This window comes from Oncorhynchus nerka, linkage group LG10, assembly GCF_034236695.1.
Source record: "Oncorhynchus nerka isolate Pitt River linkage group LG10, Oner_Uvic_2.0, whole genome shotgun sequence".
Lineage (NCBI taxonomy): Eukaryota > Metazoa > Chordata > Actinopteri > Salmoniformes > Salmonidae > Oncorhynchus > Oncorhynchus nerka.
In genome coordinates, this window is record NC_088405.1 from 13665557 (window position 1) to 13809735 (window position 144179).

At 43.5% G+C, this 144179-nt stretch overlaps 2 protein-coding genes across 2 annotated transcripts in view; both read left to right on the plus strand.

Moving 5' to 3' along the window:
• The first annotated feature begins 31203 nt into the window (after window positions 1-31203).
• slc1a4 (solute carrier family 1 member 4) lies at window positions 31204-103932 on the plus strand. The gene is made up of 8 exons (XM_065023034.1): window positions 31204-31855; window positions 55845-55887; window positions 63395-63460; window positions 68659-68825; window positions 69181-69414; window positions 82395-82589; window positions 83028-83162; window positions 103102-103932. The coding sequence occupies exons 1-8, from the start codon at window positions 31344-31346 to the stop codon at window positions 103346-103348; spliced, it is 1599 nt and encodes a 532-aa protein (XP_064879106.1). The 5' UTR covers window positions 31204-31343; the 3' UTR covers window positions 103349-103932.
• Window positions 103933-122729: 18797 nt separating this feature from the next.
• The window catches only part of phf3 (PHD finger protein 3), a 21998-nt gene continuing 548 nt past the window's right edge, over window positions 122730-144179 (plus strand). Inside the window, 46 exon segments of the mRNA XM_065023035.1 lie at window positions 122730-122985; window positions 123645-123729; window positions 124202-124457; window positions 124611-124752; window positions 125474-125503; window positions 125506-125683; window positions 125685-125822; window positions 125824-125907; window positions 125909-125949; window positions 125952-126182; window positions 126185-126419; window positions 126421-126837; window positions 127056-127203; window positions 127403-127546; window positions 128150-128204; window positions 128434-128475; window positions 128478-128556; window positions 129595-129751; window positions 130016-130041; window positions 130043-130130; window positions 131501-131629; window positions 132123-132251; window positions 132253-132280; window positions 132510-132692; window positions 132695-132791; window positions 134754-134771; window positions 134773-134819; window positions 134822-134860; window positions 134863-134897; window positions 139282-139353; window positions 139355-139372; window positions 139822-140008; window positions 142742-142815; window positions 142817-142855; window positions 142858-143103; window positions 143105-143156; window positions 143285-143348; window positions 143350-143525; window positions 143528-143587; window positions 143590-143626; window positions 143628-143795; window positions 143797-143851; window positions 143854-143943; window positions 143946-144032; window positions 144034-144075; window positions 144078-144179. The exon segment at window positions 144078-144179 is cut by the window's right edge and continues 76 nt beyond it. Coding sequence (XP_064879107.1) covers window positions 124227-124457; window positions 124611-124752; window positions 125474-125503; window positions 125506-125683; window positions 125685-125822; window positions 125824-125907; window positions 125909-125949; window positions 125952-126182; window positions 126185-126419; window positions 126421-126837; window positions 127056-127203; window positions 127403-127546; window positions 128150-128204; window positions 128434-128475; window positions 128478-128556; window positions 129595-129751; window positions 130016-130041; window positions 130043-130130; window positions 131501-131629; window positions 132123-132251; window positions 132253-132280; window positions 132510-132692; window positions 132695-132791; window positions 134754-134771; window positions 134773-134819; window positions 134822-134860; window positions 134863-134897; window positions 139282-139353; window positions 139355-139372; window positions 139822-140008; window positions 142742-142815; window positions 142817-142855; window positions 142858-143103; window positions 143105-143156; window positions 143285-143348; window positions 143350-143525; window positions 143528-143587; window positions 143590-143626; window positions 143628-143795; window positions 143797-143851; window positions 143854-143943; window positions 143946-144032; window positions 144034-144075; window positions 144078-144179 — 4740 coding nt within the window. The 5' untranslated portion in view covers window positions 122730-122985; window positions 123645-123729; window positions 124202-124226.

Below are 144179 nucleotides of genomic sequence, written 5' to 3' on the forward strand. Positions count from 1 at the left end.
ATGAATTCTCTGAGAGCCCCTTCTGCATTGCAACTGAGATCCTTTAATAGCAAAGAGCACACATAGTCAGACAGCATAGACATAATACATCATTCAGCTTTGTCTCCTTACTCAAACCCCGAAACCATAAACCAACCCTCCATATCAACAGGCATATATCAAATTGTCATTTAGATACAACCAATTCTAAATACAAACAATCCTGGACAAACTCATGGAGAGGATAGAATGAATCCAGACACTGCCATCCTCCTTTCCCCGATGGGAAAAGTAGTGAGTGGTGACTGGCACAAAGACACAGTGGAGCTAAAGATATGTTTACACATGATGACACTTTGACCTCTCCCCTCTCTGCAGCCCATGCAACTTAGTCTTGACATAGAACAGATACTGCAACCCTGCCACAGTATTATACAAAAATAACATTCTTGATGAGAAGTAACTTACAAACATATGATGAATATAAAACATCTTACCTATGTTACCAACAAATTCTGATTATTCCACAACATTCCCCTCTCAAGGGACTCAGTCCCTTCTGAAAAATCAGAATATTAATTACATACTCAATATTTAAAAATTCAAATCCCCTCAATGTCAAATACCTTAGCTTATATGTAAGCTTTCTCCCTTCTGGAACTAAGTTTACAACCTTTATTCTACAAGACAAACTTGCACATGTTTAATAACACAGAATAATCCATTTGAGGAAAATAAAAACACAACATATAAATGCTCTTTAAATTACATGAGAACCAGTGTCTAAACACAGGCCTCTTCACAACATATAGGACAGACATCCCTCTAAGTCCTCATGCTCAGAAATATACTCAGGAATAGAGAATAGGTCATTGAAATCATTCATATTCCAAATCATAAGTAACAACCCAACTATTTATCCAACCAATATTTAGAATATCATTCCTCAGTGATTCAAATTTGTCTTATCACTCAAAGTAAAAACCTCAATTTAACACACATCAATATTAGCAGATTTACATTCATTCAGTATAATTATCCCATAATTCTACTATTAACTTTTTTAATCATGATTATAATACAGATCAGTATCTCAATGCATTCTTAATCTAAATGACTACAATTTTACATGGTGTAGACCTCTTCAATCAACCTGATACCACACAAGTATAAACAATTTTAATGGCACAGTTGATTAAACCCCCCTTACACAGGCACGGCATCTTCTGGCATCTTCGTTTTTCTTCAGATAGCTTTACAGTTCAAAGTGGACGGCCCATGATAATGTCCCAATTTCAATGTCTCATCTTTACCACTCATGTCTTGTCCATTCGTCAACCAATATACCAGCCTCATAAGAAAATGTTAGAACAGATCTTCCTCCATGATCACTCCAAGTGGACTCATCACAGTATGAGAGAACCATGAAAGAAAAGCAGTTGATAGCTTAGATCTGATACTGTACACCAATTTCTGGCTCGGTTCTTTTCTCTCGGTAGAAGTGGTTTGGAAAGACTCCTTCAATGCCTTTGTCACTCTTCTTCAGCCAGTTAGAGGGGGTTTTGAGGTACACACACCATTCGGTCCAAATGATCTCTTCCATGCATTAATATACCGTCTGATATCACTTTTCATGATAACCTCGAAAGAACAGATCAGAACAACAGTTTAGTTCATTTCATTAACTACATGATAAATTATTACTTTTACCAATTATTCTTAATACACATATCTAAACATATTTCACAGAGAATATCAAAACATTCTATTGAAACTATTCTTTCAAATTGGTTTATACTCCCCATCTCACTGTCAACTCCATCGTAGGGCCAAGGATCAAGAAATTAGACCTATATCTCTCGGGAATAGAACAAAACAAACACAACAATACAATACAATACAATACACTCAACAATACAATACACTCATTCACATATCACTTAAGTTGTATAACTTCAATTCAAACCCTCAAAAAACTGAATCCTCCCCCATGTTTTACACACATCTCTCCGTATGAGAGTAATGTAAAACAAAACTGAAAACAAATGTAAAACAACATTTCAGCTAACCTAATCAAATTAAAATCACTAAACTGAAAAAAATCTCCACAAAGAAAAATTATTTAACCCCTACGGTCATAGGAAAATAGACCTAAAGCAGCATACCCTTAGTTAAAAGCAATGCCCTCCACAGTGGTCCAAATGACAAATATGGCTTAAGAAACATATTTACCAATTACACAAATTATTTTGAAAGCAGTATTACAAATGACCATACATTTATTATCCAAATGGCTTTCCAATGCGGGTGATCAAGCCACAACGGAAAGTCATCAGAAGGTCATAGGCCATACAAAACCCTTCAAAGCAGTTGTCACGCCTTGGTCAATATGTTTTGTGGTTTCGTTATATATTTTGGTCAGGCCAGGGTGTGACATGGGTTATGTGTTTGGGTTCGTATTGGGTTTTATTAGCATTGGGATTGTGTATGATTAGGGGTGTGTCTAGTTAGGCTTGGCTGCCTGAAGCGGTTCTCAATCAGAGTCAGGTGATTCTCGTTGTCTCGGATTGGGAACCGTATTTAGGTAGCCTGAGTTTCACTTTGTATCTTGTGGGTGATTGTTCCTGTCTTTGTGTAGTGTGCACCAGATAGGCTCTAATAGGTTTCACGTTTGTTGTTTTCGTCTTTATTAAGTTATTTCATGTATCGTCATTCATTCATTAAAGATCATGAGTAACCACCACGCTGCATTTCGGTCCGACTCTCTTTCAACAACAGACGAACGCAGTTACAGAATCACCCACCCCTCACGGACCGAGCAGCGTGTAAACTGGCAGCGACAGCGACAGCAGCGAAAGGAGGACGTTGTGGACGGTAGAGGCATGGAGTATACGACGTGGGAAGAAATCGTCAGGTGGGCGGCCGACCCAGAGAGAGTGCAGGAGCCCGCCTGGGATTCCCTGCAGCAATGCGAAGAGGGCTATAGGCGAATGGAGTCGAAAAGGAAGACACGCCGGCTAAAACGGAGAGGCGCTGGTATAAACAGGCAGCGACAGCTGGTGCAGCAAAAGGAGGATGAATTATTCGGAGAATGGACATGGGAAGACGTGTTGGATGGTAAAGGTTGTTACACTTGGGAGGAGATATTGGCCGGAAGAGATCGCCTCCCATGGGAACAGGTGGAGGCACTAAGGAGAGCAGAGGCAGCCGGAGATAGGAGCCGACGATACGAGGGAACACGGTTGGCAAGGAAGCCCGTAAAGCAACCCCAAAAAATTATTGGGAGGGGGCTAGAAGGGAGTATGGCTATGCCAGGTTGGAAACCTGCGCAAACTCCCTGTGCTTTCCGGTGGGCTAGAGAGACCGGGCAGACACCGTGCTATGCTATGGAGCGCACGGTGTTTCCAGTGCGGGTGCATAGCCCGGTGCGGTACATACCAGCCCTTCGTATTGGCCGGGCTAGAGTGGGCATCGAGCCAGGTAAGCTTGGGCAGGCTCGGTGCTCAAGAGCTCCAGTGCGCCTGCACGGTCCGGTCTATCCAGAGCCACCTCCACACACCAGTCCTCCGGTAGCAGCTCCCCGCACCAGGCTTCCTGTGCGTGTCCTCGATCCGGTAGCACCAGTTCCAGCACCACGCACCAGGCCTTCAGTGCGCCTCGCCTGTTCAACACAGCCAGAGCCTTCCTTCACTCCTGCGCTGTCGGAGTCTCCCGCCTGTTCAGCGCAGCCAGAGCCTGTCTCCTCTCCTGCTCTGCCGGAGCCTCCTGCCTGTTCAACACAGCCAGAGCCTTCCTTCCCTCCTACGCTGTCGGAGTCTCCCGCCTGTTCAGCGCAGCCAGAGCCTGTCTCCTCTCCTGCGCTGCCGGAGCCTCCTGCCTGTTTGGAGCAGCCTGAGCTGCCAGTCTGCAGAGAGCTGTCAGTCTGCCAAGTGCTGTCAGTCTGCATGAAGCAGCCAGAGCTGTCAGTCTGCAAAGAGCTGCCAGTCTGCAGGGAGCTGTCAGTCTGCAAGGAGCTGTCAGTCTGCATGAAGCAGCCTGGGATGCCAGTCTGCAGAGAGCTGTCAGTCTGCAGGGTGCTGTCAGCCTGCATGGAGCAGTCAGAGCTGTCACTCTGCATGAAGCAGCCTGAGCTGCCAGTCTGCAGAGAGCTTCCAGTCTGCAGGGTGCTGTCAGCCTGCATGAAGCAGTCAGAGCTGCCAGTCTGCAAAGAGCTGCCAGTCTGCAGGGTGCTGTCAGCCTGCATGGAGCAGTCAGAGCTGTCAGTCTGCATAGAGCAGCTAGATCCGCCAGTCAACCAGATTCCTCCAGATCTGCCAGTCAACCAGTCTCTTCCAGATCTGCCAGTCAACCAGAATCTTCCAGATCTGCCAGTCAACCAGAATCTTCCAGATCTGCCAGTCAACCAGAATCTTCCAGATCTGCCAGTCAACCAGTCTCTTCCAGATCTGCCAGTCAACCAGTCTCTTCCAGATCTGCCAGTCAACCAGTCTCTTCCAGATCTGCCAGTCAACCAGTCTCTTCCAGATCTGCCAGTCAACCAGAATCTTCCAGATCTGCTAGTCAACCAGAATCTTCCAGATCCGCCAGCCAGCCAGGATCTACCGGAGCCTACTACCTGCCTGAGCGTCATCTCAGTACTGGGCTTCCTCTCAGTACTGGGCTTCCTCTCAGTACTGGGCTACTCCTCAGTTCCGGGCTACCCCTCAGTCCCGGGCTGCTTCTGTCCCGAGCTGCCCCTCTGTCCCGAGCTGCCCCTCTGTCCCGAGCTGCCCCTCTGTCCCGAGCTGCCCCTCTGTCCCGAGCTGCCCCTCTGTCCCGAGCTGCCCCTCTGTCCTGAGCTGCCCCTCAGTCACGAGCTGCGCCTCAGTCCAGTGGGGATCTGGGTGAGGACTATTAGGCCATGGTCGGCGGCGAAGGTGGATTATCCCAGGACGCGTAGGGGAGGAACTATGATTTTAATGAAGTGGGGTCCACGTCCCGAGCCGGAGCCGCCACCATGGACAGACGCCCACCCGGACCCTCCCTATGGTTTTGAGGTGCGTCCGGGAGTCCGCACCTTAGGGGGGTGGTTCTGTCACGCCTTGGTCAATATGTTTTGTGGTTTCGTTATATATTTTGGTCAGGTCAGGGTGTGACATGGGTTATGTGTTTGGGTTCGTATTGGGGTTTTATTAGCATTGGGATTGTGTATGATTAGGGGTGTGTCTAGTTAGGCTTGGCTGCCTGAAGCGGTTCTCAATCAGAGTCAGGTGATTCTCGTTGTCTCGGATTGGGAACCGTATTTAGGTAGCCTGAGTTTCACTTTGTATCTTGTGGGTGATTGTTCCTGTCTTTGTGTAGTGTGCACCAGATAGGCTGTAATAGGTTTCACGTTTGTTGTTTTCGTCTTTATTAAGTTATTTCATGTATCGTCATTCATTCATTAAAGATCATGAGTAACCACCACGCTGCATTTCGGTTCGACTCTCTTTCCACAACAGACGAACGCCGTTACAGCAGTGTTTTTCACTATATAAAACTATTTGCAAACAATAATCAACTAGTTCCAAACATTTTTGTATTTCCATGTTCTCAGAACATTCCTTTATCAAAAGAATTTGCGTGTGTAATGAAAAAAAGTCAGAAAATAAAAACTCATTAAAATCCCAATGTGGTAGTTTATGGCCTCAATTTCACTCACTCTCCCCAAGAGTATAGTCCCTGAAACATTCCAGAGAGAGACAGTGAAATATCCATTTTCCCAGAGAAAACACAAAAACACTTAGTATTCATTACACTACATCGATTCAGAAACTCAAACGTGAACTATAAACCAAACCTAATGATAATTCCATGAAATTGTTTTGACTATTGCGGTAACAACACTATAATTAAAATCTATGATACTCCCCCACTTAACATACTAGTTTACTCGTTTGGCCCAAGCTTGCTTTTCAACATTCATACCATTCAGTCTTCTGTCAACAGGCTCTCATATTACTCAATCCAGCAATCACCTTTAATGACCTGACATTGTTCCACATAATGGAAACATACTATAATGTTAGACTACATGAACGTTCCTGCTCGAATTAACTGGTGTTACTTAAACAATCAAACCAAGAATCAATAACCATCAGAATCTATTCTTACGATGTCCTACTCACTCACAACTTTCAGTTTAACTCTCCTATTTATTTTTCCCCCAGTGGGCAAAAATATAACCCCTCTCATTTCAACGTTTTTCCTTACCTCTATCGTAAGATTAAAACCCCAAATGTATAACTTCCTCTTCTCTTTGCTCTCCACACTTATGAAATGTATCCTATTTCTTTAAAAATAACACACGCATCTCCAAAATTATAACATGCGTCAGTCAATCTATAAGAATGAAAAACATTTCGGTAACCACTTTCCATTGCCATTCTCTCCCCGCTATTATTCAGAATAACTTTAACTTAGGTAACTGTCTTCTCTATTGATACAGTAATTTAAATACGACCCAATTCTCAATACATTATTCCAGCAGATAATTTAGTGAACAGACATCGTCTTGCATCAGAATTCACATCGTTATTATTTTTAATTGAATTAGTCTATCAATTTAACCCTAACAATCTATTGAAAACGTTCAATTTATCTCTTATACAAACACTAGCGACCATAACTTTCCAGGCAAAACATACAAATAGATTATTTACAATCAAAAACTCTGAATTCAGCCAGCGCCATGACTGGGAATGGAACCCCTGGCCTCCTGTGATGCAGGCGAGAATTCTACCACTGAACCACTAATGCTATTGCAAAAAACTAAGACTCTCCGCATATAAACCCAATTTCTAAGTCAAATCTAAACACGTCACTATCGGTAATTCCCAGAAGAATAATAGCCCAATTTTAATAGTACAAACGTTACTCCAGCTATGATTCTCATAGTCCAGCTATGATTCTCAAATTCCAAATGAATATATTAGCAATCAAAGAATAAAATCGACAGTTAATGACTAAGAAACAGATATTGCGCCTTTTAATAAAAGTAGATTATGTTTACTTATGCAACGTATTTCAATTACTTTACTACATCACATTAATCACGCAACGATAATTAGTTTGATGGAAAACCTTAGGCTTTGTACGACATTATAAATTACATCGAGATTCCCCCTTAATTCTCTCTAACTTTATTCAATAAATCCTGTAACTTCTCTCATACTGGGAAGAAAAAATATAACATATTCAGACCTTAAGGGCAGTTAAATTTCAAATGTTTCACCCAGACGGAGATAATAAGGTCTGAATATGTTATATTTTTTCTTCCCAGTATGAACAGGGCTCCGGGCAGCCGAGCGGAAATGGAGGAAAACTCGCCTCCCTGCGGACCTGACATCCTTTCACTCCCTCCTCTCTACATTTTCCTCTTCTCTCTCTGCTGCTAAAGCCACTTTCTACCACTCTAAATTCCAAGCATCTGCCTCTAACCCTAGGAAGCTCTTTGCAACCTTCTCCTCCCTCCTGAATCCTCCTCCCCCTCCCCCCCCCTCCTCCCTCTCTGCAGATGACTTCGTCAACCATTTTGAAAAGAAGGTCGACGACATCCGATCCTCGTTTGCTAAGTCAAACGACACCGCTGGTTCTGCTCACACTGCCCTACCCTGTGCTCTGACCTCTTTCTCCCCTCTCTCTCCAGATGAAATCTCGCGTCTTGTGGCCGCCCGCCCCTACAACCTGCCCGCTTGACCCTATCCCCTCCTCTCTTCTCCAGACCATTTCCGGAGACCTCCTCCCTTACCTCACCTCGCTCATCAACTCATCCCTGACCGCTGGCTACGTCCCTTCCGTCTTCAAGAGAGCGAGAGTTGCACCCCTTCTGAAAAAACCTACACTCGATCCCTCCGATGTCAACAACTACAGACCAGTATCCCTTCTTTCTTTTCTCTCCAAAACTCTTGAACGTGCCGTCCTTGGCCAGCTCTCCCGCTATCTCTCTCAGAATGACCTTCTTGATCCAAATCAGTCAGGTTTCAAGACTAGTCATTCAACTGAGACTGCTCTTCTCTGTATCACGGAGGCGCTCCGCACTGCTAAAGCTAACTCTCTCTCCTCTGCTCTCATCCTTCTAGACCTATCGGCTGCCTTCGATACTGTGAACCATCAGATCCTCCTCTCCACCCTCTCCGAGTTGGGCATCTCCGGCGCGGCCCACGCTTGATTGCGTCCTACCTGACAGGTCGCTCCTACCAGGTGGCGTGGCGAGAATCCGTCTCCACACCACGTGCTCTCACCACTGGTGTCCCCCAGGGCTCTGTTCTAGGCCCTCTCCTATTCTCGCTATACACCAAGTCACTTGGCTCTGTCATAACCTCACATGGTCTCTCCTATCATTGCTATGCAGACGACACACAATTAATCTTCTCCTTTCCCCTTCTGATGACCAGGTGGCGAATCGCATCTCTGCATGTCTGGCAGACATATCCGTGTGGATGACGGATCACCACCTCAAGCTGAACCTCGGCAAGACGGAACTGCTCTTCCTCCCGGGGAAGGACTGCCCGTTCCATGATCTCGCCATCACGGTTGACAACTCCATTGTGTCCTCCTCCCAGAGCGCTAAGAACCTTGGCGTGATCCTGGACAACACCCTGTCGTTCTCAACTAACATCAAGGCGGTGGCCCCTTCCTGTAGGTTCATGCTCTACAACATCCGCAGAGTACGACCCTGCCTCACACAGGAAGCGGCGCAGGTCCTAATCCAGGCACTTGTCATCTCCCGTCTGGATTACTGCAACTCGCTGTTGGCTGGGCTCCCTGCCTGTGCCATTAAACCCCTACAACTCATCCAGAACGCCGCAGCCCGTCTGGTGTTCAACCTTCCCAAGTTCTCTCACGTCACCCCGCTCCTCCGCTCCCTCCACTGGCTTCCAGTTGAAGCTCGCATCCGCTACAAGACCATGGTGCTTGCCTACGGAGCTGTGAGGGGAACGGCACCTCAGTACCTCCAGGCTCTGATCAGGCCCTACACCCAAACAAGGGCACTGCTTTCATCCACCTCTGGCCTGCTCGCCTCCCTACCACTGAGGAAGTACAGTTCCCGCTCAGCCCAGTCAAAACTGTTCGCTGCTCTGGCCCCCCAATGGTGGAACAAACTCCCTCACGACGCCAGGACAGCGGAGTCAATCACCACCTTCCGGAGACACCTGAAACCCCACCTCTTTAAGGAATACCTAGGATAGGATAAAGTAATCCCTCTCACCCCCCCTCCCCCTGAAAAGATTTAGATGCACTACTGTTCCACTGGAGGTCATAAGGTGAATGCACCAATTTGTAAGTCGCTCTGGATAAGAGCGTCTGCTAAATGACTTAAATGTAAATGTAATAATCCAATATGCGTTCTATAGTTACATCGTTAGGGTAAGATAACCAAAAGTGGACACACTCTAATCAGTTTCTAGAGCTCAATTTCCCAGATTTTGTAGATTATTTTAATAGTGCTTAAAAACTTCATCTTTATCAAATGATCAATTTAAGATATCAACTCAAAACCTACGTACGTCTACGAATGGGTGGTTTAAATTGTATCTAATCATTCTCAGCATTACTTTATCAACTTTCTAGTAATTGATTATACACGCGTACAATTCATCATAATTTCAAATAATTCACAGAATCCATATAAAACTTAAGAAATCTTAGGTACTCACACAGAACTTTCAGGATCATCCACACAGGATCAGATGTTCACACAGAACTTTCAGGATCATCCACACAGGATCAGATGTTCACACAGAACTTTCAGGATCATCCACACAGGATCAGATGTTCACACAGAACTTTCAGGATCATCCACACAGGATCAGATGTTCACACAGAACTTTCAGGATCATCCACACAGGATCAGATGTTCACACAGAACTTTCAGGATCATCCACACAGGATCAGATGTTCACACAGAACTTTCAGGATCATCCACACAGGATCAGATGTTCACACAGAACTTTAAGGATCATCCACACAGGATCAGATGTTCACACAGAACTTTCAGGATCATCCACACAGGATCAGATGTTCACACAGAACTTTCAGGATCATCCACACAGGATCAGATGTTCCCATAGAACTGGTCAGACGTCCACACAGAACATCAGAAAAAAAGGTTTGCCCACACAGAGTCAACCCTACCCCGCTCACACAGAGTCAACCCTACCCCGCCCACACAGAGTCAACCCTACCCCGCTCACACAGAGTCAACCCTACCCCGCCCACACAGAGTCAACCCTACCCCGCTCACACAGAGTCAACCCTACCCCGCTCACACAGAGTCAACCCTACCCCGCTCACACAGAGTCAACCCTACCCCGCCCACACAGAACGGTCCGACAACTATTACCTAGTGATCCCATAACAAAATACTCACACAGAGTAACCCAGGGCATACCTGGCTAGCACATTTAAAATAATTGGAATTCACCACATCTGAGGGTCACTTAGACAAATCGCACAGACGCACAGAATGAGGTCCTTCTTCCAATAGGGCTTCACCAAGTGCCGTGTTTCACCTAGAACACACAGACCCCCTGGCCCATCACCCCGACAGACCTCACCAAATCCCCACTGTGATCAATTCAGTGTCAGGAGGGCTCTTGGTCACTGGCAACTGGACAGTGCAGAGTATCTTTTGAGTCCACAAAACCCCCAGATTACTCTGCTCTGACTCGGCCCTGCTTACGCCGCCAAGGTGCCTTCCTTACAAAGGAATTCACGCTCAGAGTATACGTAACAGGCATAATTAAAAAACTCGACTTCAAATCTGTGTGTGGTTCGCTCACCTTTTTCTTTAAAAAAAAACTCAGTTCGAGATGTGGTATCCACTCGGCTCGCTTCCTCTTAGATCAAAGGTTGGTCCATCTGCTTCGTTCCTGAAGTGTGGTTCTCCCTGAGATCCCAAGTTTAGGGGATCCCTCGTGCACGACGTATTTACCTAGATCGTAGGAACGGTCACCGAGTGAAGATTCACATCCCCTCCTCGTCGCCAAATGTCGTGCACGATTTCCTCTTCTTACCAATTCATGAGCGCAAACCACTCACAAGTCAGAGTTAGTTATCAAAGTCCATCTTTAATTATATCAGCTCTATCACAATCCTGTGACTCTCAGATAAATTCAGTGTCTCTCAATGAATTCTCTGAGAGCCCCTTCTGCATTGCAACTGCGATCCTTTAATAGCAAAGAACACACATAGTCAGACAGCATAGACATAATACATCGTTCAGCTTTGTCTCCTTACTCAAACCCCAGAACCATAAACCAATCCTCCATATCAACAGGCATATATCAAATTGTCATTTAGATACAACCAATTCTAAATACAAACAATCCTGGACAAACTCATGGAGAGGATAGAATGAATCCAGACACTGCCATCCTCCTTTCCCCGATGGGAAAAGTAGGGAGTGGTGACTGGCACACAGACACAGTGGAGCTAAAGATATGTTTACACATGATGACACTTTGACCTCTCCCCTCTCTGCGGCCCATGCAACTTAGTCTTGACATAGAACAGATACTGCAACCCTGCCACAGTATTATACAAAAATAACATTCTTGATGAGAAGTAACTTACAAACATATGATGAATATAAAACATCTTACCTATGTTACCAACAAATTCTGATTATTCCACAACACCAGTCACATTAATGTTGATGTTCTAGAACAGGGTGTGTTGAGACAGTAGAGGACCACTAGACTAGAGAGAGGTAGTATCTGATACACCTGGATCACTGATGGACCAGTCACATTAATGTTGATGTTCTAGAACAGGATGTGTTGAGACTGTAGAGGACCACTAGACTAGAGAGAGGTAGTCTCTGATACACCTGGATCACTGATGGACCAGTCACAGAGAAACACATGTTAAACTGACACTATTACAGGAACAGGCATAAGCCATTATATAGATGCCTCACCTGTCTGCATAGACTCTAGACTTGCTGACTTCCACAGATTCACATGCACATACAGTATGATGTAAATGATTAGATATGATTAGAGCAAGAATGTTAACATGAATGTTTTCTGACTTTTATCTTATTATGTATGTCTACAGAAGAGGTTGAAGAGAATCTCTCTAGTCAACTGGGTAAGTAGTGTCCTTCATATCCCAGGGTGGGTAGCACCAACATGGATGAACTCTTAAACTGGGTAAGTAGTGTCCTTCATATCCCAGGGTGGGTCGCACCAACATGGATGAACTCTTAAACTGGGTAAGTAGTGTCCTTCATATCCCAGGGTGGGTCGCACCAACATGGATGAACTCTTAAACTGGGTAAGTAGTGTCCTTCATATCCCAGTGTGGGTCGCACCAACATGGATGAACTCTTAAACTGGGTAAGTAGTGTCCTTCATATCCCAGTGTGGGTTGCACCAACATGGATGAACTCTTAAACTGGGTAAGTAGTGTCCTTCATATCCCAGGGTGGGTAGCACCAACATGGATGAACTCTTAAACTGGGTAAGTAGTGTCCTTCATATCCCAGTGTGGGTTGCACCAACATGGATGAACTCTTAAACTGGGTAAGTAGTGTCCTTCATATCCCAGGGTGGGTAGCACCAACATGGATGAACTCTTAAACTGGGTAAGTAGTGTCCTTCATATCCCAGGGTGGGTAGCACCAACATGGATGAACTCTTAAACTGGGTAAGTAGTGTCCTTCATATCCCAGGGTGGGTAGCACCAACATGGATGAACTCTTAAACTGGGTAAGTAGTGTCCTTCATATCCCAGTGTGGGTTGCACCAACATGGATTAACTCTTAAACTGGGTAAGTAGTGTCCTTCATATCCCAGTGTGGGTCGCACCAACATGGATGAACTCTTAAACTGGGTAAGTAGTGTCCTTCATATCCCAGTGTGGGTTGCACCAACATGGATTAACTCTTAAACTGGGTAGGTAGTGTCCTTCATATCCCAGGGTGGGTTGCACCAACATGGATGAACTCTTAAACTGGGTAAGTAGTGTCCTTCATATCCCAGTGTGGGTCGCACCAACATGGATGAACTCTTAAACTGGGTAAGTAGTGTCCTTCATATCCCAGTGTGGGTTGCACCAACATGGATTAACTCTTAACCTGGGTAAGTAGTGTCCTTCATATCCCAGTGTGGGTTGCACCAACATGGATGAACTCTTAAACTGGGTAAGTAGTGTCCTTCATATCCCAGTGTGGGTAGCACCAACATGGATGAACTCTTAAACTGGGTAAGTAGTGTCCTTCATATCCCAGGGTGGGTAGCACCAACATGGATGAACTCTTAAACTGGGTTAAATCAAGGTTTATCTATTCATCTTGTTGCACCAAATATTAAACCTAGTTTTAAATTAACCTAGTTCAATTAAATCCTTCCTCTAATCTAAGTTTAGTTTTCACTTTAAACCTAGATTAATTTTAAACCTGTTGCTCAATGAATAAAACACAATATATACATTTAAATTGGAGATGAATACTAAATTACCACTTGAGGTGGTTTAACTGATAGAAATGTCAGCATATCTACTGTGGACAGACCAAAACGACAGAGTTCCTCAGAGAATAATTAGAGGCAGGTTGAATCCTGTTGAGTTTTATGATAATTAACTCGTTATTAGTAGGCTATTTACGTGCCCATTTTGTACAACAATTGAGTTGGGGCTGATATGCCCTTCCTTGGTACGAATGATGATGTTATGCAACATGCTGTGACAGGAATGGTAAAGGTAACGTCCAAAAATCTAAGTAATAATACACACACACACACACACACACACACACACACACACACACACACACACACACACACACACACACACACACACACACACACACAAAGAGGAAGCACTAGTTGCTGCATGAGTCACCACACACACACAGAGGGAATTAACACTGTAGTTACCAGACTCAGAGTGTGAACTATGGAGGAAAAACAAGAGTCACAAACAGACTGTCTGGTCCAGTCTTCATTATTCCTGAAAGAGACAATTTGTTTTACAACGAAACATCAATTATAAAGATCAGAACCAGATATCAACCAATAGACCTTCAGTATCTTACTATGGCTCCTTTTAGATAAAACCAGTAGACATTCAGTAACTTCATACATCTCTGTATATATCAATGATTTCGCTCTTGCTGGTGGTGATTCTCTGATCCACCTCTACGCAAGCGACACCATTCTGTATACTTCTGGCACTTCTTTGGACACTGTGTTAAAACAAACCTCCAGACGAGCTTCAATGCCATACAACTCTCCTTCCGTGGCCTCCAACTACTCTTAAATGCAAGTAAAACTAAATGCATGCTCTTCAACCGATCGCTGCCCACACCTGCCCGCCCGTCCAGCATCACTACTCTGGACGGTTCTGACTTAGAATATGTGGACAATTACAAATACCTAGGTGTCTGGTTAGACTGTAAACTCTCCTTCCAGACTCACATTAAGCATCTCCAATCCAAAGTTAAATCTAGAATCGGCTTCCTATTTCGCAACAAAGCATCCTTCACACATGCTGCCAACCATACCCTCGTAAAACTGACTATCCTACCGATCCTTGACTTTTGTCATTTACAAAATAGCCTCCAACACTCTGCTCAGCAAATTGGATGCAGTCTATCACAGTGCCATCCGTTTTGTCACCAAAGCCCCATATACGACCCACCACTGCGACCTGTATGCTCTCGTTGACTGGCCCTCGCTTCATATTCGTCGCCAAACCCACTGGCTCCAGGTCATCTATAAGTCTTTGCTAGTTAAAGCCCCACCTTATCTCAGCTCACTGGTCACCATAGCATCTCCCACCTGTAGCACACGCTCCAGCAGGTATATTTCACTGGTCACCCACAAAGCCTATTCCTAGTTTGGCCGACTCTCCTTCCAGTTCTCTGCTGCCAATGACTGGAACGAATTACAAAAATAACTGAAGCTGGAGACTCATATCTCCCTCACTAACTTTAAGCATCAGCTGTCAGAGCAGCTCACAAATTATTGCACCTGTACATAGCCCATCTGTAATTAGCCCATCCAACTACCTCATCCCCATATTGTTATTTATTTTTTGCTCCTTTTCACTCCAGGAACAATCGTTAGTTGCAACATTCAGTTTTGGACATGAGTTTGAGTTTGAGTTTATTTTTATTTTTACAGGGACAGTGCACATTAATCAACATTTCAGTAAAAGTGGTTTTAGCCAACCTGCTAATTTTCAACCGCAGTCCCTGGGCAGGTTATTAAAAACAATTACAATATAGACAATAGAAACATAGGACAAGCAAGACATAGCATACAGACAGAGCAACATAGGACAAGCAAGACGTAGCATACAGACATAGCAACATAGGACAAGCAAGACATAGCATACAGACAGAGCAACATAGGACAAGCAAGACGTAGCATACAGACATAGCAACATAGAACAAAAAGCAGAAAGACAAAATTCATAAAATCAACAAAGTGTTTCCACACCTCACAAGCTACAGACAACAGACAACATGGAAAGCAGCAACACACAGCTAGGGACCATGTTCACAAATCTGATTGACCTTAGCCATGTCTTCAAGCATTTTGTGAAAGTGTGATATGTGGTGCAGTTATGTGTGTCTGATGGCAGTGTATTCTAGACATGGGAAGCTCTCACAGAGAAAGAGGATTTACTAAAGGTGCTTTTCCTTCAGGGAACCATACAGTCACCTCTCCTGGCAGACCTTGTGGATTTGCTGCCATATGTTTGGGTTTTCTGTTTAACAAAAGTACTGAGTGGGGGGGGAGCCAGGCCATTTAGGATCCTGAATACAAGACATGTGTCAGTGCATTGCACAAGATTTTCCCAACTCAGGAGCTCATGCTTTCTGAGGATGTAACAGTGATGATGGCTATTGGGCTTCCTATCAAGCACTTTGAGAGCCTGTTTGTAGACAGACGAAATGGGTTTTGATGTTGTACAGCAAGCTTGGGCCCAACTAGTCAAGCAGTATGTTAAGTGGGGGAGTATCATAGATTTGAAGTACAGTTTTGCTACCTTTGGAGTCAAACAATTTCGTATAAATCGGGGAAATTAGCTAGGTTGAATTTGGTTATTTGAATGACCTTTTTCACCTGCTTTTTAAAGAGAGGTTGGAATCAAGTATGATGCCAAGGTACTTAAAATCAGATACCACCTGGAGCTTCTCCCCTGACATATAGACATCTGGCTCAGTAGCATCAGTTGTCCTCTTTGTGAAGAACATGCAGACTGTTTTTTTCACATTGAGATGCAAACACGAGTCACTGAGCCACTTTGTAACCTGGACCATTACAGTAGTGAGTTCTTGTGCAGCTTGTTGTTTGCTCTTTGCATGCACATATATCACTGTATCATCTGCATACATTTGAACTTCAGACCCAGTAAAGACAGAAGGCAGATCATTAATGTACAGGCTGAACAGGAGAGGCCCCAGTATTGACCCTCGGGGCATGCCCACATCATAGCTAAGAGTGGGCGACAGCTCATTGCTCACTCTGACACACTGAGTTCTGCCTTCAAGGTATGATTTCATTCATCTCAAGGCATCGGGGGAAAAGTTTAACTTGGGCAATTTTGTGATGAGAACCTCATGGTTAACAGTATCAAAAGCCTTCCTTAGGTCCAGAAACTCAGCCCCAACAACACTTCACATTTTCCAGAAGAAAGCAGTTGGCTGTTTCTGTGGAGTGTTTTGCTCTGAAGCCAAACTGCATGGAGTGTAATGTGAAGGGGTTGTTGTTGAGGTGGGCAATCAGTTGTTCTGCTACACACTTTTCAACAACCTTCGACACCACAGGTAGTATACTAAAGGGCCTGTAGTTACTCACGTCAGCAGGGTCACCCGAATTTAAAGATGGATGTTATTACGGCCGACTTCCATACCCTTGGAAACACCCCCTGACCAATAGTTGTGTTGGTGACCTTAGTAATGGGGCCAATGAGTGTCTATTTGTAGTTTTTAAGAAAGGCAGAGTCCAGCCAAAACACATCTTTGGCTTTAGAGTTCTTTAGTGAGCTAATCACCTTGTTCACCAGAAACCTCCCTTATGAAGACAGGTTGAGCGTCATTCACTAGCACTGAGCCCAAGAAATCAGTGGAGGGGTTCTGTGACAGTACCATGACAGATTCAATTAAGTAGGAATCGAAGGGTATTGCTATTTCGACTGCATCCTGTGTTAGATTGTTATTCACCATGATTTCTAGTCTTTTTTGCAGTGTTACTGTAACGGTTTTCCTCCTCTTCTGACGAGGAGCATGAAGGGTCAGACCAATGCGCAGCATGGTAAGTGTTCATATTATTTTATTGGAACAGAAACACTAAACAAAATAACAAAGAGAGTGAAACGAAAACGAAACTGTCCTGTAAGGTGCAGCAACACAAAACAGAAAACAACTACCCACAACCCATAGTGGGAAAACATTACATTTACATTTACATTTAAGTCATTTAGCAGACGCTCTTATCCAGAGCGACTTACAAATTGGTGCATTCACCTTATGACCTCCAGTGGAACAGTAGTGCATCTAAATCTTTTCAGGGGGAGGGGGGGTGAGAGGGATTACTTTATCCTATCCTAGGTATTCCTTAAAGAGGTGGGGTTTCAGGTGTCTCCGGAAGGTGGTGATTGACTCCGCTGTCCTGGCGTCGTGAGGGAGTTTGTTCCACCATTGGGGGGCCAGAGCAGCGAACAGTTTTGACTGGGCTGAGCGGGAACTGTACTTCCTCAGTGGTAGGGAGGCGAGCAGGCCAGAGGTGGATGAACGCAGTGCCCTTGTTTGGGTGTAGGGCCTGATCAGAGCCTGGAGGTACTGAGGTGCCGTTCCCCTCACAGCTCCGTAGGCAAGCACCATGGTCTTGTAGCGGATGCGAGCTTCAACTGGAAGCCAGTGGAGGGAGCGGAGGAGCGGGGTGACGTGAGAGAACTTGGGAAGGTTGAACACCAGACGGGCTGCGGCGTTCTGGATGAGTTGTAGGGGTTTAATGGCACAGGCAGGGAGCCCAGCCAACAGCGAGTTGCAGTAATCCAGACGGGAGATGACAAGTGCCTGGATTAGGACCTGCGCCGCTTCCTGTGTGAGGCAGGGTCGTACTCTGCGGATGTTGTAGAGCATGAACCTACAGGAACGGGCCACCGCCTTGATGTTAGTTGAGAAAAACAGGCTGCCTAAGTATGGTTCTCAATCAGAGACAACGATAAACAGCTGCCTCTGATTGGTAACCACACCAGGCCAAACACAGAAATACAAAAACATAGAACAACACATAGAATGCCCACCCCAACTCACGCCCTGACCAAACTAAAATAGAGACATAAAAAGGAAACTAAGGTCAGGACGTGACATAGGACAAGAGACCATTCCAGTAAATTCCCTTAATTGCATTTTCAGAATTATTTAATTCACTCTTAGGTATTCTTAGTTGATTGGGCTTTCTAACAGTAGAGAGGTTAAACCTGTTCTTAGAATGCTTTCTGGCTATAAGTGTCAGATTATGATCAGACAGCCCAGTAACCATACTGAATGATTTAGTCACTCTCTCTGGTTTATTACTGAACACCAAATCAATCTGTGTTTTAGAGCAACAAGTCACCCTGGTTGGCTCTTTAACTAGCTGTGTAAGGTCAAAGGTTTTAGTGGTCCATTTGAGAGTTTTCCTACAAGACTTGTCTTCATAATTCATGTTAAAATCTCCCATTAAGATGAATTCTTTCCCAAAATCACATTCCCTAAGCATGTTATTAAACTGATCAAAAAACACACTTTTGGTGGAAGGTGGGCTATACATTCCAATAAGGGTAAAAGACATTTGGGGAGACAGTGTAACATTCAGGCCAATACATTCTAGTTCATCATCACATGACCACTCAATTTGTTTACATCGGATATGTTCTTTAATGTAAATCATCAGACCCCCTCCCTGCTCTTCCTTCAATCCTGTCTCTCCTGAAAACATTGTAGCCAATCACAATCAGAGCAGCATATGGAGAGGTTTTATGGAGCCATGTCTCTGAGAGGCAGAGGAAGTCAAGGTTGGAGTCTGTGAGTAGATGTTGAATTTGATCACTTTTTGGAATGTTACTACAAATGTTCAAGTGCCCCCCTAGTAGTCCCTTGGGTTTAGCTTGTGGGTCCCAGATTACTCGAGTGATTGACACATTGAAAAAAGTTACATTTTCTGACGGATGGGTTATGCCGTTTTGTTTAGTTTTGATTAGGGGGAGTTCGGTAGTGCATTTAACTATCCCTCCTGCTTGCACTGGATGCGGGGAGCTAATTAAAACAGCTTGCGTACCAGAAGCAGAGTCAGGGATCGCATATAGAAACTTGGATATGTTTGCAGAGTCAAATTCCATCTTGGAGCCGGGTGAGTCAGGAGAAACCATGGGACCATAGCACTCACCCACTTCCACAACAGCAACGAGGCCATCCACTGCTTTCCACTCCGGTGAGTATCACTGGCTCGGTGATGTTAGGCCCAGGATTGAGTTACACATCCCCAGAGAGCAGGAGGGTAGCGAACAGGTAGTTTAACAGTTTCCGATAAATGTTTGACTTGTGTTTGTTACGCCTAAGTGGTTCAGTGGAATAGGAAACGAGGTAGACTTGGCCATTATTCAGAACATTATGGTACGCTGTGTACTGTCCGCTTCCGTGGAACGGTGAACCAATGTGTTTGGTGTTGATATTCTCCGGCAGTAGATTGATTGTGTCATCCCAGCAAGGACGCACTGAGATTATCAGTAGAGCAGCTACATAACTGACAATCATGGCAATGTACTGGAGATAAAACACATAATTGCGCTTTAAATCTTTGCATGTTACTTAGCTGGGGACGGCGTACACCTGATATTTTAGACAAAATAACAGCATTCGTAGGAGAAGCGGCACCTCCCTCCCGTTTTTTCGAAGCCCATGTGATCTGTGTTTCTTATGCAGACTTATACTTATACATGAATTACATGTACCCATTGCTTCTTGAAGAATATAACTTATAAATGATTAAAGAGCTTAGTTTAACTGTTGTATCGCATCAGAACTCAAAATATAACCTTGTTTTATCTCAATGCTTGTAAACAAAGTAAATGTAAGCAAACACAATAGGTCTAAAACATATTTAAAACTATAATGTTGATATAGCATCATGGGTGGTCAGTCCTTACATCCATAATTCTGTCTATGAATTTGAGAGTGATATTATTTCTCCAGCCCCTCCCTCAGCTTTTTACCAAAACAACAGTGGCTGGGATTACGTTTTGTTATCGTTTCAACTTCTGATTGGCCCCAGGTGTTCCTTCGGATGTTGGAACAGTGGTACGAGACAAGAGCCGGGATTCAAACCTTGACCCAGCAAATATAAAATACGAATTTGCCTATATCAAATCTCCCATTCCTCTCAAACATTTTTTAGAAAGCTGTTGCGCAGCATCTGTCCTTGTGCCCCTAGACCTTAGTGCTGCTTTTGATACCATCGATCACCACATTATTTCGGAGAGATTGGAAACCCAAATTGGTCGACACAGACAAGTTCTGGCCTGGTTTAGATCTTATCTGCTGGAAAGATATCAGTTTGTCTCTGGATGGTTTGTCCTCTGACAAATCAATTGTACATTTCGGTGTTCCTCAAGGTTCCGTTTTAGAACCACTAATGTTTTGACTCTATTTTACCTCTTGGTGATGTCATTCGGAAACATAATGTTAACTTTCCCTGCTATGTGGACGATACACAGCTCTACATTCCGATGAAACATGATGAAGCCCCAAAGTTGCTCTCCCTGGAAGCCTGTGTTTCAGACATAAGGAAGTGGATGGCGGCATTTTTTAAAACTTTTAAACTCGGACCAAACAGAGATGCTAGTTCTAGGTACCAAGAAACAAAGAGATCTTCTGTTGGATCTGACAATTAATCTTAATCGTTGTACAGTCGTCTCAAATAAAACTGTGAAGGACCTCTGCATTACTCTGGACCCTAATCTCTCTTTTGAAGAACATATCAAGACTGTTTCAAGGACAGCTATTTTCCATCTACATAACATTGCAAAAATCAGAACCTTTCTGTCCAAAAATTATGCAGAAAAATGTATCTATGCTTTTGTGACTTCTAGATTAGACTACTGCAATGCTCTACTTTCTGGCCACACGGAAAAAGCACTAAATAAACTTCATATAGTGCTAAACACGGCTGCTAGAATCTTGACTAGCACCCAAAAATGTGATCATATTACTCCAGTGCTAGCATCTCTACCACTGGCTTTCTGTTAAGGCTAGGGCTGATTTCAAGGTTTTACTGCTAACCTACAAAACATTACATGGCCTTGCTCCTACCTATCTTTCCAATTTTGGTCCTGCCATACATACCTACACGGTCACATGACGCAGGCCTCCTTATTGTCCTTAGAATTTGTAAGCAAACAGCTGGAGGCAGGGCTTTCTCCAAAAGAGCAAATTTTTTATGGAATGGTCTGCCTATCCATGTGAGAGACGCAGACTCAGTCTCAACATTTATGTCTTTATTGAAGACTCATCTCTTCATTGGGTCCTATGATTGATTGAGTGTAGGGATGTGAAGGTGAACGGAAATGGAGCGACAATCCGCCCTTGCTGTTTCTGCCTGGCCGCTTCCCCTCTCTCCACTGGGATTCCCAGCCTCTAACCCAATTTCTGGGACTGAGTCACTGGCTTACTGGTGCTCTTCCATGCCGTCTCTAGGAGGGGTGCCTCACTTGAGTGGGTTGAGTCACTGACGTGATCTTCCTGTCCGGGTTGGCGCACCCCTCGGGTTCGTGCCGTGAGGGAGATCTTCGTGGGCTATATTCATCCTTGTCTCAGGGTTGTAAGTTGTCCGGGGTATTGTCGGACGGGGCCACAATGTCTCCTGACCCCTCCTGTCTCAGTCTCCAGTATTTATGCTGCAATAGTTTGTGTTGGGGGGCTAGGGTCAGTCTGTTATATCTAGAGTATTTCCCCTGTCTTATCCGGTGTCCTGTATGAATATAAGTATGCTCCCTCTAATTATCTATTTTTCTCTCTCTTTCTCTCTGAGGACCTGAGCCCTAGGACCATGCCTCAGGACTCCCTGATCTAATGACTCCTTGCTGTCCCCAGTCCACCTGGTCGTGCTGCTGCTCCAGTTTCAACTGTTCTGCCTGCGGCTATGGAACCCTGACTTGTTCACCGGACATGCTACCTTGTCCCGGAACTGCTGTTTTCGACTCTCTCTCTAACGCACCTGCTGTCTCTAACTCTGAATGGTCGGCTATGAAAAGCAAACTGACATTTACTCCTGAGGTGCCGACCTTTGCACCCTCTACAACCTCTATGAACGTTTCAACATCTTGGCCATTTACTGTTATAATCTCCACCCAGCACAGCCAGAAGAAGACTGGCCAACTCTCAGAGCCTGGTTCCTCTCTAGGTTTCTTCCTAGGTTCCTTGTTTTCTAGGAGTTTTTCCTAGCCACCATGCTTCTACATCTGCATTGCTTGGGGTTTTAGGCTGGGTTTCTGTATAGCACTTTTTTGAATTGGTATAGCTCTGTTGGCTTGGAGTCTCTGACTACCAGAAGGACCCAGCATTGGCTACTTTTTGTATATAAACCGGTTCTTCAGAGACTACCTGTAAGAAATATTGGTTGCTAAATCCTTAGAAATGACAGACCATGTAAAAACAACTATTTGTCACTAAATCCGTCTAGAAGGACCATGTAAAAATGGTTGGCTGGTATGGCCTCACCCGTCTGAGAGATCGGCTGTGAATGCCCTCACCCGCTGTATACTTATAACTGATTAGTTTGGTTCTGCCCTCTATAGTGCTGTCCAGTTAGAACATGATGTTGAGGTCCATCACTATACTCACCACAACACACACACACACACACACACACACACACACAGCTGTTTCCATTTGAGGATGTTTATATTATTCTGGTAACCTGAATGACTTGGAATCTTATTGTTGTGGTTCTATAAAACAAAGATATGCACACATGTAAACAGTATTAATTAAGAGTTATAACTATGCAATATTTAAATGGTAATGCCCAACGGTAGTTGGAGGATATATTGCACGTGTGTTGTTAGGCACGAGACGAAGTCGAGATCCGGCAAACCGTGCCAATATGTCCTCCAAACACTGGCTTCAAGGGCACTTTTGAACAATGGGTTACCAACATATTCAAATAATGATTGACATATTTTAATTAAAAACGTTATTTGGATGAATTTATTCGTACTATTTTATCCTTCTACAAGATATAGTCCCAACACAAACCTTTGTTCTGTATCTATGGACTCGACCCAGTCGTTCAGTCTTTTTGTTCTGTATCTATGGACTCGACCCAGTCGTTCAGTCTTTTGTTCTGTATCTATGGACGTGACACAGTCATTCTTTCTAAATGTTCCATTGCCATACTGGCTGTCAAAGTTCTTATCCCTTGCTTGCTAGCTAGCCAACTATGACTAACTTACAGTCATGTCAAAAAGTGCAGCCAGAATAACCGTAAAGTAGCTGCATTTGCAATTGTTTAAGCTGTTTTCTAGTGACATTTATTTGGAAACGTCCATAACAGTGAGCTAATGAGGCTTGAGACTCATATCTCCCTCACTAGCTTTAAGCACCAGCTGTCAGAGCAGCTCACAGATCACTGCACCTGTCCATAGCCCATCTGTAAACAGCCCATCTATCTACCTCATTCCCATACTGTATTTCTTTATCTTGCTCCTTTACACCCCAGTATCTATACTTGCACATTCATCTTCTGCACATCCACCATTCCACTGTTTAATTACTTCGCCACCATGACCTATTTATTGCCTTAACTCAGTTATCTTACCTCATTTGCACTAACTGAATATAGACTTTTGTTTTCTTTTGTTCTACTGTATTATTGACTATGTTTTGTTTATTCCATGTGTAACTCTGTGTTGTATGTGTCAAATTGCTATGATTTATCTTGGCCAGGTCGCAGTTGCAAATGAGAACTTGTTCTCAACTAGCCTACCTGGTTAAATAAAGGTGAAATATATATTTTTTAAAAGGCTCGATTTCGCCTGGCATAGAAAACATACTCACTTGTCAGGACAATGTTGTTCAGAGGAGCTAGCCAACGACACTGCCTAGCTGGGCTGATGAGACAGTGGATTGCTCAGTCCGATGGAACAGAGTAAATAGGTATTTTAATATCATAGATTTAGCCTGTGGCAACTTGTGGAGTAGACTACGGCTGGAATGCGCTTTTAACCAATCAGCAATCAGGATTAGACCCATTCGTTGTATAAACATGTATGTATGAGCTAGGTCCAAGAACTCTCTGGGATGACTCTAGAACAGGCCTGGGCAATTATTTTCCATGGAGGGCCACATTAGAACATATTTTTTCTATCACAGGCCAGAATCATATTACAGGATGATTGTTGTTGGAGTCTCCATCTCAACCAAACATCTAAGTTAAAGAATATGACTAAATCAAATCAGAATGTATTTAAAGTTAGATTTGATATAATCCTTTCTATACCTTAGATTTTTGGTTGAGATGGAGATGTGAATCCAACATATTCAGTTGTAGAAAAACTGGAATTAATGCTAGACTAAATCAGTGGCACAGATCGAACTACACTTGCAGGATATACATCTCCTTCAAATGTTGATTTTTGGTTGCGTTGCCAACCAAACACAATTCAATATCACTTTTAAAATACAATAGATAGCCTACTAACTTGTTGACAAATTAGATGATGAATTTGTGTCCCCAAATCACCCAAAAATATGAATTAAAGAATGGGATTAAGCCAGTGTCTCAGATGGAACTATCCAAGCAGTAGATACATCTCCTTTAAATGTTGAATCATTTCTTCTTATGTAATCATATAAAGCGTGCATGTTCAAGATAACATGCATAGGTCATCGCAGGTCTGTGGAGATCTTCACCATTGCTGTTATAATCTGTCAGAACTAGAATGACATTGATTACTTGCACCATGTACTTTTTATGTAATCTCAACTGTAATCCAGGTCATTTGGTTCTGCTATTAGATGAAGCACAGGGATATTCACATTGATCTGTTGTATAAATAAACATATCTGACCTTGTATTCCCATTTGAACTTTGCTGTGCTTTACATTAGTTGAAAGCGCAGTGAAATACAATAGGGTGACAACAAAACCAAATATCGAACATAGTTTTTCTACTGGGATTTCATTGTGCTTTTAGATGGTTGAAAGCGCAGGGAAAACACATTGGAAATTCAACTAACTTCTGGCTGTCTTTTTGAGTGGGTGAATATAGGTTGTAATCTCATTAATCAACGTCTCAACCAAATATTACCCAGTTATCCACATTGAAATGACAGTGTCCCCAGTGGTTCGTTTCTGATATACCTGGATCACTGATGAACCAGTCACATTTATTTAATGAAATTACGAAGTGGTGGCAGAGTAGAATATCTTTATTGTAGTTGTCTCACAGAGGTACGCTGGACTCATTTAGGTGGTGGAACTCAATTAGGATTTGATGTTAGAGAAACCGAAAGTAGCCTTGGCTGTAGACCGTTGGTTGTAACGTAGCCCAGATGTATGACTCTAAAGCAGCCTACCGTTACTCTTTAAGGTCCAATGATCTTTATATACTGAACAAAAATATAAACGCAATATGCAACAATTTCAAAGGTTTTACTGAGTTACAGTTCATGTAAGGTAATCAGTCAATTAAAATAAATAAATTGGACCCTAATTTATGGATTTCACATAACTGGGCAGGGGCATAACCATGGGTGGGCCTGGGAGGGCATAGGCCCACCCACTTGGGAGCCAGGCCCAATGACTGGGGAGCCAGGCCCAGCCAATCAGAATGAGATTTTCTACACAAAGGGGCTTTATTAGAGACAGAAATACTCCTTAGCTTCATCAGCTGTCCAGGTGGCTGGTCTCAGACGATCCCGCAGGTGAAGAAGCCGGATATGGAGGTCCTGGACTGGCGCAGTTGTGAGGTCGGTTGGAGTACTGCCAAATTGTCTAAAACGACGTTGGAGGCGGCCCATGGTAGAGATATTAACATTCAATTATCTGGCAACAGCTCTGGTGGACATTCCTGCAGTCAGCATGTCAATTGCACGCTCCCTCAAAACTTGAGACATCTGTGACATTGTGTTGTGTGACAAAACTGCACATTTTAGAGTGCCGTTTTATTGTCCCCAGCACAAGGTGCACCTGTGTTATGATCATGCTGTTTCATCAGCTTCCTGATATGTCACACCTTTCAGGTGGATGGATTATTTTAGCAAAGGAGAAATGCTCACTAACAGGGATGTAAACAAAAATTGTGCACTAAATTTGAGAGAAATACTGTACATGTTTTGTGCATTATGGAACATTTCAGGGATCTTTAATTTCAGCTCATGAAACATGGGACCAACACAGTACATTTTGTATTTATATTTTTGTTCAGTAAAATTGGTTTATTCATACATTTGTGCCCTCTCCTCAAACAATAACATGGTATTATTTCACTGTAATAGCTACTGTAAATTGGACAGTGCAGTTAGATTAACAAGAATTGAAGCTTTCTGCCCATATCAGATATGTCTATGTACTGGATTTATTTTTTGTTTCTTACAACCTCATGCTAATCACATTAGCCTACGTTAGCGCAACCGTCCCGAGGACGGGACACTGATCCTGAAGAAGCTGTAGTACTCCCACCTACAGAAGAGGCCTTCTTCCAATGACTCTTATGTGTAATGTAATGGACCTGAGACTCTTGTGACTCTTATGTGTAATGTAATGGACCTGAGACTCTTATGACTCTTGTGTGTAATGTAATGGAACTGAGAGTCATGACCAAGGCCTAGATGTAATGTAGTCTCAAAGACTGTACAGTATGGTAGCCTGTAGATTTGGTTTAGTGCACAAGTTCAAACTGTAGATTCCAACATCCATCCCTACTAGTCTACAAGGGTGATTTAGTTTTAGCTCGCCGGTGGCCTAGATGTGGGCAGAGATTTCACAATGGAATATAAACCATTTACAGTTTTATGAATATTCAATCTAAAGTGTATATGGAAATAACAAAATCACTGTTACATCAACAATCAACATCAGACAGGGACAGCTGATCATCTGATCAATATCATCTATATATAAATCTGGAACCTGATTAACAGACAACATGACCGTCTCATATGAAATATATAGCATATACCTATCAAAATTACCTATTAAGTTTGTTCATTAATGTAAGTAATTTAGGCCTACCACCCTAGCCATTTAGCTAACTGACAGATTTGGTAACAAAATTACTTCTCCTTTTATAAGTGGCAGTAAATTAGGCCTTCTTATTAGAAAGTTGCAGCATGTTTTAAAAAATGTTCAAACTGGCAGTAGGCCTATTGGGAGGAGGACAGGAATCTCTGAGTGGGAGATAACCTTTGTTATGGTGTCATCCACTATGGTAGCCTAGTGGTTAGAGTGTTGGACTAGAAACCGTTCAAATCCCCGAGCTGACAAGGTACAAAACTGTCGTTCTGCCCCTGAACAAGGCAGTTAACCCACTGTTCCTAGGCTCTCATTGAAAATTAGAATTTGTTCTTAACTGACTTGCCTAGTTAAATAAAGGTACAATTTAAAAAAAAATCTAGTTGGATTCTAGGAGTGATGACAGTCTACCTCGGTGTCACTCAAAGTAGGCAGAAGTCCAGATTTAAAAATCTCTGAATAATCAATCATTCACACAAAGCCTATAGGAAATGAAGTTACTGCAGGCTATTTGGCCTAACCAATATCTGTTATCATGCATTAGGCCTATCATTGCACTGTGTGCCATATTCACATATTATAATGATGTTGAGAGCCTATAGGCTACACCATGATATACTGTACATGACACAACACAAGATCACCAGAGATTGATTTGTAGCCTACACTTTATTAATGTACAGCCTATAAAATAACATTGCTGCAATTTTCAATCTTATAGGATAACTGACATTACATAATATCTGAAGATGTAGGACGGCTGAGATCTACGCAGACTACTCGCCCCCTAAAAGGCCTGTCCGCTCGCGTACAATGTTGAATGGATTATTAGCAGGGCCGGGGGAACTGGGAAGCGGGTGTGAGGTAAACCCGCCCCTCGTCTTCTTTAGCAACTGCCTGTGTTATTTTGGGATCGGGAACAAAGTATTTCGGTCTCAATGACAACATGAAGCACATATGAGTTATGAGAGAATGATCTGACAGTACGCATCGATGCACGGATTTTAAGAGCACCCAATTGTATCCAAGATAGGCTATATGATTAATAACTGTAGCCTAGCCTATAGCCAATAGGACTAGCTCCTAGCGTATACAGTGCCTTCGGAAAGTATTCAATCCACTTGACTTATTCCACATGTTGTGTTATAGCCTGAATTCAACATGGATTATAATGTATTTATTTTCTCACCCATCTACACACACTATCCCATAATAACAAATGGGAAACATGTTTTTCAACATTTTTGCAAAATACAGAAATATTTCATTTTCCATATGTATTGACACTGCTAAGTCAATACATGTTAGAATTATGTGTGGCAGTGATTACAGCTGTGAGTCTTTCTGGGTAAGTCTCTAAGAGCTTTGCACACCTGGATTGTACAATACTTGCACATTATTATTTTCTTCTAGCTCTGTCAAGTTTGGTTGTTGATAATTGCTAGACAAACATTCTCAAGTCTTGCCATAGATTTATTTTCAAGCCCATTTAAATCAAAACTGTAACTAGGCCACTCAGGAACATTAAATGTCACCTTGGTAAGCAACTCCACTGTAGATTTGGCCCTGTGTTTTAGGTTATTGTCCTGCTGAAAGGTACATTTGTCTCCCAGTGTTGGAAAGCAGACTGAATCAAGTTTTCCTCTAGGATTTTGCCTGTGCATAGCTCTATTCCATTTTTTTATTTAAAAAAAACTCCCTAGTCCTTGCCAATGACAAGCATACTCATAACATGATGCAGCCACCACCATGCTTGAAAATATGAAGAGTGGTACTCAGTGATGTGTTGTGTTGGATTTGCCCCAAACGTAACGCTTTGTATTCAGGACATAAAAGTTCATTTCTTTGCCACATTTTGTGCAGTTTTACTTTAGTGCCTTATTGCAAACAGGATGCATGTTTTGGAATATTTTTGTTCTGTACAGGCTTCCTTGTTGTTACTCTGTCATTTAGGTTACTATTGTGGAGTAACTACAATGTTGTTGATCCATTATTTGACTTGTTAAGCACATTTTTACCCCTGAAGCTTCCCATAACAAAGGGATCGAAAACTTATTGACTCACATTACAGCTTTTCATTTGAATGAATTTGGGTATTGTATTGTGTGTAGGCCAGTGACATAACATCTCAATTTAATCCAGGCTGTAAAACAACAGAATGTGTAAAAAGTAAAAGGCTAGGCTCTGTAGGCTCCATCCCAACAGCTTGCACATTACCAGTGCCCCATAGGCATGATTCACACCCCCATTCAGACCCACCATCACCAAACAGTACTGCATCAAGTAAATGTCATTTGTGGAGAGTTTGTCTCACTCACATGTTTTATTAATTATTATAAACTGGGTGGTTCGAGCCATGAATGCTGATTGGCTTACAGCAGTGGTATATCAGACCGTACACCACGGGAATGATAAAACATTTATTTTGAATTACTTTAGTAACCAGTTTATAATATCAATATGGCGCCTCAGGGGTTTGTGGTATATGGCCAATATACCACGGCTAAGTGCTGTATCCAGGCACTCTGCATTGCGTTGTGCATAAGAAGAGCCCTTAGTCGTGGTATATTGGCCATATACCACACCTCCTTGGGCCTTATTGCTTAAATAACCTATAGGCATGATGTCATTTGCCGGGGCGGCAGGGTAGCCTAGTGTTTAGAGCGTTGGACTAGTAACCGAAAGGTTGCAAATCCCCGAGCTGACAAGGTACAAATCTGTCGTTCTGCCCCTGAACAGGCAGTTAACCCACTGTTCCTAGGCAGTCATTGAAAATAAGAATTTGTTCTTAACTGACTTGCCTAGTAAAATAAAGGTAAAATAAAAAAAATAAAAAATAAAAATTCATGGAGAGTTTGTCTCACTCATATGTTTCATTAATTAATAACCTATAGGCATGATGTCATTCATGGAGAGTTTGTCTCACTCATATGTTTCATTAATTAATAACCTATAGGCATGATGTCATTCATGGAGAGTTTGTCTCACTCATATGTTTCATTAATTAATAACCTATAGGCATGATGTCATTCATGGAGAGTTTGTCTGACTCATATGTTTCATTAATTAATAACCTATAGGCATGATGTCATTCATGGAGAGTTTGTCTGACTCATATGTTTCATTAATTAATAACCTATAGGCATGATGTCATTCATGGAGAGTTTGTCTCACTCATATGTTTCATTAATTAATAACCTATAGGTATGATCTCATTCATGGAGACTGTCCCACTCATATGTTTCATTAATTAATAACCTATAGGCATGATGTCATTCATGGAGAGTTTGTCTCACTCATATGTTTCATTAATTAATAACCTATAGGCATGATGTCATTCATGGAGAGTTTGTCTGACTCATATGTTTCATTAATTAATAACCTATAGGCATGATGTCATTCATGGAGAGTTTGTCTGACTCATATGTTTCATTAATTAATAACCTATAGGCATGATGTCATTCATGGAGAGTTTGTCTCACTCATATGTTTCATTAATTAATAACCTATAGGCATGATGTCATTCATGGATAGTTTGTCTGACTCATATGTTTCATTAATTAATAACCTATAGGCATGATGTCATTCATGGATAGTTTGTCTGACTCATATGTTTCATTAATTAATAACCTATAGGCATGATGTCATTCATGGAGACTGTCTCACTCAGAATGTTTAATCAAGTAATTCGCTATACAGGCCTAAGTTATTTCATCTGCAGATAATGACTAGTGTAAAATAATGACACAACTAGAGGTACACTAAATCAAATATTATCTTTGAAATGTTTACATTTTTCTCTAATTTCCAGTCACAACATGTATCAATATAAATGCACAGTTGCAGACCCAGGCAATTTCTCCCACTGTTGCATCAGATGGTCTTAATATTGAGCAAAAGGAGGAAGTGCGCATGTTCTCTTTTTTAGTGTGTAGCCCCTCTCTCACCATTGGTGGAGAAACACGTTGCGTTTGACAGGACTAATTACGCTTGCATCAGTCTACTCGCAAATGCTACTCGTCTGAGAGTGTGTTCTCCCACGCTGCTCCAGGAACATTCAATTTTCTCACGAATTTACCGTTATTCATTGTTCTGCCCCACAATTTCCATCAAAATGGAGAAGAAAAACGGACACACAATGACCGATTCGGTCTCCACCGACGACATCTTGGAGAAGAATGGAAAGAAGAAGAAAAGCTGTAAAGACAAGTTGATGAGATTTTTGAATAGGAATATGTTAGTGATAATGACGGTGTCTGGAGTTCTAGTAGGCGTCGGCCTCGGAATGATGGTTCGGAATATGAACCTAACCCGGGCGCAGATGACTTATTTTGCTTTCCCCGGTGAGATGCTTCTGAGGATGCTGAAGATGATTATCCTTCCTCTGGTCGTGTGCAGCCTGATCTCCGGCGCCGCCAGCCTGGACACGCGCTCCCTGGGGAAACTAGGAGGCATCGCGGTCTCCTACTTCCTGGTGACCACACTCATCGCATCGGGAATTGGTGTGTCCCTCGCCTTCATTATCAAACCGGGAGTCGGTGCCGGGGCTCTGAACACAAATAATCTAGGTCTCGAGAGCGTCAATAACAACAAGGAGACCACGGATTCGTTTTTAGATCTTGCAAGGTAACGGTTGCGGGGATGAGGTTATTGTTTCAATAGGCTAATACATGTATTATGTTAAAGAGTGTTTCTTGAAAGGAAATAAGCTAGCATGGCTGAGGGGGTGAGATGACTGGGGGGCGGGTAGTACTAGAGTAAATGCGTGCTCCTCTAATTCCCCCGGCCGCAATACTGTAGCCTATATAGGTTACACATGAGAGCCAAGGCGCATGCTTGTTCCAGTACCTTACATGGAATTACATGGCACTCAGAAATCAAGAGACCTAGGCCTGGATATAGATGGTCATTGGTCAATATTTTGGGGGGAATTAGTTAACATGTGTTTTTCATTTACGTGATTTGTTTATGTATAATGGTACAATATAAAGCAGCAAGAAAAACAAAACAGACCCTGACAGGAAGAATCACAGCAAACAAACAAAATAAAATAACTATAGCATTCCCATGAGACAAAGGTTCTCACACAGTGTGTCATTGGGTGTCTGCCTGTCTGCCCGGCTGTGTGTCTGCCTACCCTCTTTACCTGAATGACTGTCTGTGTGTATGTCTGTCGGTCTATGTGTCCAACTATCTACATGTCAAACGCTTGGCCTGCCCTCCAATCTGTCTGCCTTCCTGTCTGTCTACCTGTCTGTCCATCTGTCTGTCTGCATCTGAGGGAAAGCTGACAGCTGTTAAACCCAGGATTCTGTTCTGCACAAAGAAAAGTTATCTGTAGGGAAGCCCAAGCTACGCCACAGCTGGCGTATGTCAACTACACAGGCATGCTCACAACCATATAGCACAGCCATATAGCACAGCCATATAGCACAGCCATATAGCACAGCCATATATCCCAGCCATATATCACAGCCATATATCACAGCCATATAGCACAGCCATATATCCCAGCCATATATCACAGCCATATAGCACAGCCATATATCCCAGCCATATATCACAGCCATATAGCACAGCCATATATCACAGCCATATATCACAGCCATATAGCACAACCATATAGCACAGCCATATAGCACAGCCATATATCACAGCCATATATCACAGCCATATAGCACAGCCATATAGCACAGCCATATAGCACAGCCATATATCACAGCCATATATCACAGCCATATATCACAACCATATATCACAGCCATATATCACAGCCATATAGCACAACCATATAGCACAGCCATATAGCACAGCCATATATCCCAGCCATATATCACAGCCATATATCACAGCCATATATCACAGCCATATAGCACAGCCATATAGCACAGCCATATATCCCAGCCATATAGCACAGCCATATATCCCAGCCATATATCACAGCCATATATCACAGCCATATATCACAACCATATAGCACAGCCATATATCACAGCCATATATCACAGCCATATAGCACAACCATATAGCACAGCCATATAGCACAGCCATATATCACAGCCATATATCCCAGCCATATATCCCTGTATGGCTGTACATGTATTCCAATACTCTATAAATGCCACTGTTGGTGCATGACTGAAAACACTTGTGCCTCTTATCATGAAACACAGCATCAGGTATCAATGCAGACTGTCTGGGACAAGAATCCACCTGTCCTGAAGTATTAGTGGTCTATTACAAACTGTCTGGGACAAGATATACCTGTCCTGTCATGTTAGTGGTCTATTACAAACTGTCTGGGACAAGAATCTACCTGTCCTGAAGTATTAGTGGTCTATTACAATCTGTCTGGGACAAGAATCTACCTGTCCTGAAGTATTAGTGGTCTATTACAAACTGTCTGGGACAAGAATCCACCTGTCCTGAAGAATTAGTGGTCTATTACAAACTGTCTGGGACAAGAATCCACCTGTCCTGAAGTATTAGTGGTCTATTACAAACTGTCTGTGACAAGAATCTACCTGTCCTGAAGTATTAGTGGTCTATTACAAACGGTCTGGGACAAGAATTCACCTGTCCTGAAGTATTAGTGGTCTATTACAAACTGTCTGGGACAAGAATTCACCTGGTTTCTCCTGTCTAAATCAGTCACTTATTGAAAGGTGAGAATGAAAACACTTAAGGACAGCAGTGTTGCACCCCAGCATTATGTAGTTTAACTATGTGGGTAGTTAACCACCCCATCATTATGTAGTTTAACTATGTGGGTAGTTAACCACCCCAGCATTATGTAGTTTAACTATGTGGGTAGTTAACCACCCCAGCATTATGTAGTTTAACTATGTGGGTAGTGTTGCACCCCAGCATTATGTAGTTTAACTATGTGGGTAGTGTTGCACCCCAGCATTATGTAGTTTAACTATGTGGGTAGTTAACCACCCCAGCATTATGTAGTTTAACTATGTGGGTAGTGTTGCACCCCAGCATTATGTAGTTTAACTATGTGGGTAGTGTTGCACCCCAGCATTATGTAGTTTAACTATGTGGGTAGTGTTGCACCCCATCATTATGTAGTTTAACTATGTGGGTAGTGTTGCACCCCATCATTATGTAGTTTAACTATGTGGGTAGTGTTGCACCCCATCATTATGTAGTTTAACTATGTGGGTAGTGATGCACCCCAGCATTATGTAGTTTAACTATGTGGGTAGTGCTGCACCCCAGCATTATGTAGTTTAACTATGTGGGTAGTGATGCACCCCATCATTATGTAGTTTAACTATGTGGGTAGTTAACCACCCCAGCATTATGTAGTTTAACTATGTGGGTAGTTAACCACCCCAGCATTATGTAGTTTAACTATGTGGGTAGTGTTGCACCCCAGCATTATGTAGTTTAACTATGTGGGTAGTGTTGCACCCCATCATTATGTAGTTTAACTATGTGGGTAGTGTTGCACCCCATCATTATGTAGTTTAACTATGTGGGTAGTGTTGCACCCCATCATTATGTAGTTTAACTATGTGGGTAGTGCTGCACCCCAGCATTATGTAGTTTAACTATGTGGGTAGTGAACCACCCCAGCATTATGTAGTTTAACTATGTGGGTAGTGCTGCACCCCATCATTATGTAGTTTAACTATGTGTTGCACCCCATCATTATGTAGTTTAACTATGTGGGTAGTGATGCACCCCATCATTATGTAGTTTAACTATGTGGGTAGTGATGCACCCCATCATTATGTAGTTTAACTATGTGGGTAGTGATGCACCCCATCATTATGTAGTTTAACTATGTGGGTAGTGATGCACCCCAGCATTATGTAGTTTAACTATGTGGGTAGTGATGCACCCCATCATTATGTAGTTTAACTATGGGGGTAGTGATGCACCCCATCATTATGTAGTTTAACTATGTGGGTAGTGATGCACCCCATCATTATGTAGTTTAACTATGTGGGTAGTGATGCACCCCATCATTATGTAGTTTAACTATGTGGGTAGTGTTGCACCCCATCATTATGTAGTTTAACTATGTGGGTAGTGCTGCACCCCATCATTATGTAGTTTAACTATGTAGGTAGTGATGCACCCCATCATTATGTAGTTTAACTATGTGGGTAGTGCTGCACCCCATCATTATGTAGTTTAACTATGTGGGTAGTGATGCACCCCAGTATTATGTAGTTTAACTATGTGTTGCACCCCATCATTATGTAGTTTAACTATGTGCGTAGTGATGCACCCCATCATTATGTAGTTTAACTATGTGGGTAGTGATGCACCCCAGCATTATGTAGTTTAACTATGTGGGTAGTGATGCACCCCAGCATTATGTAGTTTAACTATGTGGGTAGTGCTGCACCCCATCATTATGTAGTTTAACTATGTGGGTAGTGATGCACCCCAGCATTATGTAGTTTAACTATGTGGGTAGTGCTGCACCCCATCATTATGTAGTTTAACTATGTGGGTAGTGATGCACCCCATCATTATGTAGTTTAACTATGTGGGTAGTGTTGCACCCCAGCATTATGTAGTTTAACTATGTGGGTAGTGATGCACCCCATCATTATGTAGTTTAACTATGTGGGTAGTGATGCATCCCATCATTATGTAGTTTAACTATGTGGGTAGTGATGCACCCCAGCATTATGTAGTTTAACTATGTGGGTAGTGATGCACCCCATCATTATGTAGTTTAACTATGTGGGTAGTGATGCACCCCAGCATTATGTAGTTTAACTATGTGGGTAGTGCTGCACCCCATCATTATGTAGTTTAACTATGTGGGTAGTGTTGCACCCCATCATTATGTAGTTTAACTATGTGGGTAGTGATGCACCCCAGCATTATGTAGTTTAACTATGTGGGTAGTGTTGCACCCCAGCATTATGTAGTTTAACTATGTGGGTAGTGCTGCACCCCATCATTATGTAGTTTAACTATGTGGGTAGTGATGCACCCCAGCATTATGTAGTTTAACTATGTGGGTAGTGCTGCACCCCAGCATTATGTAGTTTAACTATGTGGGTAGTGATGCACCCCAGCATTATGTAGTTTAACTATGTGTTGCACCCCATCATTATGTAGTTTAACTATGTGGGTAGTGCTGCACCCCAGCATTATGTAGTTTAACTATGTGGGTAGTGATGCACCCCAGCATTATGTGGTTTAACTATGTGTTGCACCCCATCATTATGTAGTTTAACTATGTGGGTAGTGATGCACCCCAGCATTATGTGGTTTAACTATGTGGGTAGTGCTGCACCCCATCATTATGTAGTTTAACTATGTGGGTAGTTATGCACCCCATCATTATGTAGTTAACTATGTGGGTAGTGTTGCACCCCAGCATTATGTAGTTTAACTATGTGGGTAGTGTTGCACCCCAGCATTATGTAGTTAACTATGTGGGTAGTGCTGCACCCCATCATTATGTAGTTTAACTATGTGTTGCACCCCATCATTATGTAGTTTAACTATGTGGGTAGTGATGCACCCCATCATTATGTAGTTTAACTATGTGGGTAGTGTTACACCCCAGCATTATGTAGTTTAACTATGTGGGTAGTGGACCACCCCATCATTATGTAGTTTAACTATGTGGGTAGTGCTGCACCCCATCATTATGTAGTTTAACTATGTGGGTAGTGATGCACCCCATCATTATGTAGTTTAACTATGTGGGTAGTGATGCACCCCATCATTATGTAGTTTAACTATGTGGGTAGTGCTGCACCCCATCATTATGTAGTTTAACTATGTGGGTAGTGATGCACCCCATCATTATGTAGTTTAACTATGTGGGTAGTGCTGCACCCCATCATTATGTAGTTTAACTATGTGGGTAGTGCTGCACCCCATCATTATGTAGTTTAACTATGTGGGTAGTGATGCACCCCATCATTATGTAGTTTAACTATGTGGGTAGTGCTGCACCCCATCATTATGTAGTTTAACTATATGGGTAGTGATGCACCCCATCATTATGTAGTTTAACTATGTGGGTAGTGATGCACCCCAGCATTATGTAGTTTAACTATGTGGGTAGTGATGCACCCCAGCATTATGTAGTTTAACTATGTGGGTAGTGTTGCACCCCATCATTATGTAGTTTAACTATGTGGGTAGTGATGCACCCCATCATTATGTAGTTTAACTATGTGGGTAGTGTTGCACCCCAGCATTATGTAGTTTAACTATGTGGGTAGTGTTGCACCCCAGCATTATGTAGTTTAACTATGTGTTGCACCCCATCATTATGTAGTTTAACTATGTAGTTTAACTATGTGGGTAGTGATGCACCCCATCATTATGTAGTTTAACTATGTGGGTAGTGATGCACCCCAGCATTATGTAGTTTAACTATGTGGGTAGTGTTACACCCCATCATTATGTAGTTTAACTATGTGGGTAGTGATGCACCCCAGCATTATGTAGTTTAACTATGTGGGTAGTGATGCACCCCATCATTATGTAGTTTAACTATGTGGGTAGTGATGCACCCCATCATTATGTAGTTTAACTATGTGGGTAGTGTTGCACCCCAGCATTATGTAGTTTAACTATGTGGGTAGTGAACCACCCCAGAATTATGTAGTTTAACTATGTGGGTAGTGATGCGCCCCATCATTATGTAGTTTAACTATGTGGGTAGTGATGCACCCCATCATTATGTAGTTTAACTATGTGGGTAGTGTTGCACCCCATCATTATGTAGTTTAACTATGTGGGTAGTGTTGCACCCCAGCATTATGTAGTTTAACTATGTGGGTAGTGATGCACCCCATCATTATGTAGTTTAACTATGTGGGTAGTGATGCACCCCAGCATTATGTAGTTTAACTATGTGTTGCACCCCATCATTATGTAGTTTAACTATGTGGGTAGTGCTGCACCCCATCATTATGTAGTTTAACTATGTGGGTAGTGCTGCACCCCATCATTATGTAGTTTAACTATGTGGGTAGTGCTGCACCCCATCATTATGTAGTTTAACTATGTGGGTAGTGCTGCACCCCATCATTATGTAGTTTAACTATGTGGGTAGTGATGCACCCCATCATTATGTAGTTTAACTATGTGGGTAGTGTTGCACCCCAGCATTATGTAGTTTAACTATGTGGGTAGTGATGCACCCCATCAATATGTAGTTTAACTATGTGGGTAGTGTTGCACCCCAGCATTATGTAGTTTAACTATGTGGGTAGTGTTGCACCCCAGCATTATGTAGTTTAACTATGTGGGTAGTGATGCACCCCAGCATTATGTAGTTTAACTATGTGTTGCACCCCATCATTATGTAGTTTAACTATGTGGGTAGTGCTGCACCCCATCATTATGTAGTTTAACTATGTGGGTAGTGCTGCACCCCATCATTATGTAGTTTAACTATGTGGGTAGTGCTGCACCCCATCATTATGTAGTTTAACTATGTGGGTAGTGATGCACCCCAGCATTATGTAGTTTAACTATGTGGGTAGTGATGCACCCCATCATTATGTAGTTTAACTATGTGGGTAGTGATGCACCCCAGCATTATGTAGTTTAACTATGTGGGTAGTGTTGCACCCCAGCATTATGTAGTTTAACTATGTGGGTAGTGTTGCACCCCATCATTATGTAGTTTAACTATGTGGGTAGTGATGCACCCCATCATTATGTAGTTTAACTATGTGGGTAGTGTTGCACCCCAGCATTATGTAGTTTAACTATGTGGGTAGTGAACCACCCCAGAATTATGTAGTTTAACTATGTGGGTAGTGATGCGCCCCATCATTATGTAGTTTAACTATGTGGGTAGTGATGCACCCCATCATTATGTAGTTTAACTATGTGGGTAGTGTTGCACCCCATCATTATGTAGTTTAACTATGTGGGTAGTGTTGCACCCCAGCATTATGTAGTTTAACTATGTGGGTAGTGATGCACCCCATCATTATGTAGTTTAACTATGTGGGTAGTGATGCACCCCAGCATTATGTAGTTTAACTATGTGTTGCACCCCATCATTATGTAGTTTGCAGTGCTGCACCCCATCATTATGTAGTTTAACTATGTGGGTAGTGCTGCACCCCATCATTATGTAGTTTAACTATGTGGGTAGTGCTGCACCCCATCATTATGTAGTTTAACTATGTGGGTAGTGCTGCACCCCATCATTATGTAGTTTAACTATGTGGGTAGTGCTGCACCCCATCATTATGTAGTTTAACTATGTGGGTAGTGATGCACCCCATCATTATGTAGTTTAACTATGTGGGTAGTGTTGCACCCCAGCATTATGTAGTTTAACTATGTGGGTAGTGATGCACCCCAGCATTATGTAGTTTAACTATGTGGGTAGTGCTGCACCCCATCATTATGTAGTTTAACTATGTGGGTAGTGATGCACCCCAGCATTATGTAGTTTAACTATGTGGGTAGTGATGCACCCCATCATTATGTAGTTTAACTATGTGGGTAGTGATGCACCCCAGCATTATGTAGTTTAACTATGTGGGTAGTGTTGCACCCCAGCATTATGTAGTTTAACTATGTGGGTAGTGTTGCACCCCAGCATTATGTAGTTTAACTATGTGGGTAGTGTTGCACCCCAGCATTATGTAGTTTAACTATGTGGGTAGTGAACCACCCCAGAATTATGTAGTTTAACTATGTGGGTAGTGATGCGCCCCAGCATTATGTAGTTTAACTATGTGGGTAGTGATGCACCCCATCATTATGTAGTTTAACTATGTGGGTAGTGATGCACCCCAGCATTATGTAGTTTAACTATGTGGGTAGTGTTGCACCCCATCATTATGTAGTTTAACTATGTGGGTAGTGCTGCACCCCATCATTATGTAGTTTAACTATGTGGGTAGTGATGCACCCCATCATTATGTAGTTTAACTATGTGGGTAGTGATGCACCCCATCATTATGTAGTTTAACTATGTGGGTAGTGATGCACCCCATCATTATGTAGTTTAACTATGTGGGTAGTGTTGCACCCCAGCATTATGTAGTTTAACTATGTGTTGCACCCCATCATTATGTAGTTTAACTATGTGGGTAGTGCTGCACCCCATCATTATGTAGTTTAACTATGTGGGTAGTGCTGCACCCCATCATTATGTAGTTTAACTATGTGGGTAGTGCTGCACCCCATCATTATGTAGTTTAACTATGTGGGTAGTGCTGCACCCCATCATTATGTAGTTTAACTATGTGGGTAGTGATGCACCCCATCATTATGTAGTTTAACTATGTGGGTAGTGTTGCACCCCAGCATTATGTAGTTTAACTATGTGGGTAGTGATGCACCCCATCATTATGTAGTTTAACTATGTGGGTAGTGTTGCACCCCAGCATTATGTAGTTTAACTATGTGGGTAGTGTTGCACCCCAGCATTATGTAGTTTAACTATGTGGGTAATGATGCACCCCATCATTATGTAGTTTAACTATGTGGGTAGTGATGCACCCCAGCATTATGTAGTTTAACTATGTGGGTAGTGTTGCACCCCAGCATTATGTAGTTTAACTATGTGTTGCACCCCATCATTATGTAGTTTAACTATGTAGTTTAACTATGTGGGTAGTGATGCACCCCATCATTATGTAGTTTAACTATGTGGGTAGTGATGCACCCCAGCATTATGTAGTTTAACTATGTGGGTAGTGTTACACCCCATCATTATGTAGTTTAACTATGTGGGTAGTGATGCACCCCAGCATTATGTAGTTTAACTATGTGGGTAGTGATGCACCCCATCATTATGTAGTTTAACTATGTAGTTTAACTATGTGGGTAGTGATGCACCCCATCATTATGTAGTTTAACTATGTAGTTTAACTATGTGGGTAGTGATGCACCCCATCATTATGTAGTTTAACTATGTAGTTTAACTATGTGGGTAGTGATGCACCCCAGCATTATGTAGTTTAACTATGTGGGTAGTGATGCACCCCAGCATTATGTAGTTTAACTATGTGGGTAGTTAACCACCCCAGCATTATGTAGTTTAACTATGTGGGTAGTGCTGCACCCCAGCATTATGTAGTTTAACTATGTGGGTAGTGTTACACCCCATCATTATGTAGTTTAACTATGTGGGTAGTGATGCACCCCAGCATTATGTAGTTTAACTATGTGGGTAGTTTTAACTGCACCCCAGCATTATGTAGTTTAACTATGTGGGTAGTGCTGCACCCCAGCATTATGTAGTTTAACTATGTGGGTAGTGTTGCACCCCAGCATTATGTAGTTTAACTATGTGGGTAGTTTACCCCACATTATGTAGTTTAACTATGTGGGTAGTGATGCACCCCAGCATTATGTAGTTTAACTATGTGGGTAGTGTTGCACCCCAGCATTATGTAGTTTAACTATGTGGGTTTAGTGTTGCACCCCAGCATTATGTAGTTTAACTATGTGGGTAGTGATGCACCCCAGCATTATGTAGTTTAACTATGTGGGTAGTGTTGCACCCCAGCATTATGTAGTTTAACTATGTGTTGCACCCCATCATTATGTAGTTTAACTATGTAGTTTAACTATGTGGGTAGTGTTGCACCCCAGCATTATGTAGTTTAACTATGTGGGTAGTGTTGCACCCCAGCATTATGTAGTTTAACTATGTGTTGCACCCCATCATTATGTAGTTTAACTATGTAGTTTAACTATGTGGGTAGTGATGCACCCCATCATTATGTAGTTTAACTATGTGGGTAGTGATGCACCCCAGCATTATGTAGTTTAACTATGTGGGTAGTGTTACACCCCATCATTATGTAGTTTAACTATGTGGGTAGTGATGCACCCCAGCATTATGTAGTTTAACTATGTGGGTAGTGCTGCACCCCATCATTATGTAGTTTAACTATGTGGGTAGTGATGCACCCCATCATTATGTAGTTTAACTATGTGGGTAGTGTTGCACCCCAGCATTATGTAGTTTAACTATGTGGGTAGTGTTACACCCCATCATTATGTAGTTTAACTATGTGGGTAGTGATGCACCCCAGCATTATGTAGTTTAACTATGTGGGTAGTGATGCACCCCAGCATTATGTAGTTTAACTATGTGGGTAGTGCTGCACCCCATCATTATGTAGTTTAACTATGTGGGTAGTGATGCACCCCATCATTATGTAGTTTAACTATGTGGGTAGTGTTACACCCCATCATTATGTAGTTTAACTATGTGGGTAGTGCTGCACCCCATCATTATGTAGTTTAACTATGTGGGTAGTGTTACACCCCATCATTATGTAGTTTAACTATGTGGGTAGTGATGCACCCCATCATTATGTAGTTTAACTATGTGGGTAGTGTTGCACCCCAGCATTATGTAGTTTAACTATGTGGGTAGTGATGCACCCCATCATTTTGTAGTTTAACTATGTGGGTAGTGTTGCACCCCAGCATTATGTAGTTTAACTATGTGGGTAGTGAACCACCCCAGAATTATGTAGTTTAACTATGTGGGTAGTGTTGCACCCCAGTTTAACTATGTGGGTATTATGTAGTTTAACTATGTGGGTAGTGTTGCACCCCAGCATTATGTAGTTTAACTATGTGGGTAGTGATGCACCCCATCATTATGTAGTTTAACTATGTGGGTAGTGATGCACCCCAGCATTATGTAGTTTAACTATGTGTTGCACCCCATCATTATGTAGTTTAACTATGTGGGTAGTGTTGCACCCCAGCATTATGTAGTTTAACTATGTGGGTAGTGATGCACCCCATCATTATGTAGTTTAACTATGTGGGTAGTGTTGCACCCCAGCATTATGTAGTTTAACTATGTGGGTAGTGATGCACCCCAGCATTATGTGGTTTAACTATGTGGGTAGTGCTGCACCCCAGCATTATGTAGTTTAACTATGTGGGTAGTGATGCACCCCATCATTATGTAGTTTAACTATGTGGGTAGTGATGCACCCCAGCATTATGTAGTTTAACTATGTGTTGCACCCCATCATTATGTAGTTTAACTATGTGGGTAGTGCTGCACCCCATCATTATGTAGTTTAACTATGTGGGTAGTGCTGCACCCCATCATTATGTAGTTTAACTATGTGGGTAGTGCTGCACCCCATCATTATGTAGTTTAACTATGTGGGTAGTGCTGCACCCCATCATTATGTAGTTTAACTATGTGGGTAGTGATGCACCCCATCATTATGTAGTTTAACTATGTGGGTAGTGATGCACCCCATCATTATGTAGTTTAACTATGTGGGTAGTGTTGCACCCCAGCATTATGTAGTTTAACTATGTGTTGCACCCCATCATTATGTAGTTTAACTATGTAGTTTAACTATGTGGGTAGTGCTGCACCCCATCATTATGTAGTTTAACTATGTGGGTAGTGCTGCACCCCATCATTATGTAGTTTAACTATGTGGGTAGTGATGCACCCCATCATTATGTAGTTTAACTATGTGGGTAGTGATGCACCCCAGCATTATGTAGTTTAACTATGTGGGTAGTGATGCACCAGCATTATGTAGTTTAACTATGTGGGTAGTGATGCACCCCAGCATTATGTAGTTTAACTATGTGGGTAGTGTTGCACCCCATCATTATGTAGTTTAACTATGTGGGTAGTGATGCACCCCAGCATTATGTAGTTTAACTATGTGGGTAGTGATGCACCCCCATTATGTAGTTTAACATTATGTAGTTTAACTATGTGGGTAGTGATGCACCCCATCATTATGTAGTTTAACTATGTGGGTAGTGTTGCACCCCAGCATTATGTAGTTTAACTATGTGGGTAGTGTTACACCCCATCATTATGTAGTTTAACTATGTGGGTAGTGATGCACCCCATCATTATGTAGTTTAACTATGTGGGTAGTGCTGCACCCCATCATTATGTAGTTTAACTATGTGGGTAGTGATGCACCCCAGCATTATGTAGTTTAACTATGTGGGTAGTGATGCACCCCATCATTATGTAGTTTAACTATGTGGGTAGTGCTGCACCCCATCATTATGTAGTTTAACTATGTGGGTAGTGATGCACCCCAGCATTATGTAGTTTAACTATGTGGGTAGTGATGCACCCCAGCATTATGTAGTTTAACTATGTGGGTAGTGCTGCACCCCATCATTATGTAGTTTAACTATGTGGGTAGTGATGCACCCCATCATTATGTAGTTTAACTATGTGGGTAGTGTTACACCCCATCATTATGTAGTTTAACTATGTGGGTAGTGCTGCACCCCATCATTATGTAGTTTAACTATGTGGGTAGTGTTACCCCATCATTATGTAGTTTAACTATGTGGGTAGTGATGCACCCCATCATTATGTAGTTTAACTATGTGGGTAGTGATGCACCCCATCATTATGTAGTTTAACTATGTGGGTAGTGTTGCACCCCATCATTATGTAGTTTAACTATGTGGGTAGTGTTGCACCCCATCATTATGTAGTTTAACTATGTGGGTAGTGATGCACCCCATCATTATGTAGTTTAACTATGTGGGTAGTGTTGCACCCCATCATTATGTAGTTTAACTATGTGGGTAGTGATGCACCCCAGCATTATGTAGTTTAACTATGTGGGTAGTGATGCACCCCATTATGTAGTTTAACATTAGTGTGCACCCCATCATTATGTAGTTTAACTATGTGGGTAGTGATGCACCCCATCATTATGTAGTTTAACTATGTGGGTAGTGATGCACCCCATCATTATGTAGTTTAACTATGTGGGTAGTGATGCACCCCATCATTATGTAGTTTAACTATGTGGGTAGTGATGCACCCCATCATTATGTAGTTTAACTATGTGGTAGTAGTGATGCACCCCATCATTATGTAGTTTAACTATGTGGGTAGTGTTGCACCCCATCATTATGTAGTTTAACTATGTGGGTAGTGCTGCACCCCATCATTATGTAGTTTAACTATGTGGGTAGTGCTGCACCCCATCATTATGTAGTTTAACTATGTGGGTAGTGATGCACCCCATCATTATGTAGTTTAACTATGTGGGTAGTGATGCACCCCATCATTATGTAGTTTAACTATGTGGGTAGTGTTGCACCCCAGCATTATGTAGTTTAACTATGTGTTGCACCCCATCATTATGTAGTTTAACTATGTGGGTAGTGATGCACCCCAGCATTATGTAGTTTAACTATGTGGGTAGTGATGCACCCCATCATTATGTAGTTTAACTATGTGGGTAGTGTTGCACCCCAGCATTATGTAGTTTAACTATGTGGGTAGTGATGCACCCCAGCATTATGTAGTTTAACTATGTGTTGCACCCCATCATTATGTAGTTTAACTATGTGGGTAGTGTTGCACCCCAGCATTATGTAGTTTAACTATGTGGGTAGTGATGCACCCCATCATTATGTAGTTTAACTATGTGGGTAGTGTTGCACCCCATCATTATGTAGTTTAACTATGTGGGTAGTGATGCACCCCAGCATTATGTAGTTTAACTATGTGGGTAGTGATGCACCCCAGCATTATGTGGTTTAACTATGTGGGTAGTGCTGCACCCCAGCATTATGTAGTTTAACTATGTGGGTAGTGATGCACCCCATCATTATGTAGTTTAACTATGTGGGTAGTGATGCACCCCAGCATTATGTAGTTTAACTATGTGTTGCACCCCATCATTATGTAGTTTAACTATGTGGGTAGTGCTGCACCCCATCATTATGTAGTTTAACTATGTGGGTAGTGTTGCACCCCATCATTATGTAGTTTAACTATGTGGGTAGTGCTGCACCCCATCATTATGTAGTTTAACTATGTGGGTAGTGCTGCACCCCATCATTATGTAGTTTAACTATGTGGGTAGTGATGCACCCCATCATTATGTAGTTTAACTATGTGGGTAGTGATGCACCCCATCATTATGTAGTTTAACTATGTGGGTAGTGTTGCACCCCAGCATTATGTAGTTTAACTATGTGTTGCACCCCATCATTATGTAGTTTAACTATGTGGGTAGTGATGCACCCCAGCATTATGTAGTTTAACTATGTGGGTAGTGATGCACCCCAGCATTATGTAGTTTAACTATGTGGGTAGTGATGCACCCCATCATTATGTAGTTTAACTATGTGGGTAGTGATGCACCCCATCATTATGTAGTTTAACTATGTGGGTAGTGTTGCACCCCATCATTATGTAGTTTAACTATGTGGGTAGTGTTGCACCCCATCATTATGTAGTTTAACTATGTGGGTAGTGTTGCACCCCAGCATTATGTAGTTTAACTATGTGGGTAGTGATGCACCCCATCATTATGTAGTTTAACTATGTGGGTAGTGATGCACCCCATCATTATGTAGTTTAACTATGTGGGTAGTGATGCACCCCATCATTATGTAGTTTAACTATGTGGGTAGTGATGCACCCCATCATTATGTAGTTTAACTATGTGGGTAGTGTTGCACCCCAGCATTATGTAGTTTAACTATGTGGGTAGTGATGCACCCCAGCATTATGTAGTTTAACTATGTGGGTAGTGATGCACCCCAGCATTATGTAGTTTAACTATGTGGGTAGTGATACACCCCATCATTATGTAGTTTAACTATGTGGGTAGTGATGCACCCCAGCATTATGTAGTTTAACTATGTGGGTAGTGATGCACCCCATCATTATGTAGTTTAACTATGTGGGTAGTGATGCACCCCATCATTATGTAGTTTAACTATGTGGGTAGTGTTGCACCCCAGCATTATGTAGTTTAACTATGTGGGTAGTGTTACACCCCATCATTATGTAGTTTAACTATGTGGGTAGTGATGCACCCCATCATTATGTAGTTTAACTATGTGGGTAGTGCTGCACCCCATCATTATGTAGTTTAACTATGTGGGTAGTGATGCACCCCAGCATTATGTAGTTTAACTATGTGGGTAGTGATGCACCCCATCATTATGTAGTTTAACTATGTGGGTAGTGCTGCACCCCATCATTATGTAGTTTAACTATGTGGGTAGTGATGCACCCCAGCATTATGTAGTTTAACTATGTGGGTAGTGATGCACCCCAGCATTATGTAGTTTAACTATGTGGGTAGTGCTGCACCCCATCATTATGTAGTTTAACTATGTGGGTAGTGATGCACCCCATCATTATGTAGTTTAACTATGTGGGTAGTGTTACACCCCATCATTATGTAGTTTAACTATGTGGGTAGTGCTGCACCCCATCATTATGTAGTTTAACTATGTGGGTAGTGTTACACCCCATCATTATGTAGTTTAACTATGTGGGTAGTGATGCACCCCATCATTATGTAGTTTAACTATGTGGGTAGTGTTGCACCCCAGCATTATGTAGTTTAACTATGTGGGTAGTGATGCACCCCATCATTATGTAGTTTAACTATGTGGGTAGTGTTGCACCCCAGCATTATGTAGTTTAACTATGTGGGTAGTGAACCACCCCAGAATTATGTAGTTGAACTATGTGGGTAGTGTTGCACCCCATCATTATGTAGTTTAACTATGTGGGTAGTGATGCACCCCAGCATTATGTAGTTTAACTATGTGGGTAGTGATGCACCCCAGCATTATGTGGTTTAACTATGTGGGTAGTGCTGCACCCCAGCATTATGTAGTTTAACTATGTGGGTAGTGATGCACCCCATCATTATGTAGTTTAACTATGTGGGTAGTGATGCACCCCAGCATTATGTAGTTTAACTATGTGTTGCACCCCATCATTATGTAGTTTAACTATGTGGGTAGTGCTGCACCCCATCATTATGTAGTTTAACTATGTGGGTAGTGCTGCACCCCATCATTATGTAGTTTAACTATGTGGGTAGTGCTGCACCCCATCATTATGTAGTTTAACTATGTGGGTAGTGCTGCACCCCATCATTATGTAGTTTAACTATGTGGGTAGTGATGCACCCCATCATTATGTAGTTTAACTATGTGGGTAGTGATGCACCCCATCATTATGTAGTTTAACTATGTGGGTAGTGTTGCACCCCAGCATTATGTAGTTTAACTATGTGTTGCACCCCATCATTATGTAGTTTAACTATGTGGGTAGTGATGCACCCCAGCATTATGTAGTTTAACTATGTGGGTAGTGATGCACCCCAGCATTATGTAGTTTAACTATGTGGGTAGTGATGCACCCCATCATTATGTAGTTTAACTATGTGGGTAGTGATGCACCCCATCATTATGTAGTTTAACTATGTGGGTAGTGTTGCACCCCATCATTATGTAGTTTAACTATGTGGGTAGTGTTGCACCCCATCATTATGTAGTTTAACTATGTGGGTAGTGTTGCACCCCATCATTATGTAGTTTAACTATGTGGGTAGTGTTGCACCCCAGCATTATGTAGTTTAACTATGTGGGTAGTGATGCACCCCATCATTATGTAGTTTAACTATGTGGGTAGTGATGCACCCCATCATTATGTAGTTTAACTATGTGTTGCACCCCATCATTATGTAGTTTAACTATGTAGTTTAACTATGTGGGTAGTGATGCACCCCATCATTATGTAGTTTAACTATGTGGGTAGTGATGCACCCCAGCATTATGTAGTTTAACTATGTGGGTAGTTAACCACCCCATCATTATGTAGTTTAACTATGTGGGTAGTGTTGCACCCCAGCATTATGTAGTTTAACTATGTGGGTAGTGATGCACCCCATCATTATGTAGTTTAACTATGTGGGTAGTGCTGTACCCCATCATTATGTAGTTTAACTATGTGGGTAGTGCTGCACCCCATCATTATGTAGTTTAACTATGTGGGTAGTGATGCACCCCATCATTATGTAGTTTAACTATGTGGGTAGTGCTGCACCCCAGCATTATGTAGTTTAACTATGTGGGTAGTGCTGCACCCCATCATTATGTAGTTTAACTATGTGGGTAGTGATGCACCCCATCATTATGTAGTTTAACTATGTGGGTAGTGCTGCACCCCATCATTATGTAGTTTAACTATGTGGGTAGTGATGCACCCCATCATTATGTAGTTTAACTATGTGGGTAGTGATGCACCCCATCATTATGTAGTTTAACTATGTGGGTAGTGTTGCACCCCAGCATTATGTAGTTTAACTATGTGTTGCACCCCATCATTATGTAGTTTAACTATGTAGTTTAACTATGTGGGTAGTGCTGCACCCCATCATTATGTAGTTTAACTATGTGGGTAGTGCTGCACCCCATCATTATGTAGTTTAACTATGTGGGTAGTGATGCACCCCAGCATTATGTAGTTTAACTATGTGGGTAGTGCTGCACCCCATCATTATGTAGTTTAACTATGTGGGTAGTGATGCACCCCATCATTATGTAGTTTAACTATGTGGGTAGTGTTGCACCCCATCATTATGTAGTTTAACTATGTGGGTAGTGATGCACCCCAGCATTATGTAGTTTAACTATGTGGGTAGTGATGCACCCCAGCATTATGTAGTTTAACTATGTGGGTAGTGATGCACCCCAGCATTATGTAGTTTAACTATGTGGGTAGTGTTACACCCCATCATTATGTAGTTTAACTATGTGGGTAGTGATGCACCCCAGCATTATGTAGTTTAACTATGTGGGTAGTGATGCACCCCAGCATTATGTAGTTTAACTATGTGGGTAGTGATGCACCCCAGCATTATGTAGTTTAACTATGTGGGTAGTGATGCACCCCAGCATTATGTAGTTTAACTATGTGGGTAGTGTTACACCCCATCATTATGTAGTTTAACTATGTGGGTAGTGATGCACCCCAGCATTATGTAGTTTAACTATGTGGGTAGTGACGCACCCCATCATTATGTAGTTTAACTATGTGGGTAGTGATGCACCCCATCATTATGTAGTTTAACTATGTGGGTAGTGTTGCACCCCAGCATTATGTAGTTTAACTATGTGGGTAGTGTTACACCCCATCATTATGTAGTTTAACTATGTGGGTAGTGATGCACCCCAGCATTATGTGGTTTAACTATGTGGGTAGTGCTGCACCCCAGCATTATGTAGTTTAACTATGTGGGTAGTGATGCACCCCATCATTAAGTAGTTTAACTATGTGGGTAGTGTTGCACCCCATCATTATGTAGTTTAACTATGTGTTGCACCCCATCATTAAGTAGTTTAACTATGTGGGTAGTGATGCACCCCATCATTATGTAGTTTAACTATGTGTTGCACCCCATCATTATGTAGTTTAACTATGGAGTTTAACTATGTGGGTAGTGTTGCACCCCAGCATTATGTAGTTTAACTATGTGGGTAGTGCTGCACCCCATCATTATGTAGTTTAACTATGTGGGTAGTGCTGCACCCCATCATTATGTAGTTTAACTATGTGGGTAGTGATGCACCCCAGCATTATGTAGTTTAACTATGTGGGTAGTGCTGCACCCCATCATTATGTAGTTTAACTATGTGGGTAGTGATGCACCCCATCATTATGTAGTTTAACTATGTGGGTAGTGTTGCACCCCATCATTATGTAGTTTAACTATGTGGGTAGTGATGCACCCCAGCATTATGTAGTTTAACTATGTGGGTAGTGATGCACCCCAGCATTATGTAGTTTAACTATGTGTTGCACCCCATCATTATGTAGTTTAACTATGTAGTTTAACTATGTGGGTAGTGCTGCACCCCATCATTATGTAGTTTAACTATGTGGGTAGTGCTGCACCCCATCATTATGTAGTTTAACTATGTGGGTAGTGATGCACCCCAGCATTATGTAGTTTAACTATGTGGGTAGTGCTGCACCCCATCATTATGTAGTTTAACTATGTGGGTAGTGATGCACCCCATCATTATGTAGTTTAACTATGTGGGTAGTGTTGCACCCCATCATTATGTAGTTTAACTATGTGGGTAGTGATGCACCCCAGCATTATGTAGTTTAACTATGTGGGTAGTGATGCACCCCAGCATTATGTAGTTTAACTATGTGGGTAGTGATGCACCCCAGCATTATGTAGTTTAACTATGTGGGTAGTGTTACACCCCATCATTATGTAGTTTAACTATGTGGGTAGTGATGCACCCCAGCATTATGTAGTTTAACTATGTGGGTAGTGATGCACCCCAGCATTATGTAGTTTAACTATGTGGGTAGTGATGCACCCCAGCATTATGTAGTTTAACTATGTGGGTAGTGATGCACCCCAGCATTATGTAGTTTAACTATGTGGGTAGTGTTACACCCCATCATTATGTAGTTTAACTATGTGGGTAGTGATGCACCCCAGCATTATGTAGTTTAACTATGTGGGTAGTGACGCACCCCATCATTATGTAGTTTAACTATGTGGGTAGTGATGCACCCCATCATTATGTAGTTTAACTATGTGGGTAGTGATGCACCCCATCATTATGTAGTTTAACTATGTGGGTAGTGATGCACCCCAGCATTATGTGGTTTAACTATGTGGGTAGTGATGCACCCCATCATTATGTAGTTTAACTATGTGGGTAGTGATGCACCCCATCATTATGTAGTTTAACTATGTGGGTAGTGTTGCACCCCAGCATTATGTAGTTTAACTATGTGGGTAGTGTTGCACCCCAGCATTATGTAGTTTAACTATGTGGGTAGTGATGCACCCCATCATTATGTAGTTTAACTATGTGGGTAGTGCTGTACCCCATCATTATGTAGTTTAACTATGTGGGTAGTGCTGCACCCCATCATTATGTAGTTTAACTATGTGGGTAGTGATGCACCCCATCATTATGTAGTTTAACTATGTGGGTAGTGCTGCACCCCAGCATTATGTAGTTTAACTATGTGGGTAGTGCTGCACCCCATCATTATGTAGTTTAACTATGTGGGTAGTGATGCACCCCATCATTATGTAGTTTAACTATGTGGGTAGTGCTGCACCCCATCATTATGTAGTTTAACTATGTGGGTAGTGATGCACCCCATCATTATGTAGTTTAACTATGTGGGTAGTGATGCACCCCATCATTATGTAGTTTAACTATGTGGGTAGTGTTGCACCCCAGCATTATGTAGTTTAACTATGTGTTGCACCCCATCATTATGTAGTTTAACTATGTAGTTTAACTATGTAGTTTAACTATGTGGGTAGTGCTGCACCCCATCATTATGTAGTTTAACTATGTGGGTAGTGCTGCACCCCATCATTATGTAGTTTAACTATGTGGGTAGTGATGCACCCCAGCATTATGTAGTTTAACTATGTGGGTAGTGCTGCACCCCATCATTATGTAGTTTAACTATGTGGGTAGTGATGCACCCCATCATTATGTAGTTTAACTATGTGGGTAGTGTTGCACCCCATCATTATGTAGTTTAACTATGTGGGTAGTGATGCACCCCAGCATTATGTAGTTTAACTATGTGGGTAGTGATGCACCCCAGCATTATGTAGTTTAACTATGTGGGTAGTGATGCACCCCAGCATTATGTAGTTTAACTATGTGGGTAGTGTTACACCCCATCATTATGTAGTTTAACTATGTGGGTAGTGATGCACCCCAGCATTATGTAGTTTAACTATGTGGGTAGTGATGCACCCCAGCATTATGTAGTTTAACTATGTGGGTAGTGATGCACCCCAGCATTATGTAGTTTAACTATGTGGGTAGTGATGCACCCCAGCATTATGTAGTTTAACTATGTGGGTAGTGTTACACCCCATCATTATGTAGTTTAACTATGTGGGTAGTGATGCACCCCAGCATTATGTAGTTTAACTATGTGGGTAGTGACGCACCCCATCATTATGTAGTTTAACTATGTGGGTAGTGATGCACCCCATCATTATGTAGTTTAACTATGTGGGTAGTGTTGCACCCCAGCATTATGTAGTTTAACTATGTGGGTAGTGTTACACCCCATCATTATGTAGTTTAACTATGTGGGTAGTGATGCACCCCAGCATTATGTGGTTTAACTATGTGGGTAGTGCTGCACCCCAGCATTATGTAGTTTAACTATGTGGGTAGTGATGCACCCCATCATTAAGTAGTTTAACTATGTGGGTAGTGTTGCACCCCATCATTATGTAGTTTAACTATGTGTTGCACCCCATCATTAAGTAGTTTAACTATGTGGGTAGTGATGCACCCCATCATTATGTAGTTTAACTATGTGTTGCACCCCATCATTATGTAGTTTAACTATGGAGTTTAACTATGTGGGTAGTGTTGCACCCCAGCATTATGTAGTTTAACTATGTGGGTAGTGCTGCACCCCATCATTATGTAGTTTAACTATGTGGGTAGTGATGCACCCCATCATTATGTAGTTTAACTATGTGGGTAGTGCTGCACCCCATCATTATGTAGTTTAACTATGTGGGTAGTGATGCACCCCATCATTATGTAGTTTAACTATGTGGGTAGTGATGCACCCCATCATTATGTAGTTTAACTATGTGGGTAGTGATGCACCCCAGCATTATGTAGTTTAACTATGTGGGTAGTGATGCACCCCATCATTATGTAGTTTAACTATGTGGGTAGTGATGCACCCCAGCATTATGTGGTTTAACTATGTGGGTAGTGATGCACCCCATCATTATGTAGTTTAACTATGTGGGTAGTGATGCACCCCAGCATTATGTGGTTTAACTATGTGGGTAGTGCTGCACCCCATCATTATGTAGTTTAACTATGTGGGTAGTGATGCACCCCATCATTATGTGGTTTAACTATGTGGGTAGTGATGCACCCCATCATTATGTAGTTTAACTATGTGGGTAGTGATGCACCCCAGCATTATGTAGTTTAACTATGTGGGTAGTGATGCACCCCATCATTATGTAGTTTAACTATGTGGGTAGTGATGCACCCCATCATTATGTGGTTTAACTATGTGGGTAGTGCTGCACCCCAGCATTATGTAATTTAACTATGTGGGTAAATTAAAGGAGAAGTTTAAAAAAAATCCAGGAACTGCCAAGTGATTCCATACATTGAAACCTCTGTAGTTCAGGGAAGTTTGCCCTCTCCCCTCTGTCTCCCTGGAGTGCAGAACGGAGACAGCTGCAGAAACGGGTCATGCTGGATGCCGGCCTCACTCTGCTCTGTTGTCAGTCGTTACGTATCTCTGCTGCTATGGCAGTCGGCTACATCAAATATTATATAAAATAATCACATATATTTTAGGTAGAAAAGTACACATTTCCTGATTCAAAACCGCTAGTACTTTTGACAAAATTAGCTAATGTGTACACTTTCAATAAAATAATGAATTTGTCCACAGTTTGCGTATTTATGCATTCATTGACAATGGACCAGAGCCAGCAACGTCACGAGTCACGTGACCCGCAGCTGTTTCAGTTCTCCAGTAGAGGGAGAGAGGGGGAGAGGGCCAACTCCACTGAACTAGTTTCAATCTATGGAATCACTTGGGAGTCCCTGGATTTTGGGTAAACTTCTCCTTTAAGAGATGTTGGTTTATAAGTTCAATAAATTCCATTGGTCAATAAATGCCATTGTTCAATAAATTCCATGGCCTCATTGAACAATTGATTTCAACATTTAATTTGTTTCTTAACCTCTGCTTTCATTAATATTATGTAATCAGAGAAAAACGCAGATTCTGTAGTTATTCATCCTGTAAGGCTTGCTTTGCAGTGGTTAAACAGTTTTCTGTTGTGTTACTGATGAACCAGAGAGAGGGGCTTTGTCCCAAGTATGTCTCCTGCCTCAAAGTGTTCACTTGTTCGCTTCTAACTCTCACGTCACCCCGCTCCTCCGCTCTCTCCACTGGCTTCCAGTTGAAGCTCGCATCCGCTACAAGACCATGGTGCTTGCCTACGGAGCTGTGAGGGGAACGGCACCTCACTACCTCCAGGCTCTGATCAGGCCCTACACCCAAACAAGGGCACTGCGTTCATCCACCTCTGGCCTGCTCGCCTCCCTACCACTGAGGAAGTACAGTTCCCGCTCAGCCCAGTCAAAACTGTTCGCTGCTCTGGCCCCCCAATGGTGGAACAAACTCCCTCACGACGCCAGGACAGCGGAGTCAATCACCACCTTCCGGAGACACCTGAAACCCCACCTCTTTAAGGAATACCTAGGATAGGATAAAGTAATCCTTCTCCCCTCCCCCCTTAAAAGACCTAGATGCACTATTGTAAAGTGGCTGTTCCACTGGATGTCATAAGGTGAAAGCACCAATTTGTAAGTCGCTCTGGATAAGAGCGTCTGCTAAATGACTTAAATGTAAATGTAAATGTCTAACCACTAGTGGTTAGAGCGTTGGGCCAGGTAACTGAAAGGTTGCTGGATCGAATCCCTGAGCTGACAAGGTGAAAATCTGTCGTTATGCCCCCGAACAAGGCAGTTAACCCACAGTTCCCCGGTAAGCCGTCATGGTAAATACGAATTGGTTCTTAACTGACTTGCCTAGTTAAATAAAGGTTAAATAAAAACATTTAAAAATCATTCACAAGGAGATTACTGGTTTAAGAAATATGAAGGAAACTCCCACTAATCCATGCCTCCACCAATCCAATGCTTCAAGATTTGTGGGAAGTTGTGAACAAGTGCACACGTCAGGAGAAAGGGGATATTATTATGATGTACCCCTGGTTCAAGCCTAACACATTAATGAAACCTCAACTGTTTATCTTGTCTTCCTCTGCAGGAATTTGTTCCCAGCTAACCTTGTGGCTGCAGCATTCCGTTCTGTAAGTATATCTATCTCTCTCTTAACCCCTCGTCATCTTTCTCTCCTCTCTCTCTCTACCTATCAGTCTCTCTCCCTCTCTTCATCTCTTTCTCTAACTTTCTTTCTCTCTTCATCACTCTCTCTCTCTCTCTCTCTCTCTCTCTCTCTCTCTCTCTCTCTCTCCACCTCTGTCTCTCTTTCACACACACATAGTGTCCTATGCTCACCTCTTCATATATATATACCATAAATCCTTTCCTTAGCGTTAAAAGTCTATATAAGGTCATTAAGGAAGAGACTCAGAATAAAGAGAGTTCTGCTCTCCCTCTCGTCTTAGCACCTCTCATCTTCCTTTCACCAACCGTTACCATAGTGAGGTGATTCCATTCCAGACAGCCTAGCAACCTGTCTCGCCTCGTTGCTCTTTAATGTGCCCAGTGGCTGCCCGGTACCATTTCCTGGAACTGTGTGAGTGTCTGTCTATTAAGGCTAAAAGAGGGTCAGGAGGGTTCCATTTTTGGGGAGGAACACACACACACGCAAATGTGTCCTTTTATCCATGTTCTCATGGGGACATTTAGGGATTTCAGGTCCCCATGAGGATAGAGAAGAACAAGACCACAACACACACACACACACACACACACACACACACACACACACACACACACACACACACACACACACACACACACACAGACACACAGCTGAAAAATAATCATCAGCAGGTCAGGAATGAGAAATGACATCCATGTAATGCCTTTTCATTCATATTACTGATACCAAACATTAACAAAACAACACCAAGAACAATTAATCATTACTATAATTCAGTTTTAATAAACCTGTCACCATGTATTGTAGTACTACATCATGGTAAAACCTGTTGTCATCTACTGTAGTATTACATCATGGTAAACCATGTCACCATCTACTGTAGTATTACATCATGGTAAACCATGTCACCATCTACTGTAGTACTACATCATGGTAAACCATGTCACCATCTACTGTAGTATTACATCATGGTAAAACCTGTTGTCACCATCTACTGTAGTATTACATCATGGTAAAACCTGTTGTCATCTACTGTAGTATTACATCATGGTAAAACCTGTTGTCATCTACTGTAGTACTACATCATGGTAAAACCTGTTGTCACCATCTACTGTAGTATTACATCATGGTAAAACCTGTTGTCATCTACTGTAGTATTACATCATGGTAAAACCTGTTGTCATCTACTGTAGTATTACATCATGGTAAACCTGTTGTCATCTACTGTAGTATTACATCATGGTAAAACCTGTTGTCACCTACTGTAGTATTACATCATGGTTAAACCTGTCACCATCTACTGTAGTATTCCATCATGGTAAAACCTGTTGTCATCTACTGTAGTATTACATCATGGTAAAACCTGTTGTCACCATCTACTGTAGTATTACATCATGGTAAAACCTGTTGTCACCATCTACTGTAGTATTACATCATGGTAAAAACCTGTTGTCATCTACTGTAGTATTACATCATGGTAAAACCTGTTGTCATCTACTGTAGTATTACATCATGGTAAAACCTGTTGTCATCTACTGTAGTATTACATCATGGTAAACCATGTCACCATCTACTGTAGTATTACATCATGGTAAACCATGTCACCATCTACTGTAGTATTACATCATGGTAAACCATGTCACCATCTACTGTAGTATTACATCATGGTAAAACCTGTTGTCATCATCTACTGTAGTATTACATCATGGTAAAACCTGTTGTCACCATCTACTGTAGTATTACATCATGGTAAAACCTGTTGTCACCATCTACTGTAGTATTACATCATGGTAAAACCTGTTGTCACCATCTACTGTAGTATTACATCATGGTAAAACCTGTTGTCACCATCTACTGTAGTATTACATCATGGTAAAACCTGTTGTCACCATCTACTGTAGTACTACATCATGGTAAAACCTGTTGTCACCTACTGTAGTATTACATCATGGTAAAACCTGTTGTCATCTACTGTAGTATTACATCATGGTAAAACCTGTTGTCACCATCTACTGTAGTACTACATCATGGTAAAACCTGTTGTCACCATCTACTGTAGTACTACATCATGGTAAAACCTGTTGTCATCTACTGTAGTATTACATCATGGTAAAACCTGTTGTCACCATCTACTGTAGTATTACATCATGGTTAAACCTGTTGTCACCATCTACTGTAGTATTACATCATGGTAAAACCTGTTGTCACCATCTACTGTAGTATTACATCATGTTAAAACCTGTTGTCATCTACTGTAGTACTACATCATGGTAAAACCTGTTGTCATCTACTGTAGTATTACATCATGGTAAAACCTGTTGTCATCTACTGTAGTACTACATCATGGTAAAACCTGTTGTCATCTACTGTAGTACTACATCATGGTAAAACCTGTTGTCATCTACTGTAGTATTACATCATGGTTAAACCTGTCACCATCTACTGTAGTATTACATCATGGTAAAACCTGTTGTCACCATCTACTGTAGTATTACATCATGGTAAAACCTGTTGTCATCTACTGTAGTATTACATCATGGTAAAACCTGTTGTCATCTACTGTAGTATTACATCATGGTAAAACCTGTTGTCATCTACTGTAGTATTACATCATGGTAAAACCTGTTGTCATCTACTGTAGTACTACATAATGGTAAAACCTGTTGTCATCTACTGTAGTACTACATCATGGTAAAACCTGTTGTCATCTACTGTAGTATTACATCATGGTTAAACCTGTCACCATCTACTGTAGTATTACATCATGGTAAAACCTGTTGTCACCTACTGTAGTATTACATCATGGTAAAACCTGTTGTCATCTACTGTAGTACTACATCATGGTAAAACCTGTTGTCACCATCTACTGTAGTATTACATCATGGTAAAACCTGTTGTCACCATCTACTGTAGTATTACATCATGGTTAAACCAACTCCCCTCTCTTTTGGTGTGGGATAGACTTAATTAAAAGTCTGGAGGCCCCCACTTCCACAAACTATGTCAGCCAATTTAGGAAAAACTTCCGGAGTGACAGGCTAAGGGGGCAGACTATCTGCCCAGAGAATGAGCCCCCAAAGTAGGGTACAGGCGTCAGGCAGATGGGATGTGGTAGAGTAAGGGTGGGGGGTAACAGAGAGATGGAGGGGGGGACGGAGAGAGCGGGAGAGGGAATCTAATCTTCAACCATGCTGAACACAGATTACATATGTAGACACTGTCCACTGGGAATAGCCCCTATTGGCCCTGACGGACTGAAACATATTTTAAAGAAAGAGAGAGGGAGGGAGAGACAGAGAGAGAGAAATAAGAAACAGGTACTGATGGACTGAAACATACATGTTTTAGAGAGAGAGAGGGAGGGAGAGACAGAGAGAGAGAAATAAGAAACAGGTACTGATGGACTGAAACATACATGTTTTAGAGAGAGAGAGAGGGAGGGAGAGACAGAGAGAGAGAAATAAGAGACGGGTACTGATGGACTGAAACATACATGTTTTAGAGAGAGAGAGAGGGAGGGAGAGACAGAGAGAGAAATAAGAGACGGGTACTGATGGACTGAAACATACATGTTTTAGAGAGAGAGAGAGGGAGGGAGAGACAGAGAGAGAGAAATAAGAGACAAGTACTGATGGACTGAAACATATTTTAAAGAAAGAGAGAGGGAGGGAGAGACAGAGAGAGAGAAATAAGAAACAGGTACTGATGGACTGAAACATACATGTTTTAGAGAGAGAGAGAGAGGGAGGGAGAGACAGAGAGAGAGAAATAAGAGACAAGTACTGATGGACTGAAACACATGTTTTAGAGAGAGAGAGAGAGGGAGAGACAGAGAGAGAGAAATAAGAGACGGGTACTGATGGACTGAAACATACATGTTTTAGAGAGAGAGAGAGGGAGGGAGAGACAGAGAGAGAGAAATAAGAGACGGGTACTGATGGACTGAAACATACATGTTTTAGAGAGAGAGAGGGAGGGAGAGACAGAGAGAGAGAAATAAGAGACGGGTACTGATGGACTGAAACATACATGTTTTAGAGAGTGAGAGATAAAGACCAGACCACATTTATACCCTCCACACTCATCTACTCATGTTTTGTAGACTTCAAAAAAGAATTTGATTAAATTTGGAAAAATGAGCCCAGGTCTGACAAAACCTGTGATTAATGGTCAGAGCCCAGGACAGTTAATCACAGGTTCTGTCAGACCTGGGCTCTGACCGTTAACCACAGGTTCTGTCAGACCTGGGCCCTGACAGTTAATCACAGGTTCTGTTAGACCTGGGCTCTGACCGTTAACCACAGGTTCTGTCAGATCTGGGCTCTGACCGTTAATCACAGGTTCTGTCAGACCTGGGCTCTGACCGTTAATCACGGGTTCTGTCAGACCTGTGCTCTGACCGTTAATCACAGGTTCTGTCAGACCTGGGCTCTGACCGTTAATCACAGGTTCTGTCAGACCTGGGCTCTGACAGTTAATCACAGGTTCTGTCAGACCTGGGCTCTGACAGTTAATCACAGGTTCTGTCAGACCTGGGCTCTGACCGTTAATCACAGGTTCTGTCAGACCTGGGCTCTGACCGTTAACCTAAAGAAAACAAATATAATGATATTCCAAGAGAGGTAAGGAAATCAGGATTATAAATACAAATTCTATTTGGACACAGTTCTTTTAGAAAACACCAAAAACTACACGACCAAAAGTATGTGGACATCTGCTCGTCAAACATCTCATTCCAAAATCATAGACATTAATATGGAGTTGGTCCCCCCTTTGCTGCTATAACAGCCTGCACTCTTCTGTGAATGCTTTCCACTAGTTGTTGGAAAATTGGTGTGGGGACTTGCTTCCATTCAGCCACAACAGCATTAGTGAGGTTGGGCACTGATGTTGGGCGAATAGGCCTGGCTCGCAGTCAGCATTCCAATTCATCCCAAAGGTATTCGATGGGGTTGAGGTCAGGGCTCTGTGCAGACCAGTCAAGTTCTTCCACACCGATCTCAACAAACCATTTCTTTATTGAACTTGCTTTGTGCATGGGGGCATTGTCGTGCTGAAACAGGAAAGGGCCTTCCCCAAACTGTTGCCACAAAGTTGGAAGTACAGAATCTAGAATGTCATTGTATGCTGTAGCTTTAAGATTTCCCTTCACTGGAACTAAGGGGCCTAGCCCGAACCATGAAAACCAGCCCCAGACCATTATTCCTCCTCCACCAAACTTTACAGTTGGCACTATGCATTGGGGCAGGTAGTGTTCTCTTGGCATCCGCCAAACTCAGATTAGTCTGACTGCCAGATGGTAAAGCGTGATTCATAATTCCAGAGAACGTGTTTCCACTGCTCCAGAGTCCAATGGCGGTGAGCTTTACTCCACTCCAGCCGCTTGACATTGCGCATGGTAATCTTAGGCTTGTGTGCGGCTGCTCGGCCATGGAAACCCATTTCATGAAGCTCTCGATGAACAGTTCTTGTGCTGACGTTGCTTCCAGAGGCCGCTTGGAACTCGGAAGTAAGTATTGCAATCGAGGACAGACAATTTTTACACTCTGCGAGCTTCAGCACTTGGTGGTCCCATTCTGTGAGCTTGTGTGGCCTACCACTTTGTCGCTGAGCTGTTGTTGCTCCTAGACGTTTCTACTTCACCACTGCACTTACAGTTGACCGGGGCAGTTCTAGCAGGGCAGAAATTTGAAGAATTTACTTGTTGGAAAGGTGGCATCCTATGACGATGCCACGTTGAAAGTCACTGAGCTCTTCAGTAAGGCCATTCTACTGCCAATGTTTGTCTATGGAGATTGCATGTCTGTGTGTTAGATTTTAAACACCTGTCAGCAATGGGTGTGGCTGAAATAGCCGAATCCACTAATTTGAAGGGGTGTTCACATACTTTTGTATATATAGTGTATCTATATATAGTGTATCTAGCTACCTGCAACACAGGTATCTTTCGCATGGCGGTAAATTAGCTCAGAGACAAAGCAAGAAGATCATTCTATGCCATTAAAAGAAACATTAATATTCACCAGTTTGGGCTGGCTAGTGGCATCAGTGCTATTGGTGTGTGTGTGTGTGTGTGTGTGTGTGTGTGTGTGTGTGTGTGTCTGTGTGTGTCTGTGTCTGTGTTGTTTGGGCGAATGGTAGGGGGCCAGCTGAACAGCAGTGGGGGGGTCCAAATATTTCAGAGTGCAGGGCCTCAATGGACAGAGAGGAAAAGGTGTGTGTTGTTTTGGCGAATGGTAGGGGGCCAGCTGAACAGCAGTGGGGGTCCAGATCTTTCAGAGTGCAGGGACTCAATGGACAGAGAGGAAAAAGAAGTGTGTGTGTGTGTGTGTGTGTGTGTGTGTGTGGGTGTGGGTGTGTGAGAGAGTGTGAGAACAGGGAGAGGGGTCTCTGCCATTGTCTGCTGGTCTCTGGTTGCCAGGTCCTCTCCACCACAGCTCTGAAGATGCTTTGTGTCTCTGCTGGTCTCTGGTTGCCAGGTCCTGCCAGGTCCTCTCCACCACAGCTCTAAAGCTGCTTTGTGTCTCTGCTGGTCCCTGGTTGCCAGGTCCTGCCAGGTCCTCTCCACCACAGCTCTAAAGCTGCTTTGTGTCTCTGCTGGTCTCTGGTTGCCAGGTCCTGCCAGGTCCTCTCCACCACAGCTCTAAAGCTGCTTTGTGTCTCTGCTGGTCTCTGGTTGCCAGGTCCTGCCAGGTCCTCTCCACCACAGCTCTGAAGCTGCTTTGTGTCTCTGCTGGTCTCTGGTTGCCAGGTCCTGCCAGGTCCTCTCCACCACAGCTCTGAAGATGCTTTGTGTCTCTGCTGGTCTCTGGTCCCATAAAGAACAGTCAGTTCTTACTAAAATGACTTTTATCTTCTTTTTTTATTTTTTTAAAATCAGAAACTAAATACATATCTGAAACAGGCATTCATCAGCACAGGAACTAAAGACACATATCTGAAACAGGCATTCATCAGCACAGGAACTAAAGACACATCTCTGAAACAGGCATTCATCAGCACAGGAACTAAATACATCTCTGAAACAGGCATTCATCAGCACAGGAACTAAAGAAACATATCTGAAACAGGCATTCATCAGCACAGGAACTAAAGACACATCTGAAACAGGGTCTCGTCTGCTTAGTGTTTGCATGTACTGGTGCTACCCTGTTATTTATTGAAGGGTATAACACGTAGAGTTCAGAAGGATCACAATCATAGAGCTAAAATGTAAAAATGACTCATGGTTTTAGCTTTCATTCCCACCTGATCTGAAGAATATTGGAGCAAACCTTGCACAGGTGTAAACACTTAATACATCTGACAATAAATACTTGATCCTAAGTACTTTAATTTAACTAGTTACTTGTTTATGAATGGCTTTGTTAACATACATGTACTTACAAATAATTGTTGTTTAAATAAAGTTATAATTTAAAAAAATATATTCTGTTGATGTTTTCTCTGTCTCTTCCTCCGTGTCACAGTATGCCACTGATTACAAGATGGTCGCCGTGGGAAACGACACCAATGGAACCATCCTCTACCAGAAGGTGCTTATTATGACATCCCTCATGTTTGTTGGTTTGTTTGTTTGATTGTTTGTTAGGGTCTCATTTAGCCTGTCATAGGCTATTCGTCCAAGAAAGACCAAAATACCAAACGAATGACAACTTAAGGAAGTGGAATTACAACCACAGTACAGTAAGAACAAAGACACATTGGAAACATACACTATAAAATAACAGGTGTCTGTGTTGGAGATTGAGGGGGCTGGTCCACAGACAGGAGGGGGCTGGTCCACAGACAGGAGGGGGCTGGTCCACAGACAGGAGGGATCTGGTCCACAGACAGGAGGGATCTGGTCCACAGACAGGAGGGATCTGGTCCACAGACAGCAGGGATCTGGTCCACAGACAGGAGGGATCTGGTCCACAGACAGGAGGGATTTGGTCCACAGACAGGAGGGATCTGGTCCACAGACAGGAGGGATCTGGTTCACAGACAGGACAAATAACGAAACAGACAGGAAGAAAGTGGAAATGGAGTGAAGATCCTAGTCACCATATTCTGCATGTGTTACTGAGGGTACATCCCAAACAGCCCTGGGTCTGGTATTGAGGGTACATCCCAAACAGCCCTGGGTCTGGTATTGAGGGTACATCCCAAACAGCCCTGGGTCTGGTATTGGGGGTTAGTCCCAAACAGCCCTGGGTTTGGTATTGGGGGTACATCTCAAACAGCCCTGGGTCTGGTATTGAGGGTACATCCCAAACAGCCCTGGGTTTGGTATTGGGGGTTAGTCCCAAACAGCCCTGGGTTTGGTATTGGGGGTAAGTCCCAAACAGCCCTGGGTCTGGTATTGGGGGTACATCTCAAACAGCCCTGGGTCTGGTATTGAGGGTACATCCCAAACAGCCCTGGGTCTGGTATTGGGGGTAAGTCCCAAACAGCCCTGGGTTTGGTATTGGGGGTAAGTCCCAAACAGCCCTGGGTCTGGTATTGGGGGTACATCCCAAACAGCCCTGGGTCTGGTATTGGGGGTAAGTCCCAAACAGCTATGAGAGACCAGTGGGAGGACAACGTACTGGACACACTCACACCGTTCTATGATTCACTGTCCAATGTTGAAGACACTTGTCACGATACGCTACGCAAGTGACCAGCCGCTTCCATAGCAACACACATAGCAATATCCCTGGAGCCTGGTAACAAACAGAAAGGTGTCACAGTATGCCACTGATTACAAGATGGTCGCCGTGGGAAACGACACCAATGGAACCATCCTCTACCAGAAGGTGCTTATTATGACATCCCTCATGTTTGTTGGTTTGTTTGTTTGATTGTTTGTTAGGGTCTCATTTAGCCTGTCATAGGCTATTCGTCCAAGAAAGACCAAAATACCAAACGAATGACAACTTAAGGAAGTGGAATTACAACCACAGTACAGTAAGAACAAAGACACATTGGAAACATACACTATAAAATAACAGGTGTCTGTGTTGGAGATTGAGGGGCTGGTCCACAGACAGGAGGGGCTGGTCCACAGACAGGAGGGGCTGGTCCACAGACAGGAGGGGCTGGTCCACAGACAGGAGGGATCTGGTTCACAGACAGGAGGGATCTGGTCCACAGACAGGAGGGATCTGGTCCACAGACAGGAGGGATCTGGTCCACAGACAGGAGGGATCTGGTCCACAGACAGGAGGGGCTGGTCCACAGACAGGAGGGGGCTGGTCCACAGACAGGAGGGGGCTGGTCCACAGACAGGAGGGGGCTGGTCCACAGACAGGAGGGATCTGGTCCACAGACAGGAGGGATCTGGTCCACGGACAGGAGGGATCTGGTCCACGGACAGGAGGGATCTGGTCCACGGACAGGAGGGATCTAGTCCACAGACAGGAGGGGGCTGGTCCACAGACAGGAGGGATCTGGTCCACAGACAGGAGGGATCTGGTCCACAGACAGGAGGGATCTGGTCCACAGACAGGAGGGATCTGGTTCACAGACAGGACAAATAACGAAACAGACAGGAAGAAAGTGGAAATGGAGTGAAGATCCTAGTCACCATATTCTGCATGTGTTACTGAGGGTACATCCCAAACAGCCCTGGGTCTGGTATTGGGGGTACATCCCAAACAGCCCTGGGTCTGGTATTGGGGGTTAGTCCCAAACAGCCCTGGGTTTGGTATTTGGGGGTAAGTCCCAAACAGCCCTGGGTTTGGTATTGGGGGTAAGTCCCAAACAGCCCTGGGTCTGGTATTGAGGGTACATCCCAAACAGCCCTGGGTCTGGTATTGGGGGTAAGTCCCAAACAGCCCTGGGTTTGGTATTTGGGGTAAGTCCCAAACAGCCCTGGGTCATATATTAGGGGGTAAGTCCCATACAGCCCTGGGTCTGGTATTGGGGGTACATCCCAAACAGCCCTGGGTCTGGTATTGGGGGTACATCCCAAACAGCCCTGGGTCTGGTATTGGGGGTAAGTCCCAAACAGCTATGAGAGACCAGTGGGAGGACAACGTACTGGACAACGTACTGGACAACGTACTGTACAACGTACTGGACGACGTACTGGACGACGTACTGGACGACGTACTGGACATCGTACTGGACGACGTACTGGACGACGTACTGGACGACGTACTGGACGACGTACTGGACAACGTACTGGACAACGTACTGTACAACGTACTGTACAACGTACTGGACAACGTACTGTACAACGTACTGGACAACGTACTGGACAACGTACTGGACATCGTACTGGACAACGTACTGGACATCGTACTGGACAATGTACTGTACAACGTACTGGACAACGTACTGGACAATGTACTGTACAACGTACTGGACAACGTACTGGACAACGTACTGGACATCGTACTGGACAATGTACTGGACAACGTACTGAACAACGTACTGAACAACGTACTGGACAACGTACTGGACAACGTACTGGACAACGTACTGGACACACTCACACCGTTCTATGATTCACTGTCAAATGTTGAATACACTTGTCACGATACGCTACGCAAGTGACCAGCCGCTTCCATAGCAACACACATAGCAATGTCCCTGGAGCCTGGTAACAAACAGAAAGGACTCAATACAAGTTTAACACTTTTTTCTTGAAAATGTGATCAGTATTCATCCACATCCTTAAGCCTGATCAGACCAAGCTACTCTGTTGTGACGTCAATGTCAGTCACTGTCCTGTGTTTGTTCAGTTATGCCATGTGTCATAGTCATATATATGTAGCCAGGCAGGCCCGGACTGTTGGCCCGCTAGCATGTACGTTTGACCAACGACTCTGCCTTTAAGAGAGAGAGAGTCCAAACAGGGAACACTGGTCTGGCACGGTCCGAGGATGGATTCCTGCAGCGACCGTTGTCCAGATACACTCAGATGTAGTGGCTGGTTGGCATTGCAGAGTGTTTGTGTGTATGTGTGCATGTGTACAGAGCTGGGGTGAGAAGGTCAACCATCGCTACAGGAAAACGTGACACCATTTTTTTCTCTGTTTTCTTTTCTGTGTGAATTTCAGAAGACTTTTGAAAAAGAGAACAAATTCTGTATCACCAAGATACTTATGTCATGGTCCAGATGATATGAGCTCCCACCCACCTGTCTGAGGAAGATTCAGTAGTCTACCATTTTGAAAGCCTACAGATGTAAAAAGAACAGAAAGGCCTGCACACCCTGTTCCTGCAGATGCTGCCAACTATCACCTCTGTTGACAACGTTTTGATCCCAAAGAGCTTCATGAGGTGAAAACATGTAGGCACAGCGCTTCACAGGGGATGATGTTCCAAAGAAACGAAACGCCAACAAACGTGACATGTCGGTTCACCATGAACATGGAATAAAATCCACAGATGACCACCATGCAATGGTTAATGTGCGCAGCTCGACTGCACTGTAGTCGGCTTGGAACGTGACAATGTTTCTGACTTGTTGACCTGACCTCCAAGCGAGGCTGGAAGGAAGCCCAGCCATGTCATCACTCAGCTGGGTAGTTTTCTGAATCGCCCCCTTGTACCCAGCTGTCAGACTGACAAGGGAATGCGTCCCAAATGCCACTCTATTACCTATATAGTGCACTACTTTTAACCAGGGCCCTATGGCGCTTTATAGGGATTGTGGTACCATTTGGGGCGCTCCCATAGAAATGCTTGGCTCATTCATTGGCAGAGAATTACCAGTCTATGAGGGGTACTGATGAACAGACACGGTAGACCCTCCACTGACCAGTGCCAATAATGGTGGGTTCCCCTAAAGGGGTCAATAGGAGCATAACTCTTTTCTCTGTTCTGAATATCATTTGAGGAGACTATATAAATGGTAGCCTACTGAATCAAATAAACTGAAAGGCTATGTTCAGATGTTCTAATGTTCTGTGTCCTATGTTCTGATGTTCTGTGTTCTGATGTCCTGTGTTCTGATGTCCTATGTTCTGATGTCCTATGTTCTGATGTCCTATGTTCTGATGTCCTATGTTCTGATGTCCTATGTTTTATGTTCTGATGTCCTATGTTCTGATGTCCTATGTTTTATGTTCTGATGTCCTGTGTTCTGATTTCCTATGTTCTGATGTCCTATGTTTTATGTTCTGATGTCCTATGTTCTGATGTCCTATGTTTTATGTTCTGATGTCCTGTGTTCTGATTTCCTATGTTCTGATGTCCTATGTTTTATGTTCTGATGTCCTATGTTCTGATGTCCTATGTTTTATGTTCTGATGTCCTATGTTTTATGTTCTGATGTCCTATGTTTTATGTTCTGATGTCCTATGTTTTATGTTCTGATGTCCTATGTTTTATGTTCTGATGTCCTGTGTTCTGATTTCCTATGTTCTGATGTCCTATGTTTTATGTTCTGATGTCCTATGTTTTATGTTCTGATGTCCTATGTTTTATGTTCTGATGTTCTGATGTCCTATGTTCTGATGTCCTATGTTCTGTGTTCTGATGTTCTGTGGTTCTATGTTCTGATGTCCTATGTTATGATGTTCTGTGTTCTGATGTTTTATGTTCTAATGTTATGATGTTCTATTTTATGTGTTCTGATATTCTGTGTTCAGATGTTATGATGTTCTGATGTTATCATGTTCTGATGTTCTATGTTCTAATGTTCTATTTTATGTGTTGTAATTTTCTGTGTTCAAATGTTATGATCTGTGTTTTTTAAATATATATTTTTAAACTAACAACCATACATAAACAAAACTGTGTTATGTGTTCTATGTAGGTTCCTGTGGGCACAGAACCAGATGGTATGAACATCTTGGGCCTGGTTCTCTTTGCCATGGTGTTCGGTGTGGCACTGAGGAAGCTGGGAGAGGAGGGGGAGGAGCTCATACGCTTCTTCAACGCTTTCAATGAAGCCACCATGGTGCTGGTGTCCTGGATCATGTGGTGAGTGACCTTAAACAACCCAGATCATGTGATTAGCCTCTCCTGGTTCCCAAGACTATTCCCAAGGGAAAACAAGAGGAGCTTCTGATGGCTCACTAGATAAAGTCTGTACTGTTTATTCCTTAAGAACTGCAGGAGGTGTTGTAGGCTGCTGACGCTATGCATTTGACACTGAAATGAGAAGCTACTTTTTGACTCTGAAGCTGCCTACTTATGTAGAATCAAATTAAACATTTAATTACATTTCTGATAAATGTTTTAGCTTTTCCTTTCAAATAAATCTGCAGCAAAAATAGATATTCTGTTAGTCATCACCTCACCAAATGGTATACATTCTATATTTCTCCTAACTCAGGTACGTCCCGTTCGGCATCATGTTCCTGGTGGGAAGTAAGATAGTGGAGATGGAGGATGTGGTTCTGTTGGTGACCAGTCTGGGGAAATACATATTTGCCTCTGTCCTGGGTCATATCATCCACGGGGGGGTTATCCTGCCTCTCATCTACTTTGGGTTCACACGCAAGAACCCCTTCAGCTTCCTGTCCGGCCTCATCACGCCCTTCACCACCGCCTTCGCCACCTGCTCCAGGTAGGCCTCTGTTACTGTATCCCTCCACCAGTCCAAGTACTATCCCTCCACCAGTCCAAGTACTATCCCTCCACTAGTCCAGGTACTATCCCTCCACCAGTCCAAGTACTATCCCTCCACCAGTCCAAGTACTATCCCTCCACCAGTCCAGGTACTATCCCTCCACCAGTCCAGGTACTATCCCTCCACCAGTCCAGGTACTATACCTCCACCAGTCCAAGTACTATCCCTCCACCAGTCCAGGTACTATCCCTCCACCAGTCCAAGTACTATCCCTCCACCAGTCCAAGTACTATCCCTCCACCAGTCCAGGTACTATCCCTCCACCAGTCCAGGTACTATCCCTCCACCAGTCCAGGTACTATCCCTCCACCAGTCCAGGTACTATCCCTCCACCAGTCCAGGTACTATCCCTCCACCAGTCCAGGTACTATCCCTCCACCAGTCCAGGTACTATCCCTCCACCAGTCCAGGTACTATCCCTCCACCTGATATCATTGGTTAATTCTCAGATATAAAAATAACATATCAAAAACATGATTGATTGCGTACGATCATAGATACAATTTGGCTACATAAGCTTACAAACATTTACAACAGCAAAATCACAATAATCACAAGAATGGCTTCATATCAAAGTCTACGTTGAGACCGAAGGAAGCAAGACTCTTTAAATTAAAGATCCAGGCAGCCTCTCATTTTAACAATAAATTGTCGAGGTCACCCCCATCTCCAGCAGCGCGCCCACACCGACCTCGGGGACGACCCGGGGGACGAGGCGCAGGGCGATCCGGATGGAGACAGTGGAAATTCCGCAGCAACGAAGGGTCACGATGAACGTGGCCCACTCCCCCGGCCGGTCCTGGCAATATGACCGCAGAAACCTACCCACGTCCTGATTTACTCTCTCCACCTACCCGTTACTCTCAGGGTGAAAACCTGAGGTAAGGCTGACCGGGACCCCCAGACGTTCTATGAACGCTCTCCAGACCCCGGACGTGAACTGGGGACCCCGATCAGAGACTATGTCTTCAGGCACCCCGTAGTGCCGGAAGACGTGAGTGAACAGGGCCTTCGCAGTCTGTAGGGCCGTAGGGAGACCGGGCAGAGGAAGGAGACGGCAGGACTGATCCACAACCACCAGGATCGTGGTGTTGCCCTGTGAGGGAGGAAGATGCATCAGGAAGTCCACCGACAGGTGCCACCACGGCTGTTGTGGAACGGGTAGGGGTTGTAACTTCCCTCTGGGCAGGTGCCTGGGAGCCTTGCACTGGGGGCACACCGAGCAGGAGGAAACATAAACCCTCACGTCCTTGGCCAAGGTGGGCCACCAGTACTTCCCACTAAGGCAACGCACCGTCCGACCGATGCCAGGATGACCAGAGGAGGGTGACGTATGGGCCCAATAGATCAAACGGTCGTGGACAGCAGACGGAACGTACAGGCACCCAGCTCTGGACACTGGGGGGGAGTGGGCTCTGTGCGTAACGCCCGCTCGATGTCCGCGTCCAGCTCCCACATCACCGGTGCCACCAGGCAAGAGGCCGGAAGTATGGGAGTGTGATCCATGGACCGCTCCTCTGTGTCATACATCCGGGACAGTGCATCTGTCTTAGCGTTCTGGGAACCTGGTCTGAAAACAAAACGGGTAAAGAATATAGCCCACCTTGCCTGGCGAGGGTTCAGTCTCCTCGCCGCACGAATGTACTCCAGATTGCAGTGGTCAGTCCAGATGAGAAAAGGGTGTTTAGCCCTCTCAAGACTATGTCTCCACGCCTTCAGAGCCTTGACAACAGCCAACAGCTCCAGGTCCCCCACATCATAGTTTCGCTCTGCCGGGCTGAGCTTCTTCGAAAAGAAAGCCCAGGGGCAGAGCTTTGGTGGCGTGCCCGAGCACTGAGAGAGCACACCTCCTATCCCAGGCTCGGACGCATCCACCTCCACTATGAACGCCAAAGAGGGATCCGGATGAGCCAACACAGGAGCCGAGGTAAACAGAGCCTTCAGGTGACCAAAGCCCTGTCCGCCTCAGCTGACCACTGTAATCGTAACAGGCCCCCCTTCAGCAGTGAGGTAATGGGAGCTGCTACCTGACCAAAACCCCGGATAAACCTCCGGTAGTAGTTGGCAAACCCCAGAAACCACTGCATTTCCTTTACCGTTGTGGGAGTTGGCCAATTACACACGGCTGAAATGTGGTCACTCTCCATTCTCCACCCCTGAAGTGGAAATGCAGTACCCTAAGAAGGAGACGGACTGTTGGAAGAACAGACATTTCTCAGCCTTGACGTACAGGTCAGGCTCCAACAGCACCCTGCGCACCAGGGACACATGCTCGGCGCGTGTAGTGGAGTATATCAGAATGTCGTCGATATACACCACTACACCCTGCCCGTGCAGGTCCCGGACAAATCTCGTCAACAAAGGCCAGGAAGACTGATTCAGCATTCATCAACCCGTATGGCATGACGAGCTACTCATAGTGCCCTGAGGTGGTACTAAATGCCGTCTTCCACTTGTCTCCCTCCCGGATACGCATCAGGTTGTAAGCGCTCCTGAGATCCAATTTTGTGAAGAAGCGTGCCCCGCGCATTGACTCTATCGCACTGGTGATGAGAGACAGCGAGTAGCTCTACTTCACAGTGATCTGATTGATACCCTGATAGTCAATACACGGGCGCAGACCTCCATCCTTCTTCTTCACAAAAAAGAAACTAGAGGAGGCGGGTGAAGTGGAGGGCTAAATGTATCCCAGCTCCAGGGATTCAGAGACATATGTTTACATAGTCACCGTATCTTCCTGTGACAGACGATACACGTGACTCTGTTAGAGTTGTGTAAATTTGAATCTGGTATCAGGATAAATATAATAATGAGTCACCGGTTGTATACTATGTATTTTTTATTAGCTAAGTAATAAATGGCAAATGCAACTTTCGTATATATGGGCTCGCTGTAATACCACGCAGGGCAGAACAGGGAACTGACAGGATGTATGTAAACAGTGTTCTTATACTGTGATGGACATAGTTCCAACCAGTCTGTTGGCATATCACAGTAGAGGCTGGGCGTGGTTTAAACTTGCTCAGCCTATTGCAGGCGCTCAGGCGGGTCCCCGCCTCTTGGCGCTTCTTGGAGTCCTCCCTCCGTCGATGTATAGATTCCTACTGTTCTGGTATTGTGCTATTGTGTTGTTCAGTATTTCTCCATCTCAATTAAACCTCGTGATGACCACCCCTCCCTATCACAACTTTGTAAGATACAGCAAGTCACACCACATGCTCAATATTGTTACATACAAACACAAGGACAAAGCATCTGCTGGGCTGTTATCTACAGTTTTGCAACATGCAGGTCACACCATGTTACTCAGTTCTTGTCACACACACAAACAGGCAAGTAGATGTAGCAAGCAGTTGTTTAATCTCATGATGATGCTCAAGTGCACAAATGCAAATACTTCACACAGCCAATATCAGATCATATTTAATCATATATATATGGTAATGGCTATAATGTAAAACACAGGATCCCACAACTCCTGGGAAGTGCTGCGTCTACCAGGAGATTTATCGCACAATCCCCCCGTCGATGAGGTGGTAATTTAGTCGCCCTCTTCTTATAGAAGGCGAGAGCCAAATCGGCATATTCTGATGGGATGTGCATGGTGGAGACCTGGTCTGGGCTTTCCAACGTAGTCGCACCGATGGAAACCACCCACACACCTCCCTGAGCACTCATGTGACCACCCCGTGAGAGCCCTCTGTTGCCACGAAATAGTGGGGTCATGACAGGCCAACCAGGGTAGACCCAGCACCATGGGAAACGCAGGAGAATCAATAAGGAAGAGGCTGATTCTCTCCTTATGACCCTCCTGCATAACCATGTCAAGTGGAGCGGTGGCATTCCTTATAAGCCCTGACCCTAGTGGTCGACTATCTTCGGCATGCACAGTGAAGGGCATATCCACAGGAACAATGGGAATCCCTAAACTAGGAGCAAATGAACAATCAATAAAATTCCCAGCTGCGCCTGAATCTACTAGGGCCTTATGCTGGGAATGCGGGGAAAACTCAGGAAATGAAATAAACACATACATGTGAGCAACAGGGGGCTCTGGGTGAGCCTGGTGCCAACTCACCTGGGGTGACACAATAGTGCCCTGCCTGCTGCCTCGACTCCCTGAGGAACCCTCCCCCCCAGCACCGACCAGCAGTGTGCCCTCTGCGGCCACAGATGGTACAGGGAATGGCCCCTCCTCTGGTCACCCTAAGTGCAGCACCTCCCAGCTCCACGGGCATCGGAGCGGAGGTGCTGGGGTGCTGGGGGATGGAACTGACAGGTCCCGATCCAGACGTCCGCGGGCAGTCAGCAGGTTGTCCAGCCGGATGGACCTGTCCACCAGCTTGTCCAATGTGAGGGTGGTGTCTCGGCAGGCCAACTCCCGGCAGACGTCCTTGCGCAGACTGCACCTGTAGTGATCGATCAGGGCCCTGTCGTTCCATCCCGCGCTGGCGGCCAGGGTCCGGAAGACCAAGGCAAAATCCTGCTCGCTCCTCGCCCCCTGCCTCAGGTGGAACAAACGCTCTGCATAATGGTCCAACGCCGCGTCTCCCTCACTCCATACGGCGTTGGCTCACTCCAGGGCTTTGCCTGAGGGGCGGGAGACGACGGCAGACACACTCTCACGCCCCGAAGGAGCCGGGTAGACGGTCGCCAGGTGGAGCTCCAGCTGTAGTAGAAACCCCTGGCATCCGGCAGCAGTCCCATCATACTCCCTCGGGAGCGAGAGTCGAATCCCGCTGGCACCAGGTGGAAGAGGGGTGGACAGTGGCACCTGTTGTAGTGGGGCGGTGGTGAAGGTGCTCGAAAACCTCCTTCTCTCTCCCAACGATCCATCGTCTACAGCAAGCGATCCATGGCTGTGCCCAGACGTTGCAACATGGTCGCGTGCTGCTGAACTCGCTCCTCCACTGCAACTGGTAGGGCGTCTGCTCCTGCTGCTCCTTCTTCGGGTGAGTGACTCTGTAAGGGTCCGGTGTGTAGCTGGTGTGGAGAATTAGGCGCAGGACAGCAAATATGAGTAATCAACATTACTTTGTACATTTGTCATTTTGAGTAAAAGTACATCACGAGCACACCACGACAGACCGAAAATACAATAAACAATCACTCACAAATACAACACGAGGAACAGAGGGTTAAATAATAAACAAGTAATTGATTGAGTGAAGCCAGGTGTGATAAGACAAAGACAGAACAAATGGAAAATGAAAAGTGGATCGGCGGTGGCTAGAAAGCCGGTGACGTCGACCGCCGAATGCCGCCCCAACAAGGAGAGGGACCGACTTTGGCGGATGTCGTGACATGAAATCTGATTGTTTTTTGCAAATTCTTTTGATTCGACAGAATTGGCTGTAGGGCAAACTGTTTTTCAAGGGAAGTGGGTGACAACTATCAGCCCTCAACAAACTGTAAAGATCAGTGGGTTCCTGTAAAGATCAGTGTATAGAACATTATCCTCACACAGGATCAGAAGATCAAAGAAACTGATCTGATGTGTATCAGATTACATTGTACATCTCAGATGCTCAGAACAAGAGTTAAGAAAAGCATGGAATGCCTGGAGCTGTTTTGCATCACCCCTCTATAGAACAAAAATATCAGCAATATACCGTTTTCAAATAATGATGTTAGGCAATAATCGTTTCTTGAGTGGATTAAAAATGGACTGTTTCTCCATGTAACCCACATACAAATTAGCATAGTTAGGAGCCATGGGGAATCCCATAGCAGTACCCTTCGTCTGAATAAATAAATAATTTAGAAACATGAAGTAGTTGTGTGTGAGTACTATTTCAACCAATATTATAATGCAGGCACTGGAAGGTAGTTCATTAGGGTCACGTTGAGGAAGAAAATGTTCCATAGCTTCAATAGCGCCCTCGTGTGGAATATGTGTATAACTACTCAACATCAAAAGTAGCTAACAAAGTATTATCAGGGAGAGGATCAAGAGATTTAATAATAGAGACCATACTGCTGATGTCCTTTACAAAGGAGGGGAGCTGTTCTGAGATCATACTGCTGATGTCCTTTACAAAGGAGGGGAGCTGTTCTGAGACCATACTGCTGATGTCCTTTACAAAGGAGGGGAGCTGTTCTGAGATCATACTGCTGATGTCCTTTACAAAGGAGGGGAGCTGTTCTGAGATCATACTGCTGATGTCCTTTACAAAGGAGGGGAGCTGTTCTGAGATCATATTGCTGGTGTCCTTTACAAAGGAGGGGAGCTGTTCTGAGATCATATTGCTGATGTCCTTTACAAAGGAGGGGAGCTGTTCTGAGATCATACTGCTGGTGTCCTTTAGGAGGGGAGCTGTTCTGAGATCATACTGCTGATGTCCTTTACAAAGGAGGGGAGCTGTTCTGAGACCATACTGCTGGTGTCCTTTACAAAGGAGGGGAGCTGTTCTGAGATCATACTGCTGATGTCCTTTACAAAGGAGGGGAGCTGTTCTGAGATCATACTGCTGATGTCCTTTACAAAGGAGGGGAGCTGTTCTGAGACCATACTGCTGGTGTCCTTTACAAAGGAGGGGAGCTGTTCTGAGATCATACTGCTGATGTCCTTTACAAAGGAGGGGAGCTGTTCTGAGATCATACTGCTGATGTCCTTTACAAAGGAGGGGAGCTGTTCTGAGATCATACTGCTGATGTCCTTTACAAAGGAGGAGCTGTTCTGAGATCATACTGCTGATGTCCTTTACAAAGGAGGGGAGCTGTTCTGAGACCATACTGCTGGTGTCCTTTACAAAGGAGGGGAGCTGTTCTGAGATCATACTGCTGATGTCCTTTAGGAGGGGAGCTGTTCTGAGATCATACTGCTGGTGTCCTTTACAAAGGAGGGGAGCTGTTCTGAGACCATACTGCTGGTGTCCTTTACAAAGGAGGGGAGCTGTTCTGAGATCATACTGCTGATGTCCTTTACAAAGGAGGGGAGCTGTTCTGAGATCATACTGCTGGTGTCCTTTACAAAGGAGGGGAGCTGTTCTGAGATCATACTGCTGGTGTCCTTTACAAAGGAGGGGAGCTGTTCTGAGATCATACTGCTGATGTCCTTTACAAAGGAGGGGAGCTGTTCTGAGATCATACTGCTGATGTCCTTTACAAAGGGGAGCTGTTCTGAGATCATACTGCTGATGTCCTTTACAAAGGAGGGGAGCTGTTCTGAGATCATACTGCTGATGTCCTTTACAAAGGAGGGGAGCTGTTCTGAGATCATACTGCTGGTGTCCTTTACAAAGGAGGGGAGCTGTTCTGAGATCATACTGCTGGTGTCCTTTACAAAGGAGGGGTGCTGTTCTGAGATCATACTGCTGGTGTCCTTTACAAAGGAGGGGTGCTGTTCTGAGATCATACTGCTGATGTCCTTTACAAAGGAGGGGAGCTGTTCTGAGATCATACTGCTGATGTCCTTTACAAAGGAGGGGAGCTGTTCTGAGATCATACTGCTGATGTCCTTTACAAAGGAGGGGTGCTGTTCTGAGATCATATTGCTGGTGTCCTTTACAAAGGAGGGGAGCTGTTCTGAGATCATATTGCTGGTGTCCTTTACAAAGGAGGGGAGCTGTTCTGAGATCATACTGCTGGTGTCCTTTACAAAGGAGGGGAGCTGTTCTGAGATCATACTGCTGATGTCCTTTACAAAGGAGGGGAGCTGTTCTGAGATCATACTGCTGATGTCCTTTACAAAGGAGGGGAGCTGTTCTGAGATCATACTGCTGGTGTCCTTTACAAAGGAGGGGAGCTGTTCTGAGATCATACTGCTGATGTCCTTTACAAAGGAGGGGAGCTGTTCTGAGATCATACTGCTGATGTCCTTTACAAAGGAGGGGAGCTGTTCTGAGACCATACTGCTGATGTCCTTTACAAAGGAGGGGTGCTGTTCTGAGATCATATTGCTGGTGTCCTTTACAAAGGAGGGGAGCTGTTCTGAGACCATACTGCTGATGTCCTTTACAAAGGAGGGGTGCTGTTCTGAGATCATATTGCTGGTGTCCTTTACAAAGGAGGGGAGCTGTTCTGAGACCATACTGCTGATGTCCTTTACAAAGGAGGGGTGCTGTTCTGAGATCATATTGCTGGTGTCCTTTACAAAGGAGGGGAGCTGTTCTGAGATCATACTGCTGGTGTCCTTTACAAAGGAGGGGAGCTGTTCTGAGATCATACTGCTGGTGTCCTTTACAAAGGAGGGGAGCTGTTCTGAGATCATACTGCTGGTGTCCTTTACAAAGGAGGGGAGCTGTTCTGAGATCATACTGCTGGTGTCCTTTACAAAGGAGGGAGCTGTTCTGAGATCATACTGCTGGTGTCCTTTACAAAGGAGGGGAGCTGTTCTGAGATCATACTGCTGGTGTCCTTTACAAAGGAGGGGAGCTGTTCTGAGATCATACTGCTGGTGTCCTTTACAAAGGAGGGGAGCTGTTCTGAGATCATACTGCTGGTGTCCTTTACAAAGGAGGGGAGCTGTTCTGAGATCATACTGCTGGTGTCCTTTACAAAGGAGGGGAGCTGTTCTGAGATCATACTGCTGGTGTCATTTACAAAGGAGGGGAGCTGTTCTGAGATCATACTGCTGGTGTCCTTTACAAAGGAGGGGAGCTGTTCTGAGATCATATTGCTGGTGTCCTTTACAAAGGAGGGGAGCTGTTCTGAGATCATATTGCTGGTGTCCTTTACAAAGGAGGGGAGCTGTTCTGAGATCATATTGCTGGTGTCCTTTACAAAGGGGGAGCTGTTCTGAGATCATACTGCTGGTGTCCTTTACAAAGGAGGGGAGCTGTTCTGAGATCATATTGCTGGTGTCCTTTACAAAGGAGGGGAGCTGTTCTGCGATCATACTGCTGGTGTCCTTTAGGAGAGGAGTTGTTCTGAGACCATACTGCTGGTGTCCTTTAGGAGGGGAGCTGTTCTGAGATCATACTGCTGGTGTCCTTTAGGAGGGGAGTTGTTCTGAGATCATACTGCTGGTGTCCTTTAGGAGAGGAGTTGTTCTGAGGTCATACTGCTGGTGTCCTTTAAGAGAGGAGTTGTTCTGAGATCATACTGCTGGTGTCCTTTAGGAGAGGAGTTGTTCTGAGATCATACTGCTGGTGTCCTTTAGGAGAGGAGTTGTTCTGAGGTCATACTGCTGGTGTCCTTTAGGAGAGGAGTTGTTCTGAGATCATACTGCTGGTGTCCTTTACAAAGGAGGGGAGCTGTTCTGCGATCATACTGCTGGTGTCCTTTAGGAGAGGAGTTGTTCTGAGATCATACTGCTGGTGTCCTTTACAAAGGAGGGGAGCTGTTCTGAGATCATACTGCTGGTGTCCTTTACAAAGGAGGGGAGCTGTTCTGAGATCATACTGCTGGTGTCCTTTACAAAGGAGGGGAACTGTTCTGAGATCATACTGCTGGTGTCCTTTACAAAGGAGGGGAGCTGTTCTGAGGTCATACTGCTGGTGTCCTTTAGGAGAGGAGCTGTTCTGCGATCATACTGCTGGTGTCCTTTACAAAGGAGGGGAGCTGTTCTGAGATCATACTGCTGGTGTCCTTTACAAATGAGGGGAGCTGTTCTGAGTTCATACTGCTGGTGTCCTTTACAAAGGAGGGGAGCTGTTCTGAGATCATACTGCTGGTGACCTTTACAAAGGAGGGGAGCTGTTCTGAGGTCATACTGCTGGTGTCCTTTACAAAGCAAGGAGACATGGGCAGGGCTCAATATCTTGCTTGATAAATTGAAGACACTCAGCCTCGTGGGTTCTGGGACCGTGTGAACGGTCCCCTCTGCCTCTGGTAGTTGTTTCTTCTTACCCCGTCGGGAGCGGCATCTCGTCGGTGCGCGTGTCCACGGCCACCTCCGCCCTTCCGTCCGTCCAGTCTCTCGTTGGATAAACATCTGCCACTGGAAGCAGAAGAGGCGCTGGTTGTAGTGTTGGTCAGACGGGCTGGATAGAAGGAAGCGGCATCCCTCCTGCGTCTGTCATGGAGAGGAGGAGCAGGACCTCGTCAGGGTTTCTCCAGAAGTAGACTTTATCCTCGGCCTTGTCTTTTTTGTCGTGGTTGAAAATCTTGATTTTAAGTTCCTTTATTTCTGTAGACAACTTGTCCTGGAGCGCTCGGTTAGTTGGCATCAGTTCATTGAATATACCATCATCATTAACGGCTCCTTGCAGAGCTGTGCGTTTCTCTTCAATCGTGTTATCCATTTCAATCAAATGTTTTTTCAACTGCTCAACAATTATCTTATCATGCTCCCTTTGGCTGTCTTCAAAGTGATCTTGTTTGGGTCTTAGACCAGTGTCAGGAAAATAATTATCATTCCACATCGTTTAAGAGCTTTTTGCATAGGATTCAGATCGGCTCAAACACACAAAGCAGCCAATCAGCGTACAGACAGTAATAAACATGAACAAACCAGTGTGACCTGGTTACCCAGTAAATCCCTCCACTTCTGTTAACCCAGTGTGACCTGATTACCCAGTAAATCCCTCCACTTCTGTTAACCCAGTGTGACCTGATTACCCAGTAAATCCCTCCACTTCTGTTAATCCAGTGTGACCTGATTACCCAGTAAATCCCTCCACTTCTGTGAACCCAGTGTGACCTGATTACCCAGTAAATCCCTCCACTTCTGTGAACCCAGTGTGACCTGATTACCCAGTAAATCCCTCCACCTCTGTGAACCCAGTGTGACCTGATTACCCAGTAAATCCCTCCACCTTTGTGAACCCAGTGTGACCTGGTTACCCAGTAAATCCCTCCACCTCTGTGAACCCAGTGTGACCTGATTACCCAGTAAATCCCTCCACTTCTGTTAACCCAGTGTGACCTGATTACCCAGTAAATCCCTCCACTTCTGTTAACCCAGTGTGACCTGATTACCCAGTAAATCCCTCCACTTCTGTTAACCCAGTGTGACCTGATTACTCAGTAAATCCCTCCACTTCTGTTAACCCAGTGTGACCTGATTACCCAGTAAATCCCTCCACTTCTGTTAACCCAGTGTGACCTGATTACCCAGTAAATCCCTCCACTTCTGTTAACCTAGTGTGACCTGATTACCCAGTAAATCCCTTCACTTCTGTTAACCCAGTGTGACCTGATTACCCAGTAAATCCCTCCACTTCTGTTAACCCAGTGTGACCTGATTACCCAGTAAATCCCTCCACTTCTGTGAACCCAGTGTGACCTGATTACCCAGTAAATCCCTCCACTTCTGTGAACCCAGTGTGACCTGATTACCCAGTAAATCCCTCCACTTCTGTGAACCCAGTGTGACCTGATTACCCAGTAAATCCCTCCACTTCTGTTAACCCAGTGTGACCTGATTACCCAGTAAATCCCTCCACTTCTGTGAACCCAGTGTGACCTGATTACTCAGTAAATCCCTCCACTTCTGTTAACCCAGTGTGACCTGATTACCCAGTAAATCCCTCCACTTCTGTTAACCCAGTGTGACCTGATTACCCAGTAAATCCCTCCACTTCTGTTAACCCAGTGTGACCTGATTACCCAGTAAATCCCTCCACTTCTGTTAACCCAGTGTGACCTGATTACTCAGTAAATCCCTCCACTTCTGTTAACCCAGTGTGACCTGATTACCCAGTAAATCCCTCCACTTCTGTTAACCCAGTGTGACCTGATTACCCAGTAAATCCCTCCACTTCTGTTAACCCAGTGTGACCTGATTACCCAGTAAATCCCTCCACTTCTGTTAACCCAGTGTGACCTGATTACCCAGTAAATCCCTCCACCCCTAATGAACACAGTCCATTAGCAGTGCATTGCTAGCAGGCTTTGTCTCCAAGGCTACACCCCACCCTATTCCCTCTATAGTGCACTACTTTTGACTAGAGCCTGAACATACACCTGGGCTCTGGTCAAAAGTAGTGCCATTTGGGACACAGTCATCGTCTCCAAATATCCTCTGCTGTAAGTAACCTGCTGTAAGTAACCTGCTGTAAGTAACCTGCTGTAAGTGACCTGATGTAAGTGACCTGCTGTAAGTGACCTGCTGTAAGTGACCTGCTGTAAGTAACCTGCTGTAAGTGACCTGCTGTAAGTGACCTGCTGTAAGTGACCTGCAAGTAACCTGCTGTAAGTAACCTGCTGTAAGTGACCTGCTGTAAGTGACCTGCTGTAAGTAACCTGCTGTAAGTGACCTGCTGTAAGTGACCTGCTGTAAGTGACCTGCTGTAAGTGACCTGCAAGTAACCTGCTGTAAGTGACCTGCAAGTAACCTGCTGTAAGTGACCTGCTGTAAGTGACCTGCTGTAAGTGACCTGCTGTAAGTAACCTGCTGTAAGTGACCTGCTGTAAGTGACCTGCTGTAAGTAACCTGCTGTAAGTGACCTGCTGTAAGTGACCTGCTGTAAGTAACCTGCTGTAAGTGACCTAAACCTTTGGCTGAGTTGTTCCAACCTCAATCTTCAGACTCTGGACCCCACCACCTCTCTATCTAATCCATGTGGAGCCAGGACATTCTGTGCTTCTACACCTGCATTGCTTGCTGTTTGGGGTTTTAGGCTGGGTTTCTGTACAGCACTTTGAGATATCAGCTGATGTACGAAGGGCTATATAAATACTATTTTATTTGATTTGGAGGGTCTTTACCATAGAAATAGAATGAGTAGAATGGCTTGTAACATGACTTCTATTCATTTTAGTTCTGTGTTATTTACCCTCTCTCTGTATGGAAAGGTTTTGGTTCAAGTTACACTACAATACGTTTTTCAGGTGTCTCTCTCTCTATCTCTCTCATTCTCCCTCTATTTCTCTCCCCTTCCTTCTCTTGCTATTCAATACATCTTTACTTGCAGAATACTCATGTAAATATTGTCAAAGCAGAGGAACTGAAGTTGCTAGTAAAGTACAGTAAAATGTTCTAGATGAATATGCTGTAATTGAACCACTGTGTCCTGTATCTCTCTCCTCAGCTCGGCGACCCTGCCCTCCATGATGAAGTGTGTAGAGGAGAACAACGGAGTGGACAAGCGGATCAGTCGTTTCATCCTTCCCATCGGAGCCACCGTCAACATGGACGGGGCGGCCATCTTCCAGTGTGTCGCGGCTGTCTTCATCGCTCAGCTCAACAACATAGAGCTCAACGCCGGTCAGATCTTCACCATCCTGTGAGTGGGGTGGGGTCAGAAGGAATGGTGGGTGGGGTCAGAAGGAATGGTGGGTGGGGTCAGAAGGAATGGTGGGTGGGGTCAGAAGGAATGGTGGGTGGGGACAGAAGGAATGGTAGAATGGTGGGTGGGGTCAGAAGGAATGGTGGGTGGGGTCAGAAGGAATGGTGGGTGGGGTCAGAAGGAATGTTTGGTGGGGTCAGAAGGAATGTTTGGTGGGGTCAGAAGGAATGTTTGGTGGGGTCAGAAGGAATGTTTGGTGGGGTCAGAAGGAAGGGTGGGTGGGGTCAGAAGGAAGGGTGGGTGGGGTCAGAAAGAAGGGTGGGTGGGGTCAGAAGGAAGGGTGGGTGGGGACAGAAGGAAGGGTGGGTTGGAATTTTGCGACCCTGTGTCTGATGCTCTGACAATGTATCACATGCAGTGGCTCTGTCCCCACAGTGTGACAGCCACAGCGTCCAGTGTGGGCGCAGCGGGCATCCCAGCCGGGGGCATCATCACCATCGCCATCATCCTGGAGGCTATCGGCCTGCCCACCAACGACCTGTCACTCATGCTGGCCGTCGACTGGATCGTGTGAGTAACACATGTACAGTATAGAGAACCAATACAGCAAACACACGCACGCACGCACGCACGCACATACACACACACATACACATACAAGTACACACACATACAGACAAGCACACACACACACACATAAACAGACAAGCACACACACACACACAGACAAGCATACACACATGGACAGACACATGTATGTACATTTGCATGGACATATGTACAAACACACACGCATAGACACACTCTTAATGTACTCACTCATTTTGGCCAGCTGCTATATCAAAATATCAGGTGTTATTTCCAGTAAGATACAGTAGACCTGTACAGTAGACAGTAGACAGTAGACCTGTACAGTAGACAGTAGACCTGTACAGTAGACAGTAGACAGTAGACCTGTACAGTAGATTGTATACCTGTACAGTAGACAATAGACAGTAGACCTGTACAGTAGACAATAGACCTGTACAGTAGACAATAGACAGTAGACCTGTACAGTAGATTGTATACCTGTACAGTAAACAGTAGACCTGTACAGTAGACAGTAGACCTGTACAGTAGACAGTAGACCTGTACAGTAGACAATAGACAGTAGACCTGTACAGTAGATTGTATACCTGTACAGTAGACAATAGACCTGTACAGTAGACAATAGACAGTAGACCTGTACAGTAGATTGTATACCTGTACAGTAAACAGTAGACCTGTACAGTAGACAGTAGACAGTAGATCTGTACAGTAGACAATAGACAGTAGACCTGTACAGTAGATTGTATACCTGTACAGTAAACAGTAGACCTGTACAGTAGACAGTAGACAGTAGACCTGTACAGTAGACAATAGACAGTAGACCTGTACAGTAGATTGTATACCTGTACAGTAGACAGTAGACCTGTACAGTAGACAGTAGACCTGTACAGTAGACAATAGACCTGTACAGTAGACAGTAGACAGTAGATCTGTACAGTAGACAGTAGACCTGTACAGTAGACAGTAGACCTGTACAGTAGACAGTAGACAGTAGACCTGTACAGTAGACAGTAGACAGTAGACAGTAGATCTGTACAGTAGACAGTAGACCTGTACAGTAGACAGTAGACCTGTACAGTAGACAATAGACAGTAAACAGTAGACCTGTACAGTAGACAGTAGACCTGTACAGTAGACAGTAGACCTGTACAGTAGACAATAGACAGTAGACAGTAGACCTGTACAGTAGACAGTAGATCTGTACAGTAGACAGTAGACCTGTACAGTAGACAGTAGACAGTAGACAGTAGATCTGTACAGTAGACAGTAGATCTGTACAGTAGACAGTAGACCTGTACAGTAGACAATAGACAGTAAACAGTAGACCTGTACAGTAGACAATAGACCTAGACAGTAGACCTGTACAGTAGACAGTAGACCTGTACAGTAGACAATAGACAGTAGACAGTAGACCTGTACAGTAGACAGTAGACAGTAGACCTGTACAGTAGACAGTAGACCTGTACAGTAGACAGTAGATCTGTACAGTAGACAGTAGATCTGTACAGTAGACAGTAGACAGTAGACAGTAGACCTGTACAGTAGACAGTAGACAGTAGACCTGTACAGTAGACAGTAGACCTGTACAGTAGACAGTAGACAGTAGATCTGTACAGTAGACAGTAGACCTGTACAGTAGACAGTAGACCTGTACAGTAGACAGTAGATCTGTACAGTAGACAGTAGATCTGTACAGTAGACAGTAGACAGTAGACCTGTACAGTAGACAGTAGACCTGTACAGTAGACAATAGACAGTAGACCTGTACAGTAGACAGTAGACCTGTACAGTAGACAGTAGACCTGTACAGTAGACAATAGACAGTAGACAGTAGACCTGTACAGTAAACAGTAGACCTGTACAGTAGACAGTAGACCTGTACAGTAGACAGTAGACAGTAGACCTGTACAGTAGACAAGACAGTAGACAGTAGACCTGTACAGTAGACAGTAGACAGTAGACCTGTACAGTAGACAGTAGACCTGTACAGTAGACAATAGACAGTAGACAGTAGACCTGTACAGTAGACAGTAGACCTAGACAGTAGACAGTAGACCTGTACAGTAGACAGTAGACAGTAGACCTGTACAGTAGACAGTAGACCTGTACAGTAGACAGTAGACAGTAGACCTGTACAGTAGACAGTAGACAGTAGAGACAGTAGACCAGTAGACAGTAGACAGTAGACAGTAGATAGACCTGTACAGTAGACAGTAGACTGTACAGTAGACAGTAGACCTGTACAGTAGACAGTAGACCAGTAGACCTGTACAGTAGACAGTAGACAGTAGACCTGTACAGTAGACAGTAGACAGTAGACAGTAGACCTGTACAGTAGACAGTAGACAGTAGACCTGTACAGTAGACAGTAGACAGTAAACAGTAGACCTGTACAGTAGACAGTAGACCTGTACAGTAGACAGTAGACCTGTACAGTAGACAGTAGACAGTAGACCTGTACAGTAGACAGTAGACAGTAGACCTGTACAGTAGACAGTAGACAGTAGACCTGTACAGTAGACAGTAGACTTGTACAGTAGACAGTAGACCTGTACAGTAGACAGTAGACCTGTACAGTAGACAGTAGATCTGTACAGTAGACAATAGACAGTAGACCTGTACAGTAGACCTGTACAGTAGACCTGTACAGTAGACAGTAGACCTGTACAGTAGACAGTAGACATAGACCTGTACAGTAGACAGTAGACAGTAGACAGTAGACCTAGACAGTAGACCTGTACAGTAGACAGTAGACAATAGACAGTAGACCTGTACAGTAGACAGTAGACCTGTAGACAGTAGACAGTAGACAGTAGACCTGTACAGTAGACAGTAGACTGTACTGTAGACAGTAGACAGTAGACCTGTACAGTAGACAATAGACAGTAGACAGTAGACCTGTACAGTAGACAGTAGAGACAGTAGACCTGTACAGTAGACCTGTACAGTAGACAGTAGACCTGTACAGTAGACAGTAGAGTACAGACAATAGACAGTAGACCTGTACAGTAGACAGTAGACCTGTACAGTAGACAATAGACAGTAGACAGTAGACCTGACCTGTAGACAGTAGACAGTAGACCTGTACAGTAGACAATAGACAGTAGACCTGTACAGTAGACAGTAGACCTGTACAGTAGACAGTAGAGACAGTAGACAATAGACAGTAGACCTGTACAGTAGACCTGTACAGTAAACAGTAGACCTGTACAGTAGACAGTAGACCTGTACAGTAGACAGTAGACAGTAGATCTGTACAGTAGACAGTAGACCTGTACAGTAGACAGTAGACCTGTACAGTAGACAGTAGACAGTAGACCTGTACAGTAGACAGTAGACCAGTAGACAGTAGACAGTAGACAGTAGACCTGTACAGTAGATTGTATACCTGTACAGTAGACAATAGACAGTAGACCTGTACAGTAGACAGTAGACCTGTACAGTAGACAATAGACAGTAGACCTGTACAGTAGATTGTATACCTGTACAGTAAACAGTAGACCTGTACAGTAGACAGTAGACCTGTACAGTAGACAGTAGACCTGTACAGTAGACAATAGACAGTAGACCTGTACAGTAGATTGTATACCTGTACAGTAGACAGTAGACCTGTACAGTAGACAATAGACCTGACAGTAGACCTGTACAGTAGACAGTAGTAGACCTGTACAGTAGACAGTAGACCTGTACAGTAGACAGTAGACCTGTACAGTAGACACAGATACAGTAGACAGTAGACCTGTACAGTAGATTGACCTAGACAGTAGACAGTAGACCTGACAGTAGAGACAGTAGACAGTAGACCTGTACAGTAGACAATAGACAGTAGACAGTAGACCTGTACAGTAGATTGTATAGACCTGTACAGTAGACAGTAGACCTGTACAGTAGACAGTAGACCTGTACAGTAGACAATAGACCTGTACAGTAGACAGTAGACAGTAGACCTGTACAGTAGACAGTAGACCTGTACAGTAGACAGTAGACCTGTACAGTAGACAGTAGACAGTAGACCTGTACAGTAGACAGTAGACCTGTACAGTAGACAGTAGACAGTAGTACAGTAGACAGTAGACAGTAGACAGTAGACCTACAGTAGACAGTAGACAGTAGACCTGTACAGTAGACAGTAGACCTGTAAGTAGACAGACCTGTACAGTAGACAGTAGACCTGTACAGTAGACAGTAGACCTGTACAGTAGACATAGACAGTAGACAGTAGACCTGTACAGTAGACAGTAGACCTGTACAGTAGACAGTAGATCTGTACAGTAGACAGTAGACCTGTAGACAGTAGACAGTAGACCTGTACAGTAGACAGTAGACCTGTACAGTAGACAGTAGACCTGTACAGTAGACAGTAGATCTGTACAGTAGACAGTAGATCTGTACAGTAGACAGTAGACAGTAGACAGTAGACCTGTACAGTAGACAGTAGACCTGTACAGTAGACAGTAGACCTGTACAGTAGACAATAGACAGTAGACAGTAGACCTGTACAGTAGACAGTAGACCTGTACAGACAGTAGACCTGTACAGTAGACAGTAGACCTGTACAGTAGACAATAGACAGTAGACAGTAGACCTGTACAGTAGACAGTAGACAGTAGACCTGTACAGTAGACCTGTACAGTAGACAGTAGACCTGTACAGTAGACAGTAGACCTGTACAGTAGACAGTAGATACAGTAGACAGTACAGTAGACCTGTACAGTAGACAGTAGACAGTAGACCTGTACAGTAGACAGTAGACAGTAGACCTGTACAGTAGACAGTAGACCTGTACAGTAGACAGTAGACAGTAGATCTGTACAGTAGACAGTAGACCTGTACAGTAGACAGTAGACCTGTACAGTAGACAGTAGATCTGTACAGTAGACAGTAGATCTGTACAGTAGACAGTAGACAGTAGACCTGTACAGTAGACAGTAGACCTGTACAGTAGACAATAGACAGTAGACCTGTACAGTAGACAGTAGACCTGTACAGTAGAGTAGACCTGTACAGTAGACAATAGACAGTAGACAGTAGACCTGTACAGTAGACAGTAGACCTGTAGACAGTAACAGTAGACCTGTACAGTAGACAGTAGACAGTAGATCTGTACAGTAGACAGTAGACCTGTACAGTAGACCTGTACAGTAGACAGTAGACCTGTACAGTAGACAGTAGATCTGTACAGTAGACAGTAGATCTGTACAGTAGACAGTAGACAGTAGACCTGTACAGTAGAGACAGTAGACCTGTACAGTAGACAAGTAGACAGTAGACCAGTGTACAGTAGACAGACCTAGACCTGTACAGTAGACAGTAGACCTGTACAGTAGACAGACCTGTAGACAGTAGACAGTAGACCTGTACAGTAAACAGTAGACCTGTACAGTAGACAGTAGACCTGTACAGTAGACAGTAGACAGTAGACCTGTACAGTAGACAATAGACAGTAGACAGTAGACCTGTACAGTAGACAGTAGACAGTAGACAGTAGACCTGTACAGTAGACAGTAGACCTGTACAGTAGACAATAGACAGTAGACAGTAGACCTGTACAGTAGACAGTAGACCTAGACAGTAGACAGTAGACAGTAGACCTGTACAGTAGACAGTAGACAGTAGACCTGTACAGTAGACAGTAGACCTGTACAGTAGACAGTAGACCTGTACAGTAGACAGTAGACCTAGACAGTAGACAGTAGACAGTAGACCTGTACAGTAGACAGTAGACCTGTACAGTAGACAGTAGACAGTAGATCTGTACAGTAGACAGTAGACCTGTACAGTAGACAGTAGACCTGTACAGTAGACAGTAGACCTGTACAGTAGACAGTAGAGTAGACCTGTACAGTAGACAGTAGACAGTAGACCTGTACAGTAGACAGTAGTAGACCTGTACAGTAGACAGTAGACAGTAGACCTGTACAGTAGACCTGACAGTAGACCTGTACAGTAGACAGTAGACCTGTACAGTAGACAGTAGACAGTAGACAGTAGACCTGTACAGTAGACAGTAGACCTGTACAGTAGACAGTAGACCTGTACAGTAGACAGTAGACAGTAGACCTGTACAGTAGACAAGACTGTACAGTAGACAGTAGACCTGTACAGTAGACAGTAGACCTGTACAGTAGACAGTAGACCTGTACAGTAGACAGTAGACAGTAGACCTGTACAGTAGACAGTCTAGATCTGTAGACAGTAGACACAGTAGACAGTAGACCTGTACAGTAGACCTGTACAGTAGACCTGTACAGTAGACAGTAGACCTGTACAGTAGACAGTAGATCTGTACAGTAGACAATAGACAGTAGACAGTAGACCAGTAGAGACAGTAGACCTGTACAGTAGACAGTAGACAATAGACAGTAGACCTGTAGACAGTAGACAGTAGACCTGTACAGTAGACAGTAGACTGTAGACAGTAGACCTGACAGTAGACAGTAGACCTGTACAGTAGACAGTAGACCTGACCTAGACAGTAGACTGTACAGTAGACAGTAGACAGTAGACCTGACAGTAGACAGTACAGTAGACAGTAGACCTGTACAGTAGACAGTAGACCTGTACAGTAGACAGTAGACAGTAGACAGTAGACCTGACAGTAGACAGTAGACCTGTACAGTAGACAGTAGACCTGTACAGACAGTAGACCTAGACAGTAGACAGTAGACAGTAGACCTGTACAGTAGACAGTAGACCTAGACAGTAGACCTGTAGACAGTAGACAGTAGACAGTAGACCTGTACAGTAGACAGTAGACAGTAGACAGTAGACCTGTACAGTAGACAGTAGACCTGTACAGTAGACCTGTACAGTAGACAGTAGACCTGTACAGTAGACAGTAGACAGTAGACCTGTACAGTAGACAGTAGTAGACAGTAGACCTGTACAGTAGACAGTAGACCTGTACAGTAGACAGTAGACAGTAGACCTGTACAGTAGACAGTAGACCTGTACAGTAGACAGTAGACAATAGACAGTAGACCTGTACAGTAGACAAGTAGACCTGTATAGACCTGTACAGTAGACAGTAGACAGTAGACCTGTACAGTAGACAGTAGACCTGTACAGTAGACAGTAGACAGTAGACCTGTACAGTAGACAGTAGACAGTAGACCTGTACAGTAGACAGTAGACCTGTACAGTAGACAGTAGACCTGTACAGTAGACAGTAGACCTGTACAGTAGACAGTAGACAGTAGACCTGTACAGTAGACAGTAGACCTGTACAGTAGACAGTAGACTGTACAGTAGACAGTAGACAGTAGACCTGTACAGTAGACAGTAGACCTGTACAGTAGTAGACAGTAGACCTGTACTGTACAGTAGACAGTAGACCTGTACAGTAGACAATAGACAGTAGACCTGACAGTAGACAGTAGACCTGTACAGTAGACAGTAGACAGTACAGTAGACAGTAGACCTGTACAGTAGACAGTAGACCTGTACAGTAGACAGTACAGTAGACAGTAGACCTAAGACAGTAGACCTGTACAGTAGACAGTAGACCTGTACAGTAGACAGTAGACCTGTACAGTAGACAGTAGACCTGTACAGTAGAGTAGACAGTAGACAGTAGACAGTAGACCTGTACAGTAGACAGTAGACCTGTACAGTAGACAGTAGACCTGTACAGTAGACAGTAGACCTGTACAGTACAGTAGACAGTAGACCTGTACAGTAGACAGTAGACCTGTACAGTAGACAGTAGACCTGTACAGTAGACAATAGACAGTAGACAGTAGACCTGTACAGTAGACAGTAGACAGTAGACAGTAGACCTGTACAGTAGACAGTAGACCTGTACAGTAGACAGTAGACCTAGACAGTAGACCTGTACAGTAGACAGTAGACCTGTACAGTAGACAGTAGACAGTAGACAGTAGATCTGTACAGTAGACAGTAGACAGTAGATCTGACAGTAGACAGTAGACCTGTACAGTAGACAGTAGACCTGTACAGTAGACAGTAGACAGTAGACCTGTACAGTAGACAGTAGACCTGTACAGTAGACCTGTACAGTAGACAGTAGACCTGTACAGTAGACCTGTACAGTGTAGACCTGTACAGTAGACAGTAGACAGTAGACCTGTACAGTAGACAATAGACCTGTACAGTAGACCTGTACAATAGACAGTAGACCTGTACAGTAGATTGTAGACCTGTACAGTAGACAGTAAACAGTAGACCTGTACAGTAGACAGTAGACCTGTACAGTAGACAGTAGACCTGTACAGTAGACAATAGATCTGTACAGACAGTAGACCTGTACAGTAGACAGTAGTATACCTGTACAGTAGACAGTAGACCTGTACAGTAGACAATAGACAGTAGACAGTAGACCTGTACAGTAGATTGTATACCTAGACAGTAAACAGTAGACCTGTACAGTAGACAGTAGATCTGTACAGTAGACAATAGACAGTAGACCTGTACAGTAGATTGTATACCTGTACAGTAAACAGTAGACCTGACAGTAGACAGTAGACAGTAGACCTGTACAGTAGACAATAGACAGTAGACCTAGACAGTAGATTGTATACCTGTACAGTAGACAGTAGACCTGTACAGTAGACAGTAGACCTGTACAGTAGACAGTAGACCTGTACAGTAGACAGTAGACCTAGATCTGTACAGTAGACAGTAGACCTGTACAGTAGACAGTAGACCTGTACAGTAGACAGTGGTAGACCTGTACAGTAGACAGTAGATCTGTACAGTAGACAGTAGACCTGTACAGTAGACAGTAGACCTGTACAGTAGACAGTAGACCTGTACAGTAGACAGTAGACCTAGACAGTAGACCTGTACAGTAGACAGTAGACCTGTACAGTAGACAATAGACAGTAGACAGTAGATCTGTACAGTAGACAGTAGACCTGTACAGTAGACAGTAGATCTGTACAGTAGACAGTAGACCTGTACAGTAGACAGTAGAGTAGACAGTAGACCTGTACAGTAGACAGTAGACCTGTACAGACCTGTACAGTAGACAGTAGATCTGTACAGTAGACAGTAGACAGTAGACCTGTACAGTAGACAGTAGACCTGTACAGTAGACAGTAGACCTGTACAGTAGACCTGTACAGTAGACAGTAGACCTGTACAGTAGACAGTAGACCTGTAGACAGTAGACAGTAGACCTGTACAGTAGACAGTAGACAGTAGATCTGTACAGTAGACAGTAGACCTGTACAGTAGACAGTAGACCTGTACAGTAGACCTAGTACAGTAGACAGTAGACCTGTACAGTAGACAGTAGACAGTAGACCTGTACAGTAGACAATAGACAGTAGACCTGTACAGTAGACAGTAGACCTGTACAGTAGACAGTAGACCTGTACAGTAGACAGTAGACCTGTACAGTAGACAGTAGACCTGTACAGTAGACAGTAGACAGTAGACCTGTACAGTAGACAGTAGACCTGTACAGTAGACAGTAGACAGTAGACAGTAGACCTGTACAGTAGACAGTAGACAGTAGACCTGTACAGTAGACAGTAGACAGTAGATCTGTACAGTAGACAGTAGACCTGTACAGTAGACAGTAGACCTGTACAGTAGACAATAGACAGTAAACAGTAGACCTGTACAGTAGACAGTAGACCTGTACAGTAGACAGTAGACCTGTACAGTAGACAGTAGACAGTAGACAGTAGAGACAGTAGACAGTAGACCTGTACAGTAGACAGTAGATCTGTACAGTAGACAGTAGATCTGTACAGTAGACAGTAGACCTGTACAGTAGACAGTAGACAGTAGACAGTAGATCTGTACAGTAGACAGTAGATCTGTACAGTAGACAGTAGACCTGTACAGTAGACAATAGATCTGTACAGTAGACAGTAGATCTGTACAGTAGACAGTAGACAGTAGACAGTAGACCTGTACAGTAGACAGTAGACCTGTACAGTAGACAGTAGACCTGTACAGTAGACAATAGACAGTAAACAGTAGACCTGTACAGTAGACAATAGACCTAGACAGTAGACCTGTACAGTAGACAGTAGACCTGTACAGTAGACAATAGACAGTAGACAGTAGACCTGTACAGTAGACAGTAGACAGTAGACCTGTACAGTAGACAGTAGACCTGTACAGTAGACAGTAGATCTGTACAGTAGACAGTAGATCTGTACAGTAGACAGTAGACAGTAGACAGTAGACCTGTACAGTAGACAGTAGACAGTAGACCTGTACAGTAGACAGTAGACCTGTACAGTAGACAGTAGACCTGTACAGTAGACAGTAGACAGTAGATCTGTACAGTAGACAGTAGACCTGTACAGTAGACAGTAGACCTGTACAGTAGACAGTAGATCTGTACAGTAGACAGTAGATCTGTACAGTAGACAGTAGACAGTAGACCTGTACAGTAGACAGTAGACCTGTACAGTAGACAATAGACAGTAGACCTGTACAGTAGACAGTAGACCTGTACAGTAGACAGTAGACCTGTACAGTAGACAATAGACAGTAGACAGTAGACCTGTACAGTAAACAGTAGACCTGTACAGTAGACAGTAGACCTGTACAGTAGACAGTAGACAGTAGACCTGTACAGTAGACAATAGACAGTAGACAGTAGACCTGTACAGTAGACAGTAGACAGTAGACAGTAGACCTGTACAGTAGACAGTAGACCTGTACAGTAGACAATAGACAGTAGACAGTAGACCTGTACAGTAGACAGTAGACCTAGACAGTAGACAGTAGACAGTAGACCTGTACAGTAGACAGTAGACCTGTACAGTAGACAGTAGACCTGTACAGTAGACAGTAGACCTGTACAGTAGACAGTAGACCTAGACAGTAGACAGTAGACAGTAGACCTGTACAGTAGACAGTAGACAGTAGACAGTAGACCTGTACAGTAGACAGTAGACCTGTACAGTAGACAGTAGACAGTAGACAGTAGACCTGTACAGTAGACAGTAGACAGTAGACAGTAGACCTGTACAGTAGACAGTAGACAGTAGACCTGTACAGTAGACAGTAGACAGTAGACAGTAGACCTGTACAGTAGACAGTAGACAGTAGACCTGTACAGTAGACAGTAGACCTGTACAGTAGACAGTAGACCTGTACAGTAGACAGTAGACCTGTACAGTAGAGACAGTAGACAGTAGACCTAGACCTGTACAGTAGACAGTAGACAGTAGACCTGTACAGTAGACAGTAGACAGTAGACCTGTACAGTAGACAGTAGACTTGTACAGTAGACAGTAGACCTGTACAGTAGACCTGTACAGTAGACAGTAGACCTGTACAGTAGACAGTAGATCTGTACAGTAGACAATAGACAGTAGACCTGTACAGTAGATAGACAGTAGACCTGTACAGTAGACAGTAGACCTGTACAGTAGACAGTAGACCTGTACAGTAGACAATAGACCTGACAGTAGACAGTAGATCTGTACAGTAGACAGTAGACCTGTACAGTAGACAGTAGACCTGACAGTAGACCTGTACAGTAGACAGTAGACCTGTACAGTAGACAGTAGACCTGTACAGTAGACAGTAGACCTGTACAGTAGTAGACAGTAGACCTGTACAGTAGACAGTAGACCTGTACAGTAGACAGTAGACCTGTACAGTAGACAGTAGACAGTAGACAGTAGACCTGTACAGTAGACAGTAGACCTGTACAGTAGACAGTAGACCTGTACAGTAGACAGTAGACCTGTACAGTAGACAGACAGACCTGTACAGTAGACAGTAGACCTGTACAGTAGACAGTAGACAGTAGACCTGTACAGTAGACAGTAGACCTGTACAGTAGACAGTAGATCTGTGTACAGTAGACAGTAGACAGTAGATCTGTACAGTAGACAGTAGACAGTAGACAGTAGACCTGTACAGTAGACAGTAGACAGTAGACCTGTACAGTAGACAGTAGACCTGTACAGTAGACAGTAGACCTGTACAGTAGACAGTAGACAGTAGATCTGTACAGTAGACAGTAGACCTGTACAGTAGACAGTAGACCTGTACAGTAGACAGTAGATCTGTACAGTAGACAGTAGATCTGTACAGTAGACAGTAGACAGTAGACCTGTACAGTAGACAGTAGACCTGTACAGTAGACAATAGACAGTAGACCTGTACAGTAGACAGTAGACCTGTACAGTAGACAGTAGACCTGTACAGTAGACAATAGACAGTAGACAGTAGACCTGTACAGTAAACAGTAGACCTGTACAGTAGACAGTAGACCTGTACAGTAGACAGTAGACAGTAGACCTGTACAGTAGACAGACAGTAGACAGTAGACAGTAGACCTGTAGACAGTAGACAGTAGACAGTAGACAGTAGACCTGTACAGTAGACAGTAGACCTGTACAGTAGACAATAGACAGTAGACAGTAGACCTGTACAGTAGACAGTAGACCTAGACAGTAGACAGTAGACAGTAGACCTGTACAGTAGACAGTAGACAGTAGACCTGTACAGTAGACAGTAGACCTACAGTAGACAGTAGACAGTAGACCTGTACAGTAGACAGTAGAGACAGTAGACAGTAGACAGTAGACAGTAGACAGTAGACAGTAGACCTGTACAGTAGACAGTAGACAGTAGACAGTAGACCTGTACAGTAGACAGTAGATCTGTACAGTAGACAGTAGACAGTAGACAGTAGACCTGTACAGTAGACAGTAGACAGACCTGTACAGTAGACAGTAGACCTGTACAGTAGACAGTAGACAGTAGACCTGTACAGTAGACAGTAGACAGTAGACAGTAGACCTGTACAGTAGACAGTAGACAGTAGACCTGTACAGTAGACAGTAGACAGTACAGTAGACAGTAGACCTGTACAGTACAGTAGACCTGTACAGTAGACCTGTACAGTAGACAGTAGACAGTAGACCTGTACAGTAGACAGTAGACAGTAGACCTGTACAGTAGACAGTAGACAGTAGACAGTAGACCTGTACAGTAGACAGTAGACCTGTACAGTAGACAGTAGACCTGTACAGTAGACAGTAGACAGTAGACAGTAGACCTGTACAGTAGACAGTAGACCTGTACAGTAGACAGTAGACCTGTACAGTAGACAGTAGACAGTAGACCTGACAGTAGACCTGTAGACAGTAGACCTGTACAGTAGACAGTAGACAGTAGACCTGTACAGTAGACAGTAGATCTGTACAGTAGACAGTAGACTGTAGACAGTAGACTGTACAGTAGACAGTAGACAGTAGACAGTAGACAGTAGACCTGTACAGTAGACAGTAGACCTGTACAGTAGACAGTAGACCTGTACAGTAGACAGTAGACCTGTACAGTAGACAGTAGACAGTAGACAGTAGCTGTACAGTAGACCTAGACAGTACAGTAGACAGTAGACCTGTACAGTAGACAGTAGACAGTAGACCTGTACAGTAGACAGTACAGTAGACCTGTACAGTAGACAGTAGACCTACAGTAGACAGTAGACAGTAGACCTGTACAGTAGACAGTAGACAGTAGACCTGTACAGTAGACAGTAGACAGTAGACCTGTACAGTAGACAGTAGATCTGTACAGTAGACAGTAGATCTGTACAGTAGACAGTAGACAGTAGACCTGTACAGTAGACAGTAGACCTGTACAGTAGACAGTAGACAGTAGACCTGTACAGTAGACAGTAGACCTGTACAGTAGACAGTAGACCTGTACAGTAGACCTGTACAGTAGACAGTAGACAGTAGACAGTAGACTGTACAGTAGACAGTAGACAGTAGACCTGTACAGTAGACAGTAGACAGTAGACAGTACAGTAGACAGTAGACAGTAGACCTGTACAGTAGACAATAGACAGTAGACAGTAGACCTGTACAGTAGACAGTAGACAGTAGACAGTAGACCTGTACAGTAGACAGTAGACCTGTGTACAGTAGACAGTAGACAGTAGACAGTAGACCTGTACAGTAGACAGTAGACCTGTACAGTAGACAGACCTAGACAGTAGACAGTAGACAGTAGACCTGTACAGTAGACAGTAGACAGTAGACCTGTACAGTAGACAGTAGACCTGTACAGTAGACAGTAGACCTGTACAGTAGACAGTAGACCTGACAGTAGACAGTAGAGTAGACCTAGACCTGTACAGTAGACAGTAGACAGTAGACAGTAGACCTGTACAGTAGACAGTAGACCTGTACAGTAGACAGTAGAGACAGTAGACAGTAGACCTGTACAGTAGACAGTAGACAGTAGACCTGTACAGTAGACAGTAGACAGTAGACCTGTACAGTAGACAGTAGACAGTAGACAGACCTAGACAGTAGACCTGTACAGTAGACAGTAGACAGTAGACCTGTACAGTAGACAGTAGACAGTAGACAGTAGACCTGTACAGTAGACAGTAGACCTGTACAGTAGACAGTAGACCTGTACAGTACAGTAGACCTGTACAGTAGACAGTAGACCTGTACAGTAGACAGTAGACCTGTACAGTAGACAGTAGACCTGTACAGTAGACAGTAGACCTGTACAGTAGACAGTAGACCTGTACAGTAGACAGTAGACCTGTACAGTAGACAGTAGACCTGTACAGTAGACAGTAGACCTGTACAGTAGACAGTAGACCTGTACAGTAGACAGTAGACAGTAGACAGTAGACAGTAGACCTGTACAGTAGACAGATCTGTACAGTAGACAGTAGACCTGTACAGTAGACAGTAGATCTGTACAGTAGACAGTAGACAGTAGACCTGTACAGTAGACAGTAGACAGTAGACCTGTACAGTAGACAGTAGACCTGTACAGTAGACAGTAGACTGTAGACAGTAGACCTGTACAGTAGACAGTAGACCTGTACAGTAGACAGTAGACCTGTACAGTAGACAGTAGACAGTAGACCTGTACAGTAGACAGTAGACCTGTACAGTAGACAGTAGACCTGTACAGTACAATAGACAGTAGACAGTAGACCTGTACAGTAGACAGTAGACCTGTACAGTAGACAGTAGACAGTAGACCTGTAGACAGTAGACAGTAGACCTGTACAGTAGACAGTAGACAGTAGACAGTAGACCTGTACAGTAGACAGTAGACCTGTACAGTAGACAGTAGACCTGTACAGTAGACAGTAGACAGTAGACAGTAGACCTGTACAGTAGACAGTAGACTGTAGACAGTAGACCTGTACAGTAGACAGTAGACCTGTACAGTAGACAGTAGACCTAGACCTGACAGTAGACAGTAGACAGTAGACCTGTACAGTAGACAGTAGACCTGTACAGTAGACAGTAGACCTGTACAGTAGACAATAGACAGTAGACAGTAGACAGTAGACAGTAGACCTGTACAGTAGACAGTAGACCTAGACAGTAGACCTGTACAGTAGACAGTAGACCTGTACAGTAGACAGTAGACAATAGACAGTAGACCTGTACAGTAGACAGTAGACCTGTACAGTAGACAATAGACAGTAGACAGTAGACCTGTACAGTAGACAGTAGACCTAGACAGTAGACCTGTACAGTAGACAGTAGACCTGTACAGTAGACAGTAGACAATAGACAGTAGACCTGTACAGTAGACAGTAGACCTGTACAGTAGACAGTAGACCTGTACAGTAGACAGTAGACAGTAGATCTGTACAGTAGACAGTAGACCTGTACAGTAGACAGTAGACCTGTACAGTAGACAGTAGACAGTAGACCTGTACAGTAGACAGTAGACCTGTACAGTAGACAGTAGACAGTAGACCTGTACAGTAGATTGTATACCTGTACAGTAGACAATAGACAGTAGACCTGTACAGTAGACAATAGACCTGTACAGTAGACAATAGACAGTAGACCTGTACAGTAGATTGTATACCTGTACAGTAAACAGTAGACAGTAGACCTGTACAGTAGTAGACAGTAGACCTGTACAGTAGACAGTAGACCTGTACAGTAGACAGTAGACAGTAGACCTGTACAGTAGATTGTATACCTGTACAGTAGACAGTAGACCTGTACAGTAAACAGTAGACAGTAGACAGTAGACAGTAGACCTGTACAGTAGATTGTATACCTGTACAGTAAACAGTAGACCTGTACAGTAGACAGTAGACAGTAGATCTGTACAGTAGACAATAGACAGTAGACCTGTACAGTAGATTGTATACCTGTACAGTAAACAGTAGACCTGTACAGTAGACAGTAGACAGTAGACCTGTACAGTAGACAATAGACAGTAGACCTGTACAGTAGATTGTATACCTGTACAGTAGACAGTAGACCTGTACAGTAGACAATAGACCTGTACAGTAGACAGTAGACAGTAGATCTGTACAGTAGACAGTAGACCTGTACAGTAGACAGTAGACCTGTACAGTAGACAGTAGACAGTAGACAGTAGACCTGTACAGTAGACAGTAGACAGTAGATCTGTACAGTAGACAGTAGACCTGTACAGTAGACAGTAGACCTGTACAGTAGACAATAGACAGTAAACAGTAGACCTGTACAGTAGACAGTAGACCTGTACAGTAGACAGTAGACCTGTACAGTAGACAATAGACAGTAGACAGTAGACCTGTACAGTAGACAGTAGATCTGTACAGTAGACAGTAGATCTGTACAGTAGACAGTAGACCTGTACAGTAGACAGTAGACAGTAGATCTGTACAGTAGACAGTAGATCTGTACAGTAGACAGTAGACCTGTACAGTAGACAATAGATCTGTACAGTAGACAGTAGATCTGTACAGTAGACAGTAGACAGTAGACAGTAGACAGTAGACCTGTACAGTAGACAGTAGACCTGTACAGTAGACAGTAGACCTGTACAGTAGACAATAGACAGTAAACAGTAGACCTGTACAGTAGACAATAGACCTAGACAGTAGACCTGTACAGTAGACAGTAGACCTGTACAGTAGACAATAGACAGTAGACAGTAGAACTGTACAGTAGACAGTAAACAGTAGACCTGTACAGTAGACAGTAGACCTGTACAGTAGACAGTAGATATGTACAGTAGACAGTAGATCTGTACAGTAGACAGTAGACAGTAGACAGTAGACCTGTACAGTAGACAGTAGACAGTAGACCTGACAGTAGACAGTAGACCTGTACAGTAGACAGTAGACCTGTACAGTAGACAGTAGACAGTAGACAGTAGATCTGTACAGTAGACAGTAGACCTGTACAGTAGACAGTAGACCTGTACAGTAGACAGTAGATCTGTACAGTAGACAGTAGATCTGTACAGTAGACAGTAGACAGTAGACCTGTACAGTAGACAGTAGACCTGTACAGTAGACAATAGACAGTAGACCTGTACAGTAGACAGTAGACCTGTACAGTAGACAGTAGACCTGTACAGTAGACAATAGACAGTAGACAGTAGACCTGTACAGTAAACAGTAGACCTGTACAGTAGACAGTAGACCTGTACAGTAGACAGTAGACAGTAGACCTGTACAGTAGACAATAGACAGTAGACAGTAGACCTGTACAGTAGACAGTAGACAGTAGACAGTAGACCTGTACAGTAGACAGTAGACCTACAGTACAGTAGACTGTAGACAGTAGACAGTAGACCTGTACAGTAGACAGTAGACAGTAGACCTACAGACAGTAGACAGTAGACAGTAGACAGTAGACCTGTACAGTAGACAGTAGACAGTAGACCTGTACAGTAGACAGTAGACCTGTACAGTAGACAGTAGACCTAGACAGTAGACAGTAGACAGTAGACCTGTACAGTAGACAGTAGACAGTAGACAGTAGACAGTAGACCTGTACAGTAGACAGTAGATCTGTACAGTAGACAGTAGACAGTAGACAGTAGACCTGTACAGTAGACAGTAGACAGTAGACAGTAGACCTGTACAGTAGACAGTAGACAGTAGACCTGTACAGTAGACAGTAGACAGTAGACAGTAGACAGTAGACCTGTACAGTAGACAGTAGACAGTAGACCTGTACAGTAGACAGTAGACAGTAAACAGTAGACCTGTACAGTAGACAGTAGACCTGTACAGTAGACAGTAGACCTGTACAGTAGACAGTAGACAGTAGACCTGTACAGTAGACAGTAGACAGTAGACCTGTACAGTAGACAGTAGACAGTAGACCTGTACAGTAGACAGTAGACTTGTACAGTAGACAGTAGACCTGTACAGTAGACCTGTACAGTAGACAGTAGACCTGTACAGTAGACAGTAGATCTGTACAGTAGACAATAGACAGTAGACCTGTACAGTAGACCTGTACAGTAGACAGTAGACCTGTACAGTAGACAGTAGATCTGTACAGTAGACAATAGACAGTAGACAGTAGACGTAGACAGTAGACCTGTACAGTAGACAGTAGACAATAGACAGTAGACCTGTACAGTAGTAGACAGTAGACCTGTACAGTAGACAGTAGACCTGTACAGTAGACAGTAGACAGTAGACCTGTACAGTAGACAGTAGACGTAGACAGTAGACCTGTACAGTAGACAGTAGACCTGTACAGTAGACAATAGACAGTAGACAGTAGACCTGTACAGTAGACAGTAGACCAGTAGACAGTAGACCTGTACAGTAGACAGTAGACCTGTACAGTAGACAGTAGACAAGTAGACAGTAGACCTGTACAGTAGACAGTAGACCTGTACAGTAGAGACCTGTACAGTAGACAATAGACAGTAGACAGTAGACCTGTACAGTAGACAGTAGACCTAGACAGTAGACCTGTACAGTAGACAGTAGACCTGTACAGTAGACACCTGTAGACAATAGACAGTAGACCTGTACAGTAGACAGTAGACCTGTACAGTAGACAATAGACCTGTACAGTAGACAGTAGACAGTAGATCTGTACAGTAGACAGTAGACCTGTACAGTAGACAGTAGACAGTAGACCTGTACAGTAAACAGTGACTGTACAGTAGACAGTAGACAGTAGACCTGTACAGTAGACAGTAAACAGTAGACCTACAGTACAGTAAACAGTAGACCTGTACAGTAGACAGTAGATCTGTACAGTAGACAGTAGACCTGTACAGTAGACAATAGACAGTAGACCTGTACAGTAGACAGTAGACCTGTACAGTAGACAGTAGATCTGTACAGTAGACAGTAGACCTGTACAGTAGACAATAGACAGTAGACCTGTACAGTAGACAGTAGACCTGTACAGTAGACAGTAGACAGTAAACAGTAGACCTGTACAGTAGACAGTAGATCTAGACCTGTACAGTACAGTAGACCTGTACAGTAGACAATAGACAGTAGACCTGTACAGTAGACAGTAGATCTGTACAGTAGACAGTAGATCTGTACAGTAGACAGTAGACCTGTACAGTAGACAGTAGATCTGTACAGTAGACAGTAGATCTGTACAATAGACAGTAGACCTGTACAGTAGACAGTAGACAGTAGACCTGTACAGTAGACAGTAGACCGGTACAGTAGACAGTAGACAGTAGACCTGTACAGTAGACAGTAGACCTGTACAGTAGACAGTAGACATCTGACCTGTACAGTAGACAGTAGACAGTAGACCTGTACAGTAGACAGTGTACAGTAGACAGTAGATCTGTACAGTAGACAGTAGACCTGTACAGTAGACAGTAGACCTGTACAGTAGACAGTAGACCTGTACAGTAGACAATAGACAGTAGACAGTAGACCTGTACAGTAGACCTGTACAGTAGACAGTAGACCTGTACAGTAGACAGTGTACAGTAGACAGTAGACCTGTACAGTAGACAGTAGACCTGTACAGTAGACAGTAGACCTGTACATAAATAGATGTGTTCTGCATAGCACCTGTGGTTATGTTACATTAGATGTATGCTAACAGTTAAAGAGAGCTCCTGATTCATCTTAGCCGGCTTGATCTACTGCTTAGCTTCTGACAAAAAGTATCCTAATAAATTGTGTGTGTGTTTGGGTGTGTACGTGTGCGTATGTACATGTGCGTGTACTTATGTGCGTGGGTGTTTTCAGGGACCGCACCACCACCGTAGTGAACGTGGAGGGAGACGCCCTCGGGGCAGGGATCCTCCACCACATCAACCAACAGGAGATGAAGAAACAACACCTGGGGGAGGAGCTAGCGGAGGTCCTGGTGGAAGCGGTGGCCAACACCCAGGCTGACGAGGAGACCTCCCCGCTCGTCACGCACCAAACCCTGGGTTCAGCAGGCGACCAATCCCCCAGGGAGACCGCGGAAGCCATTGAGTCTGTCCTGTGAACTCGTAAAACAACTGTGAATTCTGTCTCTATGGTTACAATCAGTGGTGGCTGGTGGCACTTCAATTCGGAGGACGGGCTCATAGCAAGGGCTGGAACGAAATGAATTGAATCGTATCAAAACACATCAAATATATGTTTTTTTTTTCCATTCCAGACATTATTATTAGCCGTCCTCCCCTCACCAGCCCCCTCTGGTGTCTAAGGTTACGATGCTGCTGCTGCTACTCGTGACACGACCGAGTCAACCGAATCGTCTCTGAATCAACTCGGATCACCTTTACCATACCTCTTAAAACAGTTCATGAGTCATTTCACTTGGTTAGTTTTATATAGTGGTACTTCCTATTTGGAGTATTCTAAGAGTGTATTTAAAAGCCACAGGAAGGTTAGCCTCGCCCTTTACAATGAATCCAGGCTGCTTTCTGGTTTTGGGTGAGAGTGGTCTGAATCTAAAAAGGGGAATCTCTCCTAACCATGACATGGCTGTGACCTCACAAGGCAGATGGGAAGGAGAATCATTTTTACTAACTGACCTGGAGTTTTTTGTTTGTTTTCTGTCGATAGTCAACACAGAACGTGAAACATTAACCCCTGGAATGACAAAAGTCTCTCAAATATTTGGGGTAAATATTGAGGAAGAGCCACAGTTGACTTTCTGTTTATGTACTGGGAACATACTGACCCAATGGCCTACTATGGTGCCTGTATCTAATATTGGATTTAGGACCATAAGGATCTGTGTCGATATAGTGCAGGTTCAATTAGAGCAAATCCTATCTTCTACTTAAATTTGATTTTCACTTTGTCTCAGATTGACATCAGTGCAGGACTACGTGGACATCTGCCTTAAATGGACTTTAGAAATATGGTGGTGAGCACACTCCATTTACTAAACTGTTAAAGTGCAGACCGAGGCCAACTATCCTTCTATCCTTTCTGTTGCCTCCATCAGTGATGTCCCAGACCCTTGCTACTATGGGTTTCATTTACTGAAGAAACCAAACCATACGTTCTTTGGAACTTTTTCTTTTGAATTGAGAGGAAGTATGGTCAGACAGGCTATGTTACAAATGGTAGCCTGTTCCCTACATAGTGCACTTCTTTTAACCTGAGCCCAGCACCCGGTTCCCTATATAGGGCACTACATTTTGCCCCATAGGGCTCTGGTTAAAAGCATTACATTATGTAAGGAATAGATAGCCATTTGTGACGACACATGGCATTGATAAAGGCATGCTCTCATTATTGACTAGTATTTATCAAAATCCTTGGACATGTTGGAAACTGCCAAAGTTGTTAGAGCAGCCTTTTCCTGTTGCTAGATACATCTTATACAGTCTATGGGATACGTGTATGTTTTCCAAATGACTAAAATTTTGGCGTTGTTTAGTTGTTCTGCTGCCACCTATTGATGGCGTGCCGTAGTGGTTCTGCTGCCACCTAGTGGTGGTGTGGCGTAGTGGTTCTGCTTCCACCTAGTGGTGGCGTTGTGTAGTTGTTCTGCTGCCACCTATTGGTGGCGTGGTGTAGTGGTTCTGCTGCCACCTAGTGGTGGCGTGGTGTAGTGGTTCTGCTGCCACCTAGTGGTGGCGTGGCTCAATGTTTTGAGTTCTGACATGAGAATGGAGCAGGCATTTGATAGTACAGCGTTTTAATTTAATTTGATCCTATATGGGCCAATGTGGCCTCGTTTATCTATCTGGTCAAATGTATTTCTTTTTTTCTTTGTAATGAATCACTATTGCTGTTTGCTGGAAATGATTTACTCTGATGTATGGGGGGAAATTATGTTGTACTAACTCACTAATGTATCAACTCTGTTCCACAATTCCACTTCTACTCAGACTAATTGTTTGTTGAAGCAGTTTTTAGATGTTGGAAATGGAAGGTTGTCCCTCTAGAAAGGACAATTATATGTTATTAACTGTTTTATACAAAATGTTATGCACCCTGATTTGTCAGGATCTTTGGGAATATATTGTCTCTAAACTATAAACATGTCCTTAAAAATGTGAAAAGGTTGCCAATCTGTCATTGGAATACTGAGGCTCTACATAGTTTGACAGTGAATGATGTATTTTTTGGAAACCAGAAACTGGTTGTGAGAAGGAGCAGGGTAGCCTAGTGGTTAGAGCGTTGGACTAGTAACTGAAAGGTTGCAAGTTCGAATCCCGAGTTGACAAGGTACAAATCTGTCGCTCTGCCCCTGAACAGGCAGTTAACCCACTGTTCCTAGGCCGTCATTGAAAATAAGAATTTGTTCTTAACTGACTTGCCTACTAGTAAAATAAAGTTTGAATATTCTTTCTCTAATTAACATGATCATCTTCAATCGAACAACCCTTTACTTTTATAATGACTTTTAAATCTTTTACCCTGAAGCTGACTGAATTGAAAGTATTCGTGAGAATATGTTGAAATAATCTGGAACAATCGCAGATATGTATTTGAGTAAACTATATGAAGGAATTTTTATTTTATTCTAATTGTGTTATCATTTTGCATAATTTCTATTTTTGAAATACGATTTAGGTATTTTCTCTCAATTTCTAGTTGCCAAATCTGTTCCTAACGCCTTTCTCTGATGTGGAACTACTTTTCTTACAGCCTAAAGTATGTAGCCTGGTCCAGCTCTGGTTGTGCTCTTGCCAACTCCATTGATGTAATTGTCAAGACAATCTGTTGGCATGACAATGAGTGGCATGACATGGTAGCACAAACAGATCTGGCACACAGGCTATAAAGTATGTCCTCCATTTTGTTTTGTGGTATTTTGACCAACAGGAATAACTACTTTGTTTCATGTGCAATGATGATGTCTATCTTTGTAACACAGCTGTCTCTTTTACTTGTCTCTGTCTTTTAACGTTAAATATAAATGTGTTTCACGCAACAGAGATGATTTGCTGGTGTTTTGCTGATTGTCTGAATAGTAGCCTAGTCTGTTGGTTTACCAGAATCAGACTGGAGATGAGGTTAGAGGTGTACCCATGTCAAATATGTAATAAATACATGTTTAGGTGGGCATATAGGTAAGTCTTGGAAATCCCAGACCTATGCTGGAACATTGGTACATAGTGGAAGGCAACCTGTCTGTCTAGACTAGACTAGAGTATAGGTGGCGTTATGTGCCCCAATGAGGCTTGGAGGAAAATATGTAGTGTAAGTTGCATGGACTCACTCCGTGTACAGTAATAGGGTTTAACATGATTTTTGAATACCTACCTCCTCTCTGTACCCCACACATACAATTATCTGTAAGGTACCTCAGTCGAGCAGTGAATTTCAAACACAGATTCAACCACAAGACCAGGTAGGTTTGCCTCGCAAAGAAGAGCACCTATTGGTAGATGGGTAAACATTTTTAAAAGCAGACATTGGATATTAGCATGGTGAATATATTAATGACACTTTGGATGGTGTATCAATACACCCAGTCACTACAAGAATACAGACATCCTTGCTAATTCACTGGCTGGAGAGGAAAGAAACGGCTCAGGGATTTCACCATGAGGCCAATGGTGACTTTAAAACAGTTACAGAGTTTAATGGCTGTGATAGGAGAAAACTGAGAATGGACCAATAACATTGTAGTTACTCCACAATATTAACCTAAACGACAGAGTGAAAAGAAGGAAGCCTGTACAGAATAAAAATATTCCAAAACATGCTTCCTGTTTGCAATAAAGTAACAATAAAAACATGTGGCAAAGAAATGTACTTTATGTCCTGAATACAAAGTGTTATGTTTGGGACAAATCCAACACATCACTGAGTACCACTCTTCATATTTTCAAGCATTATGTTGGCTGCATCATGTTATGAGTATGCTTGTCATCGGCAAGGACTGGGGAGTTTTTTTGGATAAAAAGAAAAGGAATAGAGCTAAGCACAGACAAAATCCTAGAGAAAAATCTGGTTCAGTTTGCTTTCCTACAAACACTGGGATACAAATTCACCTTTCAGAAGGACAATAACCTAAAACACGAGGCCAAATCTAAAACACAAGGCCCAAATCTACACTGGAGATGAATTGAATGAGTGGTCTAGTTACAGTTTTGACTTAAATCAGCTTGAAAAGCTAAAGAATAATGTGCAAATATTGTACACTGGGTGTGCAAATCTTTTAGAGACTTACCCAGAAAAACTGAATATTAGTGGGGGTTTTTATACATTTTTAACAAATGTTAATTGTTTTTCCACTATGACATTACAGAGTGTTTTGTGTAGATCGTTAACAAAAAATGACATTCAATCCATTTTAATCCCACCATGTAACACAACATTTAGAAAAAGTCAGGTGGTGTGAATATGTCCTGAAGGCACTGTATAATATAATAATATATGCCATTCAGCAGACGCTTTTATCCAAAGAGACTAACAGTCCTGCTGCATGCATATTATATATGGGTGGTCCCGGGAATCAAACCCACTACCCTGGTGGTACAAACACTATGCTCTTCCAATTTAGCTAAAATGGACCACAACAGCTACAAGTCTCGTTGTACCTTGTTTAATGTTGCAAAGCCTACTACAGATGGTTGGCTCAGTGATAAGCCCCATAATCAGTTCAGTTCATTTATTAGGCCTTTTACAGGAAATGTGTCCAGCATTCAAGAGCACTATGTCAAAGACATAAAACCATCAACACATAGAACCACATAGAACATCAACCACATAGAACAGATCGATTTACACAGGTAGGATATAGAACAGATAGAGATATAGAACAAATCGAGATATACACAGGTAGGACAGAGATAAGAGATATAGAACAGATATAGATATAGGACTGATAGATATAAACAGGTAGGATATAGATTAGATAGAGATATAGAACAGATAGAGAAATACACAGGTAGGATATAGATTAGATATAGATATAGAACAGATATAGATAAAGAACTGATAGATATAAACAGGTAGGATATAGATTAGATAGAGCTATAGAACAGATATAGATATTGCACTGATAGAGATATACACAGGTAGGACAGAGAAAATAGATATATAGAACAGATATAGATAGGTAGGATATAGATTAGATAGATATATAGAATAGATATAGATATAGAACAGATAGAGATATAGAACAGATAGAGAAAGACACAGGTAGGATATAGATTAGATAGATATATAGAACATATATAGATATAGAACAGATAGATATAGAACATATAGAGATATAGAACTGATAGAGATATAGAACAGATAGAGATAAGGAACAGATATAGATATAGAACAGATAGATATAGAACAGACAAAGATATAGAACAGATAGAGATATAGAACAGATATAGATATAGAACAGATAAAGATATAGAACAGATACTGATCAAATCAAATCAAATTGTATTTGTCACATACACATGGTTAGCAGATGTTAATGCGAGTGTAGCGAAATGCTTGTGCTTCTAGTTCCGACAATGCAGTGATAACCAACAAGTAATCTAACTAACAATTCCAAAACTACTGTCTTATACACAGTGTAAGGGGATAAAGAATATGTACATAAGGATATATGAATGAGTGATGGTACAGAGCAGCATACAGTAGATAGTATCGAGTACAGTATATACATATGAGATGAGAATGTAGACAAAGTAAACAAAGTGGCATAGTTAAAGTGGCTAGTGATACATGTATTACATAAGGATGCAGTCGATGATGTAGAGTACAGTGGCTAGTGTTATATTTACAACATTTCCCATCAATTCCCATTATTAAAGTGGCTGGAGTTGGGTCAGTGTCAATGACAGTGTGTTGGCAGCAGCCACTCAATGTTAGTGGTGGCTGTTTAACAGTCTGATGGCCTTGAGATAGAAGCTGTTTTTCAGTCTCTCGGTCCCAGCTTTGATGCACCTGTACTGACCTCGCCTTCTGGATGATAGCGGGGTGAACAGGCAGTGGTTCGGGTGGTTGATGTCCTTGATGATCTTTATGGCCTTCCTGTAACATCGGGTGGTGTAGGTGTCCTGGAGGGCAGGTAGTTTGCCCCCGGTGATGCGTTGTGCAGACCTCACTACCCTCTGGAGAGCCTTACGGTTGAGGGCGGAGCAGTTGCCGTACCAGGCGGTGATACAGCCCGCCAGGATGCTCTCGATTGTGCATCTGTAGAAGTTTGTGAGTGCTTTTGGTGACAAGCCGAATTTCTTCAGCCTCCTGAGGTTGAAGAGGCGCTGCTGCGCCTTCTTCTTCACACGCTGTCAGTGTGAGTGGACCAATTCAGTTTGTCTGTGATGTGTATGCCGAGGAACTTAAAACTTGCTACCCTCTCTACTACTGTTCCATCGATGTGGATAGGGGGTGTTCCCTCTGCTGTTTCCTGAAGTCCACAATCATCTCCTTAGTTTTGTTGACGTTGAGTGTGAGGTTATTTTCCTGACACCACACTCCGAGGGCCCTCACCTCCTCCCTGTAGGCCGTCTCGTCGTTGTTGGTAATCAAGCCTACCACTGTTGTGTCGTCCGCAAACTTGATGATTGAGTTGGAGGCGTGCGTGGCCACGCAGTCGTGGGTGAACAGGGAGTACAGGAGAGGGCTCAGAACGCACCCTGTGGGGCCCCGTGTTGAGGATCAGCGGGGAGGAGATGTTGTTGCCTACCCTCACCACCTGGGGGCGGCCCGTCAGGAAGTCCAGTACCCAGTTGCACAGGGCGGGGTCGAGACCCAGGGTCTCGAGCTTGATGACGAGCTTGGAGGGTACTATGGTGTTGAATGCCGAGCTGTAGTCGATGAACAGCATTCTCACATAGGTATTCCTCTTGTCCAGGTGGGTTAGGGCAGTGTGCAGTGTGGCTGAGATTGCATCGTCTGTGGACCTATTTGGGCGGTAAGCAAATTGGAGTGGGTCTAGGGTGTCAGGTAGGGTGGAGGTGATATGGTCCTTGACTAGTCTCTCAAAGCACTTCATGATGACGGAAGTGAGTGCTACGGGGCGGTAGTCGTTTAGCTCAGTTACCTTAGCTTTCTTGGGAACAGGAACAATGGTGGCCCTCTTGAAGCATGTGGGAACAGCCGACTGGTATAGGGATTGATTGAATATGTCCGTAAACACACCGGCCAGCTGGTCTGCGCATGCTCTGAGGGCGCGGCTGGGGATGCCGTCTGGGCCTGCAGCCTTGCGAGGGTTAACACGTTTAAATGTCTTACTCACCTCGGCTGCAGTGAAGGAGAGACCGCATGTTTTCGTTGCAGGCCGTGTCAGTGGCACTGTATTGTCCTCAAAGCGGGCAAAAAAGTTATTTAGTCTGCCTGGGAGCAAGACATCCTGGTCCGTGACTGGGCTGGGTTTCTTCTTGTAGTCCGTGATTGACTGTAGACCCTGCCACATGCCTCTTGTGTCTGAGCCGTTGAATTGAGATTCTACTTTGTCTCTGTACTGACGCTTAGCTTGTTTAATAGCCTTGCGGAGGGAATAGCTGCACTGTTTGTATTCGGTCATGTTGCCAGACACCTTGCCCTGATTAAAAGCAGTGGTTCGCGCTTTCAGTTTCACTCGAATGCTGCCATCAATCCACGGTTTCTGGTTAGGGAATGTTTTTATCGTTGCTATGGGAACGACATCTTCAACGCACGTTCTAATGAACTCGCACACCGAATCAGCGTATTCGTCAATATTTTTATCTGACGCAATACGAAACATGTCCCAGTCCACGTGATGGCAGCAGTCTTGGAGTGTGGAGTCAGCTTGGTCTGACCAGCATTGGACATATATAGAATAGATAGAGATATAGAACAGAGAGATATATAAATGATAGAGATATTGAACAGATATAAAACAGATAGAGATAAAGAACAGATACTGATATCGAATAGACCGATATAGAACAGATGTAAAACAGATAGATAAAGAACAGACAGAGATAAATCAAATAAAACAGATTTAGAACAGATATAAATATAGAACAGATATAAATATAGAACAGATATAAATATAGAACAGATATAAATATAGAACAGATATAAATATAGAACAGATATAAATATAGAACAGATACAAAACAGATAGAGTTAAAGAACAGACAAAGAAAGATATAGAACAGATTTATAACAGATATAAATATAGAACAGATATAAATATAGAACAGATATAAATATAGAACAGATATAAATATAGAACAGATATAAATATAGAACAGATACAAAACAGATAGAGTTAAAGAACAGACAAAGAAAGATATAGAACAGATTTATAACAGATATAGAACTGATAGAGATATAGAACAGATATAGATTTAGAACAGATATAGACATTGAACAGATATAAAACAGTTAGAGATAAAGCACAGACAGAGATAAAAAACAGATATAGAATAGATATAGAACAGATAGAGATTTAGAACAGATATAGAACTGATAGAGATTTAGAACAGATATAGAACTGATAGAGATATAGAACAGACAGATATAAAACAGATAGAGATAAAGAACAGACAGATATTTTAAAAAATAGAATAAAACAGATAAAGAACAGACAAAGAAAGATATAGAACAGATAGATTTAGAACAGATATAGAACTGATAGAAAACAGATATAGACATTGAACAGATATAAAACAGATAGAGATAGAGATAAATCAAAAACAGATTTAGAACAGATATAGATTTAGAACAGATATAAATATAGAACATATATAAATATAGAACAGATATAAATATAGAACAGATATAAATATAGAACAGATATAGAAAGATAGATTTAGATAGAATAGATAGATTTATAACAGATATAGACATTGAACAGATATAAAACTGATAGATATAGATATAAATTTAGAACAGATATAGAACAGATTGAACAGATATAGAACAGACAGATATAAAACAGATAGAGATAAAGAACAGACAGATATTTTAAAAACAAAAACAGATATAGATAAATCAAATAAAATAGATTTAGAACAGATACAAAACAGATAGAGATAAAGAACAGACAAAGAAAATATAGAACAGATATAAAATATAGAACTGAGATATAAATAGAGAACAGATATAAATAGAGATAAACAGAGATATAAATATAGAACAGATAGAAAGATATAGAACAGATATAAATATAGAACAGATATAAATATAGAAGATTTAGAACAGATATAAATAAAACAGATATAAAGACAAAAATAGAACAGACAACAAAAAGATATAGAACAGATAGATTTATAACAGATATAGAACTGATAGAGATATAGAACAGATATAGATTTAGAACAGATATAGACATTGAACAGATATAAAACAGATAGAGATAAAGCACAGACAGAGATAAAAAACAGATATAGAATAGATATAGAACAGATAGAGATTTAGAACAGATATAGAACTGATAGAGATTTAGAACAGATATAGAACTGATAGAGATATAGAACAGACAGATATAAAACAGATAGAGATAAAGAACAGACAGATATTTTAAAAAACAAAAACAGATATAGAACAGATATAAATATAGAACAGATATAAATTTAGAACAGATACAAAACAGATAGAGATAAAGAACAGACAAAGAAAGATATAGAACAGATAGATTTATAACAGATATAGAACTGATAGAGAAATAGAACAGATATAGACATTGAACAGATATAAAACAGATAGAGATAAAGACCAGACAGAGATAAATCAAATAAAACAGATTTAGAACAGATATAGATTTAGAACAGATATAAATATAGAACAGATATAAATATAGAACAGATATAAATATAGAACAGATATAAATATAGAACAGATATAAATATAGAACAGATATAGATTTAGAACAGATACAAAACAGATAGAGTTAAAGAACAGACAAAGAAAGATATAGAACAGATAGATTTATAACAGATATAGAACTGATAGAGATATAGAACAGATATAGATTTAGAACAGATATAGACATTGAACAGATATAAAACAGATAGAGATAAAGCACAGACAGAGATAAAAAACAGATATAGAATAGATATAGAACAGATAGAGATTTAGAACAGATATAGAACTGATAGAGATTTAGAACAGATATAGAACTGATAGAGATATAGAACAGACAGATATAAAACAGATAGAGATAAAGAACAGACAGATATTTTAAAAACAAAAACAGATATAGAACAGATATAAATATAGAACAGATATAAATTTAGAACAGATACAAAACAGATAGAGATAAAGAACAGACAAAGAAAGATATAGAACAGATAGATTTATAACAGATATAGAACTGATAGAGAAATAGAACAGATATAGACATTGAACAGATATAAAACAGATAGAGATAAAGACCAGACAGAGATTTAAAAAGAGAAGATATAGAATAGATATAGAACAGATAGAGATATAGAACAGATATAGAACATATATAGATTTAGAACAGATATAAAACAGATAGAGATATAGAACAGATATAGAACAGATATAGATTTAGAACAGATATAAAACAGATAGAGATATAGAACAGACAGATAAAAAAACAGATATAGTACAGATAGATTTAGAACAAACTCTTAAAGAGCTAGTAATATTTTACATCAATAGCAGTCAATATTAATCTTCATCTTAATTCACTCTCATCTGAAAGTTGTAAATTCTTGGTTATCTGCACGAACCCTGGCTAACAAGTTGAATCAGAAATACAAAATTGGGTTTAATTATTTATTTACTAAATACCTAACTAATTATACATACACATAATTAATCATAACTTGATTACAAATTATGTCATAAAGGAAAACGCCCTAGCGGGCGGAACAGATATGACAGCTTGTTACACAAAAGAAAAGGGTCTGGGTTTGAGTGAAAGAGAGGGAAGACTGAGGGACAAAGGGTGAAGCTGTGCTATCGTAAATACAGTATCTTATGCATTCTAAATTACTGCCCATTTGGAAAAGGAAAATGCAATAAATATTTACTCTGAGCTGCGCTTCGGTAGGTTGGTGGTAGATGGAAGGCTGTGTTGCCCAACCGAGTCCTTTGTCCTTTGAAGAATATCTCTGCTGGTAAATTGTATACATTGTAGTAACGTCATTGTGGGGTAGATGGGATACTCTGTCTGTTACTTCCCAACTTGCGTTTGCAGCTGCTGTTGCTAACCCAACGGCTAGGAGGTATCACTTCTGTAGTGAATAAGAGTTCAAAGCTCATACTATTCGCAACCAAAGCTCACACTGATGTTGGCTTCGTTCTGTAGTTATTATCTGAACCATTCTGACATCGGACCGTCGTCCTCACATCCTCGGAATAGGAGGTTACATTGTCGTCAAGGCTTTTTATAGGAAGGGAGAGGAGGGCGTGTTTGAAAAGTTTTATAGCCCATGTCCTTCACAGGGGCAGGCCACTGATTGAGCAGAGCCCTACCTTATGAAAACCCAAATCTCACATTTTAGAAGCTAAAATCACATTTCATCCCGTCACGAATAATTTCATATTCAAACATTTAAATTGAACCACAATTCCATGTGAATCCGATAACTCTGATGTGTAGACTTTCCACTGTAGAGTTTATGTCATCTTATCATTGATGAGAATGTCTCAGATGACAACCGAACTGACATCATATTCATTAAGTACCACCGCATATGTTCAATTGGTCGGATTACCAGAATATAGTTCATTTCCTCACCTTCTGATGTTCCCAGAATCTCTATGTTAACCAAAGGGGATTGCAAATGTAACATCAGTACTGTAGAGAGAGGAAAAAGGGGGAAGAAGTATTTATGACTGTCATAAACCTATCCCCAGGCCAACGTCATGACAGTTAGCAGTAAAACCTTGAAATTAGCCTTTGCCTTAACAGGAAGCCAGTGTAGGGAGGCTAGCACTGGAGTGATATGATCAAATATTTTGGTTCTAGTGAAGATTCTAGCAGCCGTGTTTAGCACTAACTGAAGTTTATTTTGTGCTTTATCCGGGTAGCCGGAAAGTAGAGCATTGCAGTAGTTTAACCTAGAAGTGACAAAAGCATGGATTAACTTTTCCGCATCATTTTTGGACAGAAAGTTTCTGATTTTGCAATTTTACGTAGATGAAAAAAAAAAGCTGTCCTTGAAACAGTCTTGATATATTCGTCAAAAAAGAGATCAGGGTCCAGAGTAATGCTGAGGTCCTTCACAGTTTTATTTGAGAGGACTGTACAACCATCAAAATTAATTGTCAGATTCAACAGAAGATCTCTTTGTTTCTTGGGACCTAGAACTAGCATATCTGTTTTGTCCGAGTTTAAAAGTAGAACATTTGCCGCAATCCACTTCCATATGTCTGAAACACAGGCTTCCAGGAGGGCAATTTTGGGGCTTCACCATGTTTCATCGAAAATACAGCTGTTTGTCGTCTGCATAGCAGTGAAAGTTAACATTATGTTTCCGAATGACATCACTAAGATGTAAAATATATAGTGAAAACAATAGTGGTCCTAAAATAGAGCCTTGAGGAACATCGAAATTTACAGTTGATTTGTCAGAGGACAAACCATCTACAGAGACAAACTGATATCTTTCTGACAGATAAAATCTAAACCAGGCCAACTTATTAATGTTAAGAGACCAAGAAAATATAGAAATAAATCTCCAAACCACAGGTTAGTATTCTGCAAAGGATATTCAAGGATTTTCCAGCATGTTGACAAGAGACAAAAAAATAAATATGACAATCAAATATGGCATTGACATATCAAAGATATGTCTGTGTAGACCAATTTGGGTTTTCAATCTCTCCAAAAGAAAGTAGTGATCGATGGTATCAAAAGCAGCACTACGGTCTAGGAGCACATTTACATTACATTACATTTAAGTCATTTAGCAGACGCTCTTATCCAGAGCGACTTACAAATTGGTGCATTCACCTTATGACATCCAGTGGAACAGCCACTTTACAATAGTGCATCTAAATAGTAAATCTTTTAAGGGGGGGGGGGGGGGTGAGAAGGATTACTTTATCCTATCCTAGGTATTCCTGAAAGAGGTGGGGTTTCAGGTGTCTCCGGAAGGTGGTGATTGACTCCGCTGTCCTGGCGTCGTGAGGGAGTTTGTTCCACCATTGGGGGGGCCAGAGCAGCGAACAGTTTTGACTGGGCTGAGCGGGAACTGTACTTCCTCAGTGGTAGGGAGGCGAGCAGGCCAGAGGTGGATGAACGCAGTGCCCTTGTTTGGGTGTAGGGCCTGATCAGAGCCTGGAGGTACTGAGGTGCCGTTCCCCTCACAGCTCCGTAGGCAAGCACCATGGTCTTGTAGCGGATGCGAGCTTCAACTGGAAGCCAGTGGAGAGAGCGGAGGAGCGGGGTGACGTGAGAGAACTTGGGAAGGTTGAACACCAGACGGGCTGCGGCGTTCTGGATGAGTTGTAGGGGTTTAATGGCACAGGCAGGGAGCCCAGCCAACAGCGAGTTGCAGTAATCCAGACGGGAGATGACAAGTGCCTGGATTAGTACCTGCGCTGCTTCCTGTGTGAGGCAGGGTCGTACTCTGCGGATGTTGTAGAGCATGAACCTACAGGAACGGGCCACCGCCTTGATGTTATTTGAGAACGACAGGGTGTTGTCCAGGATCACGCCAAGGTTCTTAGCGCTCTGGGAGGAGGACACAATGGAGTTGTCAACCGTGATGGCGAGATCATGGAACGGGCAGTCCTTCCCGGGAGGAAGAGCAGCTCCGTCTTGCCGAGGTTCAGCTTGAGGTGGTGATCCGTCATCCACACTGATATGTCTGCCAGACATGCAGAGATGCGATTCGCCACCTGGTCATCAGAAGGGGAAAGGAGAAGATTAATTGTGTGTCGTCTGCATAGCAATGATAGGAGAGACCATGTGAGGTTATGACAGAGCCAAGTGACTTGGTGTATAGCGAGAATAGGAGAGGGCCTAGAACAGAGCCCTGGGGGACACCAGTGGTGAGAGCACGTGGTGAGGAGACAGATTCTCGCCACGCCACCTGGTAGGAGCGACCTGTCAGGTAGGACGCAATCAAGCGTGGGCCGCGCCGGAGATGCCCAACTCGGAGAGGGTGGAGAGGAGGATCTGATGGTTCACAGTATCGAAGGCAGCCGATAGGTCTAGAAGGATGAGAGCAGAGGAGAGAGAGTTAGCTTTAGCAGTGCGGAGCGCCTCCGTGATACAGAGAAGAGCAGTCTCAGTTGAATGACTAGTCTTGAAACCTGACTGATTTGGATCAAGAAGGTCATTCTGAGAGAGATAGCGGGAGAGCTGGCCAAGGACGGCACGTTCAAGAGTTTTGGAGAGAAAAGAAAGAAGGGATACTGGTCTGTAGTTGTTGACATCGGAGGGATCGAGTGTAGGTTTTTTCATAAGGGGTGCAACTCTCGCTCTCTTGAAGACGGAAGGGACGTAGCCAGCGGTCAGGGATGAGTTGATGAGCGAGGTGAGGTAAGGGAGAAGGTCTCCGGAAATGGTCTGGAGAAGAGAGGAGGGGATAGGGTCAAGCGGGCAGGTTGTTGGGCGGCCGGCCGTCACAAGACGCGAGATTTCATCTGGAGAGAGAGGGGAGAAAGAGGTCAGAGCACAGGGTAGGGCAGTGTGAGCAGAACCAGCGGTGTCGTTTGACTTAGCAAACGAGGATCGGATGTCGTCGACCTTCTTTTCAAAATGGTTGACGAAGTCATCTGCAGAGAGGGAGGAGGGGGAGGGGGAGGAGGATTCAGGAGGGAGGAGAAGGTGGCAAAGAGCTTCCTAGGGTTAGAGGCAGATGCTTGGAATTTAGAGTGGTAGAAAGTGGCTTTAGCAGCAGAGACAGAAGAGGAAAATGTAGAGAGGAGGGAGTGAAAGGCTGCCAGGTCCGCAGGGGAGGCGAGTTTTCCTCCATTTCCGCTCGGCTGCCCGGAGCCCTGTTCTGTGAGCTCGCAATGAGTCGTCGAGCCACGGAGCGGGAGGGGAGGACCGAGCCGGCCTGGAGGATAGGGGACATAGAGAGTCAAAGGATGCAGAAAGGGAGGAGAGGAGGGTTGAGGAGGCAGAATCAGGAGATAGGTTGGAGAAGGTTTGAGCAGAGGGAAGAAATGATAGGATGGAAGAGGAGAGAGTAGCGGGGGAGAGAGAGCGAAGGTTGGGACGGCGCGATACCATCCGAGTAGGGGCAGTGTGGGAAGTGTTGGATGAGAGCGAGAGGGAAAAGGATACAAGGTAGTGGTCGGAGACTTGGAGGAGTTGCAATGAGGTTAGTGGAAGAACAGCATCTAGTAAAGATGAGGTCGAGCGTATTGCCTGCCTTGTGAGTAGGGGGGAAGGTGAGAGGGTGAGGTCAAAGAGGAGAGGAGTGGAAAGAAAGAGGCAGAGAGGAATGAGTCAAAGGTAGACGTGGGGAGGTTAAAGTCGCCCAGAACTGTGAGAGGTGAGCCGTCCTCAGGAAAGGAGCTTATCAAGGCATCAAGCTCATTGATGAACTCTCCGAGGGAACCTGGAGGGCGATAAATGATAAGGATGTTAAGCTTGAAAGGGCTGGTAACTGTGACAGCATGGAATTCAAAGGAGGCGATAGACAGATGGGTAAGGGGAGAAAGAGAGAATGACCACTTGGGAGAGATGAGGATCCCGGTGCCACCACCCCGCTGACCAGAAGCTCGGGTGTGCGAGAACACGTGGGCGGACGAAAGAGAGCAGTAGGAGTAGCAATGTTATCTGTGGTGATCCATGTTTCCGTCAGTGCCAAGAAGTTGAGGGACTGGAGGGAGGCATAGGCTGAGATGAACTCTGCCTTGTTGGCCGCAGATCGGCAGTTCCAGAGGCTACCGGAGACCTGGAACTCCACGTGGGTCGTGCGCGCTGGGACCACCAGATTAGGGTGGCCGCGGCCACGCGGTGTGGAGCGTTTGTATGGTCTGTGCAGAGAGGAGAGAACAGGGATAGACAGACACATAGTTGACAGGCTACAGAAGAGGCTACGCTAATGCAAAGGAGATTGGAATGACAAGTGGACTACACGTCTCGAATGTTCAGAAAGTTAAGCTTACGTAGCAAGAATCTTATTGACTAAGATGATTAAAATGATACAGTACTGCTGAAGTAGGCTAGCTGGCAGTGGCTACGTTGTTTGACTTTGTAGGCTAGCTGGCAGTGGCTGCGTTGTTGACACTACACTAATCAAGTCGTTCCGTTGAGTGTAATAGTTTCTACAGTGTTGATTACGTTACGTTGCTAAAAGAACGACAATAGCTGGCTAGCTAACCTAGAAAATCGCTCTAGACTACACAATTATCTTTGATACAAAGACGGCTATGTAGCTAGCTATGTAGCTAGCTACGATCAAACAAATCAAACCGTTGTACTGTAATGAAATGAAATGAAAATGTGATACTACCTGTGGAGCGAAGCGGAATGCGACCGGGTTGTTGAGTGCGGAAGTTCTATTCGGTAGACGTTGGCAGAGCCTCGATCTGAAGCAATTAAAAGGTCATTTACCACCTTCACAAGTGCAGTCACAGTGCTATGATGGGGTCTAAAACCAGACTGAATCGTTTAGCATACATTGTTTGTCTTCAGGAAGCCAGTGATTTGCTTGCCAACAGCTTTTTCAATTTTTTTAGGAGAGGAATGGGAGATTCGATATAGGTCGACAGTTTTTTATATTTTCTGGGTCAAGGTTTGGCTTTTTCAAGAGAAGCTTTATTACTGCCACTTTTAGTGAGTTTGGTACACATCCGGTGGATAGAGAGCCGTTTATTATGTTCAACATAGGAGGGCCAAGCACAAGAAGCAGCTCTTTCAGTAGTTTAGTTGGAATAGGGTCCATCCAGTATGCAGCTTGAAGGTTTAGAGGCCATGATTATTTTCATCATTGTGTCAAGAGATATAGTGCTAAAACACTTGAGTGTCTCCCTTGATCCTCGGTCCTGGCAGAGTTGTGCAGACTCAGGACACCTGAGCGTTGGAGGAATATGCAGGTTTAAAGAGGAGGCCGTAATTTGCTTTCTAATGATCATGAGCTTTTCCTCAAAGAAGTTTGTGAACTTATCACTGCTGAAGTGAAAGCCATTCTCTCTTTGGGAATGCTGCTTTTTAGTTAGCTTTGCGACAGTATCAAAAATACATTTTGGATTGTTCTTATTTTCCTCAATTAAATTGGAAAAATAGGATGATTGAGCAGCAGTGAGGGCTCTTCGGTACTGCACGGTACTGTCTTTCCAAGCTAGTCGGAAGACTTCCAGTTTGGTGTAGCAGCAGTGAGGGCTCTTCGGTACTGCACGGTACTGTCTTTCAAAGCTAGTGGGAAGACTTCCAGTTTGGTGTAGCGCCATTTCTGTTTCAATTTTCTGGAAGCTTCCTTCAGAGCTCGCTATTTTCTGGATACCAGGGAGCTAGTGTCTTATGACAAATGTTTTTTGTTTTTAGGGGTGCGACTGCATCTAGAGTATTGCGCAAGGTTAAATTGAGTTCCTCAGTTAGGTGGTTAACTGATTTTTTTACTCTGACGTCCTCGGGTAGGCAGAGGGAGTCTGGAGGAGCATCTGGGAATCTTTGGGTTGTCCGAGTATTTATAGCACGACTTTTGATGATCCTTGGTTGGGGGTCTGAGCAGATTATTTGTTGCGATTGCAAACATAATAAAATGGTGGTCCGATAGTTCAGGATTATGAGGAAAAACATCAAGATCCGCAACATTTATTTCACGGGACAAAACTAGGTCCAGAGTATGACTGTGTTTGTGAGTAGGTCAGGAGACATGTTGGACAAAACCCACTGAGTCGATGATGGTCCGAAAGCCTTTTGGAGTGGGTCTGTGGACTTTTAAAAATAAAACAGATAGCGATAAAGAACAGATGTAGATATAGAACAGATAGAGAACAAATATATATATTTTTTTTAACCTTTATTTAACTAGGCAAGTCAGTTAAGAACAAATTTTTATTTTCAATGACAGCCTAGGAACAGTAGGTTAACTAACTGCCTGTTCAGGGGCAGAACGACAGATTTGTACCTTGTCAGCTCAGGGATTCGAACTTGCAACCTTTCAGTTACTAGTCCAACACTCTAACCACTAGGCTATCCTGATATAGAATAGATATAAAACAGTTAGAGATAAAGACCAGATATAGAACAGATAGAAATATAGAACAGATAGAGATATAGAACAGATAGAGATATAGAACATATAGAGATATAGAACAGATAGAGATATAGAACAGATAAAGATAAGGAACAAATAGAGATATAGAACATATAGAGATATAGAACAGATAGAGATATAGAACATATAGAGATATAGAACAGATAGAGATAAGGAACAGATAGAGATATAGAACAGATAGAGATATAGAACATATAGAGATATAGAACAGATAGAGATAAGGAACAAATAGAGATATAGAACAGATAGAGATATAGAACATATAGAGATATAGAACAGATATAAAACAGATAGAGATATAGAACAGATATAGAACAGATATAGATAAGGAACAAATAGAGATATAGAACAGATAAAGATAAGGAACAAATAGAGATATAGAACATATAGAGATATAGAACAGATAAGAGATATAGAACATATAGAGATATAGAACAGATATAAAACAGATAGAGATATAGGACAGATATAGATATTTTCTTATTTTTTTGTATTTAGTAAATACTTCAAACTTATTTTTCTTCAAACTGCATTGTTGGTTATGGGCTTGTACTTACGCATTTCACTGTAAGGTCTACCTACACCAGTTGTATTCGGCGACTGTGACAAATACAATTTGATTTGACTTGGTGGTGCACATGTAGCCTATTGCTTGTTTTAGAGAAATGTCATCTTCGAATATTGCAAGGGCTTTCATTGTCTGCTATATGCGTTGACCACCGGAGGGCCTCCCCTCTGACACTGGTTCGTCTCTTAGTTTCAATGTACTAACTGAAATTGTTCCTGGCTACTGTGCTTCTGCTTGCTATTTGGAGTACTGGGATTATGCTACTGTAGAAGTAATTCCTGCTGATGTAAAAAGGCCCTTGTTGCTTGAATAATGATCAACACTGTACGCTGTACTCCACGCAATGTTGACGCCTGTTGCGTGGGCCATTGTAAACACGAGGCATGTGACACCAACGTCTCTTGCCCGAGTAGCCACAAAAATAACAATGAGACAGATATTTCACCAGATGTGTAAATGTGAAGCATCCGCTTTGCATTTCCAATCACTACCAACTATGGTGGAGAAAGGAAGCCCAGTGGCCGGCAGTGGAGAAGATAGACTTTGACCGATATTCTAGAAATGTTCTCTTCGATTAAACATTTAAATACATTTGTCTGTTCCCAAAACTAGAATGTGTAAACTTTACCCTCTGTCAAAGTTTTTTGTAATCGTGTTGTTTAGAAGGAGTGCTCGGGCGAATTTAGTTTTTGTACACGCGCACTTCACAAAGTAGGAGTTCCCCAACGGAAATATGTAAATTACATGCAGGAACGAGCAAATGGGATCTTCCTAGCTCGTTCTTGGCTCTGCCCTCCTCCTTGCTTGTTCTGTCCACTATGACCCATGAGCTCCCATTGGAAACGACACGCGGTGATCTATCTTGGGTTAGTTATTAAAATCTTCGGAGTAGCTTGCAGGAGGCAGGGGCGAATGGCGGCGGTGCGCAGCGAGGAAGTGGCGGGGATTTAGCTAAAACACTGTGTAAAGCTACTAGAATCGCTCCGGAATGCAGTGGCGTTGACACAGTAGAGGAATGTAAGTGCCATTATACACGAATGTCGCTGTGAATATTGAAACGTCCTCAGTGGAGGCGTCCAATGAGACGAATTAGGGGGCGTGATCAGTGGTGCTAGGTAGCTGCAGGCTACAAACAAACTCGCGGCCTATCATGTTCTCGCTGCTGGATAACTAACTAATATGTACATTTGCTAGCTTCCCTATTTGTTTTTAAACGAGACTATTTGTATAAGCTATGATTTGTTGTGCATGTTGAACTAACTACGTGTATTCTGTGGTTGTACGACCAAGTAGTTAAATATTTTGTTATGGGAATAGTGCTTTTAAGGAAAGCTTATCATGTCACTGTCAGGCCTGCACTAGTTTGTTTGCCAGCTAGCTAAAGTTAGCTACAGTAACTGGTTAGCTGCAGTTACAGGACTAGCCTAGCTAACTTTACAACGAAGGCTGCCATTCATATGGCACACATGCATCCATTGGTAGCATCAATTAGCTAATCATAAAGATGAAGTAGTTTTGGCGCAAATGCATATCTTCGCCCTCAGTAAATTACGTTAAGGTACGCTAGCTAGCTGGATTGTTATGCTAACTGGAAGTAGCTAGCTGCTAACGACCCCGAGCTAGTGCACCAGTCTGCATCTGATTCCTGCCACTCTGATGAAAGTTTTTGGTTTTAGACTCTTTTTAGATATCATAAACGGAGCTAAACACATTGTGTTTGCAGTCCTGTAATGAAGTTATCTGGAGCTGTCAGTCCTGACAGTAAGTATTAATTTATCATTAATTTGCTAGCTAACGTTACCTAGCTAGCAACGTCATATAATATAGCAAGGTAGCCTGGCTAGCTAACTGATGTTCTTCTGAAATATTTTTCGTTTATTAGGATCCTCATTAGCTGCTGAATGAGCAATAGCTATCTACTATTTCAGCCATTCTTGTCTGCCCCAAATGTCCAACACAAGTCCAGTGTCATCCACCATTGATTGTTATTGAATAAGGGTAGTTAACTTTAGCTTGTCAATGTTGCATTTGCTGCACGGGAACTGTTTTTAGAAATGTCATGAAAGTTAATGTACTAGCTATCTTGTCTACATGGCTGTCGACTCCTTCTGTATAGGGGACCTATTTGATATGGAGTGTCTGAAGATTGAAATAGATTGTTCTGAATCTGAGCCATCTCTGTTGTCTGTACTGTAGCCTATGTTATTAATACCCTATCCTCTTATTCCTGCAGAGCTGACAGGAAGGGAACAGCATTCATGGATGTAGTGGACACTTTCAACCATTTGATTCCCAGTGACCAGTTGGATGACTCCATGCTGATAGGGCAGAACTTGGAATGTGAAGCGAGTAATGACTTTGGAACAGGTGTCGACCAGCTGGGAGACTCACTGAGGAACATGCTTAGTGATAAAGATCCCATGTTTGGATCTGCAAGTTCACACTTCAATATCTTAGATAATGAAGACGCCAACTTCCAGATCGCGAAGCAACAGGTATTTGTAGTGAGAATTACTTTTGTACGACTTCAATTGACAGTACAAGCTATGTCGACGGGTGTTTATAGAAACCACTATTTGTAACTACTGATGTTTGTTAATTCTTCTAAAATAAATCTAAGTTATTTAATCTCTAATCTTCTCTCCCCAGTAGTTGCAGATGTTGATGTTGGTGCAACAGAGGGCATCCTCGGTACCGCTGGTGGTGGGTTGGCTGGTACAGAGACTCCGCCAGTCAAACGGTCTGTTGGCAGACCCAGGAAATACGCATTAGGAGTTACCCCAGGTTAGCAACAATTCCGTTTTACAATGGAGTGTATTTTATGTATATATTATTTTTGTGCTGTTATGTAGTGACAGGCAAGTGGTTGAAACAGTTTGAAGGGTTGGATTTGGGAGACGGGCAGGTGGGAGAAACAGTTTGAAGGGTTGGAGCGGGGAGACAGGCAGGTGGGAGAAACAGTTTGAAGGGTTGGAGCGGGGAGACAGGCAGGTGGGAGAAACAGTTTGAAGGGTTGGATTGGGGAGACGGGCAGGTGGGAGAAACATTTTGAAGGGTTGGAGCGGGAGACAGGCAGGTGGGAGAAACAGTTTGAAGGGTTGGAGCGGGGAGACAGGCAGGTGGGAGAAACAGTTTGAAGGGTTGGAGCGGGGAGACAGGCAGGTGGGAGAAACAGTTTGAAGGGTTGGAGCGGGGAGACAGGCAGGTGGGAGAAACAGTTTGAAGGGTTGGAGCGGGGATTGAACCTTGGTCTCCGGTGGGGAGAGGACTTTATGTCAATAGGACTACACCGGGAGCATTACTGGGATTAACACTAAATACAGCTATTATCATTGACAAGATAGGACACTAAATACAAAGCCATGCAAATTCAAGGTCCCCCCCCCCACGCTTTCATTTTCCTAGTATGAAAAGTTGATGTGCCTAGTTTAGAATTCACTTTGGTTGCCTTATTGCTTCTTTTATATTGTCAAATGACAAATGTCAGTGTGACTTTAAATTCCAGAGCGAAGTGCAGGCAGAGGGTCTTCAAACAACAAAAGCCCCCAGGAAAACCTGGGAGACCTAGAAAGAAGTCCACTCTGAGTGAGAAGATCACTACTGCTGATGAATTAAGGAGAGAGCTTCACCTGGGTGGCGGCAGGGTGAATATCAACGACCTTGACTTGGGCTCGTCGATGAACCCCGTCGTTGTGTTACAGAGGTTGACGGTCACCGGGGTTTCAAATCGAGCTTCTCCCGGGACCCTCCTTTACCGCTTTCACATCAGCTGAAAACACTGACGAATGTTATGAGGATGGCTCGCTGTACGGTGAAGGGATGGAATACACTATGGTACAAGAGGAACCGTTACATACAGAATCCCACTGCAGGGAGTGGAGGGGGCGTGGGTGCTGCTCAGCTCTTCGTGAAGTACTGTGCTGACGACTTGCCCTAGGGCTCGGACCTACGCCAACCCCAATGACGTTCAGGCCTCCAACGGGCGCTTCCAGGTAGTCCTTGCTTGGTCGAGACCAAACTCCACGACCAAAGTGATTCTCAGAAGCATGATTCAGCGGAGGTGAGGAAAGATGCCGGCATCAAGAAAGCAGCGCAGCAGCACCTGCCAAACAGCAAAGTTCCTACCACTAATAATCCAGCCAAAAAGCAGCAGCCTAAGCTGAAGCTGTCAGCACTGTCCTCCGCTAAGAACAAGCACCTGTTAGCTGGTAAGGGCCCAAAGGAACCCAACAACACGCCCTGGGGAAGAAGCTCCACCAGAGAGGCAACATGCACAAGATGGACGAAATGAAAGCCAAACAAGTCATCGTGTCCTTGAAAAGGCGAGGTGAATTCAACCCAGCTCAACCCGGCCCTAAGATTCAGAGGACGCAGGACGGACGTCCTGTGAAACTAAAGCAGAGATTACCTGACGTGGGCCGCGGCGGTCCGGTCAAAAAACACTGCCGTCTGAAAGCGTCCTCCTGGTATGTCGCCCGGGACGACGATTACAACCAAACCGTCTAACTCTCACGTGGCCGACACCCAACCACAACCCCAGTTTGGCTGGACACCATGTAAACGTGCCAATCCTCAGAAGGAGACATCGGAGGAGGAGAAGGAGGAGGAGCAAGACGAGCCTAAAGTGAAGAAGCCAGACAAGAGTCTTCAGAAACAGAGAAGCAGGAACGTCAGCAGAAGCATCTCCGTGGAGGAACCACAGCTCTTCATCCCCGACAACGCTCCTGCCGTCATGAAGAAGGAAACCAGTGAAGAAGAACAGGCTAAAGAATCTGGGAAGGGACCAGACAAGGAACCTGCAAATAGTGAGACCGTTGTGTGGGATCCAAACAAGAACTGTGGATTGTGCAATAAACCACATAGTAACAAGTAAGAATTATGTTCTTTGCGCCAAAGTGATTAGAGCTGAATATACAATGTAGTACTTAAGCAACATTGTAAACCTGTTATTACTAAGTTGTTACATCTTGGGCTAAATTACCACAATGAACAAGTAGGATATTCCTGGGAAGTGAGCTTGTGTTCTTCTAAACAGGTTTGTTTTGTGCATCCGTGTCTGTTTGTCCGTCTGTTTTTGTTCTGTTCAGGTTCATGGTGGGCTGTGGGCACTGTGATGACTGGTTCCATGGGGACTGTGTTGGTCTGGACCTGGCCAAGGTGAAGCAGATGGAAGGGGGGGACCAGGAGTATGTCTGTCTGCAGTGCTGTACCAAGGACCAGTACACCACCACCAAGGTCTGTTCATCGATTTCTACTGCACTAGGAATAGGTTTAGATCTTAATGGACTTTTTAATGGAGAAGGGAGTGTGTTTCTCTGAAGTGCTGCAAGGTCAATGGATTGATTTTTAAGTTGCACTATCTCAAAGTTTATTTGAACTTGTGGTTAAATATAATAATAACATTTCATGTTATTTATCTTCTTCTCATCATTAGGAGCCAGGCGGTGCTGTGCAGGGGGAGGCCAGGGCAGAGGGACAGCAGAAGCCCTCTGAGACCCAGGACAACAAGATGGCCGCCAAGCAGAAACAGCCGTCCCCACATCCTGTCACCTCCGGGGGAGTCAGGCCCTTCAGAAAGGTAAGGTTCACTCTGCTAGTAGCCTGCAATGCATGCTTTAATTATCATTCATTTTTTTGTAAATTTAATGTAGGCCTGAATACCGGATTAGAATATTATAATAATCTTAAATGCAGCTGTAGCATCGGATTACCATCGGGTCAGTGCATATTTATGATATTAAAGCCTATGAGAAGAGTTTGGATGATAAACCTTTATATGCATATTATCTGTTGTCAAAATCTTAAATTCAACACCCAAATGTTTTAGGCGCATAATCTTCAACAAGCCCTACCATTGACTAAATGTAGTGGTGCAGATTTTGTCCTCCTCAGTTTATTCAGTTGATATGTATGAAAGCCAGTGTTGGCACTACTCAAGGGTTGGTTGACCTCTTTTCACTTCCTCTTTATTCCCTGCATTTGTACACATGGATGGAAGGGTGTTAGGTTACCATGGTGATTCTATTCAACGTCTGACATTTTAAAATGGTGGTTATGTTTTCAGCACCACGATGCACAACCCCCTGCCCAACGAGAAAAACAATCATTTTATATACAATTGAATTTGTAAGATCATTTAAAATCTCACTGAGGCGATATGCTGTGTCTCACTCTGTAACAGGACTCTGTGGAAAGAAGACAGTCGACTGAAGTAAAAGATTCTACGCAGAAATCAGGTGTGTTGTGTGCTTCTACATTCTGCTGTCCATGTCCCTCACAGGAGTCGTGCTCAGTAGGCATGAAACTGTAAAAGGGGAGGGAATATATTAATTTGTCCAATAAGAAATGCTTGTTTTCAATTGAAAAAAAAAAGACACATTTTAAAATGTTGTACTACAAGGTGCCCTAATGAACATGCCCTACTCTGCGACGCGTCTCCTACTCTCTGTGGCTGTGTCCCGTTAGGAGTGTCAGTCAAACAGGAGACCAAGAGGCCCAAGGTGTCGTCTCCTCCTCTAAGAAACCGGTGTCTGTTGACCAGATCAGACGGAGCGTCCGTGACGCCCTGAAGGACATCCTCCTGAAGAGGTCATTAAACATGTTATAACAGTAACTTAACAACAATCTGTTTCGTCTAATAACCATTATAACAGTCTGATGATGCACTGCATGGCCAAATGTATGTGGACACCTGCTTGTCGAACATCTCATTCAAAATCATGGTCATTAATATGGAGTTGGGCACCCCCTTTGCTGCTGTAACAGCCTCCACTCTTCTGGGAATGCTTTCCACTAGATGTTGTAACATTGCTGTGGGGACTAAAGCCACAAAAGCTTTAGAGATGTCGGGCACTGATGTTGGGCGATTAGGCCTGGCTCGCTGTCGGCGTTCCAATTCATCCCCAAGTTGTTCGATGGATTTGAGGTCAGGGCTCTGTGCAGGCCAGTCATGTTCTACCACACTGATCTCGACAAACCATTCGTGTATGGACCTCACTTTGTGCACGGGGCATTGTCATGCTGAAACAGGAAAGTGCCTTCCCAAACTGTTGCCACAAATTTGGAAGCACAGAATCGTCTAGAATGTCATTGTATGCTGTAGTGCTCGGCCATGGAAACTCATTTCATGAAGCTCCCGACGAACAGTTCTTGTGCTGACGTTGCTTCCAGAGGCAGTTTGTAACTTGGTAGTGATTGTTGCAACCGAGGACACGATTTTTACGCGCTTCAGCCCTCGGCGGTCCAATTCTGTGAGCTTGTGTGGTCTATGACTGCAGCTGAGCCGTTGTTGCTCCTAGACGTTTCCACTTCACAATAACCGCACGGACAGTTGACCGGGGCAGCTCTAGCTGGGCAGAACTTTGACTGACTTGTTGAAAAGGTGGCATCCTCTGACGGTCCCATGTTGAAGGTCACTGAGCTCTTCAGTAAGGCCATTCTGATGCCAGTGTTTTCCTGTGGAGATTGCATGGCTGTCAGCAACAGGTTTGGCTGAAATGGCAGAATCTGTTAATTTGAAGGGGTGTCTACATACTTTTAGCCATGTAGTGTATCTGCCTGTAGAGAAGGGTGGTGACCTCTATTTTCCTCCTGTGTAATCCTCTATTGTGCCCTACATTGTCTCAGGCTGAAGGAGTCTGATTTCCAGGCGTCACCAGAGAAGGCTGCTGAGGTGGCCAAGAAGACTGAGAGAGAGCTGTTTGCCTTCTACAGAGACACCGACTGCAAATACAAGAGCAAGTACCGGAGCTTGATGTTCAACCTCAAAGACACCAAAAACAATGTAAGTCATGTTAACAAATTTGAGGCAATGAATTCTCTTTTAGACAATACTGACTCTTTGATGCTGACATTTTATGGACATTATACTGCATTTTGTCCCAGCTTGTAGTAGGTACTTGGTCTCGAAATGATATGCGTTTTGAACGTTAACTACATGAAACGTATATACAACGCAAACATGATCTAAAATACATTTTGATATCAGTTCATCTAGCTATGTGACTTTATAACTTGAGTATAAATGACTATAACTTGTGTATTTCAGGTGTTATTCAAGAGGGTTCTGAAAGGAGATTTCTCCTGGCACTTTGATAAGGATGAGTCCTGAGGAACTGGCCTCAAAGGAGCTGGCTGCATGGAGACAGAGAGAGAATCGACACGTACGCAACACTAAAACACACTGCCTGTCCTCCTCCAACACTAAAACACACCGCCTGCCTGTCCTCCTCCAACACCAAAACACCGCCTGCCTGTCCTCCTCCAACACTAAAACACACTGCCTGCTTGTCCTCCTCCAACACTAAAACACACCGCCTGCCTGTCCTCCTCCAACACTAAAACGCACCGCCTGCCTGTCCTCCTCCAACACTAAAACGCACCGCCTGCCTGTCCTCCTCCAACACTAAACGCACCGCCTGCCTGTCCTCCTCCAACACTAAAAACGCACCGCCTGCCTGTCCTCCAACACTAAAACGCACCGCCTGCCTGTCCTCCCCCAACACTAAAACGCACCGCCTGCCTGTCCTCCTCCAACACTCAAAACGCACCGCCTGCCTGTCCTCCTCCAACACTAAAACGCACCGCCTGCCTGTCCTCCAACACTAAAACGCACCGCCTGCCTGTCCTCCTCCAACACCAAAACGCACCGCCTGCCTGTCCTCCTCCAACACTAAAACGCACCGCCTGCCTGTCCTCCTCCAACACAAAAACCGCCTGCCGTCCTCCAACACAAAACGCCTGCCTGTCCTCCCCAACACTAAAACGCACCGCCTGCCTGTCCTCCTCCAACACTAAAACGCACCGCCTGCCTGTCCTCCTCCAACACTAAAACGCACCGCCTGCCTGTCCTCCTCCAACCTGCCTGTCCTCCTCCAACACTAAAACGCACCGCCTGCCTGTCCTCCTTCCAAAACGCACTAAAACGCACCGCCTGCCTGTCCTCCTCCAACACTAAAACGCACCGCCTGCCTGTCCTCCTCCAACACTAAAACGCACGCCTGCCTGTCCTCCTCCAACACTAAAACGCACCGCCTGCCTGTCCTCCCCCAACACTAAAACGCACCGCCTGCCTGTCCTCCTCCAACACTAAAACGCACCGCCTGCCTGTCCTCCCCCAACACTAAAACGCACCGCCTGCCTGTCCTCCTCCAAAGTATTTGACTAGTTCTGTAAGGACAGGTTTCCCAGACAGATTCATCTTAATTCTGGACTAAATAGGACTTTCAGTGGAGAGCCCCTATTGAGTATGGTTTTTATTCCATGACAAGGCTTCATCTCTGTCTGGTAAAGCTGCCCTAAAAACACTGTATAGAAAAGGCATTGTAGAATGAATGTAGCTTACCTTATTGGTTCATCACACCTCCCTGTAAGTTAAACTTAGTCATCATACCAAATCATATTGATTTATTGTTGACAAGTTAAAACGGGTTGTGTGACCTGAACTATCAATAACCTTTCACCAAAATGGACTGTGATCATTGCTCTTTCTGTGTGAGATTCATTCACTAATATGTTCTTGTCCCCCCCCCAGGCGATTGAGATGATTGAGAAGGAGCAGAGAGAGGCGGAGAGGCGACCCATCACCAAGATCACACACAAAGGAGAGATAGAGATTGAGAGCCAGGAGTCTGGGAAGGCACCAGAAGCCATAGAGCCCGAGGTAAGACACAGCTCATGTAAAGAAACACCACGCTTCTTGTTCAAGTGAGTTCTGGTCCTTTTTTTAAAATGTCTGATTTTATTTTGGGTTGTAGAATAGTTGGTGGTCATAGGTAATGCTGTTACTGTGACGTGTTACCACCACAGCTCTAGTCATAGTCCTTATAAATGTAGAAGCTGGGTTAATAAGGGACATGACCAGACAGGCCCACATACTGCAGATGTTCTGTTAACACCTTTATGGACCTCCTGGATTATTGGTTCTGCAGGATTTAGAGTTGAGCATGTCCTCTTCCTAAGAAATAGTTCAGACCTTTTTTATTAATTTCTGGGTGAATTTCAATTGTATTTACTCAAATTAACACACCCTGGTCTATCCTTGCCTCCTCCTCAACATGCATCGGAGAGCACAATGAGGAATCAAGGAAATACAATTTATCCTGTGTCCATACATTTCTTCTGAACTCTCACTGTCGTTGTTTGAACTCTTCCAGCCAGAGCCTGTGGCTGCTTCCAAAGTGACAGAGGAGCCAGTGGAAGTTCCCCAAGAGAAGACGTTATCGACAACAACCGAGAGCGTCAATATTTTCCAAGATACAACCAGTCTGCATAAGACTCACCTGTTTTGACCTCAACTGTAAGATCTGCACAGGTAGCCCCTGATTCTGTTCTTTCAGTTTCTGCATTTATTTTGAAGGATAGTGAAGTACTATAGATATGTGTTTTATGCTTGATCAGATAGAATGGAAGTAGGGGGAGATGGATTAGGGAGGAGAGAAGGTGAACATGCCAAATGTGCCCCACAAACTCAGGATTGTGGCTTTAAGTCAAGTCTTACCAGTGGTTTTGTATTGGACTAAATGGAATTGTAATTGGTGAAGGTCGTATGGCTCCACCTGTGGAGGAGGCTCCTACCAAAGTGGTGAAAGTGGCCACTAGTGTAGTGAGGAGACGGTCTGCTACCAGCACTACAGAGGCAGTGACCAAGAACACACAGTCTACTACCTCCAGCACTACAGAGGGACAGACCACGAACACACTGTCTGCCACCACTACCTCTACAGAGGAGAGACACCCTCATCTGCTAAGGACGACGACCTTCACCTCAAAGTCCTAGAGGAGAGCCTCCTCAGCGCCAAAACCTTCTCCAACTACAAGGGGAGGTATGTGGATCAATCAGTCAATTACCCAGAACAGTCAATCACCCCTGTTTACATCGCAGATGTTAGTCATTTTCCAGGAACACGGCCTACAACCCAAAGAGAAGGCAAAGCACAGTGGCCATATTGTACTTCATCATTCTCGTCCTTGTGATAGAATCACAAAGGCTATCAATGTAGTCATACAAAGTAAAGTGGTGTTGAGTTAGGTACACGGCCATTCTAAATGTATTTAGAAAATATACTGTACCAGTCAGGTTTGGACAAACCTACTCCTTCCAGGGTTTCACTTTTATTTTCTACATTGTATAATAATAGTGAAGACATCAAACTATGTAATAACACATGGAATGATGTTATAACCAAAAAAGGTGTTTAATCAAAATAGATTTTAGATTCTTCAAAGTAGCCACCTTTTGCCTTGACGACAGCTCTGCACACTCTTGGCATTCTCTCAACCAGCTTCACCTTTGAATGCTTTTCCAACAGTCTTGAAGGAGTTCCCACATATGCTGAGCACTTGTTGGCTACTTTTTCCATCTCTGCGGTCCAACTCATCCTGTGGTGCGACCCTGTGGTGCGACAGGTAGAGAGTTGGGCCGGTAACCAAAAGGTTTCTGGATCGAATCCCCGAGCTGACAAGGTTAAAAACCTGTCGTTCTGCCCCTGAACAAGGCCGTTAACCCACTGTTCCGTCTTTGTAAATAAGACTTTGATCTTAACTGACTTGCCTAGTTAAATAAATAAAAATCCAACCCATCTCAATTGGGTTGAGGTCGGGTGATTGTGGAGGCCAGATCATCTGATGCAGCACTCCATCACTCTCCTTCTTGGTCAAATAGCCCTTACACAGCCTGGAGATGTGTTGGGTCATTGTCCTGTTGAAAAACAAATGATAGTCCCACTAAGCACAAACCAGATGGGATGGCGTGTCGCTGCAGAATGCTGTGGTAGCCATGCTGGTTAAGTGTTCCTTGAATTCTAACAAAATCACTGACTGCACCAGCAAAGCACCCCACACCATAACACCACCACCTCCATGCTTCACAGTAGGAACCACACATGCGGAGATAATCCGTTCACTCTGACTCTGCGTCTCACAAAGACATGGTGGTTGAAACCAAACATCTCAAATTTGGACTCATCAGACCAAAGGACTAGTGTCCATTTAATAGTGGTTTCTTTGCAGCAATTCGACCACGAAGGCTTGATTCACACAGTCGACGTGTCTGTTACTTGAACTCTGTGGAGCATTTATTTGGGCTGCAATCTGAGGCTGGTAACTAATGAGCTTATCCTCTGTAGCAGAGGTAACTCGGGTCTTCCTTTCCTGTGGCGGTCCTCATGAGAGCCAGTTTCATCATAGCACTTGATGTTTTTTGTAACTGCACTTGAAGAAAAGTTTTGAAATGTTCTGGATTGATTGACCTTCATGTCTTAAAGTCATGATGGACTGTCGTTTCTCTTTGCATATTTGAGCTTTTCTTGCCATAATATGGACTTGGTCTTTTACCAAATAGGGCTATCTTCTGTATATACCCCCTACCCTGTCACAACACAACTGATTGGCTCAATTGCATTAAGATGGAAAGAAATTAGACCAATTCACTTTAACAAGGCACCTGTTAATTGAAATGCATTCCAGGTGACTGACTACTTGATGAAGCTGGTTGAGAGAATGCCAAGAGGGTGCAAAGCTGTCGTCAAGGAAGAGGGTGGCTGCTTTGAATATATTTTTATTTTTATTTTTTGGTGACTACATGATTCCATGTGTTATTTCATAGTTTTGATGTCTTTACTATTATTCTACAATGTAGAAAAATGGCACTTGAAAATAAAGAAAACTTGAATGAGTAGGTGTGTCCAAACTTTTGACTGGTACTGTTTATTATTATTATTAAATGACCAATAAAGCAGAATTAAGTGCAGGGTTATTCTAAAGTTGTTTGTCTTCCTGGCCTCCAGGTCAGTGTCTATGAGTGGCAGATGGCGAGGCTTCCTTCCTGTCCAACCTGCAGCCTCTATGGAGGGGCTTGTCAACATGCCTGCTGTGGCCAAGCTCCTCACTAAAGCCTTCCTGTATCAGGTGTCCTGGACCACCTGACAGAGGTAAAACTGCACACAGATATGTATAAGTGCCTATAAATGTTTATTAATTCATATAAATGCATCATATATTTGTTTTGCTTTAATGAAATGTAATGCTTAAATAGTGTAAATGTGTTTTAAAATCCTCCAATGCTTATTCATGAAAGTGATCGTGTTACAACACAGCATTTAGATGTTCTAGTTCTGGAATGCCTTTATCTAAATCCCATTTATATTAACAACTCAACAAAACTATCACGTTGAAGGGTAGATGGCATAAACGTAACCACGAGCAAATACTTGATGAATTTATTGTTACAAACCCATTTCCAAGGTTGCTAGCCAAGTAGGCTGCTAACATACCCTACTCAGCCAACGTAGGCTGCTAACGTTATTAGCCATTAGCCCTACCAGCCTGCTAACGTTAGCCCTACTCAGCCTGCTAACATTAGCCCTACTACCTGGCTAACATTAGCCCTACCAGCCTGCTAACGTTAGCCCTACCAGCCTGCTAACGTTAGCCCTACTCAGCTCAAGTTAACGTTAGCCCTACCAGCCTGCTAACGTTAGCCCTACCAGCTCCTAACGCATTCTGACCAGCTCGCTAACGCGATCACCAGCCTGCCAACGTTAGCCCTACCAGCTCCGCTAACGCGATCACAGCCTCGCGACCATTCACCAGCTCAAGCAACGCGAGCCTTCACCCGGCTTGCCAACGCGCCCACCCGCTCGCCACATTGTCACCTGACTCATCACAACATTAGTCTTTGATCATCGCCAACATTAGTGTCTGCACCCTACCACAACATTAAATGTCCCACCACTGCTAACATTAGCCTGCAATTCACTGCCAACATTAGCTCCCACCACTGCTAAGATTAAACTCACCAGCCCGCTGATGTTATGATTATCTTAGCCAATGCTGACGTTGTTACTAGGCTCACCAGCCTGCTGATGTCATTAGGCCCCTACCAGCTGCCAGATGCTACATTACCCCACCAGCTCGCTGATGTTATACTAGCCTCACCAGCCTGCTGATGTTATATATTAGCACTACCACTTGCTGATGTTGTTACTAGCACCACCAGCCTGCTGATGTTACATTAGCCCTACCAGCCTGCTGATGATGTTACATTAGCCCTACCAGCCTGCTGATGTTACATTAGCCCTACCAGCCTGCTGGATGTTACATTAGCCCTAGCCAGCCTGATGCGTTATCTTCACCAGCCTGCTGATGTTACATTAGTCCTACCAGCTGCTGATGTTACATTAGCACTCACCAGCCTGCTGATGTTAACATTAGCACTAAAAATGAGTCAGCCAGTTGCTATCAACATCTAGCTCACAGCTACATAGTAAAACCAACGTTTGGAAATACAGGGCCTTCAAAGTTTTCCAAATGCTGTTGAAACAAGGTGATTAAAATTGATTTCATGAGATTTCTTGTCAACGATCAACACAATACTCTGCCAAAGTTGAAGAAAAATTTAACATAAACTGGGTTATTATAAGAGCTTTTCACACCTGGATTGTACAAATTTTTTCACAATCCTTCAAGCTAGTTGTTGATCATTGTAGACATAGCCATTTTCAAGTCTTTACCATAAAGATTTTCAGTGAATTCGTAACTAGGCCACCCAGGAACAATCAATGTGGCTTTGCAAGCAACCCAGTGTACATTTACTGTTTTAGGTTGTCCTACTGAAAGGTGAACGTTCCTATTATCTGTTGAAAGCAGATCTCTTCCTCGCTTCTTTTATTTTAAAAAAAACTCCCTAGTCCTCGACAAGCATAACCATAACATGATGCATGCCCATGACAAGCATACCCATAACATGATGCATGCCCATGACAAGCATACCCATAACATGATGCATGCCCATGACAAGCATACCCATAACATGATGCATGCTCATGACAAGCATACCAGAATATGATGCATGCCCATGATACATACCGTAACATGATGCATGCTCATGACAAGCATACCCGTAACATGATGCATGCCCATGACAACATACCCGTAACATGATGCATGCTCATGACAAATCAAATTACATTTATTTATATAGCCCTTCGTACATCAGCTGATATCTCAAAGTGCTGTACAGAAACCCAGCCTAAAACCCCAAACAGCAAGCAATGCAGGTGTAGAAGCACGGTGGTTAGGAAAAACTCCCTAGGAAGGCCAAAACCTAGGAAGAAACCTAGAGAGGAAACACAGGGGGTGGGGTGGCGATTATAACAGTACATTTACATTTAAGTCATTTTACAGACGCTCTTATCCAGAGCGACTTTACAAATTGACATGGCCAAGATGTTCAAATGTTCATAAATGACCAGCATGGTTTAATAATAGTAAGGCAGAACAGTTGAAACTGGAGGCAGCATGGCCAGGTGGACTGGGGACAGCAAGGAGTCATCATGTCAAGTAAGTCCTGGGGCATGGTCCTAGGGTCTAGTCCTCCCGGGAGAGAGAGAAAGAAAGAAGGAGAGAATTAGAGAACGACACTTAGATTCACACAGTGACACCGACCAGGACAAAGCACAGCCCCCCACACCACTAGAGGATATCTTCAACCACCAACTTACCATCCTGAGACAAGGCTGAGTATAGCCCACAAAGATCTCCGCCACGGCACACCCAAGGGGGGCGCCAACCCAGACAGGATGACCACAACAGTGAATCAACCCACTCAGGTGACGCACCCCCCTCCAGGGACGGCATGAGAGAGCCCCAGTAAGCCAGTGACTCAGCCCTGTAACAGGGTTAGAGGCAGAGAATCCCAGTGGAAAGAGGGGAACCGGCCAGGCAGAGACAGCAAGGGCGGTTCGTTGCTCCAGAGCCTTTCCGTTCACCTTCCCACTCCTGGGCCAGACTACACTCAATCATATGACCCACTGAAGAGATGAGTCTTCAGTAAAGATTTAAAGGTTGAGACCGAGTTTGCGCCTCTGACATGGGTAGGCAGACTGCTCCATAAAAATGGAGCTCTATAGGAGAAAGCCCTGCCTCCAGCTGTTTGCTTAGAAATTCTAGGGACAATTAGGAGGCTCCTGTCTTGTGACCGTAGCGTACGTGTAGGTATGTACGGCAGGACCAAATCAGAGAGATAGGTAGAGCAAGCCCATGTAATGCTTTGTAGGTTAGCAGTAAAACCTTGAAATCAGCCCTTGCTTTGACAGGAAGCCAGTGTAGGGAGGCTAGCACTGGAGTAATATGATCAAATTTTGGGTTCTAGTCAGATTCTAGCAGCCGTATTTAGCACTAACTGAAGTTTATTTAGTGCTTTATCCGGGTAGCCGAAAGTAGAGCATTGCAGTAGTCTAACCTAGAAGTGACAAAAGCATGGATACATTTTTCTGCATCATTTTGGACAGAAAGTTTCTTGATTTTTTGTAATATTACGCAGATGGACAAGCATACCTATAACATGATGCATGCCCATGACAAGCATACCCATAACATGATGCATGCCCATGACATACCCATAACATGATGCATACCCATAACATGATGCATGCCCATGACAAGCATACCCATAACATGATGCAGCCACCACCATGCTTTGAACATATGAATAGTGGTACTGTGACGTGTTGGATTTGCCCCCAACCATAACGCTTGTATACAGGACCTAAAGTACATTTATTTACCCAATTTATTTTTTATGGTTTTACTTAGTGCCTTATTGCAAACAGGATTCATGTTTTGGAATAATTTTTATTCTGTACAGGCACCCTCATTTTTACTCTGTCAATTAGGCTAGTATTGTGGCATAACTACACTTGGTTGATCCACCCCTCTGTTTTTTCATAGTATCACATCCACTAAACTCTAACATGCTGACCAGACCGGACATGTTTCTGACGAGATCGCGCTGCAAGTCCTGCCTCTCCCATCTCCTCATTGGTTTATAGAATAGGTACCCACGTGCTTAATCTCCTCATTGCTTATACCCACGTGGGTGACTGAAAGACAAACTGTTTTGCCGTAGTTGTGGTAATACAATGAAAGTTCAGATGCGATCACCATATAAGTTAAACGATGAAAAGGCCTGGAAGTGGAGGAGATGACTAGAAATGATTCGTTGGCCGTTTTATGTCTGGATTAATTGTCGGAGTAGAGTGACAAATAAATACATGCACGACACGCGCGCAGCCGGTTTGGGTCCGTGTAACTGCTTAAGTCACCATTGGCCTCGGTGAAATCCCTGAGAGGTTTCCCTTCCCTCCAGCAACTGAGTTAGGAAGTGATGTCTCTATCTTTGTATTGATACACCATCTAAAGTGTAATTAATAACTTCACCATGCTCAAAGGAATATGACAAGTTTAAAATTTTTTTTTATATCAAATCAATGAATGGGATGAAAATGCTGACGGTGATAATCCCTGCATTATCAGGATCTGCCGGAGAGTTTCCAGATGGGTGGGAGGATCTCCCCACAGATCGTATGGGACTACCTGGACAAGATCCCGAGCCACTGGAACAAAGGTACCTTCAAAGTGTAGGCCTAATCTGCTTGAAATATGATAAATGAATTTAAACATCAGCAGTTGTCATAAAAGCTTTTACAGTGACCTGGGCTAAAGACTCAAGATGTGCCAGTAGGACATACCAATATTATACATTTAGCAGACACGCTTATCCAAAGCGTAGTCATGTGTGCACATATTTTATATATGGGTGGCCCAAGTAGTAAAAGTATATTCATCTTCCAAGACAATCTGTGCCTGAACTGAGATGAATAGTAGCTATGTTTTGGGGCACAATGCAGAAAATGGGCCTGAGATTTGTTTTTCTTGTACATGTTCTCTGAAACTTAAGTCAATGATTGTAAATAGGAATTTATTAACTTTCCCACCTGGTTAAATAAATGTATAAAATTGGTGAACTGAGGAGTTAAATAGAATTTCTTCCTCCTTTATTTTGTTAATCTTCAGGAAGTGTGTTTGATCTGTTTTTCCTCTGAGACCGACGAGGATGAGATCCTACTACACTCTGGCTCTATGCCTACTTTGTAGCTGTAACGCTTTCGCGTGGTCGCCAACAACTTGAAACAAGTCAAAGACATGTATCTCATCCCCTGCGCTATTGTCCCACACCAATTGGTTCCTTTGATGGCCCAGGTACGAATTAACTACCACGATATTGGGCAACAGACCTAATAAAAGAATGTTGGATTAATCTGGTACTGGTTTCCCAGATCGTGGTTTCACTTGACCGAGTGCTATGCTCAATCAGTCTCTGTTCAAAGCTCTTTCTATTCGATGGCTCACACAGCAGTATAATTAGTTGACTTTCATCGGTAGATTTAAGTCAAACCGTAACTCTGCCTCTTAGGAACTTTCACTGTCTTCTCAGTAAGCAACCTAGTGTAGATTTGGCCTGTGTTTTAGATTATTGTCCTGCTGAAATGTGAATTAATCTCCATTGTCTTGTGGAAAGCAGAGTGAACCACGTTTTCCTCTAGGATTTTACCTGGTGCCTAGTTTCATTACGTTTCTTTTTATCCTGAAAAACTCCCCAGTCCTTAATGATTACAAGCATACCCATACTAGTTAGCACAGCCACTACCATGCTTGAAAATACAGAGAGTGGTGTAATGTATTGGATTTGGCCTCAAAATGCACTCTAGTATTCAGGACAAAATAATTGCTTTACCTCATTTTTTGCAGTATTCTGTACAGGCTTCCTTTCACCGTCAATTGAAATTGGTATTATGGAGTAATTGGCAATGTTGATCCAGATTCTGTCGACGCGGACTACCATTAATGCGATGACGGCTCGCCATCAAATAACTACATACCACGCTAAATTATTAGTGATCGATTTAATCTGGGGCACTACAGTGAAAAAGTTTACTTAACGAGTTACCGCTTTCCGATTTAACCAAGAATATCAAATCGACATCGCATCCGCCATCCATTAATCATTTGCCCGGTTTCAGTTCCATTCTGCACGTATTATCTTATAAATCTGCACAACCCCATTCCACAGATGAATCAGCTTAATTTATTACTAACTAATGAAATAACTCACAGAAGTACACACACGACACAGCATAGTATTGAATAATGATTATTAACATGATGCAATGAAAAGTCCCTAGTGGATTAACTCATATGACGACTTGTTATGGCCAACAAAAGGATGGGAAAGAGAGTTAAAGGAATTCAACTACCGTACATACAGTTGAATAATACGCTTGTCATACATATGGATATCAGCACCAACAACCGCTCATCTGGATTTGTGAAAATGCAACACACATTTACGCTGGGATGTCTGTCGCCTCTCTTTAAATCACCCAGTCCATTTTCTGGGGAAGTCATTTGACAGAATCTCTGTCGTTTTAACTCGGATATGTGACGGTAGCGTCCCACCTGGCCAAATGATCCAGTGAAAATGCGCAGAGAGCCAAATTCAAATAAATTAAAAATAATATAAACTTTGAAATCAACACATACATTCAATATACCAAATTAAAGCTACACTTACAGAATCCAGCCAACGTGTCAGATTTAACAAATGTCATTATGAAAGCAAATTGTTATTATTTGAGGATAGCACCAGCAAACAAAGAGAGAGAAGCATATTTCAATTCTCTGCAGGCGTTTACACCAAACACAGAAATAAACATACAATCATGCCTTACCTTTGACAAGTGTTTTCCTGTTGGCACAACAATATGTCCCATAAACATCACAAATGGTCCTTTTGTTCGACGATTCCATCGATATCCAAATGTCCATCGGTCAATATTTGAAAACACCCCGGTTCCAACTTGCCCAATGTATAATAACTTTTACTCAAGCTTAAACCATCTACCAACCGCGGTGCCCTTCTCTCACGAGTGGGGTACTGGAAAACGCCCTGGTCTTTTTGAATCTGTTTGAAATTCACCGCTTGACTCAGGACGTTACAGATAATTGTGGCGTAATACAGGATGAGTGTATTGGTTCAAAAATCATGTTAAACACTATTGCAAACAGTGAGTCCAGCCAAATTTATTACATGGGATCATGCTACATTTTACCTTGAACTTTTAGACTTGCCACAATAAGGTTGAATACTTGCTGACCTTATATTTCAGCTTTACATTTGATTAATTTCACATTTTGAAAAATCATAATTCCACTTTTGACATCATGGGGTGTTGTGTAGCCAGTGACACAACAATATGTGGAAAACCCAATTCCACTTTGACATCATGGGGTGTTGTGTGAGTAGGCCAGTGACACAACACCATGTGGAAAAGCCATGTGAATATTTCTTTAAAGGCTCCTGTAGGTGCAGCTGTTTTTTCTTTTTCTGTCTATTTAAGAACTAACGATGTGCTACTCTTTTGTAGCATTTGATAATGCCAACAATTGGCCTGAGAGAGTTTCCTGAACAATTCTTCAAATATATATTTTAAAATAAAAACACTCCCTTTATTTAGTTTAGATGGCCAGTATGTAGAAAATTATAATAGACTTATTCATTTTTAAATAACTGCCCTTTATCTGGCCCGCGAATAGATTTATGACAAATTGGTCCCTCCCAAAATGTGCGGCCCTAGCCAAAAAAGTTTGCCTATCCCTGCTCTAGCTAATAATCTGGTCTGGGAAACTAACCCAAGGATGATTCATGACCCCATTTACCTTTAAAGGAACATGTGCAATATCCTCACAATGTAAATCATGATGCTTTATGTTATTAGGGTTGTCTAGTCCATTCAGAATAGATTATTATTTGGCAATCTAAATAATACATGGTGTGCCAAATTAATGTCTGGTCATGGAAATTAGTTTGAATGTATTTTATGATTTTATTTCAATTTTTAAACTGTGCTTTTTCTATCGGTGTTGCTCTTTAACAGGGCTGGAAACAACCGCCCCAACCTCCTGCTGGTTCGATCATCTCGCCAGAGGCCTAACGACTTCCTGCCCGTCGCATATCAACGAAACGGCCAGGTTCATACTGGAGAGCAAAACCCTGCGAGACGGCTACTTACTGATGCTACTGTAAATAACACAAAGAAGTTAATGGGAGGAGGAGGAGAACTTTACATCTCCTCTCTGTGCGCTACAAGTACTAAAGAGTGACCGAGAAGAGATACTCATTGTTGAACACCGCTGGAGGAAGAAGTGGTCACAGCAGAACAGTCTAGTACAGACATCTCTGAGAAAGCTGAAGGTGAAGATAGTGAAGAGGGGTACCAACGACCACGTTTCCTTCCGGGGTGTTGCGTGAGGTTGGGGTGGGGAGCTCTCTGCCCTGCCAGATTTCTCAGGTAAACATAAAAACATAAAAGGCCTGTGTTCACTTCAAACACCTTTTGCAACCTGAAGCTTGTTTACTTTTAACTCTTAGTAGCAACATGTCTTTTGAACCTTACGCTCGGGCTCCTTCCTTCCTCAGGTAACCCTCCACTGCTGGGTGATGATGGCCGAGAGCCCTCGGCTCCACAGACTCATACACCTGAGGTGCAGCAACCAACGCAGGCCCACCACCACTAAGAGTCCCAGCGCTATGCTCATGCGACAGACTGGTTTTTATTACCGGAAGAGGGAACCCAAAACGTCAAAGCAGAGTGAACCTGTGTCTTCCAGCCTGGCTGAAACGCTCATCGCGAACAACCACGCGCTGGCTAAAGAGGAGGGGTGCAATACCGTGGCCCGCCGGTCTCTCTGAAAGACAAACCCAGACGCCTTTACAGAGCTGCTCCCTGGCCAGCCTCTCACTTGATCCCAATACAGACGGCTCTCAACAAAGGAGATTCGGTGTTGTGCGAAAAGGACAAATCCAAAGAAGAGAATATTAATTTACTCTCTTGTCTCCTACAGCCACGTCCAACGCTCTCTGTTGAGGAAAGCCGCCTCACGGCTAAAAATCCTCTTCCGAGTGGAATCCCCTGAAGAAAAGCTCTGGCGATCTAACATGACTGAAGAACCAACCGCTGTCCAATCAGCAGGATCACAGGATCACTCCCCTAACCTGTTCCTGTCCTGACCACCAGGAAGTATCGTCCAATGGCAGCTCAACACGGATACCCCTCCCACCACCACCAGACTGGCTTGCTGCCAGACGCCCACCTCCAGACCATGTCCCGCCTACAGGCTATCCCTATGGTCCCATCCTCCAGCCTGGAGGACCTCCTGTAGACTACTGTGTACCAGCCAGCACCACCTGTCCCCTTCGGAAACACCGCACTCCGCCACCTTTCCAGCACCACGAGCTACTCACCAACTTCAGCTACCCTACTGGCTCCCCACTACCCATGATGTACCCGCCACCTCACGACCCACAGATGCAT

Bases quoted from the DNA above. Each gene is read 5' to 3' on its own strand.
- slc1a4 (XM_065023034.1), top strand. From the start codon at position 31,344: ATGGAGAAGAAAAACGGACACACAATGACCGATTCGGTCTCCACCGAC. The intron at 63,461-68,658 runs GTGCTTATTATG...TGTTCTATGTAG, and splicing joins GAACCATCCTCTACCAGAAG to GTTCCTGTGGGCACAGAACC. The intron at 83,163-103,101 runs GTGAGTAACACA...GGGTGTTTTCAG, and splicing joins CTGGCCGTCGACTGGATCGT to GGACCGCACCACCACCGTAG.